At 37.6% G+C, this 144,179-nt stretch overlaps 5 protein-coding genes across 11 annotated transcripts in view; 2 read left to right on the plus strand and 3 right to left on the minus strand.

The window, feature by feature from the left end:
• Positions 1–8,605: 8,605 nt before the first annotated feature.
• On the minus strand, positions 8,606–16,269 carry LOC127643068 (negative elongation factor B-like). Its single transcript, XM_052125620.1, has 13 exons — positions 16,021–16,269; positions 15,663–15,823; positions 15,482–15,581; positions 15,165–15,395; positions 14,706–14,891; positions 11,975–12,087; positions 11,763–11,865; positions 11,563–11,658; positions 11,296–11,438; positions 11,099–11,205; positions 10,853–10,994; positions 9,287–9,395; positions 8,606–9,027 (listed from the first exon to the last, which is right to left on the minus strand). The coding sequence occupies exons 1-13, from the start codon at positions 16,120–16,122 to the stop codon at positions 8,875–8,877; spliced, it is 1,746 nt and encodes a 581-aa protein (XP_051981580.1). The 5' UTR covers positions 16,123–16,269; the 3' UTR covers positions 8,606–8,874.
• A 2,924-nt stretch (positions 16,270–19,193) lies between these two features.
• LOC127639476 (ectonucleoside triphosphate diphosphohydrolase 2-like) lies at positions 19,194–29,552 on the minus strand. The gene is made up of 9 exons (XM_052121530.1): positions 29,358–29,552; positions 26,557–26,674; positions 25,730–25,880; positions 23,734–23,893; positions 23,334–23,561; positions 22,903–23,166; positions 22,444–22,563; positions 21,708–21,842; positions 19,194–19,960 (listed from the first exon to the last, which is right to left on the minus strand). Exons 1-9 carry the CDS (start codon positions 29,475–29,477, stop codon positions 19,766–19,768), a joined length of 1,491 nt encoding a protein of 496 aa, XP_051977490.1. The 5' UTR covers positions 29,478–29,552; the 3' UTR covers positions 19,194–19,765.
• Positions 29,553–42,832: 13,280 nt separating this feature from the next.
• LOC127639422 (glutamate receptor ionotropic, NMDA 1) lies at positions 42,833–76,308 on the minus strand. Of its 4 annotated transcripts, XM_052121436.1 has the most exons (21): positions 75,545–76,308; positions 74,096–74,230; positions 73,369–73,545; positions 71,340–71,402; positions 70,522–70,619; positions 68,322–68,443; positions 67,466–67,640; positions 66,761–66,905; positions 66,069–66,155; positions 65,836–65,971; positions 64,782–64,909; positions 64,082–64,246; positions 63,166–63,284; positions 58,325–58,437; positions 58,058–58,206; positions 57,258–57,415; positions 54,347–54,508; positions 54,071–54,180; positions 53,315–53,460; positions 48,209–48,319; positions 42,833–45,178 (listed from the first exon to the last, which is right to left on the minus strand). In XM_052121436.1, exons 1-21 carry the CDS (start codon positions 75,791–75,793, stop codon positions 45,113–45,115), a joined length of 2,814 nt encoding a protein of 937 aa, XP_051977396.1. In that variant the 5' UTR covers positions 75,794–76,308; the 3' UTR covers positions 42,833–45,112. The 4 variants fall into 4 exon arrangements, with proteins under 4 accessions (XP_051977396.1, XP_051977402.1, XP_051977410.1 ...); XM_052121442.1 differs by lacking the exon at positions 71,340–71,402 and having other exon boundaries at positions 75,545–76,307; XM_052121450.1 differs by lacking the exon at positions 48,209–48,319 and having other exon boundaries at positions 75,545–76,304.
• A 15,561-nt stretch (positions 76,309–91,869) lies between these two features.
• Positions 91,870–115,722, plus strand: LOC127639403 (hamartin-like). Of its 3 annotated transcripts, none has more exons than XM_052121395.1 (22): positions 91,870–91,992; positions 93,703–93,883; positions 94,017–94,120; positions 94,242–94,394; positions 96,998–97,142; positions 97,271–97,425; positions 97,825–97,898; positions 97,973–98,133; positions 98,272–98,384; positions 99,338–99,482; positions 101,729–101,826; positions 101,934–101,982; positions 102,116–102,199; positions 102,307–102,790; positions 103,750–103,793; positions 104,272–104,444; positions 104,919–105,101; positions 105,272–105,382; positions 105,521–105,643; positions 106,229–106,416; positions 106,739–106,903; positions 113,038–115,722. In XM_052121395.1, the coding sequence occupies exons 2-22, from the start codon at positions 93,775–93,777 to the stop codon at positions 113,534–113,536; spliced, it is 3,360 nt and encodes a 1,119-aa protein (XP_051977355.1). In that variant the 5' UTR covers positions 91,870–91,992; positions 93,703–93,774; the 3' UTR covers positions 113,537–115,722. The 3 variants fall into 3 exon arrangements, with proteins under 3 accessions (XP_051977355.1, XP_051977363.1, XP_051977374.1); XM_052121403.1 differs by lacking the exon at positions 91,870–91,992 and adding an exon at positions 92,313–92,453; XM_052121414.1 differs by lacking the exons at positions 91,870–91,992; positions 93,703–93,883; positions 94,017–94,120 and adding an exon at positions 96,417–96,696 and having other exon boundaries at positions 94,301–94,394.
• Positions 115,723–117,908: 2,186 nt separating this feature from the next.
• Positions 117,909–144,179, plus strand: part of LOC127639459 (adenylate kinase 8-like) — a 28,035-nt gene continuing 1,764 nt past the window's right edge. Inside the window, exons 1-12 of one of the 2 annotated variants that reach the window (XM_052121515.1) lie at positions 117,909–117,950; positions 119,191–119,323; positions 119,413–119,497; positions 119,897–119,946; positions 120,325–120,435; positions 122,764–122,832; positions 127,526–127,607; positions 127,766–127,837; positions 129,337–129,540; positions 132,556–132,687; positions 132,882–132,971; positions 139,342–139,483. In XM_052121515.1, the coding sequence (XP_051977475.1) occupies positions 117,937–117,950; positions 119,191–119,323; positions 119,413–119,497; positions 119,897–119,946; positions 120,325–120,435; positions 122,764–122,832; positions 127,526–127,607; positions 127,766–127,837; positions 129,337–129,540; positions 132,556–132,687; positions 132,882–132,971; positions 139,342–139,483 (1,184 nt within the window). In that variant the 5' untranslated portion in view covers positions 117,909–117,936. Of the gene's footprint in view, positions 117,951–118,706; positions 118,786–119,190; positions 119,324–119,412; positions 119,498–119,896; positions 119,947–120,324; positions 120,436–122,763; positions 122,833–127,525; positions 127,608–127,765; positions 127,838–129,336; positions 129,541–132,555; positions 132,688–132,881; positions 132,972–139,341; positions 139,484–144,179 lie in introns of those variants that run through there. The other variant, XM_052121521.1, reaches the window with a different exon arrangement.

A 144,179-nucleotide genomic window follows, 5' to 3' on the forward strand; every position in this document is an offset into this window, starting at 1 on the left:
TTCATTAATTTCAGTAATTCAACTTAAAAGGTGAAACTAATATATTATATAGACTCATTACAAGCAAAGTAAGATATTTCAAGCCTTTATTTGATATAATTTTGATGATTATGGCTTACAGCTTATGAAAACCCCAAAATCAGAATCTCAGAATATTAGAATATTACATGAAATCAATAAAAAAAAAGGATTTTAAATACAGAAATGTCGGCCCTCTGAAAAGTATAATCATGCATATGTACTCAGTACTTGGTTTGGGCCCCTTTTGCATTAATTACTGCCTCAATGCGGCATGGCATGGATGCTATCAGCCTGTGGCACTGCTGAGGTGTTATGGAAGACCAAGATGCTTCAATAGCGGCCTTCAGCTCTTCTGCATTGTTTGGTCTCATGTCTCAAATCTTTCTCTTGGCAATGCCCCATAGATTCTCTATGGGGTTCAGGTCAGGCGAGTTTGCTGGCCAATCAAGCACAGTAATACCATGGTCATTGAACCAGGTTTTGGTACTTTTGGCAGTGTGGGCAGGTGCCAAGTCCTGCTGGAAAATGAAGTCAGCATCTCCATAAAGCTTGTCTGCTGAAGGATGGCATGGCTCCCCAAACCAACACAGACTGTGGAAACTTCACACTGGATTTCAAGCATCTTGGATTGTGTGCCTCTCCATTCTTCCTCCAGACTCTGGGACCTTGGTTTCCAAATGAGATGCAAAATTTGCTCTCATCAGAAAAGAGGACTTTGGACCACTGAGCAACAGACCAGTTCTTATTTCTTTAGCCCAGGTAAGACGTTTGACATTTGAAGCCCATGTCCAGGACCCGTCTGTGTGTGGTGGCTCTTGATGCAGTAACTCCAGCCTCAGTCCACTCCTTGTGAAGCTCCCTCACACATTTGAATGGCCTTTTCCTGACAATCCTCTCCAGGCTACGGTCATCCCTGCTGCTTGTGCACCTTTTTCTTCCACACTTTTCCCTTCCACTTAACTTTCTATTAATGTGCTTTGATACAGCACTTTGAGAACATCCAACTTCTTTTGCAATTACCTTTTGAGGCTTTCCCTCCTTGTGGAGGGTGTCAATGATGGTTTTCTGCACAACTGTCAGGTCAGCAGTCTTCCCCATGATTGTGAATTCAACTGAACCAGACTGAGAGACCATTTAAAGGCTCAGGAACCCTTTGCAGGTGTTTTGGATTAATTAGCTGATTAGAGTGTGACACTTTGAGCCTACAATACTGAACCTTTTCACAATATTCTAATTTTCTGAGATTCTGAATTTGGGGTTTTCATAAGCTGTAAGCCATAATCATCAAAATTATATCAAATAAAGGCTTGAAATATCTTACTTTGCTTGTAATGTGTCTATATAATATATTAGTTTCACCTTTTAAGTTGAATTACTGAAATTAATGAACTTTTGCACGATATTCTAATTTTTCGAGTTTCACCTGTATGTAAACACCTTAATGCACATACACACACCTATTAAACAAAAGATACATCTTCGAAAGAATGTCAGGCGATGGAAAGTAAGATCATAGGTTTGAGATACACACCTCTGGCCTATGTAATTTTTTCACCATAGAATTTAAAGGTAATCTGAAATTGATGGATACTTTAAATATTAACTTCCATAAGGCTGCAGTGGTTTAATCCATATTTTCAGAAGTGATATGATTGGTTTTTTTAATATTAATTCCCCCGCCCAGAATGTGAATCGCCAAAAATACAAGCACAAGAAGGTGAAAGGAAAAGTGGAGATTTATAGTTAAACAAAGACATAAATATTGATCTGTTTCTCACCCACACCTATCAAATAGCTTCTGAAGACATAGATTTCATCACTGGAGTCAAATGGATTACTTTTATATTGCCTTTATGTGCTTTTGGAGCTTTAACATTTTGATAACCATTCACTTGCATTGTGGCCCTACAGAGCAGAGATATTCTTCTATAAATCTTAATTTGTGTTCAGCAGAAGAAACTTAGATATCTGAGATGGCATGATGACAATTAAATGATGACAGATTTTTAATTTTTGGGTGAATTATTCCTTTAAAATATAATTATCATTGCATTTCAAGACCGAATATTTACCAAAAATTTTACATTTTAAATATGTCAGGAGAAATGTTTTGCTATTGTGTACATTATTAAATCGAGGTATACTGCAGAATCTTTTATTTCCCTTGTGTTCCCACAATATCAGACATGCATCTGAGCTGAACATGCAGCAGAACACTGTCAACCTCACATTTCATGTAACATGCCTTGTGCAGCTGTAACATTTGATGAATAATGACATGAGGAAGCTTTGAGGCAAGTATGATGTTGTCTGAAATGACAGATCATGGCCGGGCAACTGTACCACAAGATGCTCATAGTAGGCCTGTTTTAACAAAAAAAAAAAAAAAAAAATCATTTGAAACTTTCATATGTTTACAATGGGGTCCAAAAATCTGATATATATATTGTGTGTTTAAATATATATATATACATGTCATGTTTTAGGAACGTTTTAGGATTTAAAAGAAAATATAAACGAAAAACTTATTATGAAGTAAAATGTATGAGACATTTGAGACTACATTATTTGTAGGTCACTAGTTGAATGTTAGCAAATGTGTGACATTGGTCATGTTACATATTGGCCTCCTTTGTATGAAAAGTCAGATTTCCATTGAAGCACATAACATGCTTTTTGGAACATTCTCAATTCATCCTGGGACAACATTGACCATCTGGATTCACACAAACAGATGAAGTCTGTGCCAACTTGAGTACATGCTGTCATTGAAGCAAATTTTGTTTATTTTTTAATTCAACTATTAATTTACGTAAATTGTTATGATATTAACCAAACTAACAATAAAAAGCATTTGCACTAATGCTCTCATACTTTTGCACTTTATAAAAAATGACTCTTGTTAACACCATTTGGGATGCTGCTATGAAGACCACCAGTTGTGAGGGTCCAGCTGCGGTCTAGAGTAAAAGAGGGTGAACCAGCTAAAGGTAGTGTCCAGGAGAGAGACTAACTACCATCAGGCAGGGAAAGAAATAGAAAACACACCTCCCTATCTAAAAAAATGTGGGATGGGGGAGGGAGAGACTATTAATAGAAATAATTATATGTTTGTTTAATTACTGTCCAAATGACACTGGTTGGGGTAATTTATGATTCTCCTGAGAAGTTCATGATGCCTCTAAACTAATATAAGATACAGTAGTAGTACTCATACTGTCACAGCTTCTGTTAAATTAGATATGAATTAAATAAGCTGGTTAAAGCTGAGAGTAGTGTATTTAAAAGTGACAACAAGACAGGACATGTCTTTTGCAACTCAAGTAAAAGAGGAACAATTAGCCATCTTTGTGGGTGCTAGGCCTCTTCTCGGTTTCTAATATGAGCTTACCTTCCTTTTCTTTACCTTTTCAATTCCTCTGTACTTCAGCCAGTACAGCTGGAAAGTAAACAATTTTCAGCCGTTTTGAGAGGATTTAATCATTTTTGTGGTGATTTTATTTCCTGAAGAAACACCGTAGCCTAGGTCATATGTGTTGCCTGGGAAAATTGGACAACAAAACAGGAAAATTTGATTGCCCTACGTGATTTTGCTTATTTATTTATTGCTATTATGCACATTTAAAATTAGTGGAAAATCGTGTTATTGAATGAGAACCCTGAGAGTAGAGATCGACCGATAATCGGATTTTCCGATATTCAAGCATTTTTCTTTAATCGGACATCGCTTTTTGTAACATTGGATCCATTGCTAACTGGCGCCATCTTGTGGGAGTTTCTGAAATTGCACTCAAGATGGCCATTGCAGCAGTATGTGTGAGAGCAAACAATTCTGGGGATACTGGTGTAACTGAGTCAGGTTTGTATGCCTCTTTGCTTCTGAGTTCTGCTCACAAATTTTCTATCGGACTGAGATCAGAGCTTTGTGATGGCCACACCAAAACCTTGCACCCCCACAACATGATACTACCACCCCCATGATTCACGGTTGGGATGGTGTTCTTTGGCTTCAAGCCTCACCCTATTTCCTCCAAACATAACAATGGTCATTATGGCCAGTTGTAAAGTTACATTTTAGTTTCATTAGACCAGAGGACAAAAAGCAAGATCTTTGTCCCCATGTGCACTTGCAATCTGTAGTCTGGCTTTTTTTTAATGGCAGTTTTGGAGCAGTGGCTTCTTCCTTGCTGAGCAGCCTTTCAGGTTATGTTGATATAGGACTTGTTTTACTGTGGATATAGATACTTGTCCACCTGTTTTCTCCAGCATTTTCACAAGGTCCTTTGCTGTTGTTCTGGGATTGATTAGCACTTTTCGCACCAAACTATGTTCATCTCTAGGAGACAGAATCAAATAAAATATAATCAAATAAAATAAAATCACTTTATTGTCACACTAATATGTACACAAGTGCAACAGTAGGTGAAAGTCTTGTGTGCAGTTCCGACATATATAATAAACATATTTGCATGGTGTGGTGGTGGTGTAGTGGTCTAGAGCAAATAACTGGTAATATGGTAATCAGAAGGTCGCTGGTTCGATCCCCACAGCCACCACCATTGTGTCCTTGAGCAAGGCACTTAACTCCAGGTTGTTCCGGGGGGATTGTCCCTGTAATAAGTGCACTGTAAGTTGCTTTGGATAAAAGCGTCTGCCAAATGCATAAATAACGTTTATGCGTAAATGTAACATAATACTAATATACAATGTACAGTAAACAATACACACAATATAGAATACACATACAATAAAAATAAAAAATAAGAGTATATAAAAATATATATGCAGTAGTTATATTGTGGAGAATATATTTGACAGTCCAGTGTGTGATAATAAGATGAAGATTAATAAAGTGCAGTGCTGACGCTCCTTCCTGTGGTCCCATGGTGTTTACACTTGTGTACTATTGTTTGTACAGATGACCATTGTACTTTCAGACTTTTGGAAATTGCTCCCAAGGATGAACCAGACTTGTGGAGGTCCACAAGTTTTTTTTTCTGAGATCTTGGCTGATTTCTTTTGATTTTCCCATGATATCAAGCAAAGAGGCACTGAGTTTGAAGGTAGGCCTTAAAATGCATCCACAGGTACACCTCCGATTTAGCACAACTCCTAACATAAGCTAATTGTCTAAAGGCTTGACATCATTTTTTGGAATTTTCCAAGCTGCTTAAAGGCACAGTTAACTTAGTGTATGTAAACTTCTGACTCACTGGAATTGTGATACAGTCAATTAAATGTGAAACAATCTGTCTATAAACAATTGTTGGAAAAATGACTTGTGTCATGCACAAAGTAGATATCCTAAATGACTTGCCAAAACTATAGTTTGCTAATATTAAATCTGTGGAGTGGCTAAAAAATGTGTTTTAATGACTTCAACCTAAGTGTATGTAAACTTCTGACTTCAACTGTATGTAATAAATGTATGTTGGAATTAGCATTAACCAAGATTAATACATTGTATAAAAGTGGTGTTTATTGTTAGTTCAACTGGTGTTGTTAACTAATGTTAACAAATGGAAACTTTTGGGTTAATCATCTCTTTGAGAGTACAAGTCAGTTCTCACCAGTTGCATTAAAAATGGCTGTTTAATATTGACAAAATTGACAAAATGCAAAGAAAATATTAACAAATAAAATCCTGAGAGAACCTTCCTGTTATGCTGTGTATTTAAAACAGACATGCTTAGATAATATGTTTTCGTTTTATATTATTAATATTAGTATTATGTATATTGTTATTTGCTTATTAAAATTGACTGATTCATATGGCTGAGAATTATAGGCATAAGCTAAGATTGAGCTCTAGAAAGATGAGATGTAAGGGGTCTTCAGAATGATACATTAGTCTGTTTTAAGCTTTTCTCTTCACTCTACATATGTTTTATTACACAAAGCGTGTTTGCTATTTCTGCCTTTCTTGCTGTATTATGAGGGAGCGCCACTATGTGACGAGACAAAATTAGATCAATTAACAAGATTTACTCTAAATCTCAACTTTCACTTTCACATCTGAAAGTGAATGTTAAAGTAGATATTTAAAGAAGAGATTTAAAGATAGAGATTTTAGTAAAAAAAAGGGTTGTTTCTCACCCACACCTATCATTTTGATTCTGAAGACATGGATTTATATCTGATGGATTACTTTCATGTGATTTCTGGAGCTACAAAGGTCTGATCACCATTCACTTGCATTGTATTAACCCAAGAGCTGAGAAATTCTTCTTAAAATCTTTGTTTGTGCATTGCAGAAGAAAGTCATTCACATCTGGGATGGCATGAGTGTGTGTAAATGAGAATTTTCATTTTTGGGTTAACTATCACTTTAACATTCATGACTAAAATGAGAGTGGGGGAATATTTTTATAGAGATTGCAGTCACAAAGACCTATTTCTAGGCAATTAATTATTAGTATATTAGAATTAGTGTAACAATATTTATTTTGACAATGTGACTTTTCTATGAATTTTAAAGATTGTATTTTCTTTCCATAACATGGCCTGGAAATTAAACATTTTAAATTCCATTATTTCCAGGTTTTCCAAGACATGTATTTTCAGATTAACATTTTTATTGGTTGCTTCTCAACATGACAAATAACAAAGCAAAACAATCATATACAGAGTCAACCATTAAACCCCATTGTTTCCCTTCCCCCCTCCGGACCCCCAACAAACATCCCTGTGCCCAAAGTCCAAGTACACATGCAGATAAAAAAATATATACACAGTGCATCCGGAAAGTATTCACAGCGCTTCACTTTTTCCACATTTTGTTATGTTACAGCCTTATTCCAAAATGGATTAAATTCATTATTTTCCTCAAAATTCTACAAATAATACCCCATAATGACAACATGAAAGAAGTTTATTTGAAATCTTTGCAAATTTATAAATAAAAAACGAAAAGATCACATGTACATAAGTATTCACAGCCTTTGCTATGACACTCAAAATTTAGCTCAGATGTATCCTGTTTCCACTGATCATCCTTGAAATATTTCTACAACTTGATTGGAGTCCACCTGTGGTAAATTCAGTTGATTGGACATGATTTGGAAAGGCACACACCTGTCTATAGAAGGTCCCACAGTTAACAGAGCATGCCAGAGCACAAACCAAGCCATGAAGTCCAACAAATTTTCTGTAGACCTCCGAGACAGGATTGTATCAAGGCACAGAAAAAAATTCAGCATTGACTGTCCCAATGAGCACAGTGACCTCCATCATCCGTAAACGGAAGAAGTTTGGAACCACCAGGACTCTTCCTAGAGCTGGCTGCCCGGCCAAACTGAGTGATCGGGGGAGAAGGGCCTTCGTCAGGGAGGTGACCAAGAACCCGATAGTCACTCTGACAGAGCTCCAGCATTTCTATGTGGAGAGAGGAGAACCTTCCAGAAGAACAACCATCTCTGCAGCACTCAACCGGTCAGGCCTCTATCATAGAGTGGCAAGATGGAAGCCACTCCTCAGTAAAAGGCACATGACAGCCTGCCTGGAGTTTTCCAAAAGGCACCTGAAGGACTCTCAGACCATGAGAAACCAAATTCTCTGGTCTGATGAAACAAATATTGAACTCTTTGGCCTGAATGGCAAGGGTCATGTCTGGAGGAAACCAGGCACCGCTCATCACCTGGCCAATACCATACCTACAGTGAAGCATGGTGGTGGCAGCATCATGCTGTGGGGATGTTTTTCAGTGGCAGGAACTGGGAGACTAGTCAGGATCGAGTGAAAGATGAATGCAGAAATGTACAGAGACATCCTTGATGAAAACCTGCTCCAGAGTGCTCTGGACCTCAGACTGGGGGTGAATGTCCTTGAGTTGCCCAGCCAGAGCCCAGACTTGACCCCGACTGAACATCTCTGGAGAGATCTGAAAATGGCTGTGCACAGACACTTGATTTTGGAATAAGTCTGTAACATCTTAAAATGTGGAAAAGGTGAAGGGCTGTGAATACATTCCGGATGCACTGTATATAATAGATACCAACTTATCAATGTAATGTAATGACTCCCCTGCTCTTAATTGAGCCAGCACTAAAGAAAAAATGTCCACACCATATCTTCCCAAATTTTCCAGCTTTCTGCTGGGAAAGATGTGTTTCTTGAAGAAACACTATATCATATTTCTTACGTTTAAGAAAATAACCCATTCACATTCCACATGGAGAGACAACCCACTGCTTCTATTTTTGTATGACAGAATTACACAACAGAAGATATTCTAAAAAACAAACTCCATCCCATAAGCAGAATTAAAAAAAAAAAAACATGCAGATTCATCCACTTAATTGTATCAAAGATGTGTTCCTCCGCCGCTAGCCTAACCAGCAATAAAAGAAAAGAAAAACAGGCCGTTCCATTCTTCGGGCAGTCAAATTCACTCCAATGTATAAATAAACTATTAATGTTACCAAATCAATTAAGTTAATCCTCTTAATCAGTTAAGTGCACCAACTAAAGCATTTCAACAGCAAAAAAGTAAAAAAAAAAAAGAATATTTTTATTTACACATGGGCTTGTCTCTGACACAATCCAAAACAAAACAAGTTAGACCATGATGACATTGTACATAAGAGAGTATATTTTATTAATTCACAAATTAAACAAGACTACATTATTAAAACAAAGCATATAAATTGAAAAAGGCCCTTGGCTTACAAAATGCTTTTTTAAAATGACTTTTATAAAAGAAAAAGTTAAATCAAAAACAACAAAAAGTAAATTTGTCACAAGTTAAAATAAGCATTGTGTTCAGGTCAGTCATTATACAACTAGAGATGTGGTCTATATCCTTCTGGGCTTTAGACTGGCTGCTCTCTAGTGGCCGGGGGAGCCCAGTATGTCTCAGTGTGGAGTAGTGGGTGTGGAGGGAGTCGGTGGGACAGGGTGAAGACTTAAATCCAAAGAGGGGGTCTCCTCTGGTTGTGGAGGGCTTTTCTTAGAGGCCTCAAGTTTCTCCTTCAACAGGGTGTGCAGCTCCTTAACTGGCTCACTGCTCTGTAACCACATTAATTGAAATTTTGTAACCATAATGTCTCTGCATAGAATATCAGCACAACAGAATCAGTCAAGATAGGGACAGAGAAAGCGGTCATTCCTGAACATAACTGGATAAGCTGCCATCTATTGACTTTTCAAGTCAGAATATTACTCATACCTGTAAAATATATACTATGTGTTTAAGCAATCTTAAGTTTAGTCTTCAGGAAGGACAGATATATTACCAAGCTATTATGATTAATTTTCTTTCAAATACCTGTTTTGGTGGTTCAAGTGTTTTCATCAAGGATTCCATGTATGATGGCTGCACCTTTTGGTGAAGATGGTTGAGCAAGCGAAGACTGTGCCGGTGAACGTTCTCCTTACTGCAAACAAGAACAGCACATTTAAACATGCTGGAACCAGGGATTAAAGCAAAACATTTAAATTAAATAAAAAATATTTCTGACTGAAAACTTTTTTCAGGCCAAGTCATATTCCTTTAACCGATTCTTTATTTAAATAGACCAATAGCATTTTAAGGGAAGATGTTTTAGAACAGCTTTTCTATTGCCAGTTTGTGTAAATTCAAAGCTGTTTTCAATCTATGAAATAAAACGGATAATCTTTGCAATGCTTGACACTTTTTAGGCATACAAATAATCAAAGTATTCACAGCGCTTCACTTTTTCCACATTTTGTTATGTTACAGCCTTATTTCAAAATTGATTAAATTCATTATTTTCCTCAAAATTTTACAAACAATACCCCATAATGACAACGTGAAAGATGTTTGTTGTATGTCGTGCATTGAGCAGCTCGTGATGAGCAGTGGGCACGTGAAGTGTTTGTCTGGGCTGCACGCTTAAGCTAAATACCACTATTTAGTCACACTAAGATTTGGCATGCAGCTGAGAACGACTTCAACATGTCGATAATTCATACTGCTGTCACTATCATGCAAATGAGTGATTACTACAAATGTCACCAAGGTGGATCAAACAATAATTTGCAGTCCCCCGTTGAAGACCCTTGCAATAGAAGGTATGCGAATGACGTCACAATAGGCGAATGTCACTGCGGTTACACCCACCCAGTGCATACCTTCTATTGACGGAAATCCATCGACACGACAGAGAACTTTAATCCCTGTGGAACTGTAATGAACTGAGCTTTAGCATTAAAGGAATAGTTCACCCAAAAATGATAATTCTCTCATAATTTACTCACCCTTATGCCATCTCGTATGACTTACTTTCTTCTGCAAAACAACAAACTTTTGAAGGATATGTGATGTTTGTTTGTCCAGACAGTGCAAGTCAATGGGGTCTAAACTTTCATGCTCTAAAACGGACATAAAGGAAGCATAAAGGTAATCCATACAAAGTGTCTTCTGTCAAGCACAAGGAAGTGTAATCAAACTTCTGTCAACATTAATAGTCGAAAAAGGAGTTTTTTGGTACTCGTTTTACTGATTGTTTTGCTTCAGAAAATGTGGATTAAGCCACTTGAGTTGTATGGATTGCCTTTATGCTGCCTTTGTGCTTTGTGGAGCTTGAAAGTTTGGGACCCCATTGACTTGCATTGTGTGGGCAAACAAACATTATATCCATACTTTAAAAAATCTTTGTGTTCTGCAGAAGAAAGAATGTCATATGAGTTTGACAACATAAGTGTGAGTAAATGATGAGTTAATATTGTTGGGTGAATTATTCCTTTGACTTGGATTTTACTCTTCTAATGAATATTTTTTCACCAATTAATTTTCACAATTTATTAATGCAACTAATATACAAATGATATTCCATTACGGCTACATACTGTTGCATGTGATGATACACACCTTGAGAAAGAAGTGAGGAGGAAATTATCAAAGACAGCAGTACAGAACTCTTCTGATCCAAATTCATCAGAGAGTAGAGTCAGATGACCAGTTAGTAGATGGAGGAAGATGTCTCCAAATGCCATGTCATTATAGGTTTCCACTGTGAAAAGAGACGATCTCAGTGGTTAGACAATCAGTGTCAATAAAGCCAATTTCATCAAATGCACTATATGGTGCAGACGGTAGAATAAAAAAGTGTCTCACCCAGTGCAGGTAGAAGCCTCTGTAGAGCATTCTTATTCCTCTGCTTTGCAATATGAAGCACATAATAAAGGCCGATCTCACATGCCACCCTGTTGTCCTGCAAATATCTATACAAGAGAGAAAATAAAAATCATTTTTGGAGATAAGTGAAGGCTTGGAAAAGGTGTTGGGTTGAGAACCAGGATTAGATGTTGTACCTGGTGAATGTTTCATACAAGGTGGTGGGGTATGTGAGAGAGGTCTTCTCCTCACTGGGAAGTTTCTGCTCCACAGTGAATGTGTAGTCATCTACCACAATTGACATCACGGCAGGTAGAAAACGTGTCACCACCTCTAAATCCTAATATTGAAAAAGACCAGTTACTTTGTGAAATGTACACATGCCATATTCTTGTACAACACAAACAGCAATATTTTCATAAGAGGACTGTTTAATACAAAATGTTGAGATTTGATGATCTCACCATTCGGGGCTCTTTGAAAACCTGGCTGTCAATCATGTCCCACGCGCCCTGCCCAAGCGAAAGCATCCGCAACAGCAGGAGAAGATCTGGGCTGTCCTGCAAATAAACGGATCACACAGTGATATCACATATCATGGCTAGTACACTTAATATTATAATTACACCACTAAAGTATGCCACAACAGAGCTGGAGTTCTTACTCTAGGCAGGGCATCCTGGCTCAACAGTTCCTGAAGGTTCCTCACTGTGCTCAACACTAGTGTGTTACAGGCAAATGGGTCACAGAGGATCATAGACAAGTCACTGTGGGAAAACAATAATGGAGTATGTTTATGTTGCATGTTTACAGTTATAATGGAATTATTGTAAACTGTTGTATATTATCTATACAGTAGATATTTAAATCTCATACCCCAACACTTGCTCCTGTCCTTTCTTGACCCCATCTAGGAAGCCTTGTAACTCTCGAGCCCGTTTAGCATCCACAAATTTCTCCCTGATGCAAGCATCCAAACACCAGGAAAACTACCAAGTAAAAGAGCATAATACATTTTATTTCAAAATGTTATAGTCCACAGTGTGGACAACAATTCAGCTTCAACACATTTAGGTTTTAAAATTAAAAAAAGATACTTTAAATCTAGATCTTCACACATAAAATGCTTCAAATAGATAATGTTTCCAAATGTTGTTTGTTTACCCAGAACATCCTGTAGTGAATTTTGCACTAAATTATTTTCACCTGTTTCTAATATTTATAAATATGTTTTTATATTGTTATACGGTTCAACAATAAGGATGGCCTATCGGGCCAGTGCTGGGTTGCCACTACTTCTAATGTCTTGCAAATTAAAATATTTGGTTTTCTTTTACACATTGAACATTGTGTTGCAAAAGCAATTTAATGCTCCAAGTTCACCAAGGTGACTTGCCAAGCTGGCTAACATACATTTGATGTCAGAAGTTTACATACACTTTAGCCAAATACATTTACACTCAGTTTTTCACAATTCCTGACATTTAATCATAGAAAACATTCCCTGACTTTGGTCAGTTAGGATCACTATTTTAAGAATGTGAAATGTTAGAATAATAGTAGAGAGAATTATTTCTTTCTTTCATCACATTCCCAGTGGGTCAGAAGTTTACATACACTTTGTTAGTATTTGGTAGCATTACCTTTAAATTGTTTAACTTGGGTCAAACATTTTGGGTAGCCTTCCACAAGCTTCTCACAATAAGTTGCACTTGTACAATACGGAACACTTTTCTAAAATCCTGTGCTTACCAGCTGGCCCCGATCTTCACACAGATTTTCAACAGATCACTAGAGCAGTGTGAAGTTCCCTGCTCCACAATCATCCCCATCCCAAAGAAATCAAAGAACTTAATGACTACAGACCCATCACTCTGACGTCTGTGGTCATGAAGTCATTTGAGAGACTGGTGTTGGCCCACCAGAAAGGACACCACTGAACACTTTCTGGATCCCCTGAAGTTTGCCTATCAAGCAAACAGGTCCGTGGATGATGCAGTCAATATTGAACTGCACTACATACTTAAACATCTAGACAGACCAGGGACTTATTGCAAGGATACTATTTGTTTACTTTAGTTTGGCTTTAAACACCATCAACCCCACTCGCCTATGGACTAAATTAACCCAGGTCTCTGTTCCTGCCTCTACCTGTCAGTGGATCACCAGCTTTCTGACAGACAGGCAGCAGCTAGTGAGAATGGGGAAATTCACCTCCAGCACATGTACAATCAGCACTGGTGCCCTCCGGGGAAGTGTACTCTCCCCACTACTATTCTACCTTTGCACAAATGACTGCACCGCCAAGGACTCCTCTGTCAAGCTCCTGAAGTTTGCAAACGACACCACTGTCATCGGCCTCATCCAAGATGCAGATGAATCTGCATACAGAAGGGAAGTTGAACAGCTGGCCTTCTGGTGCAGTCAAAACAAACTAGAGCTGAATGCGCTTAAAACAGTGGACTTTAGGAGGAACACCCCTACATTACCCCAGCTCACCATTCTGAACAACACTTTTGCAGCAGTGGAGTCATTCAGGTTCCTGGGCACTACCATCTCACAGGACCTGAATTGGGATACCCACATAGACTCAATTTGAAAAAGGCTCAGCAGAGGTTGTACATCCTTCGCCAGCTGAGGAAGTTCAACCTGCCACAGGCGCTGCTAATACAGTTCTACTCAGTAGTCATTGAGTCTGTTTGGTTTGGTTCACCTACAAAGTCAGACATCAGAAGACTTCAAAGCATATTTCGGATTGCTGAGGGGATTATTGGCACTCCCCTACCCACTCTTCTAGAACTGTACACATCCAGTGTGACGAAAAGGGCTGGTAAAATCACTCTTGACTCCATTCACCAGCACACTTCCTTTTCGAACTGTTGCCCTCTGGCCAGTGCTACAGAGCACCAGAAAAGCCAGGCACAGGGAGTTTTTTCTCCTCAGGCCATCCACCCCAAGAACATTTAAAACTGTCCCCAAATACTTTCCTTTTGTCAATACACCCATGCGCACCGTTCAATCCATCCAATCCTACTTATATCTTTCATTTATATTCTTTAACATATCCTACCTCTTCTTCAATACATTACATCACCTGAACATAACTGTATATCTGTATATAAAATATTCGATAAACAATAAACATTATTGCTCTATTGTATATTTCTCTTTTTTCATCTGTTATATCTTGTTTTTATGTCACTATAAATATATATATATATATATATATATATATATATATATATATATATATATATGTTTAAATGCATGTTTGTATGTATATATGGTTGCATTTGCACTGGAAGCTTCTGTCATCATGACAAATTCCTTGTGCGTGTAAGCATACTCGGCAATAAAGCTAATTCTGAGATATATATATTTTCATTAAATATACTGTATATATTGTGGTCAGTGCGGTCCAGTGTTGGCAGGGCAAGCCCTGTGTTATTTTGAATGTTTGCATAAACTAGTCTTATTTTCAAGCCTGTTCAGAGAATAAAAGGACTGCTTCATGGGATCACTTCTAGCTTGCAAAATGTTGGAGAGCTTTCGAAGGGAGCTATTATACACATTTATCATTAGTAAAGCTGGGAAACTGATTCCACACCTTGTGGCAGGGGTCCACTGAACAGATCTCGCTGATTTCTAGATCGTGAAGGGACATGAGCAGCTCAGCACGCAGGGTGCAGTAGTGCACGTTTCGTGTGCGCAGGAACAGAGTCCGCAGAAACTGAAGAACCATATCATAGAGCTTCACATTCTTCCCAATCATCTGAGTCAACTTCAGCACTACCTGTTTAAAAGGACAGCATTTCATGGTAAATGTAAAGATACAAAAGGAGGATAGATTAGCTGTTTGTTGTTCTGTAGCAACATAAACACTACAATCAAAGTTCTTTGCCAGAAAAAACTGAAAGATTTACTCCTTGGAACTTTAGATTTCAGTGCTAGTGCACACTAAATGCACATGGACCTACAGTTAGATACTGACAGACAAGTATACAGCTTATATGTAAATTTACACTGAATTGACAAATACTGTAAGACACCATACTTCGACCCTTACCTCGCCCTGTCGTCGTGTTTTGGGTGATGGACTAAAAAAGTTGTGTAGAATGGACAGATCACTGCTGAAAAGAGCAGCCTCCTTCTCCACAATATACTGCTTCAACAGAGGAGAGACTTCATCCCCAAACAGAGCCTGATTGTCCTGCCAAATCTGCCGTTTCACCTCCACCGCACAGACTTTGTAGAGCTCTTTATCAGCCATGACCTGCTTCAGCTTCTTCTCAGGCACCTGCATAAGAATCCAAATGTAAATTAGTCAATATATTTGCAATGTGATCACCTGAATAATACTGTACAAGTAAGTTTCCCCAATACCTTTGGTAAATGTTTCAGCACTTGCATGACAACAGGCTGTATGGATGGCATCTTCACCAACGGAAAGCTTTTCTCCAGAAGTTCTTCCAGCTTAACATATCTGTGATAAATTAAAGGAAACATTAGCACGTTTAATATTCGCTAAGCAAATAAATGGTTTCAAATGCAACTTTTCTTTCACCTGTCTTCATCTTTGCTCTCTGCGATGGTGGCAACGCGCTCCATCAGCTTCTCCCGAAGCTCATCAAACACAGACTGATGAAACTCCAGTCGCGGAGTGCCATGAAGATCCAGGAAAGGCAATGCAGACTGTAGGGTAGGCAACAAAATGCCATTTTCCATCTGTAAACGACAACTCCGTTATAATGAACGCGTGATAGATTTCAGTACAATACAGCAGCTTTTATCGCGAGGCACAACTCTGGCTGTCATCTATTTGTCAACATATCGCATCATCGCAAACGATTCCTGTCTCTACAAAGCCCATTACGTCTGATGCATGACTTTTGTAGACTATTATGTTTGAAAAGTGCCAATACCTGAAACTGATCGATGGCTTTCAGAGGCTCTGTACAGTTAGTGAGTGTTTCTTTCAGATCTTCTCCATTGGATATCCCAAGCTCCGGTAACCCTGCAAACATTTCGAGACGCTGTGTCTATTTTCTCACTCGTAAAGGACTTTCAAAAGTAACTGAAATGCATTGACAGCAGAAATGTGATAAACGTTGGCTATGTTTGCATTGTTCGTTGTTATCGGCATTCGCACACTTCGTAACTGTGCAACCTCGTCAACAGACTCTTGTTTCTGGCACATTGTGAAAGGTTCCGCTTCAGAAATGTTCCTACATATTGATGAACAGTACTGAACGTGTGCCTTTTCAATTATGCAAACTGATAAATAAATAGACAATTAATTGTTATATATTCATTTGATTAAAGTTTTAATTAATTCAGTTAAATGCCATTTTAATGATAACATTTAAATAAACTGTTATCTTGAGTTCAGACAGAAAAAAACAAACAGATATCGGACTCGGTATGGGAGGAAACCAAATATGAAGTATCATACTCAAAAAAAAAATGGTATCGGGACATCCCTATTAAAAAGTTGTGTAGTGACCATTGTCAAATAGGGATAGTAGATATTATATTAATAATTAGCTTGTTCAGTGTTTGTTGGAACACAGCCTTTTGAGTCACTTGAGCAATCTCATGCCTGCTGTGGCCCCAAGAAATAAAGAGGTGAGTTCATGTCTAGACTTTGGGATATCCTGCATGGCCTGTTCCATACATTCCTCAAGGCTATTGGCCACTCCTCCTCTGCTACCCACATAACTGGAGATATCTCCTCCTGGATAGTGAGAGATAGAAAAATATAAATAGAAAGGAAAGTTGTCAAACAACACTGGAGTCTTATGTATTACTTTTATGCTGCCTTTATGTCCTTTTTGGAGCTTCAAAGTTCAGGTCACCATTCACTTGCATTGAATGAACCAACAGAGCTGAGAGATTTTTATTAAAAAAAACCTTTGTGTTCAGCAGAAGTCATCCACATCTGGGATGGCATGAGGGTGAGTAAAACAAAGGTTCAAATTAAACCCAGAATAATACACACATATGATAGTAATAACTTACACTATTTGTCTTCCCCTTAATTTTTCCCTCTGTCTCTCCTGAACTATTAACCCTGCACATGGCTCTTGCTATGTTGACTGACAATGCCAGTTCCACTGTGCTTGTCCGCTGGCCATACTACCATGTATATGTACATGGTAGTATGGGAAGATTCAGCATCCAGGATTATTCCATACTTTAAACAGACACAATGAAGACTCCAGCCTGACTCAAAGTAAGAAGTGAAAATTGAGGCTGGCTTCAATACATTTGAATGCATATCAAACTATTCACCCACTGTGTTGTGACACCCATATTTTACTAACTGTTGGCTATGCATTTATTATAACTAATTAAACACACTGTTGTCATTAAAGGAATATTCCAGGTTCAATACAAGTTAAGCTCAATCAACAGCATTTACAACATAATAGTAATAACCAAAAGATTATTTGGACTCGTCCATCCTTTAATTTAAAAAAGAAAAAGTGAGGCACTTAGGCTACAATGGAACAGAATATGGGCCCATTTGTTATTGTTAAAATAATAACTTTTTCAAAAGTATAGCCACAAGACAAACAATATGCATGTAAACATGATTTTAGTGTTAATAAATCACTTACTAATATTCTCTGAGTAAATATAGCCTATAGCCAATTTTACAACTTTGGTGTAATATCAATGTCAACAAACATAAAACGACTGTAAAAATGAAGTAATATAGGAGTTTTAACAGATGAATTAAGTGCTTTTATAAAATTATAAGCTTCACATGTCTGCCTTTAAACCCTCCAAGAATTGCCTACATTCACTTCTACTGAAAGTGCCTCATTGTAACCTCGATTTTTATTTTTTTTAAGAAACGTCTAAATACATTTTGTGGTAATCAACATTATGCCACAAGTGCTGTCCACTGAGCTTAACTTGTATTGAAATACTTAAGAATTTATTGATGTCGTTGTCGCAAAAGCAATATTCAAAAGACAGGTCAGCCGGTCATTTGAGCTGCCATTGAGATCAAAAACACTATTCACAACAGCGCCATCTTTGACTTTTGAAGGGGATGACAACGAGGCAGTGAGGGATAGACGACGTATACTTTTCAATTGGTTGTACGGTTGTTTCGATCGTTCCACTGACGAAAGATTGAAAAAAAAATATCTTGCAAAGAAATTTCAGTAGACAAAAAACTAAAGACACTTGTTTTTTAATACCCGATTCTAAAAGGAAAATCGAATGACCATAAAAGATACACGGACCGTTCTTGAAACGTATCTTTTTGATTCCTTTATACAGATTATGTGAGCACTTGATCTGTATATAGAAGTGTCTATCCCTCACAGGCTCGTTTATTACCGTCAAAATACCGTCTCTCTCTCTCTCTCTCTCTGAATGGGGCTTACATTCTGCCTAACATTTCATTTTGTGTTCCATGGAAAAATGGAAGTCATGTGGGTTTGGAGCAACAGGAGTAAATTGACAATTTTCATTTTTGGGAGAACTATCCCGTCAGTGTTTTGGAAGGGCATTCATAGTCCCTATGGGGATTTCACAAACATCCAGAGTATGCAAGAGTAAATAAAAATATTTACGAACTATAGAAGCAATTTACAGGGTGAAAGGAGTAAAACAATTTCTAAATCAACAATAGAACAACTTTTAGCTGCATGGCTAATTGAGAAAATGGTGATAAATATTTTCCATGTAATTGTAGGAATGTTTTAACAAGTTGTCTATTACTCTCTCAATAAGTGACTGGGTTTTCTTTAGAACCCTTTTCAATAGAAGCCTTCATCTTGTTGCCAGCTGCTGAATGTGATGCGTTGTATATTTGCACTGCAGACAAAAAAATCTAGTGAAATATAGAGGAACAGGTGCAACTTATGGTGCATCTACATTTATCATGACATTTACAAAGGATATAGAAATTATTTGAAAAGTGGAGGAACATATTAAAGAATGTGTATGGATTATCTCCAAAAAGCACATTTAGACAGAAAGAACATGATTTATATGCCCCTGGTTTTAACGTACAGTGCTCAGTTTATATCGATAGTATATACACAATGTCACACAGAGAAGTTAATAAACATGTTAACTTTTTTTAATGACATTCCTCAGGAGAAACACAAGCAAGCAATAAAATTACCAAATGACAATACATTTGTGTATCGCATACAGTGCATCTTCAAGATTTTACATTATAAACGTTTTCAGTGCCTTGTACTTTCTATTACAACACATATCACACAAATAAATCCAGCAAAACATGATTTAAAAAACATTGCTTCCAATTTCTAAGACATATTGTTAACACACAGCACACACACACACACACAAGCCATCTTGCCTACAGTACAGAAAGTACATTAAAAAAAAAAGTATCTTGAATCAGAGTGCCCATGTCATGAAGCTGACGAAATTAGTAAATAAAATCAAGGCAAGATGTTTTCTGTTCTGAGCATTATTGGTATACAGTCTCTTCTCAAATTCAAATTTATATAGAAATGTTGATGAAATGTAATACAAAAGTTATTGTGGATCCTTATTATTTTCTGTTTATTGTAAACATAAGAGGTTGGCCAACTATCCAAAGGACAGAAAAGCTTTTCAGTGCATAATGATGTACAAGGGACACAATATAACTTAGACAGTACCTTTTGTTTGTTATTAATCATTTTCTTTCTTGCAGTTGGCTCGCAGCAGACAAAATACTGCCGTAACAAGAAGGAAGCAAAAGACAAAGATCAGAGCACTCCAGGCCTCTGCGCGAAGTGCCTTTCTAAGGAACACCTCTTCAGCAGGCAGCAGGTTGCTTAAAGTTAGCATGTAGCCAAGGGACCAGCCCACAGATGTGTCTCCCGCCTGCCAACCAAAGTAACATGTTGATATTGTCTTGACAAGACTTGGAGGGGTTCATTTATTCACACTTATTATATAGTTAACATGAAATAGTTCCCATTGTTCTTCCGTAATGTGACATATGAAATAAAACTGTAGGATGGGACTTCATTTTATATTTTATTCAAGTAATGTTAACCTTATTAGACATACTTATTTGGCTTTCATCAGAAATCACCATTTTCAAAACCTCACCCTAAAAATCAACTTAGTCTCATAGAACAAACATTACTATTAATACATTTATGTAAACTGCGTTGCATTCTATGTTCGCTGTAGTTTCTTGGTGAAATTAACACTACACTGTAATAAAAAGAAAAAAAAGAATTGCGGAGCAAACTTAAAAAAAAAAATCTAAAATCAACATGCAGTACGATTTTTGAGTTCTAAGAGTGTCTTATTAATTGTCCAATTTAGTCAATCTGAATTTAAATCTTTACCAAATACAAAAATTCTTGTTGAGAGAAATACTTATTTCTAGTTCAGCTAACTTTCTATTTGCTATAAGAGAAGTTTAACTGAATAATTTATTCATGTTGCAATACATGGTGGGAACTCACAAATCAGCAACATTGTTCAATATGAAATTGTCTTTCAGACAACTTTGTTAAGCTAGTTGGGACAACATTTGGGGGGATACTATTGTCCTAAAATGTGTTTTTATGTGGACACAAATAATCCACATTTCATACTATCTGTGACTCAAAAAACCCTATAAGCTGGGGTGTTTTTACAGCGTAGAGGCGCTACAACAACTGTGCATTTTATTCACTTTCACACAAATCATGAGTACAGCGGCTGATTATGACATTATAAACACTTATTTTTCACTCTATTACTACACACACTGCTGTGTTATGATATCGAAACACTCGAAAACATCATCTGAAAAAACGTACATTTCAACGCTTGTATCACAGATCCACCAACATAACCTGATCTACACAAATGTTCCAATGAGATTACATTGTGTGGTAGCTCACCTCATAGAGTGTTGGATTTGGAACTCGGAAGACTGTGGTTCAAGCCCAGCAAAGCACACAAACTGACACGCGAAACAAAAGTGTCATAGAATCATTAAGAAATCATGTGGTTCCTCGCATTTTCTTTTAGGACACAATTGGTAAGGTTTAGGTGTTGGTTTAGGGTAATAACGTCTGTTTAATTTACATCTCATTTGCGTTTAGGATGCTATCAGTCAGGTTAAGGTTAAAGTTTTTGGTTAGTGTGAGGTTTTAATGAGTGAAACGTACCAATCTAACATTTATCTTTAAAACCTTGGCTGATTATGACATCATTTTACTCACTTTTGGCTCCCCCCACTGAACATTTCCAGAGGAAAATACAGCAAGAACATGTAATGAAGCATGTTATTTCGTTTTGAACATTTTCATGAGATCAGCCAGTCAAAAATGCTACTTCTCTTCTAGGTTTTATTATTAAAAACAGATCTTTTGACTGGATGGATCATGATAAGTGGTCTCACAATGACAGATAGTTAGAGGGGAGGGGTAAAAAAATACCAGGGCTTGGCCATCAAAGTCATTTCAGAGGTGTAGCAAGTTATTACAATTTGATGAAAGATTACAAAGAAAAAATACTTTTCAATCATATAAAATAACATATGGAATGAGTATAATGAAAGAAAATAGGATTCATTTTGATTTCATGTTTAGTTAATGCATATAGGGCTTTCTTGCTCAGGGCTTACCTTCTTCTGAAAGGAGATATGTGGAAAGGAGAAATCATCAAAGCCATATCCATTCCCCAGGAGCACCTGCATGAAGACTGAGACGGCACAGTAGTCCTTCAAACGGTTCTCCTGATCCAGACCCTTATTTCGCATCTAGGAGATTTAGAGTGAAACAGAAATCTGAGTGGAAGAGGTCGAGAGTTCTTTAAAAGGAATAGTTCACCAAGAAATGAAAACTAATTTAATTTACCATTCATGTAAATCCAAACCTAGGCAGATTTGTCAGGCAGAATGTTAGGGAATGACAGCCTCAGTCACCGTTCATTTTAATTTCATGTTTATTCTATACAATGAAAGTGAATGGTGACCGAGGCTTTCCCTAATATTCTGCCTAATATCTCTAATATAATTCATATAGCTTTGCAACAACAGGAGAGTGAGTGAATGACAAAAGCATTTTCATTCACACAATTTATTTGTATTCCTTTTCCTGGAGGAATATATTGAAACTTATTCAATTTAAAAATAGGCTAAAACAATTCCCCTGACAAATGTACAGATCTGTTGATTCAATTTTGATTAATTTGCCAATTAGTCAAAACATTGCAGTGTAAGAATTAAATATATTCTTCATAGAGAATTAAAAGCAAGTTCTCTTAAAAATGTCAATCTTAGGTCCTGTGGTCGATTGCTGAGATATGGGGAAAGTAATCTCAGAATAGTAGGGTTCAAAATTAGATTAGCAGGGTGGTACCTCCTGAAAGCTCATATTGCAGAGAGTATGGGCAGCATCTTCTAAGTGTGCTGGGAAAGTGATGGTGATGCCTGTAGCTTTCTGAAGGAAGGAATGAGTGTAGAAAAATGCAGAAAATGCCTGTACCAAAAAGAGGGACATGTAAATGAGATCCCAATACACAGAGGATAAAGCCAGTGAAAGAGTTTGCTTAATCATAATTATGATGCATGCAAGAATACATGAGCTTTGAGCTGTCACACTTAACTGTTTAAGTGTGACACTTAACATCACCTCAAAACCCCCTCCCACCCCCACCAGTACAAGACATTAATCAATCCTAAGGCACATGAGATTACATAAATATAATAAATATCACATTGATACCACAATATATTTGTAAAATAAATAATTAAACTGACTTGTTACTGGCTAACAGTTCCATGTACAGTAACACAATACAGACCTACCTACACCTACCATGAAATGTCCGGTAATGTTGGGTTGGAAGACTCCATCAAAAGAGCATTTGGAATAAGAACAGTCATTAAAAGAGAAGAGACGAGAAACGTTTCCCAGACATTGATTGTAGTTTCCAGTGCCTTTTATTTGCAGGAGGTCATCATAGTTATAGGGTGTTTGTCTTTTGATGCATGGAGTTTCAAACACACTGCCTAGTTTAATGGAGACATTGTAACCTGCAGGATAGCAGGGGTGAACTACAGAGCTGTCTGATCCTTGAGTCTGTAACACACACAAAGACAAAACATCAGCTATGTTAGTCAAAATATGCAGGTTTCACTTAGTTAACACATATACATATTTTAAGATGTACACTAGCACAGATCATACCAGTCAATCAGATGAGAAATTAAAGTATTCGTGTTTGATATTCAGGAAGCACACTTAACCATAATCAGATGTCCCAGTAGTCTGAGTAAGACCTGGTCTCTCCCATAACACAGAAAGCTCTGAGTGTAAATCTGATAGTCTTGTCCATACAGCCGAAGTTTCATCAGGTTGTCCTTGTTCTCCACCGTTTGTTTAGTCACAAAGGTGATCTGTGTGGAAGCTCCACCAAAGTCTAGTGCACCAACCGTGCCTCTGCCTGGGGACAGCCACTGACCCACAAAACCATACTAGTAAAATGATAGAAGAAAAGGGAGAGTGGATATAAAAGCATGCATGGTGGCAAGTAACAGATCATTAAGACATTCAGATATTAGCTCATTGTAGTTTATTATTCTATTTTTTATGTATTTTTTTTTATTTTTATAAAAATATAAATAATATCTCAAGCCCTTACTGTACCTTGATATAATTCTCCAGCAGGTAGTTGACTGTGACCCACCCATATGCCCCCTCCTCTTGTCCACTTAAGATAGTGGCCCCTTTGAAACTGAAGGGGTAGGTCTTCAGTTTGTCTTCCACTTCTTTCAAAACCTCATTGGACTCTTTGTGTTCGGAAATACTGTAGGATATGCCATACATATATATTTGATATCTGCACAATTTTTTCATGCCAATGTATCAACAACATGTGACAATTTGTATTTTGACTAACTTTCAGCCTTTGTTTATATACAGGTGAAACTCGAAAAATTTGAATATCGTGCAAAAGTTCATTAATTTCAGTAATTCAACTTAAAAGGTGAAACTAATATATTATATAGACTCATTACAAGCAAAGTAAGCTATTTCAAGCCTTTATTTGATATAATTTTGATGATTATGTCTTACAGCTTATGAAAACCCCAAATTCAGAATCTCAGAAAATTAGAATATTACATGAAATCAATAAAAAAAAAAGGATTTTAAATACAGAAATGTCGGCCCTCTGAAAATTATAATCATGCATATGTACTCAGTACTTGGTTTGGGCCCCTTTTGCATTAATTACTGCCTCAATGCGGCGTGGCATGGATCAGCCTGTGGCACTGCTGAGGTGTTATGGAAGACCAAGATGCTTCAATAGCGGCCTTCAGCTCTTCTGCATTGTTTGGTCTCATGTCTCTCATCTTTCTCTTGGCAATGCCCCATAGATTCTCTATGGGGTTCAGGTCAGGCGAGTTTGCTGGCCAATCAAGCACAGTAATACCATGGTCATTGAACCAGGTTTTGGTACTTTTGGCAGTGTGGGCAGGTGCCAAGTCCTGCTGGAAAATGAAGTCAGCATCTCCATAAAGCTTGTCTGCTGAAGGAAGCATGAAGTGCTCTAAAATGTCCCGGTAGACGGCTGCGTTGACTCTGGACTTAATAAAGCACAGTGGACCAACACCAGCCGATGACATGGCTCCCCAAACCAACACAGACTGTGGAAACTTCACACTGGACTTCAAGCATCTTGGATTGTGTGCCTCTCCATTCTTCCTCCAGACTCTGGGACCTTGGTTTCCAAATGAGATGCAAAATTTGCTCTCATCAGAAAAGAGGACTTTGGACCACTGAGCAACAGACCAGTTCTTTTTTTCTTTAGCCCAGGTAAGACGTTTGACATTTGAAGCCCATGTCCAGGACCCGTCTGTGTGTGGTGGCTCTTGATACAGTAACTCCAGCCTCAGTCCACTCCTTGTGAAGCTCCCCCACACATTTGAATGGCCTTTTCCTGACAATCCTCTCCAGGCTACGGTCATCCCTGCTGCTTGTGCACCTTTTTCTTCCACACTTTTCCCTTCCACTTAACTTTCTATTAATGTGCTTTGATACAGAACTTTGAGAACATCCAACTTCTTTTGCAATTACCTTTTGAGGCTTTCCCTCCTTGTGGAGGGTGTCAATGATGGTTTTCTGCACAATTGTCAGGTCAGCAGTCTTCCCCATGATTGTGAATTCAACTGAGCCAGACTGAGAGACCATTTAAAGGCTCAGGAACCCTTTGCAGGTGTTTAGCTGATTAGAGTGTGACACTTTGAGCCTACAATACTGAACCTTTTCACAATATTCTAATTTTATGAGATTCTGAATTTGGGGTTTTCATAAGCTGTAATCCATAATCATCAAAATTATATCAAATAAAGGCTTGAAATATCTTACTTTGCTTGTAATGTGTCTATATAATATATTAGTTTCACCTTTTAAGTTGAATTACTGAAATTAATGATCTTTTGCACGATATTCTAATTTTTCGAGTTTCACCTGTAGACGTCAAAATAATGAAGTATTATGAACTCTGTTAAAAAGTGGTGTGTCTCGTCAAATGAGACAAGTTATAATAATAATAATTTCACCAGTAGTTATTAATGCAGCCAGGAGAGGCTGGGTGTTGTTAGAGTAGGCATGGCGCAAAGCAGTGAGCTTTCTGACTTACTTCAGCAGTCTCATGCCTGCGGTGGCCCCAAGATACAAAGGGGTGAGTTTGTGTCTTGACTTTGGGATATCCTTCATTGCTTTTTCCATACATTCCTCAAGACTACGGGCCGCTCCTCCTCTGTTGCCCGCATAACTGGAGATTCCTCCTCCTGGATAGCGAGAGAGAGAGAGAAAGTGATAGAGGAAGAGCGAGTGCAAGTAATCAGACAACAGAACTGAAACACCAAAGTCCAATGAATATCTTAAGAAATATGCCCGCAGAGACTTTATGTGAATTATCAGTTCCCATTTCTTTCCTCAGATGGCACCTCAACTACCATATATGGAATCATGCATTTCTTTGGCGCCTATTCCTGGTGTTTCAGAAGAACATTGCAAGTCAGCAATATTTGAGGGGCACTAGGAGTGCAGCATCGCTCTGTGATTGTCAGATCCTTAGAGATGTGTTTAACAGAGCCAAACGTGATTATGAAATATTGTAAAAGGGCACACTTAGGGCAGAATCATAAAACAGGAAGTGGGTTGCAATGTGCAAAGAGTAGCATATTCAGCAGTCTTCATTTTTTCATACCTCTGTTTAAATTGTCTGCACTAAAAAGACTCTTTTGGAGAAGGGTGAAACAAAAAGAACAATTCCTTAAATTAGGAAGTCTTTCATTTTATTTCATGTAAAACCTCTGACTTTGATGTTTGCATTTTGTAATATCTGTTCTGTAAGTGACTTGAGAAGTGTGATACATATTGAAACCAGGACATGGGTGATTAATTTCTGAAAAAAAAAAACAGATGAAGATGAACTTTTTCCTTTTAGCCTTATCTACTCACCCTTTGCATCACACTCGCTGTGATGACTGACAATGCCAGTACCGTTCTGCTTGTCTGCGGGCCATTTGTAGATGTACATGGCAGTATGGGAGGATCCAGCATCCAGGACTATTCCATACTGAAAATAAACAGAACATAATGAAAGAACTCATGAAGAAAGACCAAAAAAAAACTGTGGCTGGCTAAAAGAAAATGTTTGCTCAATACCAAACACATCTTCACCCACAAGTAGTTTACCCAAAAATTACAATTCTGCTTTACTTTACTCACCCTCACGTTGTTCCAAACCCATAAGACCTTCTCTACTCAATGAAATACTCAAGTAGAATTTTGAAATGTATTTGTTGCTCTTTCCATTTAGTTACAATGAATGGGGACTAAAGTTGTTTTGCTTTATTAATGACACAAAAGCATAATAAGTATTATAAAAGTTATCCATACAACATTTGCTCTATTGTCCAAGTCTTTTGGAATCATATGATGGCTTTGTGTGATGAACAGGCCAAAATTTCAGTCACTATTTAGCAAACAATTTTTAAATCAGTCCTAAATCTCCTTGGTGTTTTCATGATAGTTCATGAAAGTAGCGATATAGCAACAAGTCACGAAGAAGTCCTTCTTTTGTGTTAGGTCTTTTCAAACAATCAGTTAATGTGATTCACAAAACAGGTCTGAATTATATTTTTCACAAATTAGACTGATCCATTCAACTCACTGGCTCAATGATCCAGACACGGTCGTTGTAGAGTTAAAAGCTCAAAGAAGGGCACATTTCAGTTAATAACAACTTACATTTTGGTCTTTTTATCACACAAAGTAATCACATGCTTTCAAAAGACTTGAAATATAGTGCATATATTGCAATCATGGACTTCATTCATGATACATTTAAGGTGCTTCTGCCCCCATTCTTTGTAATTGTGTAAAAAGAAGCAACCAGTACATTTTGTTCCACAGAAGAACATAAAGAGAAGAACAACATGAGCGATATGTTAATGATGATGGGATTTTCATATTTCACAGAACAAATCCATCAACTGGTAACACAAATATTTTGCTTTATTGATGAGTTTATTTTAAATAATAAAAACAATACGGTTTAAAAAAAAATTACTACACAATGGACATTGTGGTTTTTAGCCTTCTTTTGTATTTTTTTTTTAACTTAAAACCAATTCAGTCAAAAGATGACTGTCAATCATTCCTACACTAAGTGCTTTAGATATTGTGCTTCTGAAAACAGGGTGTGTCTTTAAGCATTTACAGTACCATATGAGCATTGTGTTATTGTAGTAGTTTCTTATGATCTTAGCAGTTTTCATTGATGTGCTGGACATAAACCTGGAGGCTGTATTTTTGTCAGTGTCTACTACTGTCCCTGTGTGATTTGGCTGAATTAGTTAGTGTTGAATTACAGAATCATAACATAACACTGATCTCTTAACATGTTGAATATAGATAATAATTCTGTATTTTTTTTGTTTTCCATTTCAAATGCTAATTAGTGTTGAAGTTAACAATAACATGACTCACCTTCTGTAGCTGCCTTTGCAAATATGATTATAAATTATTTCAAAGTTTAAAAAACCTCTTTGATGTGGTGTCACTAGTTTACCCTGTAGGCCTATTCAAATTCAAGTGTTGAACAAACCAAAGATAGAAAAATAACAAGGATCAATACAATGGCATTTCTCTCTTAGTATTCCACCCTTCCTTTTATCTCTCTCACACACACACACACAGTATTATGGGCAAGACACTACCTGAACTATATTCATTCATGCAAACCATGATTATCTCTATCATTTCCATGCCTTGTCTACATAGTTTGAATACAGCCCATTTGGCCTAGAATAATAGTACTCTATAGCAGCTCTTAGTCTCAAAGATTTCTGTGTTACGTTGGCAGCTCAAAACATGTTAAAGCTTGCTTTACTATGTCATCATATCTCCAACAACTCACAGTATGCTCCATTCATCATCACTGTCATTAGCATGTAATTTAAAGGGCTTCTACAAATTATAATACCTTGAAGATTATCTGAAATGTAAAAGTTTGATGTGAAGATTTACAACTGTGATGGGATGGTGTGTATTAGCTAGGCAACTTGTTACAGCACTACACCAAGGTGACTTCCAATCTCCAAAAGCACTTGACTCGCTGTAGCTTTGCTACATACACACATAATAAGAATAATGACAAATGCTGTTGGCAAAGTCAGAACAAAATAAACCTTTCCAAAATATATATATGGGATTTAGAAATGAAAGAATATATACCATCAGCATTTTGTGGTTTCTAAGAAGGAAAAATGATTAAAGTTTTGAATCAAAACAGCAGGGAAAAACAAATATGGGATCCAGGGAGCCAATTTGAACAAAAGATGTGATGTCTTAAAACTCTGATCAGAGCATGGCAGGCAGGAGAACTAGCTAAAGCTCGCACTGTATATGATACTGCTTCATTTCAAAAGTCTTTTTCAATTACCTATTTTTTTTTATCATATCTCTTGAAGAGAATTTACCTATTAGTTAGCCAACTGTTTTCAAAGTCATTCGTCAGTGAGCAAAACAAGCACTGTAAACCGTGCCAAGGCAACGCTCAATACTGCTCATTTTTCCCGTTTCCGAACAGTTTAAGCAGAGAATAACAAATCTTTTCCGCCGGAAACTACAGGGTGATTTTAAGTGCATTATTTAGATGATCTTCGAAACGTGACTTTCAAACGTTTTATACTCACGGCTTACTTTCAGATTTGTTGCCAGTACATTTCATGCATGAGAAATAAATTTGTTATTACCATGAACTTTGCATCTTCTTTTATATCTTCGGTGGGGATGACGAGCAGAAGAATGCCACCGATCGCCAGGAACAGAGCAGCACTGGCGGTAATAATTCGGCATTGCTGTTTGTTACCCATGGATACCTTGCGCACGACGCGAACCACTGGAAAAGAAATGACAGCGACGGCATTCGTAGGCAAGTCAGGTTATATAGTGACGTATGTTCTACAGGCTGTAAACCACCACAAAGTGGGCATGACACTTACTACATTGTTTCTCGTTGTGTCCGTGATGCAACAGGTTCTCAACGTCTTACTATTATCAGACTCCTGCACTTTATACACAATATCACAAACTTCACTCATTTGTAGCTAACTGCAGTCAAACGTGAGCATCATGATATTTGACTGTTTTAACCATATTAGAGAAACGTTGTCCCATCCGTCTGTGCCGTTTTAAAGGGATAGTTCACCCCAAAATGAAAATGTTCTCATTTACTCACCTTCATGCTGTTCCTTCATTGTGTTCTTTCTCCTGCTGAACACAAAGATTATCTGAAGAATATTTCAGCTCTGTAGGTCCATGTAATGCAGGTGAACGGTGACCAAAATTTTGAAGCTCCAAAAATCACAAAGGCAGCATAAAAGTAATCAGATTCCATATGACTCCAGTGGTTTAAATCCATGTCTTCTGTAGCCATGGTGTGGGTGAGAAACAGTATTTAAGTCCTTTACTATGAATTCTCCTCCCTGCCCAGTGGGGGCGATATGCACAAAGACTTTGACTAGCCAAATACAAAAGAAAGTGAAAGTGGTGATTTATTGTAAAAAAAATAATTAAAAAAAAAGACTGAACTATTGATCTGTTTCTCACCTACATGTATCACATTGCTTCTGAAGACATGGATTTAACCACTGGAGTCTTATGGATTACTTTTATGCTGCCTATGTGCTTTTTGGACCTTCAAAGTTCTGGCCACCATTGAATGGCATGAGGGGGAGTAAATTATTCATTTTTATGTGAATTTGAATTAAACATACTGGTATGTAAAAATGCACCATATAGATATCTTTGATGTATTGCACAGGAGTGCCACATTTATTTTTATTTTGGTTATGGCCAAATGTTCAGAAATGTTTGTAACCCAGGCTTAAATGCACACAGTTTGTAACAACTTGGCTACAATACATTTTCTGTACACTGTTAAAATTGACTTAATCTCTAAAAGTCATATTAGTATTAGAGGTTGTACAGAGTAAAAAAAGGCAGCAGCTCATCATGGCATTATATTTGGCTATTTTATTGTGTGGGACGGGTATCATACTGATTTTTAACAGCCAATGTGTGAAATGGTAAAGTTCAGCAGCATATGTGTGAAAAGCTAAACACACAAACATGCGGTTCAATTTGTGGTAAACAGCAGGTTGTGCAGAATCTTAAAGGAAAGAGATGTCTTTTTTTTAGATTAGGCTCCTGAGAATGGGGGGTTACCAGGTTAAACCAATTTAATTATCAAACAAATAAGTTAAAATGTGTAGCCTAGTCTATATAACATAACTTTGTGATTATATTATATTTTTACTGTGGTGCCGGGATGTCTTGGAAGCTAAGATTAGCAGATCAAGATCATTCATTTAATAATTTCTTCCAGTTACAATGCAAGTGATTGTGCTTGCATGGCAAAACTAGCCAACAGTCAGAAATAAGTGATGCTTTTAGTGTATGTGCACTCAAGAATAGATTTATTTGACGTTCAACAAAACCTGAATTACCCTATACAAGATGAACACACATTCAAACCATGTCTGGCAACAACATCAGGCTGAACTAATTCCAATTCATAACTATAAACATTTCCACAAGTCCTTATGTCCATTTTAGGCAAGCATACTCAAATGTATGGTGAGCAGAAACTTCTGAATTCCCCCCTTGATGATCAAAATAATATTACATTATATTTCCTGTATTTTTCTTGACCATTTCCACATTATATATTGTTACGACCCCTAGGGTTGTCTAAGGGTCAAAAATCAGTCTACGTGGTGCAAGGTGTAGGTCACGTGATTTCTTACCTGTCCACTTTTCCACTCTGGTTAGAGGAGCAGATAGTTATATAAATAATAATGATGATGATGAAGTCACATAACCACAAATGGGTAACGAGTGACTTTGTCAGTATACATAAAGAATGTACAAGGTCACAAAGTACCAGGGACAATACACAAAAATCAGCAGCTAACAAGTAAAGCTGTCATCAAACGAAAAAAGGCTGCAAACACATGGATTCAAACAGCTTTTAAAGGGAAGGAAAGGCCATCCATTTGTGGAGAGTGGAGATGTCATCAGGGTAATTAAGATTGGCAGCCCAGATAACCAATAACAGCAACCTAATCAGAGTGTGTAAAAAGAGAGGGAAAAAGAGAAGAACACAAAACAAGCATGCATACACATACATGCATAGGGATGTAACACCCCTACCCTTAAGAACAAACATGTTTTGTTCACATTAATCAAAAAGAAAAATCAAAAATTACATAATTATACTCTAGAAAGAGCATCCGCAATAACATTATCTGCTCCTTTCTTATGTTTAATTTCTAAGTTATAACTCTGTACAATCAGAGACCACCGCATCAAGCGCTGATTCAGATTACACATACGGGACAAGACCAAGGGGTTATGATGAGTATAAACAATAAGTGGGAGATTCCTGGAACCGACATAAACCTCAAAATGCTGTAAAGAGAGCAACAGAGCCAAAGCTTCTTTCTCAATGGTAGAATAATTCAGTTGGTGCTTGTTAAATTTGCGGGAGAAATAACTAACAGGGTGTTCTATTCCATTCCCATCCTCCTGGAGTAGAACAGCACCGGCTCCCACCGCACTGGCATCAACTTCCAATTTGAAAGGTAAAGTGCAGTCTGGAGCAGTGAGAACAGGAGTATCACACAAAAGGGCTTTCGCACCATCAAAAGCACGTTGACACTCTGGGGACCAAATATAAGGTTTAGATGGACTCAATAATGTTGTGAGGGGATGAACAACAGTAGAGAAGTTCCTACAAAAACTACGATAATACCCAGCCATCCCTAGGAATCTACGCAGTTCTCTGCGGGTAGTAGAAGCTGGAAAATCAACAATAGTGGTTACTTTAGCTTCCACAGGCCGAACTTGACCCTGACCAACTTCCTTACCAAGATATGTTACAGTAGCTTGCCCAAACTCACATTTTGCTAAATTGAGGGTTAGAGAAGCTGCTGCAAATCTTTCAAACACCATTCTCAAAAGACACACGTTTATCCCATTCTGATGAATATACAACCACGTCATCTAAATACGCACTGCAGTTGGGTACCCCTGCTAATACTAGATTTATGAGACGTTGAAATGTTGGAGCATTTCGCAGCCCAAAAGCCATGGTATTATATTGGAGGAAATTATCTGGTGTTACAAATGCTGAGATTTCAGAAGCACGGGCAGTGAGTGGAACCTGCCAGTACCCCTTTAATAAATCCAACTTATTCACAAAATGTGCTGGACCCACCTTGTCTATACAATCTTCCATGCGGGGTAAAGGATAACTATCGGGCACTGTTACAGCATTCACTTTACGGTAATCAGTGCAGAATCTGAAGGTTCCGTCAGGTTTGGGAACAAGCAAGCATGGAGAACTTACCTCTTGTTTTATAAGAGCCCTCTTTTCGACATTAACACGATAAGCATGTTGCTTAATGGGACTGGCACAGTTTACATTAATGTCATGGTGCAAAACAGAGGTTTGGGTAGGAACATCACTGAAAAGATTAAGAGAATCATTGATTAGTTGAACAATGTCAGAACTCTGGTCTACAGACAAATGAGTAAGATGAGATGGAAGATTTTTCAGTACCTCTTAATTTGATAATCTAGCACAATGTGAAGCAGCATTACGCAGCACTACACTATCCTCATCAACACACGAAATTCCAGGAGAAAACGCTACATCCAAGGTTACAGCCACAGAAGAAATAACAGGCATGGCAGGCTGTTCTGTAATTCCTACTGGAGCTTCCCTTCTAGTATGATATGCCTTTAACATATTGAGATGACAAACTCAAGTCTGGCGTTTCCTATCCGGAGTACGAATTACATAATCCGTATCACTCATTTTCTTTGTAACAACATAAGGGCCAAAGAAACGAGCAGATAGAGCAGACCCTGGAACAGGCAACAGCACAAGCACTTTATCACCAGGCAGAAAAGTTCGAGCAACCGCTTTCCGATCAAACCAGGCTTTCATTCCTGTCTGTGCAGCAGCTAGAGACTCTTTTGCAAGAGAACAGGCAGTATGTAATCGGTCTCGAAACTTACTAACATACTCAAACACATTAGTTTCGGGATTTGAATCCGCCTCTAACATCTGTAATTTTAGGAATTTTTAAGGCCCTCTAACATTATGACCAAACACAAGTTCTGCTGGACTAAACCCCAAAGATTCTTGTACCGTTTCACGCACAGCAAACAGAACCAAGGGAACTCCCTCATCCCAATCCCTACCTGTCTCCAGGCAGTACTTACGCAACATTGATTTCAGAGTCTGATGAAAGCGTTCCAGGGCGCCCTGACTTTTGGGATGGTACGTACTGGCAACTTGATTTATGGAGAGAGAGATTTAATTACCTGTACAAACAAGTTTGACCAAATTTGTACCTTGATCTGCCTGTATAGTCTTTGGCAGTCCAAATGTGGAGAAGAACTTAACCAGCACTTTAATAACAGATGCAGTGATTTTTCATAAAGGAATTGCCTCAGGAAATCTAGTAGCCACACATATCATCGCAAGCAAAAACTGATTTCCCGATCTGGCCTTAGGCAACGGACCAACACAATCCACTATTATGTGTTCAAAAGGTTCTCCCATCACCGGAATAGGAGAGAGTGGTGCAGGGGGAATCCTCTGATTTGGCTTCCCTACGAATTGGCAGGTATGACTAGTACAACAGTACTGGGCGACATCGTTTTTCAACCCTGGCCAAAAGAAATGCCTCAATATCCTATAGTAGGTCTTGGTAATCCCCAAATGACCAGATAGCTGATGATCATGGGCAAAACATAACACATGTTGACTATAAGAGGAAGGAACAACAATCTGGTAAACAACATTCCAGTCCCACTTTTGATCAATGTTGGCACACCACTTTCTCATCAGCAAGTCATTTTCAATAAAGAAAGCAGTTTTCTTATGTCTTGCAACATCTGGAGAGACCACAGAAGCAAAGGATTTTGTAAGGGACAAATCTTCTTTCTGGGCAACAATAACCTGCGCACGAGTAACTGAAAGCTTCAGGGAGTCAGTGTCTGATTTTTCTGATTGTGACTTCAGAAGCAAAACACTTTGATTGAGTGTCATTAGTAAAATCACGTGCAAATATTGAGTCTGACAAACTTACCACATCACCCCCTTTTCGTGAAGGAGCATGTGTGACTGCACATGCAGAAAAAACATCGGGGTATGTGCTAGACAGTTCTGTTGAATCACAAAACGCCTCCGGTTTGTCAAGGACTTCTAACAATGGCATCACTTTTCCACCTGCAAGGTCATTCAAAAGAATGAAATCTACTCCCTTTATGGGAAGTGCTTGCCTTACGGCAACTTTCACATATCCGGTTACTAGTTCACTTTGTAGATGTATACAATGCAACGGCACTTTTATGAACCCCATTTCAATTCCCTGCACTATTACACTAGAACCACATGAAGTTTCATTAGACAAGGGTAACACATCAGCCACAATGAATGACTGTGCCACGCCCGTGTCTCGAAGCATCTGAACCTCTTTTTGATCTTCCGGTTTTCCAGTTAACAAGACTAACACTTTCAAAAGAAAAGGATGATAAATAGCAGGAATCACCTCACTAGTACGAGTTATTACTAAACCAACGCCCTTGCTTTGCGGTTGGAGTTTGCGTTTTAAAATAGTACAATCTGCTATGACATGTTCCTGTTTGTGACAATAGAAACATTCCCGAACTTCTTTAGAACGGGGAACACTGGACTTAGGATGAGTAAATTGTGACGGAGAAGAAACAGCTAGAGACTTCTCTGCACGTGTCAAAGTGAAAACATTTTTATGCGTTAACACAAACTCGTCAGATAATACTGCTGCTTGTGACAACGAGGTTACCTTTTGCTCATTAAGATAAACCACCACACGCTCGGGCAAACACCCTTTAAATTCTTCTAGCAATACGAACTCCCTTAATGACTAGTAACCGTCAGCTTTACTTGAAGTACACCATTTATCAAATAAAATCCCTTTCTCCCTTGCGAACTCCACATAAGTCTGGTTGGCATTTTTTTTATGACTTCTAAACCGCTGTCGGTACGCCTCAGGAACCAGCTCATAAGCAGGGAGGATAGCGGATTTCACTGACTCATATTTCAAACTCTCCTCCAAAGAGAGAGTAGAACATACCTCTTGAGCTTTTCCTATTAATTTGCACTGTAGCAAAAGAGACTAAACATCCCTTGGCCAATGAAGAGCTGAAGCGATGCGCTCAAACGCACTAAAATATGAATCTACCTCTGATTCTCTAAATTGCGGCACCAATGCAATATGTTTGCTAACATCAAAGGTGACAGAAGACAAATCACCTAACGGAGGTACATTAGATACCTGACCTCGGCTATGTTGTACAACTGAGCCAGCAACAACCCTCTGACTCAAGCTGTCGCAGCTTCACCAGCTTATCAGCTTCGATCTCCAGCCTGCGTATTTCTAAACGTAGCTCTAATTCGGCCTGGAGCGTCCAAGTTTTTTCCTGTGCCTCATACTGTAAACGAGCAAGGTAGACTTTCAATCGTGCCCCCTCTCGTGACCAGTAAAAAACAGGAGAAAATGGTTCAAATCCGGCCTTGGCATCAGCCTCAGCACCTGCTCTAACCTCCCGTTTTTCCACATCATCCATAAAACTGGAATGATCAACGACAGCACCAGGTAGCTCTACATCTCCGCCAGCCTCCTCACCACTAGCTCCAGATAAAAAGAGAACATTAAGGTCTACTAATTATGCTCTTAATGTCTTAAGAGCCTGCCTCCCAATCTGAATGTGAAGTGTTCTGCTATCATCAACAGATCCTGCTTCCCACATAGATCTACCTGTTCTTCAGAGGGACTACTAATAAAGCTTTATAAATTGAACAGTGCCATTACTGTTAATAAACAATCCACACTAGAACACCGCCTCACATAGACATTCTTCTAACACAACACTAGAGCAATGAAATGGCAATTTACCACCAACACACACAAAAACACTTCCAGGACATGGGTCTTCAAAATAGATATCTATATTCATTTGAAAGATCCTGGACGAGCCCCCATAAATGTTACGACCCCTAGGGTTGTCTAAGGGTATGAGGGGGTAACATTTTAATTGTAAATGGATTTAAGGTGTGTGTTGGGTTGGCAAATGACAAAAAGCAACCAGGCAAGTAAATGGTATAAAAGGTCATTTATTCTGAGTTGTACCACCGTAACAAAAAGTCAAAGATAACTGAATAGGGTGTTTACATGTTATGCAAAGAACATACTAATAACAAAACCAGAGGGGATAAAGGACACGAGTGGAGCCAAAGAAAGAATCAAAACAAGACAATTCTAACTTATTTTTATAGCCCTCTAAACTCAAATTGTTAGTTTAAACAAAACACACGAAAGAAAATAAAACAGGTCATCAGCGTTGGAAACGCCAATGTCTAAACTATTCTAACTGCTCTCAAAAAAAAACACCAAAAGTACAGGGGTTGGCACTCACTCCTAAACTAAGGTGTCTAATACAAAAATCAGTCTACGTGGTGCAAGGTGTAGGTCACGTGATTTCTTACCTGTCCACTTTTCCACTCTGGATAGATGAGCAGAGAGTTATATAAATAATAATGATGATGATGATGATGAAGAAGTCACATAACCACAAATGGGTAACGAGTGACTTTGTCAGTATACATAAAGAATGTACAAGGTCACAAAGAACCAGGGACAATACACAAAAATCAGCAGTTAACAAGTAAAGCTGTCATCAAACAAAAAAAAGGCTGCAAACACATGGATTCAAACAACTTTTAAAGGGACGGAAAGGCCATCCATTTGTGGAGAGTGGAGATGATGTCATCAGGGTAATGAAGATTGGCAGCCCAGATAACCAATAACAGCAACCTAATCAGAGTGTGTAAAAAGAGAGGGGAAAAGAGAAGAGAACACAAAACAAGCATGCATAAACATACATGCATAGGGATGTAACATATATATACAGTATATCCTATATAAGGTCAAAGATAAACACAATAGCTCACAAGTATACACAAGTATAGACATATGTCTATCTCTTGATTTATTTATTTCCTCTCTCCCTCAGTCTGTTTGTGCCCTTCCTTGACATTGGATCAGTAGTCTTTCTAAGCAGCTGTCACATCTTTGCTTCAGGCTGGGGCATATGAAGAAAGCCTCTGCTCATCCATGTCAAATATCACATTCTCAGAACTCTGCTCCAGGTCCTGGCACACTCTGGCGACAATGTAACATTGGTATTTCCATATGAACAGCAGCGCCTTTCGACACAGGGCCAGGAGTACCAGACTGACCAGCAGGAGGCACTCTTTGTCCAGGCAGGATCCTTTCTGACAGCTCTCATCGTGAGACGTGTGTACCTCCAGAGACATCTCTTCATCAGAGACCCCGAACACAGATGTGGATGAAGAGACACATGGAAATCTTTTGTTTGAGCTGGGCTCTGTGCTGTACACATTATACAGGAAACAAACAAAGACTCATATGAGCTGTAGGCTGAGGGGAAAACAAGTGGTATAGGGCAACAAAGGTGAGATGAAAATTGCAGTCCATGTTGCACAGCTGTGGCTTTTGCTTTTATGCTGTTTATTATATATATATATATATATATATATATATATATATATATATATATATATATATGAAAACAAATATACTTAATTCATATATATTATATTATATAGAGTGAACCTTAAACCCTAAAGTGTTAAAATAGTTCAAAAATATAGATAGATCTTTATTGTTCCACAGCTATTGGCTTTTTCTAGTCTTTTTCCTGCAGTGGAGTAGGCTACAGTGCAGTACATAGAATATCAGCGTAATGAAAATGCTGACATAATTTACTCACCCTGCTGTTGTTCCAAATCCGTTCGACTTTCTTGAGTGGAACACATGCAAGGCAGTATGCTATGCTAGTCTCAGTCACCATTCACTTTCATTGCATCTTTTTTACCTACAATGTAAGTGAATGGTGATTGTGGTTAACATTCTGCCAAGCACCTCCTGTTCAATGGAACTTAGAAAGTTAAATGGTTTGGAACAACATGAGGGTGAATATGTGGACAGAATTTTTATTTTGGACTGAACTATCCCTTTAACAGCATGGACACTACCTGCTCACACAGGTGTGGTACTGGTAAATGGTCAATGCAAATGGTGCCCAACTGTATAACAGCAATATAGAACAACACAAATACAATATTAACTCTTTAACAGTTACAAAAATCTAACTTGAAAGATGACTTACCTCCTTCTTACCTCTCTGCCTAGCTATATAATTTGATGTAGAAGCTATACGACTGCTTGCTTATAAATACAAACCAACATTAGGCTGTAAGATGCCCTAGGGTATGTCCATTCACTGACCTGTGCTCCTGTTTGGATTACTTCTGCTCAAAATGTAAAAAATGATATGATACATTTATAAAAAAGCTTAGGATGTCTCCTACATTTTTTCAATCAATACTGGTAAAGTGGGACACTTGTATTACATAAAGATTTAAGATTTAAATATTCACTTGTTAAACAAATTTATGATTTTATTTTGTTGGCTCAGGTGGGTGAAGAAGCAACAGCAACTTTGGATCATCAGGTCTGTTTCAAACCCAACCACCTCCTGCTCTTCCAGTCTGCAAAGTGTCTCTAATAAACAAAGAAAAGCAAAACATATACCTGCAGAATCAATAACCCCCCAGAATAATTTGGCCACATTTCAAAAAAATGGGTAAACACAAGAAAAAAATGTCCTCTGAAAAGAAACAGTTCAGTATTTGAATGGAGTACTGTATGTTTGCTCACAACAGTTTATAGGCTCAAAGATGAAAAGCATGCTCATCCTCAGCAAAGGTGAAAGATCATATTCATATTTATTATGTATAATTCTTGCTATATAAAGATTAGTATTTGATCAAATTAAAATAAGAGAACAAATTGAAATAATTTATATTCCTTTCATTATATGTTTACACTGCACTGTGCATTGCACTGCACTACACACATGTACTGTTCACATTACACTACTTTATGCACAGAACCAGTGGCGTAGCCATGGGTGTGCCAGGGTGTGCAACTGCCACCCAAAATGTAAGCTTGCACACATAAATTAAATGGCACTTTTTTTTACTGTTTGTATCATATCAGACATGGTATTACCCCTTATTTATATTGGCTTGATAATTAATGTAACAACAGTATTTTTTTGTATTTTTTTTCTTCTTCTTTTTTTTCTTATGAACCAACCCTTCCTGTAATCCACAAATGCGAAGAATGTTCAAAAAAGGTTTTGAATCTTTTTGCACTTGTAAACAATGCATTACTGATTTATTTATTTTCCACAATTACATTTTTAAACAAATTAATGTTACTAAAACCTGGTGTATTTTGATATATTTTGTTCTGTTTTGTGGAAATTGTACCAGCATTTATATGTGTGTCTTTAGCATATTTTGGAAAACAATGATGAATCATTAAAAAAAAAAAAAAAAAATTGGACCTTTTATTAAGCCTTACACATTTATATACACTCACCTAAAGGATTATTAGGAACACCTGTTCAATTTCTCATTAATGCAATTATCTAATCAACCAATCACATGGCAGTTGCTTCAATGCATTTAGGGGTGTGGTCCTGGTCAAGACAACCTCCTGAACTCCAAACTGAATGTCAGAATGGGAAAGAAAGGTGATTTAAGCAATTTTGAGCGTGGCATGGTTGTTGGTGCCAGACGGGCCGGTCTGAGTATTTCACAATCTGCTCAGTTACTGGGATTTTCACGCACAACCATTTCTAGGGTTTACAAAGAATGGTGTGAAAAGGGAAAAACATCCAGTATGCGGCAGTCCTGTGGGCGAAAATGCCTTGTTGATGCTAGAGGTCAGAGGAGAATGGGCCGACTGATTCAAGCTGATAGAAGAGCAACTTTGCCTGAAATAACCACTCGTTACAACCGAGGTATGCAGCAAAGCATTTGTGAAGCCACAACACGCACAACCTTGAGGCGGATGGGCTACAACAGCAGAAGACCCCACCGGGTACCACTCATCTCCACTACAAATAGGAAAAAGAGGCTACAATTTGCAAGAGCTCACCAAAATTGGACAGTTGAAGACTGGAAAAATGTTGCCTGGTCTGATGAGTCTCGATTTCTGTTGAGACATTCAGATGGTAGAGTCAGAATTTGGCGTAAACAGAATGAGAACATGGATCCATCATGCCTTGTTACCACTGTGCAGGCTGGTGGTGGTGGTGTGGGGGATGTTTTCTTGGCACACTTTAGGCCCCTTAGTGCCAATTGGGCATCGTTTAAATGCCACGGCCTACCTGAGCATTGTTTCTGACCATGTCCATCCCTTTATGGCCGCCATGTACCCATCCTCTGATGGCTACTTCCAGCAGGATAATGCACCATGTCACAAAGCTCGAATCATTTCAAATTGGTTTCTTGAACATGACAATGAGTTCACTGTACTAAAATGGCCCCCACAGTCACCAGATCTCAACCCAATAGAGCATCTTTGGGATGTGGTGGAACGGGAGCTTCGTGCCCTGGATGTGCATCCCACAAATCTCCATCAACTGCAAGATGCTATCCTATCAATATGGGCCAACATTTCTAAAGAATGCTTTCAGCACCTTGTTGAATCAATGCCACGTAGAATTAAGGCAGTTCTGAAGGCGAAAGGGGGTCAAACACAGTATTAGTAGGGTGTTCCTAATAATCCTTTAGGTGAGTGTACATATAACAGTGCTACATCATTGGATTTTTTTTTTTTTTCAGCAATTTAAACTTCACAGAGCTTAGAACAATTATAGCCAAAAAGAAAATAAATTGAAGCAATGGTCGTTAATGGTAGTTTTATTATATTTCACTGAATTGTGCTTTAGTACTTGCAAAGTCTTGTTTCTGGCTACGGCTATGCCATGCTCTGAAATGTACTAAACTGCATTTTTAATCATATTATTAATATGTAAGTTAATTATAAACTCTTCAGTCCTCTTGAAATTACCTGAAATTCTGTGCCACATTGCCAATATGCCTGTGGTGAAATATTTACAAATTATTTGGAATTACTACAATTACTACACTTTCACAACATGAATCATTATATGTAACATTGACAAACATTAAGTCAACTTTTTCATATATAACCCTAACCAGATTTACCTCAAAACAAACATTGCTTTTTCCACCAGTGGTTGTTGTGCCACACATCACAATGTAACAGCATCAACTTACAAGGTCAAAAATTAACTGTTTATATCCCAAAGATTTGTTTAGTAATTAGTTAACCATTATAGAAAATACATGTGGATATAATAGGGATCAAGCTTAACTGCCCCATTTTACCCATATTCACCCTTATACCTTCATTCAACAATTACTCAGACTATGAGTCCATGTATCAGACCCTCAAACCAATGACTGCACATTCAAACAAAGATATCAATAGATATTCCCTGTACCCTAAATAGTTAGAGAAAAGTAGCCCATTAATATTGCATTTTTTGAGAAAACAGATGTTTAAACCCCAGCCAGATATTTTAAAAAGCTGCTTTGAAGGATCAAATACATTTAGTCAGTTGTTCTCCACCTTGATCAAATCTGTTTTGGATCATGACAGTGAAACAAGTGGCTATGTGTCTCACTGTGCAATATCCCCATGAGAGGAGTAGAGCCAAGATACAGATGATAAACATTATCCTGGCATATTTCATATCTTTTAGAATAAGTTATGTGGTCACACTATAACTTGCTATAATGTACTGAATGTTGCTCCTCGTGGTGAACACATTTAATTAAATACTTATGGTTTGTATGTAAGCAGTAACAACCCGATTCTAAAAAATGTGTCTACAGTGTTTGCATTGTAATGCCCACACATAGAAATGTAAAATGCATTCAGTGTGAAAGTTCACATATAGCTGCATCATTCATTATAGAAGAGAGCCAGATGACCTTTGCTCTTAGAGTGAAACCTCATATCTGATTTTCTAAATATCTGAGATTTCAGAAACACTTGCCACCCACTTCTAGTTCTTCTAGAGAGAGAGAGAGAGAGAGTGAGAGATAGAGAGAGAGAGAGAGAGAGAGAGAGATAGAGAGAGAGAGAGAGTGATGAGAATACAACAAAAAACTGAGTGATCCAATCAAAATGTTATTTTTCCATTTTATATTTATTTTATTCGCACACTGGATTACAGCAGTTATACATTTGTTTTAACATATATCTTTGTTTGAATTCAGTTCATATTTTAGTTTTTTCACAAACGATATTGGAATAAACGTTAAAAGTATATTTGGTGGTAGAAAACCTGGTGAAAGCAAATTAAATTGGTCTTACAACATTTTAAAGCCTTAGAAATAATATATATATTTGTATACAACAGTGAACAGGACAGGTTACATTGGTTTGTTTGACAAAGACGTGCTTCCTCTTAAGCCAAGACGTGCATTCACTTCCTATTTTCTTTCTTTCTTTCTTTTTTTAGAAAAAAAAATTCTAGACACTGTTGTTGGTTTTCATCACACTTCGTAAACTGGACTGCATCTGTTCTCTCGAGATTCCAGTAATACAATAGTATGATTAAATATTAGCCGTACATGATGGACACAGGAGTGCAAACGACAGAATATATTTCTATTTAGGTCGTATTTGATATTCATGAATCTACAGAGAATTTACATATGTGCTTAATGTGTAACAACTCTTACTTTAATATGAAGTGGTTCACAGTTATGTTCACAGTAAAACTGGATATTTTGCTGGACCCCACCCAACAAACAGAGCAATATTGGAAAGACCATCAGACCCTGCAAGATCTAACTACATTTTTCTACAAAAGATTTCCCATTTTCTTCTAAAACATACATTTTCCTCATGTTAATGTCTACAGCTTGTAAAATAGTTCCATAACTTACTGTTACAACTACAGTACGCTCAGTTCACAATCAAAGATTTTCACAATAGTTAGAAAAGCCCTCAATTTGTTTAAAACAAACGTCCTATACCATGTTCTAATACTTTTATTAGCCTATTATTGATCAGTATACTTATAAAAGTCCACAGAAAAGACAACTGACTCATATTTTAAATGATCACTTATGCTGGTAACCATTTAACTAACCCACAGAGCAAAAGCTGATGGGACAACAAACAATGAAAACAGTATCTAGTGTTATTTTTACACACATACAAAATATAATACTGCTCATATATTAGAATCATATAGTGAAATATATGTAATGTGAAGAAAGGTCCCTTTGTGGTAGCAAAACGAAGAATGCCACTTATCTTCACACAATGATACAAAAATTATTACAGGGAATTTCAAGCCAGACACGTCAAAGAGAAATTAATCTCAAAAAATCCTGTAATAATATCTGCATCATTACATCTACACCACTCTTAAGTGTAACTGGGTTCCTTTCATTTATTTAAAGTTTGTCATAAAACCTTTTTGAAAGTTGGATCTGCTACATTTCGCCCCTGGCTGAATAGACCCCATATTATCTGCTGATATTCAGATAATTCACATCCAAAGCAAGAATTCTTTGTTGTACAAAAGATAAAATCATAAATAAATAAATAGAGAAAAAAGATTGTAGTTCAAAAATCCACAGTATTTTTTTGTCCAAAGTGACATGGAGATTGTGTTTTGAAAATGGCAGTGAAGAGAGAGAATCTGGTATTAAGAGACACAGTTTACAGCAAAGTGCATCAATGATCAAATATGTGCCACCAATTTTGACTTCTCCAACAGTATTATTTATAGTACTGCATTTGATAACATAACCTACTTTTTCAATCGTCTAATCTAAAAATACATGTAAGTAAAAGATATGTTCTGTGTTTGTTCTAACAAACCTCTTTTCATATGGGAAAACATCAAAACACTACCAAAATTCAGTGTTGATATAAGCTATATATATATCTGAGGTGGAGGTAGAAAGATATGCACTGCATATGTATGAAACATAATTGTGTCTGATAGTAAAAACTAATGCATTGTTCTATGGTCTAGAACTTTTCTTTGATAACACTAAATAATGACCTAATATGAGTGGAGAAACAGATCTCTGTATATATAGTATATTTACATAATTCACAAAAACTTGCTTAGATAAGTGCAAAAATGAAAAAGTGAAGCACTTTGTGTGTGTGTGTTTATTTGGGCCAAGTGTGAGCTATGTGTCAGTGAGGGTTTGCTCCATTGTGGTTGATTTTAGCACAGTGTGTCCATAAGAGTTTCAAATCCAGTGTGCATATGTCCAGGTTGGGTGGGTTTGCACAAATGATGGTGTTGTTGGCTCAGGTGGGTGAAGAAGCAGCAGCAACTTTGGATCATCAGGTCTGTTTCAGACCCAACCACCTCCTGCTCTTCCAGTCTGCAAAGTCTCTCTCTCATTTTGCCTGTCAAATTCGCTTTCTCTCTTGTTTGTTCACTTTCACACGACTGTGCTCACAGAGGGGTCTGACAGGTTGAGCTGGCCGGTAATATCCGTGGGATATGGCTATAGATGAGGAAGAAACAAAAAAGGAAATAATATTGTCCTTTATTACTACAGAGTAAGAACTTCTAAATATTTACATAATCATAAATATGTTTGTCCGTGGCTGTATTTGACCAGTATTTAGTTAACATTGTTATGACGGAGGTAATCTCTCCACCCACTGCCATCGTGTGTACCTGTCATCTAGAATAATTTGGCCACATTTCAAAAACAGGCAGACACAAAGCTAAGGCGTTCCCGGACCTTGTTGTGAGATAAATAGAGTGAACGAGGTCATGGATTCATCATTTCTAAATTGCTTCACAAGGCTTTATCCTTACAGGATCATTGCTTGTGCTTAGAGTCTAAAATTGAATATGCTTCCTTAATGAGCACCATAGATCATGATGTGAATATCTCTCCACAAGAACTCTGCAATAACACAAACGAGAGCGCTCTGTCTCCTGGCCCACAGCTAATAATTTACCTGACCTAGAAGTATTGTCACCATAGTAACTGTCCTGATAAAATCCGAGGGCCGGAGCTGATATGCAGCACAAGGTGCAGTACATTCCAGTCCACCAGAGGTTTTGACCTTAATATCTCTCAAGGCCATTTGATGTCTCTTAATTTCTTTTTTCTACAAAATAATTATACTGAAGACTGATTTATTGTAGTACTCTCTACATAGGAAAATAATATCTGATTAACCCTCCTGCTACGTTCGCAAATTACCCTTTTAAGTGTTAAAAACAGAAACAAAAACCTAATCTTAAAATTGCATTTGGTCAAATTGCTTTTGGATTTTCCACAATAGTGGATAAATGAATAAATAAATGAGTATTTTATGATACTTGTTTATATTTATGAAATGTCAGGGTGTTTTGGGTGGTTACTGGGGTGTTGCTAGGGCACTACAAAATGTTTGCTTATTGGCCCAAGTAAAAAGAGACCATCGCCAAGTCTCTATGATATCTTGATCCCTAGATATGTGTGGGGACATACATTTCTGTTTTGAAAGTAAAAGCTTTTAGAATATAAATTATTATTGTGTGTTACTTTCAAACAAATACAATTATTAATTATTCCAATTGACAGTTGTTTCCACTCAAAATGAAGGTTTTACTGTATTATCTAACGTTAAAGAATAACACCACCACTGACATGTAGGTGGCACTCTTCCCAGATGAAATGCTATGTATTAAGGATAAAAAAAAGTTTATTTGAATACTCATGTTTATAAAAGGGAGGTGTGCTGTATATCTACTGTAATCAACCGGGTCTTTTTTGACACAAACAGGATTTTTATTTTTTATTTTTTTACAAAACAGAAAGGTTAAGTAAGGAGCTTATATTTAGAGGTACATAGTTTAGCGAATATAGCCAAACATGTGCCTTCAGTGGGTGACGTGATACACTCACTCATAACAAGGTTGTTATGGTGTTCCCAGTCAATTCTGAGTCATAACCACAGCGCCCCCAGTCTACAAACAAGTGAACAGCATGACAGAGTTCTATTCTACAACAACCAGAAGGATCATGCTGGTAGAGGAAGAGAGAGGCAGTGTGGCATGTGGAGTGGACACCGACATTTAAAACGCCATTCAAATCCATTTATAAAAAAACACTGATAGAAAAGAAAAGGATGATTAGGACTGAGATGGGTAAACATCAGTTCAAGTACTGTTTTATTTTATCTTTAATCTGCTTCTATTCTACCTTCATATTTTGAAAATACATAATGAAATCACATCATTGTTTTGTTTAAAAATGGCATATTTTGCCAGCCTCCTGACTTGTTATTAGCCATATTACTGAGGGAAAACCAACTGAGAGCATAGGAAATGTGAACTACATGGATGCAAATTATTTAGAATGTTTCTTAGGAATTCGGAATGTAATAAGATTAATATAAACCTCTGAAAAAAATAGCTGCAAATCAGCATACTTTTGTGAGATTGAGAGATTAGTTGTTTTACAAGTTGTAAGTCCCAGGTCAATCATTGCCATACCCCAAAAAATTTCAATTGAGCAATTAGAGTCATTGAAGTCATTGAAAGTATTGCAATTAAAAAGCCTTTGTTAAAATAGATACTAGCAGGTATGTTTATATTGAATCCTCAGAGCACGCCTTATTGAACCTATGGGACCAAGGATAAACAGTAAGCAATTAACACATTTGGGAATATGTGGAATTCAGCTCTGACAGTTCAATACATAGTAAATGTACCCAAAACCCATCTGAGGACCATTTCCTGAAAATGAAAGGGAAAATGTTTTTCAATTCATAGCGCTGCAAGAAAACACTGGATGGTTAAAAATAAACATAGGGATCTTGGTCGAGCAACCCTGCTGTGGGAACAGCCCTGGTTATTTTAGCAGCGCGTGTTGGATGTCTTTGGCCATTATGAGATACCGCATTGTGGGAGGCATACAGGGTGACTTTGGGACACCAACCACATAAAATGGGACGATAAAAAGAGGATGAGGTACATGGAAATAATTGGTACAGGACCAAGCAGTGAGAGGAGACACAAACACACATAAAGAAAGGAGAAAATAAAAGGTGTAAATAGAGCAGAAATTAAAAGTCACATTAAGGTTAGGCGTGGGAGAAAGACCAGCACAGGCACTTGAAAGGAGAATCTACCTTGTCCCCTCCAGCAAGGTCAAACCCACAAACCCTAATATAAAAACCCCTAACCCCTAATCCCCACCCTCTCCTCTGCTCCCTCTCCACACTTTCCCAGTTCCTAGCGGCTACATCCCCGATTGGGCTTTACCAACAGATGTCTGGATGGAGTATAGATGGCTGACTGACAGACATGTGGCCATGACTGTAACTCCATGTGTGAGGGTGGAGATAGTCTGAGATGAGACGTTGTTTTGAGAGGAAAGATGAGGTGACAGGAGAAAGGGAGAGAGTGAAAGAAACAGGGCAGACCAAGGAGAAGGAAAAGGAGAAGGTAAAGTAAGAGATAGAGAGAGATAGAGAGAGATATATAAGAGCGATAGAAGTACAGGCAGGGCATCATTTCTTAATCTCCTTACCGTGTCTTTGGACGACCTACGTCTCTTGATGTTGGAGGCCAGGTTGGTACTGATGGACCTAAAAGAGGCTTTCGTTTTGGGGTCGGGCTCTGCTCTACCACTTTTCCTATCCTAAAATAAATATACAGTATATGTAGAACAATTATTTGTATTCTTTGGAGGAGTGTGTTTGGTTTAAGCCTCCAACCATCACCACCCATGACTATTACTAAAATTACTGTACAGCACTACCTTGCTAATGCTAAAAGAGCTTAATTTCTGCATCCAAATCAGTCAAGCTTGTTTCTTTCTCTTTTTTTTTTTTTCTTAATTAACATGGTGTCTCCTGTCCACTCTCCATCCTGGCTTGGAGACAGACCTGTGCTTTCGTGCATCCACAGCGCTCTACAAGGAAAGAGGACACTGGCATAGACGAGGTGAGAATATGAACAGATAAGTCTTACTCTTGTACAATCCTGACACTCTAGAGAGGGGAGGAGGACTGCTGTGGACAGTGTGATCGAACGCCACTCATCCACAGTTCTACGACTCCATAATTGACAACAAAAGCATTAGCAAAGGAAAAAAAGCAAACTGAAAGTAATCGGATGGAAAAACAAGGCTCAGTTTTGAAAAGGATAAGATGTTCTAGTGTTTTAGGGGACATTAATAACTCATCAATAAACAACTGTAACTTAACAGTCCCTTGGCATTATACCCCAGTGAGAGTATAATTGGCTTATGAAAGAAGGAGGGGTGTGCAAGCTCATAAGAAGGGACGAGAGCGTTGGGAGGAGGTAATGAATTCAATCAGAAGACATGCAATACATGGAACCAAAAAGGTAATGCAAAATGAATGACATGACAGTTGACCTTGGCTGGCACCGTCACTCCTTTATTGACTAGCAGAATTGGACCTGGATTCTGGTTTCTGTTTGGCTGCTTTGTCCACATACTGTTTGATCCCCTACAGTGAGCTCTATCAGAACTTATTCTGATAAACAATTAACCAAAATGTGACCATCTGCACAGCACGTTATTATGCAACAATACAATGTATAATTATACCACAAAGAGGTTAGTGAACTGTGTCAGTTAAAAGGATAGTTCACCCAAAAAATTAAAACACTGTCATAATTTACTGTATATACTTACAACTTGTATTATTTTATTCCATGGAACACAAAAGTAGATTTTTGGCATTATGAGGGATGGGAATTGTGAGGAATATAGCAATCCTAGCAATACCAGTTCCTTAAAAGAACAGTTCACCCCAAAATTAAAATTCTAATTTTCTCATAATTTACTCACCCTCATACCATCCCAGATGTGTATGACATTCTTTCTTCTGCAGAACACAAACAACAAATATTAGAGGAATATCTCAGCTCTGTAGGTCCATACAATGCAAGTAAATTGTGTGAATACATTTTTAAGTCCTTTTTTACTATAAATCTCCACTTTCACTTTCCTAAGCGCTCTTCTCTCCTAAAAGTAAATTTTTTGTTTTGGTGTTTCGCATTAATCATGCATATTGCCACCTATCAGGCAGGGAGAATTTATATTAAAAATAACTTAAATATTGATCTGTTTCTCACCCACACCAATCATATCACTTCTGAAGACATGCATTTAAACACTGGAGTCATATGGATTACTTTTATGCTGCCTTTATTTGCTTTTTGGAAATTCAAATTTCTGTCCACCATTCACTTGCATTGTGGGGACCAACAGATATTAAATATTTGTTTTAAATATTTGTGTTTAGCAGAAGAAAGAATGTCATACACATCTGGATGGCATGAGGGTAAATGATGAAAGAATTTTCATTCTTGAGTGAACTAACAGTTCCACTAATGATGCATTTAGTACTAAAGGAAGAAATATTTGGAAATAAGAAATGCAATTGTTATTGAATTTAATGCTCTCAGTAACCTGGTACCACATGATGAGATCAATCATGCTAATGCACACAATCTTGCTAATGGTGTGTTTACACAGACTTTTAATTAAGATATTTTATTATTTTTATTCTTTCATTTTGATAAAATATCACAAATTAAACAAAACTCATAGTGTGTATCTTTAACTACACATTGTCATATCACCAAGCATCCAGTAATTAGTCTGATTAAAGTCTCACAAGCCTTTAGTACACGTAACACAGTAACAGTTCAGCTGGTAAGAGTAATTTATTCAGGAGGAAGTGTACATGTTTTGTGGTGTAGATTCAAAAGAACTGACTCATAAGAGTAATTTGTTCGAGAAACAGCCTACACTGGTCGTGCTGTATATTTCATTCTGCCGATTTAGTGTAGTGTTTGAGCACCAATGAATGGTAGTGCATGAAATGCTCTACTGAGTATTTTAGCATGTGGTGCATCTGTAGCAATGGAAGAATGCATGTTCCTAGAATTGTTAATGGAACTGAAAATCTTTTAGTCCTGGTCTTTCTTTTTTTTTTTTATGGAACTCAGCTCCCAATTGATTGTTAGTCTCAGTCGCCATTTACTTTCATTGCATCCTATTTCCGCACAATGAAAGTGAATAGTGATGGAGGTTGTCATTGTGCCTCACATGTTCTTCTGTGTTTCACATCAGAGAGAACCACAAGAAGGTAAGTAAATGATGCCACAATTTAAATTTTTAGGTGAATTATCCCTATAACATTTCTCTATAATATAACCTACACAGCCAACCATAATGCTTCTGTAAAGTGCATTTAACTGTTTTAAATTCTTACAGCATTTTTAAATTATCATTCACCAGTTGGCTCTCTCGAACAACATTGCAAAGCAAACAAGATACAATAAAAGCCCACAGTAAGATTTTTTCATATATTATGTTTGCATGTATTGCATACTGTTTTCTGTAGGTCATCAGAACAACTGGGGTGCATAGACAGGGTGACTGCACAAGCTCCTTTAACCAACAGTGCTCTCATCCATTGCATTTCAAAGCCCTTGGTTGAGGTAGTGCCTCTGGAGTGGGCAAAGAGCTCACATTACATGGGCTCCTGATCTGCTCCTGGCATGCTCTGTTTGAAATGCAAAGGCAGATCTGACTGTTCATGCATTCAGGAAGCAGTTGTGTGTATGGCGTGAGATCGTCAGGCTTTTGCATACATTGCATGTGCACCTGGAATGAGCTTGTAAGGTTTTATGCGTAACACTTCATTTTAGATTTTTGGGAAATAATTATTCACAAGTGCACTTGGTTGCCGTTATCACTTGCAAAATGTCCATATATCCACATTTTTTAAATCTAATGAGGCTTACATGGACAATGGGCTCACTTGCAATTAAATTATATAAACATTGTTTTTCTTTTCTCTGATAAACTGTGGGAGGATAAATTGAAAAAGACCTTGTCCGGGGGCAAATATAGTTATGCATTTTTCTCAAATTATGGGCCAGCAAAAACGCCAGACCTTTAACTTAATGTGGGCAGCACGTGTGGGTGTTTTAACCACGCAACATTGCCTTGTGACTCAAGTAGGATGTAAAGCCTTAAGGTTAAAACAATTAGCTCTTTATCACACAAATGATTGGGATTTATGGAAGTCACTCAGATATCCGTCAGCTTTGATACTGCACCGACACGTATTCCATTAGATAGTTAATCTATTTTGCTTGTGATGAAATATGCCTGCTTAGTAATGGGTCTACAGTAACAAGGCCATTCTTATTGACTTGCATCCCATTAGGACATTTGTTTTAACACACTTAGTTGCTTTTTAACACACTAACTTTCACAGCAGTTCAGAATCTGCTGACTTTTTCCACATTTTCTGCACTGATTATATGGAGAAAGTCTGCATGTGTAATGGATTTAAGAGGTCTGGAGTACTGGAGTTGAGAGCACTACACTTTTACCAATAGCTGCAAGCATATTCAAAATAGCCAAAATATTTAATAACAAATTTAAGGGGCAGGGCATGTGTAAAACTTTATAAGAGACGGCCATTCCAATTGTGTAGATTTTTTAAAAATTCTGATTCTAACAGATTCACAAGTGTCATTTGCAAGCTAGCCTGCTCATTCTCATGAGGGTTGCTCTTGTTACTTTCCACCAACATCCTGGCATCGTGTTGGCCTGTGACCCAGCATGTATGGATACAGTTGGAGGCCAGAAATGGACAGATGCTTATCTGTACAGGGCATAAGGACACTCTGATCCCTACTAGAGCCCCGTAGAGACATTTAGCCAGCCTGCTCAGCATGCATCTTCCTGACTCCACAGCAGCAACGCAGGCTCCTTTAGTATGTGAGTGTGTGTGTGTGTGTGTGTGTGTGTGTGTGTGTGTGTATGTGTGTGTGTGTGTGTGTGTGTGTGAAGATGCTCAGTAAAAGCAATGCCACTGACAGTAGTGAGGCAGGAGCTGCTTAATCATGCTGTGCATTTTGATTGGAGTGTTAGAGATGTGCATTTGCATGGAGAACCACTGAGTTATTTTGGACATGTGTGTGCTATTACATGGCCAAATGTCAAAATGCATGCATAGGCCTGATATTCTCTTTACTACTAGGCAATATCTTACTTATCATATTTATTTTGCCGATATCTAAATCACTGTCATACTGTATTGTACCCAGAACTTAACTGTGGATCATACTTGGTAAAGTTTATTTGCTTTTTTGTATGCGCTAACACATGCTCTAATGTAAAACTCATTGTGATTTTTTAACCCCTTTGTAATCAACATTTATCAGAAACTCATCAACAAAGTTTAGCATGCAATAATGCTTTACTTAACTGCACCATTTACTGTTCTGTACAGGGTTCCCACAAATTTTGACAAATTCCATGACATTAGAATTTCCATGACTTTTCCAGGCCTGATAATTCCAGGCTTTCCAACACCACAGGAACCCTGTCTGTTCTGACATGCCATATCGGGCTGTTATTTTTGAGTGCATTGTTGGAGTGATCTGTTTTGGGTGATGTGTAAATATGTGCCTCATCATGACCTTTGAGGTGCACTATAGACTGATGATAGACATGGGGCTAGGAAAAACCTATGAAACATCTTCGTTCTGTGGTGGACACCAGTGGGCAGCAGCAGAGGCTGGCCTTTTATTGGCTCAATAGATTCTTGCAATAGTTTGGGTCGGGAGGCGGCTGTACCTGTAGGTTCTTCCTCCAAACATTAACTGCGGCAAAGGCCAGCTGCATCTGCTTCCTACGAGCATCCTTGTGTCGCTTGTATGCAATCTCAATGAAGATGAGGAAGATCCCGGCAACAATGCCACCAGCCACCAACATAAACACGCCTGTGTAACAAAAATACACATTGTAATCTCCAGAGTCCAGACAGTCATCAGAGCAACAGACATTGAATGCCAAATATTAAGAGTTCATTTATTTAAAGGCATAGCTCACACAAAAATTGTTTATTCTGTCATTATTTACTCACCCTCCAAAACCCTTCAAAATACTTCAGTCACCATTCACTTTTATTGTATTGAAAAAAAGATGCAATAAAATAGAATAGTGACTAAGGCTAATATTCTGCCTAACATCTCTTTTTCTATTCCACTAAAGAAAGTGAGTCTTGTGGGTTTGGAACAACATGAGAGTTAGTAATGAATAAGTGAGTTATAAAATGAGATTTTCTCCCTGTAAGAGTGTGACAGGGCAGAGGGTGGGGCCGGGTCATGATGCTACACACCCGGCCCCTAATCAGGCTAATCAAGCCTCAGAGAGGGATAAAGGCCGACTGGAGACTGCAGCGGGACAGAGAGAGAGCCTTTCGGGCAGCTGTCCGACAAATTTGCGTGTTTCTCTTTTTGTTTATTTCTTCATTAAACTATTATTTGTATTGTCATGCCTGTTCTCACCTCCTCCTTTCCACTAATCCCTTTACAAAGAGGTTGACCATACCTGCCATATTCTCGAAAGTGAGTGTGGCTGGTGCATTGCTTCTGGAGTCACACTCCTGATATCGGACCCAGGTTTTATCCAAGTCCTCCATGAAGCCATTCTCATGGGAACTATTTATTCAGAGACCAGAGTAATCAGTCAAACAATCCGTTATTCCAGAAATAGAACAGTTGGTAGATTGCACTAAATCTAGGGATTAGATCAAAGGAACAGAAAACAAGATAAAAACAAATGCAAGTATAGTGTTGTAGATGATCTGTCTTTGATTGAGATTACCTGAGAATGGCCAGCGAGACGTTTTGCTTCCATGGGCTGTCTTTACGCATGCCAATACCAAATCCAGAGCGGAAGAACAGCTCGCCTGTGGTGACCAGGTCACATTTTTGCGAGGCCTCAAACTCCAACACTGCTGAATCCCAAATAAAAGCGTGGAGTTTGCTATGGGGAAAGAACAATTATATGGAACACAAAATGAGTATTGATTGTATCTAAGTCAAACTACTGGCTAAATGATTTAGAATTTTGAATAAACAGCACGATGAGTACATATTCAACAAGATGCTCTGGACCATTACAAGATTAATTATTTTTGACCAACAGTTGAAAACCCATAAGCATATTTTAAGCTGAAAAAAGTAGAACTAATTACTGTGGATTTAAAAAATCAATAAAGGAAATGTATTAAAAACAACTGCAATCTGCCAACTGCTTGCTTGTGAAGGTTCACACTCACTTGCTTGTGAAGGTTCTTCTATAAAATACAACTCCCTACCCTGCTTTGTATTCAGCAGCAACACTTTACTGAATCAAGATAAGCACAAGTTTAGCCTCACTCTGCCCTTCGCACACTCGCTGTGGAGAGAAGAAAGTGTTCACCCATCATACTGTATGGGAATGCTTTCTGCTACTCATTTCCTGGTGAGAGCTGCATCAATATCTATGCCAGGCAGGGGTGAAAATGTCATCAAAATGTTGGGGGGGACAATAAACATAACAATTCTCAAGAGCAATTCTTGAAGGGGTTTTTTGTTGTTGCCCCGTTTGCATTTGTATTATTTTATTTCTTAAACAAATATTTTAAGGATATATCATTATATTATTTACAATACACATATTTTAACGATATTTTGGGGGGGGGGGGACCCCGCGATTTCCGCCTATGATGCCAGGCCTATTTGGGTAGTGTTTTAAAGGAATATTCCGGGTTCCATACAAGTTAAACTCAATCGACAGCATTTGTGGCATATGCGTGTTAACATGATTCTGGTGTGATAAAATTACTTATCCTTTACTGTGTAAAGTTATTTCCAATTTTACAACTTCATTGCCATGACTACATCATGCTGTACACCCTAAAGCAACCTTAAAAACCTTGATTTTAACTTTACAGCTCTAATGCATGAGTTTTAACAGAAGAATTAATGTAAGTGCTATTCTAAAATGATAAACTTCATATTTCCACCTTTAAGTCCTCCAAAAGTTGCCTCCACTCACTTCCATTGTAAGTGTCTCACTATAACCTAAATTTGTGCTTTTTTTTTTTTAAGAAAATGTGTAATGAGTCACAATAATTTGCAACAGTATTCTAAAAATGCTGTTGATTAAACTTAACTTATGTTAAACCCGGAATATAAATTTTAGATTGTGATTTTAAAACAACTGCTGTCCTTTGTCTCTCTCTCTCGCTCTCTCTCTCTCTCTCTCTCTCTCCTTATATTTATTTTTTAAACATCAAATTTTCTGATCATCTAATTTGACGCTGACTTCCCTTAGTATAATATTCTATATTTCCAGTTCACTAGGTATGCCTGCCATCAAGGTTTTTTTTTTTTGGTGTTTGTTGCTGTTGTTGTTTTTGGTCTACTGTTTATCTTTTGTGTTTATTCTCTCTTCTAAGTTTTTCCCCTTTTGTACTGCATATCTCTACTCTTTATTGTAATAATAACAACTAAAAATAAGTACAATAATATAAAGTTAAAAACAAGCAATGGGCCCAATTTTAAGAGTGCTAAGCACAGTATTATGCGATATGTCATAAGTGGCATGTCAATGGGAGTGGCCATTAAGTTTTGGTGTTTTTGTGCAAGCATGTGCTAAATCCAGGCGCCAGTGTGTTTGGCAAAACTGCACATGTAAAGCACTAATGGGCTCGGTTAAGTGCAATTTAATTTTGAGGTTTTTCTACAGTTATTCCACCATCTGCGTCCCTTTTCTGTCAAGCACCAGAGATAAACAAAGACAGCACATTCATAAGATTTTGCTAGTGTAAATAGGCTGTAGCCTATACAATGAATTAGAAGAATAGAAATATGGACTTATGTTCTTTTGTGCATTAACTACATCCTTATTGAATATCTGTCATATTTCTAGAGATGCACTGCTTTTATATGCATGGAAAATGTTTTTTGTTGTTGTTTTTGCACGCAATTCACTTGTAACAGTCTATTTTGCTTTAAAGATTAAACACAAAATTCAAATTAATTCAAATTAGGCTACATTTCAAATTAAACTAAATATAATTAAAATAGTGAAGTGGTCAAAAAAATCATATATAACCACCTCCCCAATTACAAATATTTTACTCTCTCCAACTTCTTCCACCGGAGCCTTTTGCAGTGACTTAAAACAGGTACAACAACAGGTGAAAAAAATTCCAGTATAAATTAGATAATAAATACAAATGTAATAATACATTAATATAATAATAATAGAAAAATAAACCATGACCTCTAGAAAGTACAGATCTCATACATTTTTGTTTCATAAAACAGCTACAACAGTGATTGTCAGGGACATCATTTGATGTTCCACTATATTTTCAGAGACCTGCTGCATGTTTTGACTTTGTGCTGAAAATACAGCTTCTGAAACACCTTAGAGCAATGACCTATTTTTTGGGAAAATAGCCAATTGCGCTTTGCGCCTCTTCATTAACATACAATACGAGCGCCTACAACCACAAATAGTGCAAACACTCTTACCCAATCCCACTGGTGCTTTGCGCTGGCACGAAAATTGCACTTAGAATTACCACTCTCACGAAAATTAGATAAGGCGTGTGCATGGTCATTGTGCATTGCGCTGCACCTAGCGCAGTCAGGAAAATAGAGCCCAACAGCTGTTTTTGTCAATATAGTCTAGATTTACTGTCAAAACACATGTTGTAATTATACACTGGTTGACTGACTTGTCTCGCACGGCCTGGATGGCTTCAGCGGCGCTCTCGTAGTTGTGCTTTTCCATGTGGCGGTACATGGTGCTTAGCTCAACTTGACGCCGGAAGTAAATGTCCACAGAGCTCTGCTTCACTGTGGCGTAGATGAACTTGTCTGATGGGTTTCGCAGCTGAAATAAAGGTTTCAGTGGAACTAGATGAACTGTGATACATGTATGCTGTGCTGTGCACAATAATTCAAGTAACAGCTTATTCCAAAAATTAAGTAAACTGGTGTTTGTGTCTGCAATTTTATATTTTGTGTATGTACTGTATGTCTCAGCAGTTCTATAAAATATATCTGAGAAGAAAATACTGTAGGAACAGATGCAACCCAAGGTAAGTATGACATCAAAAATGTGATGTCATATTGCTGTAAACTTACAAAAGCAAGAATAATGCAATTGTAAATCTAGAAATGAATGTGTCTTTAAGGTTATCAGAAAATAATATTCAGAATAAACTTATCATAGACTTTTGATTTGTAATACATTATTACTGTATTGTATTTATTTGGTGAACTGTTCCATTTCTAATTTTATTTGTTGACAGTTTCAGCTCAGATAATGGAATTACCATAGGATGTCATGATGAAAAATTTTTTAATAATAACTTTGAAACAAATGACCCATAATTATGTGTTTAATACCAGCTAAATTACCCATGGTGTTTCTATAGTGTGTGAAATGTGAAGTATGCATGCACAGTAATTAAGAATCCTGTTTGATATTTTGTTTCATACCATGCAAAGCTGTATAATATTTTGTGCTCACCCTAGGGTCGTTGATGCCGGTAATGCGCTCCTCAGGCCGATCCAGCACTAGGAAGGCTGCCAAATTGGCAGTATAGGATGCAACTATAATCATAGCAAAACCAGCCCACACCATACCTAAAATCCTTGCTGAAAAGCTCCGTGGGGCACCTGCAGATATAAACAGATGTTGAGAGTGATGCTGTAAAATCAGTCCAATGCGGAGTCAGCAATATTTCCACCTCAAAGAAGTGATAGACTGATTAATAATCTCTTTGCTGATGACTACCTTCTCCAATACCGGAGTTCAGAAGTACACCCCAGGAGAACCACATAGCAGAGGATAAGGTGAGGGCATCTTCTTCTTCCTCTTCACTATTCACTTTAAACCTTCCAAATGGGCTGCAAAGCAAAGACCATATCAGCCAGAGACTTATGCTTAAAACTCTTGCTATGTTTCATGAGATGTCACTAAGACATCATATACTTCATTAGTTTTGTAACAAGCAAGAGGAGCAATACAGTTTTTTAACCACTGTTCCATATATTGTTGTTGGTATATTAAGAAGAGTTGTTCCTACTTGAAAATTCTAATAAAAAAAAAAAAAGGAATCAAAAGGAATATAGTGATAAGGCTGGTATAATTTCTTGCTTACATTAGAGTGCCATTACATAGTGCCTTAGTAATAATAGAGTGACTATTTGCACTTGGTGTAAATAGCACCTGCCACACAGCACGGCTATTTGCACTCAAATAGTCTGGTGGAAACCAAGAAATTGAAGACAAAATGCAACCCAAAATGTTGCTTCAATGGCATGGTGTGTATAGACAGTGGGAATGTGCTTTTTTTGTGTGGCAGGACCTGGCTTCGATTACCCCTTTTGCCCCAGTTTTTCCCATCCAGTTTCCTGTCTCCACTCTTAATATTTCCTTGAATACTACTTATAAAAATAAGTTAAAAAAAATATTTAAAGTTTGATTACCTCGCAATGATTTGGTCACGGTGACGGTCCGTGAGTTGAGAGAAAATTAACCATGGTTTTACTATAGTAATATTGTAGTAACCATGGTGTTACTACAGTATTATGGTGTTAATATAGTAACCATGTTTAATTTTGTGGTTACTATGATTTTACAACAAAATACCATGATGATACTATGGTTACTGTAGTAAAACCATGGTTCATTTTTGTAAGGATAGGCTAGAGTTAGATTTAGGGATGAGTGTAGGGTGTCTGTGGGCCCTTTAAATGAACACAATAAACAATAAAAACACATATAAAACAACAACAAAAAATTTGTTGAACAAATTATCACAAAGTTTAAAGCGAATGAAAATAGAATGAATAAATATATATTAAAAAAATTTATTTAAGTGCTACTATATCAAAACTACTTTGCAAAAAACTATTTTGTAACAAGTTTGTTTATAAGCACTTGTGCGATTTACATAGAGTTAACATTTTGGCTCTTTCCCACGGCACAGTACAACTCGACTCGACTCGCTTTTTGGGGGTTTTCCACTGTGTGGAACTCTTGGGTACTTTTCTTAGAACCACCTCCATCGAGGTTCCAAGCGAGCCAAGCCAATATTAAATGTAACGTCAAAACCCTGCAGATCACTGATTGGTCAGAGAGAATCGTCACTACCAGCATCACTGGATTTTCGACATGGGACATCAACCCGCTAGTTTTAAAAATAGCTACAGCGACAGCTGTATCATTTGTTTACGTGACTTTCGAATTGTAAAAAGAAATGACTGTACACAAAACCACGACATGGTCAATAACGAGATGCAGACTTTCCTCTCGTTAGTGATGAATGAAACAACGCCAAATGAAAAAGTCTTTCAGGAATTGTCTCAGCTGTTGGCTGCACACGTCTACCACTGGACCTACCAACAGTGTAGGGAAAAGTAAAAAACGTGGTTCAACCAAATGGACGCTATATAGACCGGTGAGCAATGGGAGGGAGAGTGCCCTGGACTCAGCCATGTTTGGAGTCCACGATGGAGGATGGTACATTAACTCTATACTCTGCTTGAAAGCTTCACTATATTTAGTTGACCAGCTACTGGAAAGCTTGCTTCTAAAACAACCAGGCCAATTTAACTGTTACACTTGTGTAAAATCACCATGCAACAACTGCTTTATGCAGCACAAATGGCTAACAGCTAGTGGTCTTTTTATTGTTTATTGTTTTGTGTCGTGTTTAAGATGATGTCACAACAGTAGAGGTGGCGCCACTATGACGATCAGCCTATAATCCCACCCACGTTAAGGTGGCACTAAACAGCAGTGGAAATGCAAGCTCAGAAAAGTAAAGCGAGTAGAGTCGAGTGGAGTCAAACCATAACATGCAGTGGAAAAGTGCCAATTGATATGTCTAACAAGGGCTAAATTGGTACTGTCTCTTTAAGAGAGCAAGTGTTTACGATTGAGTGAGCACACATTAAGGAGAGAGAAGTTGCACAGTTGTTTGTCCCTCGTCCATGCAATGTCTGATTAGAAATTATATTTCGTTTTATCTTTTTGATCACCAACTGACTGTAAATAACAGAAAAGATTTTAAAAGAGACATGAAATGAAAATGGGGTGCCTGGGTCTTGTCTATGCATACAAAATACAAGGAAAGAAGCAAAAGGAAACTTTTACTTGTATAATGTGTATGCCTTGCTTGTGCAAATATTTACAGTACACGTTCTCAAATTCAAATCTACAAGCTCTCGAGTTTTGCAACAATTTTACATTCTAACAGACGTCCAACAGTAGCGTTACTGGTCTGTAGCCATGCTTTAAATTGGAAACTGTTTTGAAAACAGTCCAAAGAAAGTTTAACCAAAGTCTGAGTTGACATTGTTAAATACAGTGTAAATGGTTGTGTCTCAATCTGCTCCCTAGTTCAGTAGTCAGGGCGCTGATAAGGGAAACGTCCATTTTAAGGGCTGATTTTAAATCACAAAATCATTCCAGTGCACTGAAACATTCATTCCCTAAAAAATCCCCAAAATCCATCTTTCAACACCATCATCCCAGCTATTCTCCAGACTAAATTACACCAACTCTCTGTTCCCACGTCTATCTGTCAGTGGATCACCAGCTTTCTAACGGACAGGCAGCAGCTAGTGGAACAGGGGAAATTCACTTGTATGATCAGCACTGGTGCCCCCCAGGGATGTGTGCTCTCCCCACTACTCTTCTCCCTGTATACAAATCACTGCACTGCCAAGGACCCCTCTGTCAAACTCCTGAAGTTTGAAGATGACTCTACTGTCATCGGCCTCATCCAAGATGACGATAACTCTGTACACAGAAGGGAGGTTGAACGGCTGGCTCACTGGTGTAGTCAAAACAACCTGGAGCTGAACATGCTCAAAACAGTGGAGGTGATTCTGGACTTAAGGAGGAACACCCCAACATTGACCACCCCTCACCATTATAAACAGTCATTCAGGTTCCTGGGCTCTAACATCTCACAGAACCTGAAGTGGGAGACCCACATTGACTCCATTGTGGAAAAAGGCCCAGCAGAGTTTGTGCTTCCTTCACCAGCTGAGGAAGTTCAACCTGCCACAGGCGCTTCAGATACAGTTCTACTCAGCAGTCATTGAGTCTGTCCTCTGCACTTCAGTAACCATCTGGTTTGGTGCAGCTACAAAACTAGATATCAGAAGACTACAAAGGACAGTTTGGACTGTTGAGAGGATTATTGTTTGCCCTGCCCTTCCTTCAAGAACTGTACACTTCTAGTGTAAGACAAAATGCTGTACAAATCACTCTGGACCCCACTCACCATACCCACTACCTTTTTGAACTGTTGCCTTCTGGCAGGCCCTACAGAGCACTGAGCACCAGAACCATCAGGCACAGGAACAGTTTTTCCCTTAGGCTATCCATCTCATGAACAGTTAAAATTAATTAATGTACAATACACATCTTAGTCTATTTATATTTATCCAACATACCATACCTCTTCTGCCATTACACTCCCTTGCTTCTGTATATAACAGATTGTATTTGTATATTGTATATTTGAAATGTATTCCACTACAGATTACAGAATACATGCTGTAAAATGTCATTTGTATCGTATTCTGTTAGATTAATCAAGGTCAGTAACATATTCTGAATACTTTGGATTACTTCTTCAGCACTGGTAGATTTTTTTCACTTGTTTTGACTATAAAAACTCAGTAAGACAAAATACACATGTTAAAAATACACTCTCTGAAATACCTAAATATCTTATGCAGTGTTGTTTCTAAAACAAGATAAATTCAACTGATCTTGTTTTAAGGATTTTTAGATATTTTTACAGGAAAACAACACAAAAATTATTATCAAGAATTCAAATTTTGCCCTGATATCAAAGAAAATATCAATAGAAAAAAATAAATAATGATCCAACGTGAATTTTCTTGACAAACAAATATGATCGTGGCTGATAGTCTGCTCTTATGAATGTACCACATCATAAGAAAGTGTTTCACCGCTGTTCAAATGCACTTTGGATTGTATCATTTGTGTATAAATGTTTTCCATTTGAAAGAACTAAATATTAAATGAAACAAATGACAATATAATGCAAGGTAATCTCTTCAGTAATCAAAATACTTTTTGAATGTAACTGTATTCTAATTACCAATTATTTAAATTGTAACTGTTGTGGAATACAGTTACTTATATTTTGTATTTTAAATACATAATCTCAGTTACATGTATTCCGTTACTCACCAACCCTGTATATACAGTATATTATATATATATATATATATATATATATATATATATATATATATATATATATATATATATATATATATGTTTGAATATCTTCAACAAAAATGAACAATATTGTAATATAAACAGTGATGTTGTTGATTAAAAACAGTTGCACTTCAATATGCGAGCTCGTTAATGTATCGCAGGTGATCGAGTCATAAGTGTCCCAATGTTCAGTGGATGAACACCCATGCCAGTGCCCAAATTCATGTTCATGATATAGTATACAAAATGTGGTTGCATATGTGAGTGATTTACTCGCTAAGTAGAGGGCTGTAATATAAACCATATCTTTCGCCATTTGCACAAATAGCCATTGTCAATGTCTTGAAAATGTCTTCCTTTACCTGAAACGGTCTAATAGGTAGAGCATCACCGCCACAACATGGACCGATAGACCCACCAGTAACCACAAAGTGCTCTGAAAGGGCTGCATGAACGAGTCCAGCGTACTGCGTGGTATTTCCTGCAAAACAACAGCTTTATTCAACACACACCACCCACATCGCCACATGTATCGCCATATGGAACATGAAACAAAGTCTACATCTAGGCTGATCAGTAGTGTATTTATAGATTTTGATGTAACCCAGAGTCAATTAATTTATCACAGCTTTAACTGAGTATAGAGATAACCCCACTTCAGGGAATTCAATTAAGTTAAGAAACTGTTATCCTATTCTGGCACAGAGAATCATGTTCTCAGAGGATTTCTTTTGTGCAAATAAATTACATTTCAGTAACTTTGTTACAAACTTTAAATGAAACTGACCCCCAAATCTGTTATTTTCTCTTTCATTTATTTTATGATTCATGTAACATGTTGTGGTAGTGGGGGCATGGTTGAGCATCGATTTGTGAATGGAGAGCAAGATCAGGAGATGGGAACGGTAAGGATCATCACTTGTCATTAATTGTCTCTAACAGCTGTTTGTCATTGCAGTGAGAGTTGGAGACAGATTTAAGAGTGAGCCCGATGCCAGTGAGGCAGAGAGAGAGAGAGAGCTACCACACACACACTTAACTGTGTTAAGCTGTGTGTGCTGAAAAGAATGATTATTGAGTGAAGTGCTGAAAAGTCAATTTTGTGTTATTAAATAAATACCATTTGATTTGGATTCGCTGTCTCCTGCTTCCTCCTTGCAACCCCATTAAAAACTTTGTTATGTCTATTGCTTGGCTTGGTCACACTAATTAATGTTGTTTTCAAGTTTGTACTGTACATTCAAATTATCCTCTGTAGGTAATCTGTAGGAATTTTACCTTTTTGACAAGTATTGTGAGCCCCTGGTACTTGAATGGTTTAGAGAACTCTATATACTGGGCTCGCTCATTGTTGATTGTAAGTGGAGCCACAATCATGTCTGCCAAACCACTCAGGAGTTCTCCCATCATGCCATTCCACTCCTTCTTGTTGCTGTTGTTTACCTGTTATTAGGATGATAACATTAAGTAATTTGTAAAACTTTATATTGTGCAATGCTGATGATTCTTAATGGTCAATGATAACTAAAGAAAAAAATAGAAGTCTTGTGACTTCCAGTCAATGTTTATTATTTTTGAAGCCTGATATATGTACTCCTTAAAAATTTACTTTAAGCACATTATGCATTCAAAATGTACAGTCTTTCTCTTCTGGAAAAACAGACTCATGTTGCACTATACAAAGCTTTTTTTAGCTAATTAAAGTTGTAGTTCATCATGGCTGTAATATAATTAAATCATATTGGCTATTTTCAAAAAGGGAATGTATGCCTCACACTAAATTCTTGTTTCAATAGGAATACATCAACACAGTACAGAAAACAGGTCATGCAATTTCATGGGGTCTTTAAAAATCTCAAATACTCAGAGAGGCAGGCATACTTTCACTCAGATTAGTTGCATGCCCTTGGAAAAGGCATGCAAAGCTTCAGGCAAGGTGTTCCAGGTGAAGAATCAATGAAGTAATCATATTACTCACACGCTCCTGAGTCCCAAATTTACCATCAGCCACTAGATGCACTTCATAGGTAAAGTTCATTGTCATTGCAAGTTTGATCAAGAGGTCAATGCAGAACCCATAACAGCACTGAGGCACTATGGGGCGACCTATAGAGTTACATAACAGAATAGAATAGAATAGAAAATACTTAATGTTGGTACATATACACTTGTGGTACAAAATACAACAGACATACAAGCATCATGAGGACAACATGGATTTACACACAGCAGCATCAGCAACAACCTCCATCACAGAACATATATAACCCTTGATGTTTTGAAACATCAAAAACAACAAAATGTATCAATACCAACAAAGCTCTTAAAAGAGGTGTTCCCTGTAATCTCAGAACCTCTTAATATTATTAACTCCTTGCTATCCTTAAGACATGCACCAAGAAACTTTAAAATGGCAGTTTTCAAACCAATTATTAAGAAACCATTACCTATAACTCTGCAATAAATTGGATGGCATCTACACTAATATTATTCAATTTGTTGCCCTCTCTCAACCTTGGGATTCATATCCCGAGATAACTAGAGCTGGTCGGATCCAGCTCCGTTCCTGCTTGGTGTCGGACTCCACTGCTACGTTTCGCTGAGTGATGATGACTAACTGCAGCTGGTGCCAGACAGATATCGCTTCAGTCTACTACTATGTATTTAAGAGGATGACCTGATGCCAACTCCAACCGTAAGACACATTATACTTCATGTGCCACTGTCCTTGGACTTCACCTCACCTCACCTCACCAAAATGATCTGCAAGTTGCACTGCGATGCACCTTACAGATCTCTGCCTGAATCATCTGGGTCTAATGATGGACTACATTCTTAAAACGGAATACATAGACTATCAATTAATTGCCAACAAAAGCCTTCATCAGCCAACTAACAAAGGACAATGCATCAATGTGAACTCCTGCAGTTAATCCAGGTTGGACTTGAAAGACATTAGTTATTTATCTTACAGTTAACCCTGTGCACAACCACCCTGTGCACAACTCCTAAGTGTTGCTTGTGATGGTTACCTGGAATGGTCTCATTGGGGCCAGTGCAGATCACTTTTTTAATCAGGACTCCATTCACAGTGTACTCTTCCTTGCAAGTTCCATCAAGTAGAGTCGGTTTCACATAGACAAAGGGCTCTTGATGAATGGTGACAATCTACCACAGTAAATGGGGCCAATGCTTTAATCAGAGCAAACTAATAACTAAATGATGTAAGTAAAGCCCTAAAATGATTTAATTTTTTAAGTGGTACCTTTAATCTTGTCGACATCTGATAGCCTTTCGGCTTTTCGGTTTCTCCTCCTGGCCAAATAATCTTCCTCTGAGTGTTCATTACAACCTGTAATGCATTGGAGATAAACAAAAGCTAAAAGATGCTAAAACATCTTCAAATTCATTAATGGACACTTTTATAAAATTACATTGTTATTGTATAAATGTCTGAAAGGACCCTTTTCACAGCATGTGATGACATTGAGTTTCCACCTTATTTAGCAACATAAATCAAGCATTTTTTTAATATTTGAATTTTTTTTATAATTTATTGTAAAATTTAACAGTATTCTATTATATTTGTTACATTACCCTGGATACTGTATTAATAAAAAAAATAATTAAAGTTTCAAATACAGTTCCCTCAGTAATACAGTTACTGAGGGAGTGACAGTAAATTTAGCATCTAAATTTAGTATTCTGACTGCCTTTTCCACCTCTTTTATTACGTTGTGGAAATATAATAGTGGATTTTTTTATTTAGCTGTTGAAGCAAATAGAAATGCAAAAATAAAATTTGCTCTGGTCTCCCGTCCACCTCTAAAGAAGTTATAGTTGACTTCCGCATTTCATACCCGCAAATGTCACAAGGGTTCACTGTTAAAACAACACAGCAAAAGTTTGCCCTGAGCAGAAGTACACCTCATTAAAAAGACTGAGCCAATTTCATACTTGCGAGCCGTTGTAGATGCCCACTTGAACCAGTCTGGTTTTTTGGTAGTTCAGAATGCTGTAGTGGGCAAACCTCCTGTCTCCGTCATCATTAAACTCCACGCGGCCTGTCAGGCCATCTGGATACTTGGATGACATCAGCACTCTATCACATCAGAGGGGGCATTTTAGAAATGGCACAAAATCCCCATTTAAACACAAAGGAAGACATTGATGATGACTGGAAGAATGACAGTTTACCAGATTCAGAAGATGAGAGATGCAGGTATGTCTAGGAAAGAAATGATGACTGTCTAGGGGACGGATAAGAGGTGTTCTGTGGGGGGTGCAGATAACGTGCAGGCACAGACATAGGAGAACAGATATGACACCTGTGAGGGTCTTTAAAGGGATACAAATTGGTGCCACCAGATTTCACAAAGCCAATGTAATCAACAACTTAACAGGCTTGATATGTCCTTGCACTGAATCATTACTCAATTGGATTTGATTGCATGCCTTTTTTGAAGAGTCAAGGCATGTTTTTAAAAGTCTAGACTGTAGCCATATTTTTTCTTGCTACTAAGGCAGTTTGCAATTTCAATATTTGCGGTGTGAAAGCTCCCACTCTTTTCAGTGCCAGTGGTAATGTATGATAATGCATGATAGCAAATGGATGGTTTGTTGGAAAGCGAATGCTAGCCAGCACTCATCCCCTGGCCTCACCGTTTGAAGAGTGGGCCAGTCTTCCAGATGTTTGTATTTCCAACACAGCCTCGTGGAGGCTCTGTGATATTCTCCTTCTCAAAGAGCTCCTGGATGGACTGGGCCACCACAGCCACTGCATCGTAGATGTGTGCAGACTCGTTCTTGCCATTGATAAGCTGAAGGCCGAGCAAGCCTACCCAGTTGACAACATTACATGGTGTTGGCCAATGCCTCACAACACTACTTTCACTTCAAGATCACCTCAAGACATACTCGTAATAAGAAATCCAAGAATTACCAAATAAAGAAACAAGCATGCATTGCATATGAAGACCGAATTGTCTAAAGACAGACAGAAGGACTGTGAAAGTCACGAGGGGTTAGGACAGGGTCAGCATTGAGCAGAATGACATGAAGTTTAACATGGATGTGTATAAAGAAGCCAGGAACAAAGAAATGCGATTGTCGCTTACCATCGAATCCACACCTCAATGTGGAGGCAGCAAAGCACCACTTACAAAAAACTAATGAGAGCCAAACCTTAAAAATGTATGCACACTGAAAGCAATATGGATTACCACAACTCTCTATTGCATCATTTGTTGTCTACTGAAAGAAAGGACAAACACTCAAAAATGAAACAAATAAACATTAGACATAAAGCACAGTACAATGAGTAAAGAATCACTGTGTTTCAAAACCTTTAAACATAGAGATGTTTAAACGTTTAAACACGCAAATACAGCACAGACACAGATTCATCGGTGGGGATTGCAAATTGTAATCGTATAAAAAGCTTAAGGCATACATGTTCAGTTTGTTAAACAGCCTGGGAAAGAGAGAGGATGAAAATGGAGAGGATAAAAGTACGTACCATCCGGGGCTTCACTTAGTGCTTTACCAGACATCTCCCTTTCTCCAACCAACCACACGTAACCAGAGCCTGTCATATTGAGCTGGCGTGCCGCCTTATAAATGGATGCGGCCTCGTCTTCGCTGTGATTGGATAAAGATAGCTGTTAGTAACGGCATCTCACAGAGTAAACACCTCCGATTTGAATGTTATGAGTGAGTCATGAAGGGCAGAGAAAGTGTAACTTCCAACTGGTGACTTGTCAACATATTTGATGCTGACTCATTCAACTAGAAAACTGTTTATAAACCGATTGTACTGCTGGTGAACATTGAAAAAATTATAATTTAGCTCTGTTTAAAATTCTGTTCTATAATGTATGCTATTATGTTAAATACTTTATAGATATACTCTAGACAATTGTGTATACATTTGTAATATACACAAACAGTGTCAGAAATTGGGGGGTTGCTAAACTAAAACAAATACCTCTGAAATTCATTATTTAGAGGCAAAACATGCTAACATAATGTGCTACTATTTCTAAATGCTTCTATTTTGATTTAATATATTTTATTTTATTTATTTATGCAAGTATTTTTCAATGTACCATAATTATTCAGATGTGAATGTACTGTTTGTTAATGAACAGACAGAAAAGGATGACACTCAGTATGTTGTTATATGGTTAGAAAATAATCTGCTCTCATTAAGACAGGGGTGTCCAAAGTCCGGCCCGTGGGCCATCTGCGGCCCTCTGACTGCTCTGATGTGGCCTGTGAGAGACTTTATAAATAGAACAGAATTAGGCCCACTATGGAGAAATTATATGAAATTAATATTCTGGGCACTGGATGTCGCCATCACATGCATCCGCTATTCACAGCGCATTGTCTCTGTTTGGAATACTCCTTCTTTCCAAGGACGAAGATGCATTTATTAAAGGATTGGCATCAGGTTAGATACTTTACTCATGTACTTGTTCTTTTTTAAATGTCCCGATACCTCACATCATACAACTGAGTAGATCTGCTGTTGTGCGAGCGGACAGCAGAGTTTATTCTGGAGTTTACTGAGCGCACACAGCAAAGAGACGCGTGAACCAAGAATACTCTTTCAGAACGTCCTCTGTTGCACTGGGAAGCAGGGCTGTAGCATGGTAATCTGGGCCCCCTAACATCTTATTGCTCTGGGCCCCTTTCCTATTAAAAATGCAGTTTAGAATTTGTTGTGGGGCCCCCTGGAATCATTACTACATTTCACCCCACTAGCTATGGCCCTGCTGGGAAGTATACTGTAATCAATTGTTTTTTTCTGATATTTCGTTGAAACTAGTAAAATGATTTATAGGCTTACCAGTGCAATTTGAGTGAGTACACACTGTAGAAGAGAGCACTTATAACACTTGCACATCTGTGCCTGATACGCACACTCAGTTTGCACCTGCAAGTCTACAAAATAAAATGAAGCGTGATCATTTTCATCAAATTAAAATCATATTTGTAATGCAAGTAACAACAGAACAGAAGTTATAATTGTATAGATATAAAGAGTAATTCCTTGAAAAATAAAGAGTAATTATTTTCATCAATTCATAAATTGATAAAATGTAATCTGATTCTGATTATTATGATGGGTCACACACAACCCTCAGCAGCAGATCTATATGTTCTTTGCAGTGCCACCGAATGGATGTCAAAAATATAAAAATGTGAATAAATTATTAATATTTTGTATAAGACGCATCACTGTTCCATTATAAGTGTTCTTTGCCAAATGCATAAATGTAAATGTAAATAAGAGTTCTTTGTGAGTGAAATACCCTATCCTTTATTTACATGTAGGTCCTACAGAAGCATACCATAGAGCACAAATTTTGATTAAAACTTGCATAATATTAAGCATACAATATAAAGATTATGCCCAGTCGCAATCTAGTAGCTTTTAGTCATTTTTTTAAATTACAGTGATGTGGCCCACAGCACCTTGTTTTTTCTGCATTTGGCCCTTGACCGAAAAAGTTTGGACACCCTATCCAATTCAGGGGTCAAATATTTCCCTTTAATGGAATATTGTAGTTAATTTCTGAAACGGTGCACTAAAATCTTTTCCATCCCTTGCTTTGACTGAGCTACATCAGTTTAATGGCTGGCCACATATATTATTCAGTGACATCAGTGATTAGCATTCAGATGGGTTAAGGAGAGAGAGATTAACTCACCTCGCAGACAGGATGATCACTCGTGCCTCCAGCTCTTTGGCCTCCTGGAGCAAAGCCGTCAGATTTGTGTCTTGGCTGAACAGGAGCACTTTCTCTGCCTGGGATTAGGACATAACATTAGTCAAGTAGTTGACTCATCCCCACCATTAACCATGCTCTTTCAGCGCTTGTGTTTTCTTTTTTTCTTTCTCTCTTTTTCTTTTTTGGGGGGTGGGGAGGAGGTTTGAAAAAATGATGTAAAAAGTTAAGAGATAATCTGTTTAAATGAAAAAAACTTAAGTACGCTTGGAGCAGTAAAAAGGTTCTGCATTTTCACATGCAAACTGAAAGGAATCAAGATTCCAAGGAAGAACGTGCATGTTAGAGCAACAGGGAGAAGAAGATTGATGCAACCGCAAAGCAAAAAATAGGTGAAGGAAAAGGAAGGTGGTGGTGGTGGCTTTTGTCCCAACCAAAAAAAAAACAAAAAAACAAATGCTGCAGAAAGGTGGGAGTTACATCTGGATAGTGCCTGTTCCATACGACCAGATCTCCACGCACTGTGTCAAAAGAATAGACTTGCAATCTTGCTGGCTTCAACGCATGCATTCCTTTACATAAAAATAAAATAGTGAGAGGTGGGGGAGCGATTTTTTTTATACGCTTTAAACAGAAAAAAATAACCCATTCTCATTTGAAATCATAAAAAGAATCCAAACATAAATAGGCGTGCTGGCAGGATAAGGATCTCTGGAATCGGTTTGTTGATTGTTTGACTGATTTCTAGTGGCTACTTTCAGATAACTTTTGGGCGGCGTGCATTGACCATGCAAATATACCTTGGGTCCTCGCTTGTTGTCAAAGGACAGTTGGTCGAGGTTTTCATAGTTCCTGTTTTTACTCTGATGAATAATGTGCACAGAGAAAATATGCAGACACAGAATATTATAAACAGTTATAAATGGTGCGCAGTAAAGTATTCCAACAAATCTCCACTTTTCTGCTTCAGATTGGGAAACTCTAATCCTGGGGCTTGCAAAACATCAGCAAAGACAACACAGAGCAGACGACCTTATCTATCCCTGCAAATGGTTTGAACCTGGGTGATATTTTGATGATTTTTCCCTCTTTAACTATTTGTGTCATCCTTTTGCCAGCATTTAATTTAAAATAATTTTATAATTGAGCTTTATTTTGCCCCGAGGGTGTTCCTTGCTTTACCACAATTAATAATAAATGTAAATTTCTCCATAATGCATTTAATTAAGATGTATACACAAAAAAACGCATTGCTGTTTATTAATTGTGCAGCAGATCCCCGGGCAACTTAATCCAGTACATGACATCCCATCCATCAGTTTAAATTTAGTCAATCTACCATGAAAGAACATTGACTACAGTCCATGAAGCACAGCTTGTTGCTGCCACAAGAAATGCCAGTCCAGACATATGGCCTGAAATAAAGAGAATATTTAAAGTACTAATTTAGATAATGCATATTCTTCACTGAATCTGCCCTGCTTTAGAACATTTTCTTTTTCATTTGCCTTTGTCTGTCAGCTCATTTGTAAAGGGAAAACACAAAAAGTAAAAATCCTCCATAGGTGCTTTGAAAAAAGATTCAGCTAGACTGGACGGATGGACATTTATTGTTTATAGTGTTCTTCATGAACTCAGTGACACTTTCTTTTGGCATGTATTTAATGTAGAACAATATATGACAGTTGACCATATTCCCAGAAAATCTTTGGTGATTATGCGGTAATTCATTTTAAGCCTATTTATGTTACATAAATGTAAAGCAGCCAGCAAACTTGGACTTTCAAAGCAAAATGGGCAAAAACAGTAATTATTTAAAGCTTGTTTCCCTCAAACCACAGCTGCCGTCTAAGACTGAGTCATTAAAGCAGTAAAATCATTGATGTTAATGAAGAATTAAAAAGCCTGATTGCACCCTAAACTCACAGCAGAAAGAGAAGTGTTGATGTTTTTCTCATTTATCATAATGCCCTTTGAACAAAGCAATCTAAGACCTGTTGTCAATTTGCAGCCAAAGTTTTGCAGTATTTATAGACATAAACGATAGCCTTTCATCAGACCTTCAACTGATGAGTTCTCAGAACCATAAAACCAGCTGCCTTGGGGCTGCCATTACTGGAAGTGACATTGCAACGACATTGCAGTCATTCTAAATATGCAGGGAATTCCAACTGGATTCAGACCTTTACCAAATTACTCATTACAAATCAATGAAATTAGATTTTATGTGCTGAGGCTAGTATAACTAGTTCAATGCTTGCACAATTTGTAACTACCCTTATCTTTGAATATTTGGTGAAATACTTTCATATAAGCCCTGGCATATTGTGAAATATTGAGTAGTGTGACAGAGCTACAAACAGATCAACAATGAATTCTAACCACCACAGAGAACACTCAATATATCAGCCAGTCTGTTGCTGTGAAAAAAAAATAAAAAAATCTCACAGATCTTCAGCATTAAACCTCAAACCAGCAAAATCCCCTGCCATTGATTTTTTTGCACAGCCCCAGGTTAAGGCCCTTATTTTGCTCCTGTTGTGGATAGACAAATAGGAGAATCTGACTATGGCAAAAAGCAATGTGAGATGAGTAGAAAATTATAAAGTTTAGCAGATAAACCACTTAAGACGCTGCTGATGCCTCTGGCATAAATAATGTTAGCCAATGGAAAGAAATGTGTTTACACAACAACAACAAAAAAAGAAAGAAAACATTTAACATATACAGAGGATCTCTGAGGTATTGATTAAAGGAACACACACTGACTTATACAAACACACTTATTTGCACACTGCGGCATGTGAGTTGGCAGCTAACGCATCTCACCTTCGTCTCCCTCTCCTCCAACAGAGTTTCCAGCCTTTTCTGTGCTGCTCTGCCCTCATGGTCATCGCTCACAATCAGGATGATGTGATTCCACTGGAACTCTCGCATCATGTCAAACCACACCTGGGCTTGGTGGGAATAGGGCGGCACTGTGCGCAGGAAGGAGAGGTGGATACTCTAGAAGGACGTGTGGGGGGGAAACTGGTGACTCTCGAGAGGCTTCACAAAGGCCCGAAGCAATTTCAGTTCATTAGAATTTAATCATTTTTTCAGTAATTAATGTAGAGACAGATCCCAACATCACTCCTTAATGTGCCAAGATGCCATAAGGCATTGACTGTATGCGAATGTTACAGTCTATCTGTGGGTATCTAGACAAGTCCATCAATCATAACGCTATGCATTTATGACAGTTTTTCATTAAAAGTTTGAGAAAAGACCACATTAGAACTGAAAATTAGTCAACATATCACATTATTCTGACCAAATAAAGAAACCAAAAACTATCATGGAGGAGGACCACCATTACCAGTCAGCCACAAGTAAATTATAACATAAATGCAATCAGGTCCTCATAGCCTCCAGAAAAGGTTTGCATACTTAAACACCAAGCAAAGCACATTTAAAAAGGTGAAAGTTCAGACAAATGAGAAGGACAGATAACATCTGTGCCGATAGAAGCAAAATGCGAGTCCCATGTTAGCTGCTAGTGCCCAGTCACACTCACCTTATCTGAGTAGATAGACATGCGGGTGGTGAGGCCCACCACAGGGATACGGTAAAATCCAGCTGTGTAGGATACAGGTGTGGGGGTCAGATGGTCATTGGACTGGGGTGGGTGGCTCACTAAGATCGCATAGACCTGTGGACATCAGGATCTTAATGAGGAGAGAAACCTGAGAAAGCTTTGATTTCATTATGTCTAGATGTCCTTAAGGTCAGGGTGTAGTATATGTTGAATAATTTAAAGCAATCAGGGCTGTTTTAATCTGTAGGCTATTTGATATTGAAAGCATTTCTAAAATATTCTTCAACATTTCTGGAAGAGCAACAGCCAAAGTTAAATGTCAAAAGTGTAGCTACAGCATCAGCAATGTGCAGTTTGGTTTTTATTAACTGCAGCCATACTACACATGTGTCTGTGCTCAAGGCTCTGTTTGGCAGGGAAAGCCAATGACTTTGATGGCAATCCGTGTTGCAGCATTAAAGACTAATCTCTGCCTCCATCAATACTGTGTAATTTTCTGCAAGAGCTTTCCTCACCAGAATAAAGCAGCTGTTATCAATGGGGCAGGCGCCATGTTGGCCTCGTTTTTCATTTAAATCGTCGAGGTAGGCCAGATGTAATGCCATGCCGACTTGTGCAGGGGTCAGTAATGATGCCATAAACGTTTTACTTCTACTGTGATTTGTATGTACGTGACGCATCATGACTCACACAATGTCACATATATATTGTCAATTATTTCAGGTTAATTTCAGTTCATATAAACTCTGATCGCTGCCTTACAGCCTTTCTTCCACAGCAATTGTAGGCGGATGCTTGCTCATCGGTGAGGTCAAAATGGATCCCCGAGCCTGTTGAATGTTTTCATTTGGACAAAGTGCTTTATTGCCGAGATACGCAACAACCTTTAGACTTTGCGAACGAAACGTGTAAAGTTACGGGGATTAAACACATAAACATCTGTTTGTTGACTATCCGTTCATAAATGTAGGCTACGTTTATGTTTATGTTTTTTTTTTTTTTAAGTGTACAATTTTTTTTCCGCGTTCATCAGAAACATTTATATATTTGGCTGGCTATCAAAAATAACAATTAAAAGGAAAAAAAAATATTATTTAAAAAAAAATGTAAGCTTGGCTTCAGTCTCTGGTAAAGCCTACGGGGCTAAATAATTAATTTTATAGCAGGGAGTCAGAAACGGTAGCCTAATGTTTTAAACATTAATAGTATAGATATTTGTTCTTATTAATTTATATTAAAGATAGATAGATAGATAGATAGATAGATAGATAGATAGATAGATAGATAGATAGATAGATAGATAGATAGATAGATAGATAGATAGATAGATGGATGGATGGATAGAGGGATAGATGTTTAGATAGATAAAAGTGCGCCTTTCTGAGGATCCTCGTGAACCGAACAGAATGTATGGGTTGCGAGTTTTACCTGGTTGGAGATGAGGTCCTCACACACGGAGAGTGCCATCTGGATAGCGTTTGGTTTATGGGTGACTGAAATAGCGTTCATCTTGAACTTATCTTTTCCGTATATATTGTTGGCTTGGGTGACAGCGTCTTTGAACACTTGTTCATATCTCTTCTGGCTCAGGACTGCCCCGATATTTACAGTTTTCGGTTCGCACCCACCTCTCGCACAGGAGCATGAGATGAGAAAGGCGAACAGAACCAGACGCATTTTGCCCTGGATCGCACAGAAGTCCAACCGAGTGACTTGCGGAGGATACGTGTCGATGTCCGTTGATTAGTCAGATCCCCTCTCAATGCGTCCTCTCCTACTGGAATTTGATCCACTCAGTCTACTCCGCTGAGGAATGTGCTTGATTTATTGACTTTTTGTGCACACGCCAGAAAATCCGATCATTATCGAGAAATCCATGTCAAAACGCCTTTGTGGAAATTATGTTCGCTCCTGTTGATAGTCGTCTCCTATTCTTTCTCTTTTCCTCCCAGGAGAACGTGCAAAAATTAGTTTTGGAGTATTGCTGAGGTCATCTGCATTAAAAATGTCACTTCTCTCGCACTTGTGTCTGAATTGTAGTCAAGGTTTTGCACGTACCGCCGCGCGTCCTGGTGACCTGATGCTCTGTGAGAGACGCTGTCCTTGGTGCTGAAAACTGTGCTCGCGCACTGATGCGCGCGCTCACACGCAGATTACGCCTGGTGATATCACGGAGCTGTCACTGTCGAATAGACTTCAAAACATTTGCGATAATGCGAGGAAAATCGCAGGTCAACACAGTATCTTCTGATTTAACCAACTGAACGGATTTCTTACATGACGTTGATGTTTGGAAGTCACGCGACATCAGTTAGGCTATGTATTAGAAAATATTAGAGTCAGTTTTGTATGAAGTGGAACTATAATGGTACAATAATTGTATAAAATAGATGATTTCTTCATGAAATGCATTTGTTTCGTTTTCGTATTATCAATTGATATAAATTGTCTCAACCAACCAGTAGCTAATTTAGTAGACTGCAAAGATACAAATTGGTTTATTGTGGAATTAAATCATATATGCTTTCACAATACACTTAGATTAGTATCTATTATGTATATTCCTTTGGTATGACACATTACAAGTTAATGTAGCCTTGCTTGCGTCTTTGGAAAACAATCCATTTCTGACACGCTGATACATTCGTAATATCCTTATGTAGCCTATGTATTATTACCATTTACATGTGGCACTGTCGATGGATTTGTTTTGCTTTCATTTAAAACAGGCAGGTTTTTTTTTCTCAGAAAAATAATCAACGGGAGAATGTCTCCATCTTTCACCCGTAGATAGCCCCAGAACAGGCGCGTTCAGTTGCAATGGATAAATTCAACGAGACCCCCGTTACCAAGGAAACAAGCATCTCCGGCTTGACGTGCAAGTCGTTTTTCAGACAACTTTCAATTATAAAAACTTTATTTCATTCTTAGGAGATTTATGTAAAATATGAAGATTTGTTCCAAAAGATAAACTGCATTTTTACATTTGAACATTGCTGTAAGAAAAATGAAATACCATAAATAAAAATACATATATATTTATGTTCAAATGCCACAGGAAAGAAATGTTTCATTATGATGTTGCATTTAAATGACATCATTACTGATGCCTGAGAGGACACTCACTGCTACAGATAAAAATTTGCAACTTAAGTCAGGCATGGATGGAATTTTGATTTGAAATGTCTTATTAGGTTATACTTCATTAAGTAATGCTTAGGGCAACCTTTAAAATTTTCAAGCGCCTTTATGCTCTCTCAAACCCATCCACTCCCAGAGATATGGCCCCACAGACAATGACTACATAACTTCGCACAATTAACACCTTTATGTTTGCCTGTTTGTTCTGTATAAGAAGTCAATTATATTCACTGATTCACATACCATTATAATTGTTAAACTGACATCTAATAAAATAATTTACAATATGAATAGATTATATACACCAATAAATAAATAAACATGAAGCCTTCTTTGTCATATGCACATATAGCTTACTTATACTGTGTTTTGTATATTAGTCACACACCCACAAACACATGCAGAGGGGGATTAATACATGACATCAGTTGGGTGCAGGCACAAACAATAACAGGGAAGGAAATGCACTGTACATATCAAATAATCATCAGTCTCTTTGCAGGACAAGCCTACTGCATTTTACCCTGTTGTCCTGATATTTTCCCCCACACAGGAAAGATATGTGATCCATGCACTCATTAAAACTATTGGAATCATTTGACAGCAATACACAGTGCATTGTGGTGTGGATCTCCATGAGACATGGGAATGGTGATAAGGGGAGATGGTAGCTAAAAAGCCACTGAGATGCTTCAGGCTCTCAATAAATGATACCAGTTGAGCTAGTCTAAACTGGATCTCAGCTCTTATAGTGTCACTTTGGATCATGCAGTTGTGATGCACTCTATAATTTGTGCTGCACTTATTAAGTGTGGTTTCAGTGAGGTACAACCCTGATATACTTGCTGTTTATACTCCAACACAAACATGTATACTCTATAAAGTATATACAGTATATAATATATATATATATATATATATATATATATATATATATATATATATATATATATATATATATATATATATATATATATACTGTATATATACATATACACACACACTCACACAATAGTATGGTCAGGACATTACTGATGTAAAAAAACATCACTATCACTATTTGAAAGTATTTTTTTTTATCAAATCTAGACAGGCCCCATTTTCAGCAGGGTCACTGTAACACCTTATTCTTGAGTAATCATGCTAAATTGCTCATTTGGTACTAGAAAATCACTTGCCATAATATCAAACACAGCTGAAAGATATTTGGTTCGTTAAATGAAGCTTAACATTGTCTTTGTGTTTGTTTTTGAGTTTCCACAGTCTGCAATAGACTGGCTTTCCTTAAGGTCAATATTAGGTCACTCTAGAAACTTGTCAGTCAATCATTGTTTTGAGGAATGAAGGCTATACAATGCTTGAAATTGCCCCCCAAAAAACTGACTATTTCATACAGAGGTCTACACTTCAGTCTTCAGCGACAAAGGACAACTGGCTCTAACAAGGGTAGAAAGAGATGTGGAAGGTCAAATGTAGAAATAAACAAGAGGATAAGTACATTCCATAAGAGCAAAATCTGTACATTATTAAAAACTTTTGGCCAGCAGTGTATATACTGAACTTGGTACTTTTATTCACCAAAGTGGCATTCAACTGATCACAATGTATATTAAACTACTTAAACTACTTCAAAGTTTTTTCATCAAAAAAATCCTCCATGTGCAGCAATGACAGCTTTGTAGATCCTTGCCATTCTAGCTGTCAGTTTGTCCAGATACTCAAGTGACATTTCACCCCACACTTCCTGTAGCACTTGCCATAGATGTGGCTGTCTTGTTGGGCACTTTTCACGCACCTTACAGTCTAGCTGATCCCACAAAAGCTCAATTTTTTTTTGTGAAAAAGTGGCTTTTTCTTTGCAATTCGTCCCATTAGACCTGCACCCCTGAGTCTTCTCTTTACTGTTGTACATGAAACTGGTGTTGAGCAGGTAGAATTCAATGAGGCTGTCAGCTGTGGTCATGTGAGGCATCATTTTCTCAAACTAGAGACTCTGATGTACTTATCCTCTTGTTTAGTTCTACATTTGGCCTTCCACATCTCTTTCTGCCCTTGTTAGAGCCAGTTGTCCTTTGTCATTGAAGACATTAGTGTACACCTTTGTATGAAATCTTCAGTTTTTTTGGCAATTTCAAGCTTTGTATAGCCTTCATTCCTCAAAACAATGAATGACTGATGAGTTTCTAGAGAAAGCTGTTTCTCTTTTTTCTTTTTTTCTTTATTTGTTTTTTTTTTTTAACTTAATATTGACCTTAATTGGTTAATATTGACCCTATTATGCCCCTTTTTACAAGATGTAATATAAGTCTCAGTGTCCCCAGAATGTGTTTGTGGAGTTACAGCTCAAAATACCCCATGAATCGTTTAATTATACCTATGTCTCTTTTAGGGTGGAACAACACACGGTTTTCATGTATGTCTCTTTAAATGCAAATGAGCTTCTGCTCCCCACCCCCTTTCAGTAAGAGGGCTGTGTTTTTACAGCTTGTGAACAGCGTAAAAAAAAAACTGCACTCTGCCTCACATTACTTCAGGCGGATTTTTCACAAGCGACAAAATTGTAAATAAAGGTATTTGATATTTAGTAAAAAAATCTACATAGTATTGATAGCTAATGTTGATTTAGGAAGTTTCACAGAAACTGCCAAAACTTTATATAAAAATAAGAGGCTTGCCGGTGACGGTCACTACAACATCAGAACCATATGACTGACAGCGTAAATACCAGAGTTCAGCCATGTATGTACCAACCAGAGTCGGACAATGATGAAGGAGAGACTCCGGCAGAAGTCACAAGTGTGAGAATGAACCAGGATGTTTCTGAATGGTTAATTGACACTACATAGCTGTGGTGAGTAAGTCTGGCAACATACATCCCTCGGGATACTGATATGTTGTGCAGATGCAGCTGGCCTTTGCAAGTAAACATTCCACTTTTAGTACAACTCTCTTGTTTTCACAGACAACATACATAGTTTTCAAAAAGACAATCACCTTACTGTATTGTGCATAATAAAGTTTATGAATTATACAGACAGTAAGCTAAAAAAATAACGACATAGCTCTGCTCTCTGTGAATACAATCAGAGACAATGGTTACTGACAGTAAGCGTTTTTGGGTTAAAAATTTAAAATAACGACATAGCTCTGGCCTATAGAGACAATAGTAACTTTATCTGGAACATGAACAGTTGGTACTGATCCATACTTGAGAATCAAAATGCTTTATATTGACACTCATTCACAAAGCAGTCTGGTGAAAAATTATTTGCACAAACATACACACATTTTTGAATGTTTTGGGGCATATTTCCTTCAAAAACATAACTTGTCCACTGCGTCTTCAGTGGCTCTGATGCCGGGAGTACATGAAGACTCTTATGTTCACTTTTACAGCCAACAACAGAACACTTATGATGCTCACAAAGCTGAGACATTATTTTTCCCCCCAAAAAATGGCAGACTGTGTTTAGATCACTCAGGGGATCTATGATAATAGGGTCACCAGTCCTAGGCGGGGCTTGCTCTAATGTGACGTCACTTTAGGACAGAAATTAAAACCATTCATCTTGACACACTCTTTTTGATTAACAGAAATATAAGAAAGAGGAATGGGTGGACTTTTAACATTGTAGGGTGGTTGTGTACACACACTGCAGACTCACATTTATTTACAAACACCATGTAAATGTGAATTTTGCATAACAGGTCCCCTTTAAGTCTATTGCATACAGTGGCACTATCTATCAACACAAAGACAATGTTAAGCTTAATTTAATGAACCAAATAACTTTAGCTGTGTAATGTAACTATACTTTGTGATCAGTTAAATTACACTTTGGTGAATTAAAGTACCAATTTCCTTCCGAAACAGCTAAATCTGTACATTATTCCAAACTTTTGGCCGCCAGTGTATATACTGCACAAACTTGTATATTCTTGTATATTCATCTTATACACACATACTTGAATATGACCAATATCATACAAGAAAGTATATATACAAAGCACTGCCACTGTGCACCTACTTTGTTTTCAAGCAAAGGCCTATTTTAACTTTTGATTTTTAGAGTGCAATCTCTCTCTTTGGGTTGAAGTGAGACTCAATTTAATGTAGCAATTATGTTCCACCACATTTTATTGGTTGTATGCTTTATCAACTTTTTTCGGATTCTATTTTTGTGGTCCTTTGCATACATAATTAAAACCTTTTTTCCACACTCAAAAACGTATCCTAAATGTCTATTTAATTATTCTTAACTATTCTTAATGAAGAGGCTTTTGCTCATTATTATCCAGTTCAACAAAAACATTCACAGGCTTGTAATGGTGCTATTGGTGCAGAGGGAAATGGGATTCAGCTGAATGTTTTTATCACTTCTGACAGGCACCAGTTTCTACGACTCTAAAAGAGGGTTTAAGGAATTAAAGTGAAAAGTGTAAGCACCATAGAGGACGGGAAGCACATTTTATGTGCGTGCAACATTTAAAGCCTTCCAGGTCTTCTTCCACAGAATTTGGGAGAGCTTTCAGGGTAGAGCCATTTCCAACACAACAGATAATGGCTTGTTTCTGCCTGTGTTTAAATTCTGAATAACGCAACAGCATTGTCATGTAGTTCTCATTTTGTACAGAAGAATGCTCTAAGAAATAATGCAAGATCCTATTTCCATTACATTTATGCGCAAGGCAGATTCTGATATTCAAAGCAACCTACAGTGCATTCAAGATATACATTTTATCACTTTGTGTGTTCCCAGGGTCATAGCACCAAATTTTGGGCCCTGGGTACAAACCATCTTGCTGGGCCCCCGTACCAAATATGTATGTATAGAAAACTGACTTCTAAGGGGCCCCCCCCCTGCCTCGGGCCCTGGGTACTCGGTACCCTTTACCCCCCCCAGTCCGATGCCCCTGTGTGTTCCGTGCTAATTGAACCCATGAATTTGACATTGGCTGCAACATGCTCTACCAGTTGAGCAACAGGAACCCTGCTAGGGGAAAGATTACAGGATTACAGAGGCAAGGTGGTGGCAGCAAGATGTATTGTGAATATGGAATAAATACAAATGCTCCTGATCAAGTTCCAAATGATTCATTGGTGTAATCATGCAGTATTTCTTCCTCACGATGCTGTTTTATCTGTGCTACTGAAACACTGTGGTGTTTTGAACAGATGGAGGGGCAATCGGAGTGGAAAGCTTGGTGGCAGGGAAATGGCTCCACCTGTTGGCCTCACAGTAGACTCTCTATACAAATCTGTCTTGTCTCGAGGACGTAAAGCAGCCATCCGACAGAATTTGTAATGTAATTTTACCCTAAGTCTCAGGAGTTCAAATTAAAATGCTGTTTGAGTTTCCCAGTTCTATGAAAGAATTATACCTTTGAAAAACAATTATGCTGTTTTGTCCACAACTAGTTTTGACCATTTATTTTTAATGGAACAGCTGAAACAATATGGAACAACAGGGTCATACACTGTACATGTGCAGTACACAACACAGGATTGGCAAAATTTGGAATAGCATACTATCATCTTACTATATTTCAGCTGTACTATTGGCGAAAATATGGCTACAATTTCATGTCAAGGGCATTCATGGTATGCACACTCCCATGTAAGCTACTGCTGGTCGCGAAAGGAAATCATCAGACGAAGTGGCAAGGTGTGTGGTGAGGGACATACAAGACAGTAAAGCTTCAGCATGGAAAGCCTCTGTCATGCAAACAATGGATCGAGGCGAGCATGTCGAAGAGATTGGATCAAACCAACGTGAGCAAAAGAGATGCCATTGACCAATGACGTGAATTGTGAGGTGGAACTTTCTGTTTGTTCGACCAATTGAAAACTGGGGAGTATTCTATTATATAAAAAATAATATTTTTGCAATTCCATTTGGTGGCGCTAGTGATGCATAAATTAAACACCAGCTTCAATTTAGTGGAGGTGAGTGATGGCTTCATACAGTGGCGTAACTACCAGCAGTGCAGGGTTTGCACTGGGGCCCAGGGAGAGATGGAGGCCCGAAAGCAGACTTGCCATTGGGGGAATCGGGGCTGACCACTATACTGGGACGCTGTATGCCGAAGGGGACAGCAAAACACAAACCTTAACCTATCTTAAAATGTGCAACATTCAAATTAACTGGTTTTATTCAAATAATAAAGAAAATATGATTAAATAAAACAAAAATAGCAACTTAAAGGAATAGTTCACCCAAAAGTAAAAATTCTCTCATCATTTACTCACCCTCATGCCATTCCAGATGTGTATGACTTTCTTTCATCTGCTGAACTCAAATGAGGATTTTTAGAAGAATTTCTCAGCTCTTTTGGTCCATACAATGCTGAATGGGTGCCAACATTTTGAAGCTCATCACTCTGTTATACTCCAGTGGTTAAATCAATGATAGGTGTGGTTGAGAAACAGATCAATATTTAAGTCATATTCTTCTTCTTGTGTTTTTGGTGGTTCACAGCCTTCATGCATATCACACCCTACTCAGCAGGGAGAAACATTTCTAGCAAAAAAATGCCATAAATATTTATCTGTTTCTCACCTACACCTATCATATCACTTCTGAAGATATTCATTAAAACACTGGAGTGTTTTGTAGTGTAAAAATGTTGGCACCCATTCAATTTCATTGAATAGACCTACAGAGCTGAAATATTCTTTTAAAAATCATAATTTGTGTTCTGAGAAGAAAGAAAGTCATACACATCTGGGATGGTAGGGGAGTAAATGATGAGATAATTTTTATTTTTGGGTGAACTATCCCTTTTGCAACTGTAACAACTGCAAGAAACAACTTTTGATTCATGAAGATGTTTGTACACCATGGATTTCAGTGTCCACCTAATTTCTTATTGGTCTTTTGGTCTTTGGTCAGGATTGCAAAAATCACAACATTAATTAATACCTCTCAACTGACTAATTACACAGTACATTATTAACTCAGGAACTCTGTGAAACATACAGGCTGGCTTGTTTGTGCTTTTATTTAATGGCAGCAGTAAGATGAGTATGCTGGTTAAATTTGAGATTTGGCTTTTCTGTGTGAATTTCATTGTTTGATATATTTTTTGGAAATAAAAGTTCTGCAGCAAAACATCTATATTTAAGATTGTTATTATTATTGTTAGCATTAGCAACAAATCACATCTGTTTAACCCATCACCTGTTTTTATGAGAGCCACGGGATTGCCAGGCAGATCCAGGAAATATAAACTTTTACAGTGTTTATTTGTATTTATGTTCTGTCAGATATAAAAAGTAATGGACTGATGAAAAAAAAAATCCCCATCTTCAATTTGTTAAATGATAGTGTATGTTATGCTCACTACAAAGTCATATACAGCTCGTAAGACCTCTTCTTCATCATAAACTTCTGCTAATGAACTTGCTCTTATCTCATGAGTCATGACTGTATTTATTTGAAACATCTAGACATTGTCTATGAAATGGTCAATCTGTTATCAACATTTATCAGTGCAATGTTAACAGCAAAGAATATAAATTTGTGTGCACAGTGAAAATAATGTTTTGGGATCACCCAGCTGAAGCGAACTGTTCTGAAAGCAATTCATTGTAATACGATCAGCTTATTGCCTTAAAGCATGACAAGCAAATTTGTAGCGCTTTAGTGGATTGGCAAGTAGGGGTCTTTCATTAAGACAAATCTAATCACCTAACACTTCGCAAGCTTCTCTGAAAGACACAAATGTTATTAAGACACTGCACTGTGAATATAATTAACTATGGTAATCATAGATTGTTAGTTACTGGTAACATACAGGAAGTCCTTGAATAGGTTTGCTTTGGTGTTACCACTCTCTACACCCTACAGAATGTTTCTGTTATGTTTATGTTCGTCCAGTTGCAAAAAGTGTGAAAAACAACAATCTGGTTTATTTTTCTTTCTGTGATAATTTAGTATGATAACCAAACCGATGGTGTCTAAAACAGCTGCATAACCCAGTTTAATGTCAGCTCAGAAAAATGTGTCCTCAAACTTAGTTTTTAGTTTTAAGGAAGAAAATAAATTAATACAAATAAATAAATTAATAAATAAAAACAGCAACAAAACTGTTAAAACATTCTTTTTGTTATTCTCCTTATTATTATTATTATCTATAAATGATACAATTTATCATGTAACAATATAACTTAACAATTAAATAATAATTTAAATTATATATATATATATATATATATATATATATATATATATATATATATATATATATATATATACTGTATATATCACACTCTCTTTCTATATATATATATATATATATATATATATATATATATATATATATATATATATACACTCTCTTTATCACTCACACACACACACACATATAAATTATATATACTGTATATAAATAAATGAGAAATGTTTCTGGTGCTGGCAGACCTAACTAAAGCAGACTAATTGTGAGATGGATAAATTAGGTGTTTGCCTAGCTAAATAGTTGAGTCTTTAGTCTTGACTTAAACTGATTGAGTATGTCTATGCACTGAACATTGTTAGGGAGACTATTCCATAGTTTAGGAGCCAAATAGAAAAATGATCTACCTCCTTTTGTAGATTTTGATATTCTAAAATCTATTAAAAAGTCAGAATTTTGTGATTGTAATGAACGTGATGAAATATAGCGTGTCAGAAGGTCACTTAAGAACTGGAGCTAGACCATTCAAAGCTTAGTATGTAGTTAACAAAATTTTAAAACTAATACAAAATGTAAATGGTAGCCAATGTAACGATGATAAAATGGGGCTAATATGATCATATTTCTAGGTTCCAGTTAGCACTCTGGCAGCTAAATTTTGAACCAATTTATGTTTATTTACTGAACTTGCTGGACATCCTCCCAGTAATGCATTACAATAATCTAGATTTGAGGTCATGAATGCATCAATTAGTTTTTTGGCATCAGCAACAGAGTGCATGTGTTGTAACTTAACGATATTTCTGAGGTGGAAGAATGCTGTTCTACAAACATTGGAAATATGATTTTCAAAGCACAGATTGGTAGAAAATATAACACCCAATTTCTTCGCTGTAAAAGACAATGTAACAGTACATCCATTGAGAGTTAAATTATATTTTAGAAATATTATATTAGATATATATATATATATATATATATTATTTTATTTTTAGAGGTTTTTGGTCCAGTAATATACCTCTGTTTTGCCAGAATTGAGTAGAAGGACATTTCTGGCCATCCAATCTTTGATTTCGTTGACACACTGTGCTAATTTGGAGAATTGTGAATTTTCTTTGAGTTTAGAAGGAATATAAAGTTGGGTATCATCGGCATAACAGTGGAAACTTATTCCATGATTCCTGATAATATCTCCCAGGGGAAGTGTGTTAAAGGATGTAACATTCAAGAAATATTTGAATGAGAAATTAAAACAAAAAGACACAAACATAAACACACACACACGGCAGCTGTGTGGCTCTCTCTCTCCCGAACTTCCATATCCGGCTGCATTTATCACTCTCCACGGCTGATTAGACTGATTGGGGGTCGGGCATAGCCTGGTCCATGACCACTCCTCCACCCTCTAACGGACGACAGCCACTCCTCCCTGGGCAGACAGGAGAGAGTCCTCCACAACAGTGTATCCCTCCTCCTTCCCGGGTTTCAAAACCAATATAACAGGGTTACAATGGCAAAAAGGAGGCAAGTACTGGACAAACCATTAAAGTAATATTTTAATGAGAAATTAAAACAAAAAGACACAGAAACAAAAACATATGGCAGCTGCATGTGGCTCTCTCTCTCCCGAACTGCTGCATCCGGCTGCATTTATCCCACTCCTCGGCTGATTAGCCCGATTCCTCTTCACAAAGGAGAGGCCCTAAATCTGATCCCTGTGGAACTCCATACTTTTATTTGATTTGGCAATTCCTCGTTTACACATACAAAGTGGTAGCAGTCTGATAAATAGGACCTAAACTATGCTAATGCAAGTCCACTACTGCAAACATATTTCTCCAGCCTATTCAAGAGAATGTCATGTTATATCTTTTCAAAGGCATCACTAAGATCTAAAAGCACTAGAAGAGAAATGGAGCTGCGATCAGTTGATAAAAGTCATTTGTAACTCTGATAATTGCAGTCTTTGTACTGTGATGTGGCCTAAATCCTGACTGAAATTGTTCATATTTACCATTTCTCTGTAGAAATTAACATAGTTTTGAGGACACTACATTTTATAGTATTTTTGACATAAATGTTAGATTTTGAAATCGATCTGTAATAAGCCAATTTGCCAGGGTAAAGTTGTGGCTTCTTAGTATGCGGTTTGATCTGCCATTTTAAAGTTTCTTGGGAACGCTCCTAAGGATAGAATAATATTTAGAAGAGGTTCTGAGATTACAGGGAATACCTCTTTTAAGATCTTAGTTGGTATTGGATCTAACATACATGTTTGTTAGCTCTTCATGGCCTACAACAGAAAATAATTAAAGTTGCTTGTGAGGAAAATTATGAAACATTGTTTCCTGAGGTGTTGTGACATTTGATTGCATAGTTAAAATTTATTTCTGATTATTTCAATTTTATCTGTAAAAAAATTCCAGAAGGCATTACTATTGTGCTGGATTATCTGTTACAGTCAATGTTTTATTCCTAACCAATTTAGCCACAATACTGAATAAACACCAAGGATTGTTGAGTTTGCTAAAATATGCTGACCTGGCAGCTTTTAGTGCCTGTCTGTAGCTACAGATACTATCCTTCCATGCACCACAAAATACCTCTAATTTTGTATTCTTCCACTTGTGCTCCATTTTCTGAGCTGCTCTCTTGAGAGCATGAGTGTGATCATTGTATCATGGTGCGGGGCCTTTACCTTGAATTTTTTGAGTCGTTATTATATTTCTGTTATTACATCAAGTTCATCTAGACTTTTTGGCTTACTGAGTATGTGAGACAATTCTGGAGGATTAATAGTGATGCTATCTTTAGTGGTCGAAAGAATAGTTCTACTTGAACAATAGCATGGTGTAGATTGAGTGACATTAGCTGATCACAGCAAACAAGAGATGAGGTTATTATCTGAGATGTCATTGCACTGCAGTAGTATTTCTATAGTATCAACATCACCGCCATATGACAGTATTAAAATGGTGATGAGTTGGTCCTTTCACATTTTGTCTGACTCGAAGAGAGTTGAGAATATTGATAACTTCTAATCCCAATGTTACATTTTCATTATTTATGTAAATGTTGAAGTCACCAACAATTAATGCTCTATCTACATAAACTACTATATCTGATAGAAAATTTGCAAATTCACCAAGAAAATCTGAGTACGACCCAGGTGATCTATATACTGAAGCAAGGGCAAAATATGACAGTTTTTTTTTATTTATATCTGACGCTGTCACATTAAGCATTGTTAGTTCAAAAGACTTAAACTTATATCTGGTCCTCGACACTTCAGATGAGGTTCATGTTTAGAACAATAACCTGAGGGAGTAGATTCATTTAAACTAATATGTTCATCCGGTTTAAGCAAGGTTTCAGTCAAACAGTGCGCATCAGTAAAGAAATTAGCGATATAACAGAAAAAAAAGAGAAATATACAATAGCGCAGTAATGTTGTTCGAATATTTTATATTCAGATATACAGTTACAGTATGTGCAGGTGATATAATGTATTGAAGAAGAGGTAGGATATGTTAAAGAATATAAATGAAATATGGATATAAGTAGGAATGGATATTGAATATTGCACATGGTTGTATTGACAAAATTAAAGTATTTGGGGGCAGTTTTATCTGTTCATGAGTTGGATGGCCTGAGGGAAAAAACTGCACCTGTTCCTGGCTGTTATGGTGCTCAGTGCTCTGAAGCGCCGGCCAGAGGGCAACAGTTTGAAGAGGAAGTGTTCTGGGTGAATGGGGTCAAGCGTGATTTTACCAGCCCTTTTCATCAATCTGGATGTGTACAGTTGTAGCAGGGTGAATAGGGGAGCGCCAATAATCCTCTTAGCAGTCCGAACTATCCTTTGAAGTCCTCTGATGTCTGACTTGGTAGCTGAACCAAATCAGACAGTTATAGAAGTGCAGAGGACAGACTCAATTGCTGTGGCTGAAATCACCATTTCCTATATAGTGTCTATCAGGCAAGGAGTGAATGAAATGAGTGCGTGAATTATAATAAATAATTAAAATGAATTAAAAATACCAACAAGAATATATAACAATAAATACACAAAAAAAACATTTTTTACCATCTTGACACTCTTAAACTCGGAAGTATTTGAGAGTGCCGAGAAGAGCTGACATGTGCGCAAAGCGCCATCATGCAACTGTAATACAGTACTAAAGTGATAAATAACAACATCCATTTAATAATAAATGAATACCTATGTGATAACTGAATATTTGAATAATTTCCACTGTGCAGTCTTCTGAGTTAACAATAGTATCACATCAGTGAATTAGTGAAGAATGAAATCACTTTGCATTTTAAAGGCAAAAGAAAAATTTATCTATGTTTTTGGATCGCTATATTTTAATCGATTTTGATATCGATACCGATACCTTGACTTCGATACCGGTTCCTAAGCTAAACTTTTTCTGATACCAATTTTATGAAATCCATTTTAACAAGATTACAAACATTACACATTAGGCCTACCTCAAAAAGAAAACTTTGGTTTATTTTTTCAGTTTGTTGACTCATCTCCTGAGCCTTCTGGTCTCCTCATGGCAGGGTCGGCAGGGGCAGAGTCTATAATATTAATGTGAAGAGGAAAAATAAAAAAACAAGAAAGCTAAACTGTTAATTCGGTCAACCCTAAGGATAAGTATGGTTTAACAAGATAACTAGTTTAATGTATGTTAAACTTGATCAGTTACAGTCAACCTTAAAGCATATATAGCACTGATTTAGCTAGCTATCAATAGCCATACATCCAAATAATATCTAACTTTACGTAGGTCCCAGTTTATAGGACTATGTCACCATGCACAGAAACGTTAATTTAACATGTACACAAGCATGCACCACTACAAGTTAGCCGATTTTGTTTGTTGGTTTGTTAGCTAAATGTTAACCTTACCAGTCGGTGTCCCAGTCATAGCGCTGCTGCATTCATCAGTAGTTTGAGGAGGACTCGTGGTGGGCATGTTGAAGGAAGCTCTGTGGCAGGAGGACGCTGAGAGGATGACTGCACCGGCTCGGTCTTCTTGCAGTCGAAGATGGACTTCTGGAAACTTAAGAGCAACTTTCTGCTCTTAAGTTTATTCCATGCACTGTCAAGTGCTTCATCGGATTTGTCATGTTTCCGGTCTTGGCAGCAATTATCTTGCCAGAATTAGGATGATTCCCATTGATTATTAACATACAAAAAGATCTCTAAATTTTTGGATGCATTTAAAATAAAGTCCAACAGAATCACTACATATTAAAGAGCTACAGACCCAAAAACTGAACCTAGAAAAAAGTTCCCTCAGTTGGCTGGTTCTGAGACTCACTAACCCAGTTAACACTGACAAACCAGCCTCAGATCAGCACTGCTTTACAACCAAACATCAGAATAAATCAGATCATCAAACAATCTTAAATCACCTATCTAGATCATTGGGATCAAGAAACTAAAACACAAAGCAAATTACAATTCTATCGGACTCTCAAGTTATAGTATGAATTGGAAGAGTATCTCCTGACTGTCAGAGATGCAAAGCAGAGACAGATCCTGAGCAAGTACAGGCTCTGTGAGCACAGTCTCACCACCGAGAGAGGCTGACACAGAAAAACATGGTTACCTAGAGAAGAAGACTGGTGTGGTGGTGGTGGTAGTGATCTAATGCACATAACTGGTAAACTGGTAATCAGAAGTTTGCTGGTTTGATCCCCACAGCCGCCACCACCATTGTGTCCTTGAGCAAGGCACTTAACACCAGGTTGCTCTGCGGGGATTCTCCCTGTAATAAGTGCACTGTAAGTCGTTTGGATAAAAGCGTCTGCCAAATGTAAATGTAAGAAAGGGTGTGTGCTCACTGTAGGACAGGTGAGGTTGAGGCAGAGGTGCACTTTCTCCTTCACTGCCCAAAATTTTAAGATACAAGGGACATCTATATGGATACATTTACAAACAGCATAGACAACATAACCACGACAGAACAAGAAAAACATTATATAATTCTTGGAGAGGGACACACAGCAGCACTGGCTGCAAGCTACGTTTTAACGTGTCACAGCCTGAGAGACAGCTGGTAAATATGTTTTATGTGTTTTATCCCAGTGTGTCCACCTAATGTTCCCCACAGCGACCTGATCTTGTGCAGTTCTGATCTTGTATTATTTATTTGTATAATTGTTAAATTGTTCAACTAAATTTAATTATAGATTAAGATGTAGTTCTGTTTTTATACAGCCTCTGCTTTAGCAATGTTGTATTGTTTACAGTCATGCCAATAAAGCCACATTGAATTTAATTACATTTATGATATTATGAACTGGAAACTACTACTTGTGAGTAATTTGTACGTTTAACCCCTTAATTTAATTAATGTATTTCTGGACGAGTCCACCTATCTCCAGCAAATAACCACGTTATTTCTTTAAAGCCCCGCGCATGCGCTGTGAGCTCTTGACTTGTCAAGCTGAAGATACTACATGCTTAAATAGCTCTCAATATACACTACACGTTTCTGTCACTCATGCCGTGATCTTGAGACATCGAGGCAGAAGAGTCGGTCAGTATCCTCTCTTTAATTAACATCAGCTCATTAGCCCTCATCTCTGGATTACACGAAACTTGTTACCCTTAGTGCCGTTAAACATAAAAAATGGGCATGATGTTTAATTTTTAACGGCGCTTTCGAAGTCTGTTCCCCCTATGATTCCCCTTAGGTTGGTGTCCAAGTATGTTACCCCTATGTTTAATGTTTAACGGTAATACGGGGAACACTGATCGGGGAAACATGGGGAGTTGTGTCGGAAGTCTGTTCCCCCTTTGTCGAAGTCTGTTCACCTTGTGTTTAATGTTTAACGGCGCTTAGGGGAACAATAACCGGGGAAACATAGGGGGAACAGACTTAGACATTGCGGATATTGAGTTTTTCCATCTGCGCAAACAACTCCGCTAAGCTCGGTAGCGTGAAAGGTCGTAAGCTGTTCAAGATGGCGACTGTTAGAAGTTCACTCTCTTTATACGGTAATAAAATAAACTTCTAAAGAGGCACCAGATACATGTTTTAGCGAGGCACATTTGTCCAAGAGTAAATTGGGTCTTAGTAAAAATAGATATCAAAAGATGTCATGATCGTTAGTCAGTGTTAGAGCCGTCGCTGAACAGCTCTGTTTGCAGTGATTAATGCGCTGCTGTCATGTAATACAGGGCGTTTTAAAAGACTACTTCAGAGTTTTGTTTACTGTATACGTTTAACAGTTACTGTGAGATTGAGGATGCATAGTTGATTTAGGTGTCGAAGTGTGGCGTGTGCCTTCAGTTCAGTCTTAAACACTCACAGCTCAGCTTTTTTCGAAAAAGACTTTGAATTTAGTATGACGGACTACAGTTGTTTTCATAAATGGCTGTGTTTCAACAGCTAGTGAACTGCCTACATAGACTGCATGTTTGGGTATCACAGATGCCTATCATTTTTGCTAATCACACCCTTACAAAATACTGTGACCGTTCCATTGTGCAATAATGGTGTCAGATAGCAATAATATGAAACTGGATTATTACCATATTGATGTATCATAATTTACATGGTACTCTATTGTGCTGTAAAAAATACAATTGTACATGTCCTATAAAAGCATGATATTGTCAGGGTACATGCAGAAAAACTTGGCATTGCCAATGTACATGCACTCAAACGTGGCATTGCCATTGTACATGCACTCAAACATGGCATTGCTGTGGTACATGCACTCAAACATGGCACTGCCGTGGTTTATGTCAAAATGCATGGCACTGCTGTGGTTTATGTCAAAATGCATGGCACTGCTGTGGTTTATGTCAAAATGCATGGCACTGCCATGGCACATGCACAAAAACATGGCATTGCGCGGCACATGCACAAAAACATGGCATTGCCGTGGTACATATTAAAATGGATGGTATTGCAAAAGCAGATGTCCATCAAACCATGGTATATCCATGACTTGTGTCGACAAAACATGGTAGCCTATTGATATTGTTCAATGTCCAAAAAAATCATAGGAGTTTCAAGGTACTCTTTGGTACTTTTGTCAGATATGCTTCTGCAGCATTTTGGCCATAGTTCTGAGCGTTCAGACATTGACTCGAAACATGCCTATGATGCCAATAATGTTGTATAGTTGGGCAGCTCACTAGGTTTTAAGAAACCGCAAATGTGTTTTTAGTAGAAAGTTTGCCTTTAGTAACATTATTGTCTTAACATTTTAAACTTGATGTGGTGTTTTGTCAATAGTTCCTGCATAGGCACCCATGTCGGTTTATGCTGTGACAAAGGCACCAGTCCGTTCCACTGTCCTGCACAGCTATGGCCAAAGACCAGCCAAATGTGTTCGACCTCCTTCCTCTTCTGGGGTCCACTGACTTGCAGGAGCTGGAGCAGGTCAAAAACCTGCTGCAGGAGACCCTCCGCACAGGTCAGTCGGCTCTTGTAATTACAGCATTTCTCATACCCAATCAGCTTATAAGACTGGAACTTAATGTTGTAAAAAGAATGGATACATTTAAGTCACATTGTAAATAGTTTGTCTTTTGATCTGTAACTGTTAGATAAAGGGACAATGTTGCTGAATAGCCTTGTGGACTATTACCTGGAGACAAACTCATCTCAAGCTATGGACATCCTGTCTTCTGTCAGGGAGCCCCATGATAAGGTCAGGGCAAGTGGTTACCAAGCAAGGTGTACAATGATTTCTGTATACACTGTTTTACAGAACATCTGACTTATCAGTGAATTGATAAATAACAACCTCATCTGGATTTATTTCTTTGTAGCATCTTTTAGATAAGATGAATGAATGCATGGGCAAGCAGAGCTGCCGACTTTCTACCATCACTCTCCTTGGCCATGTTGTTCGCAAGCAGCCACCATGGATCCATAAGATTGCACGCTTCCCTCTGCTTGCCTTGCTGCTCAAATGCCTCAAGGTAACAAACTAAAAGCCAGTCAAGAATAGGGATGTAACGATATCAAAATCTCACGGTACGATACAATTTCGATATTGACCTCACGGTACGATATTTATTGCGATATTGTGGAAAAGCTCACGGTATTGTTAAATAGCTCACGATAGTGTTTGTGATGATAATAGCGAAAAAATACTGACATTTATTCTGCTATTGCCAGTCAACAGGCAATTTATTGTTGTATTTATGGATCATGACAACACAAAACGCTGATCACATAGTGCTTTTAAAGTGCAAGTTGTAGTCAGGAATATCAATATTCTGTATAGTAATATTTGGTTGCATAACTGATTCTTCTGTGCAATGTTCAAGTTAAGAAGCAACTAGAACAATTGTAAACAATAGGGAATTCCCTTTAAGTGTAAACAAAGATCAAGTTAAGTCAGGTTTATGCACAAGGCAAATAAAAGCAGCCTTTTAAAACTGGTATTTAGGAACATAACTTAAACTTAAATAAAATAGTCAGTCAAAAAGCCTTTTAAAAAAACACTGACCTATCATTTCGCTTATGTTCACGTTTTTCATCAGAAAGATCAAAATAGTCCATTGTCTGTCCACCACCTTCTCTCCTTTTGCGTTTTTTGACACAGCGAAACCAAAATGTTTCCAGACATCTGATTTAAAAGCTGCAGGGGCTGGCACAATCTCAACTTCGGGGTTGTTGTTTTCATCCTTACAAGTATCGCTGTGAGCTTGTGTGGACAGCGTGCAGCGTGCAATCCTATTGGCTTAACAACAGTTGTTGTGACGACGCAGCGCAAAGGATCATGATCTATGTAGTTAACAATGATTTGTTCTGTGGGACTTTGTTTAATCCTCTTGCTTTTTGACGGACACCTGTCCTTTTAATATTGTCACCCAACCACGACGATATCGAGACGCGTTTACCAGCGCGATATCGTCAATATCGTTACATCCCTAGTCAAGAATGACAGGGATTTTGAACCTGGATAATGTTCTACATAAGGAGGGCTGTTCTGTCAGTAGTTTGCTGAACATGAATGACAACCAAAGAAATGATTACTGCGGTGGAAAATGTCTTGAAGGAATAGTTAACCTAAAAATTGTCAACATTTGCTTAATCTTGTGTTGCTCCAAACCAGGGCTGGTACTAAGATGTGTGCATTTATATTTTTAGGGTGGGCAAGTGTTTGTCTCTGTATTGGACTGGAAAGGGGGTGTCTGAAGTTTCTGGGGGGCACAAGGAAAATGTAGGGGGGCAATGCTTAGATCTAGACTTATTTTTCCAAGTTGTCTGAAGCCATACAATAGCTATATGTCAGAGAAAAGACTAAAATCAAATTAATTTTCTGAAAATCTTCCCCTCCACCTTAGCTTTCAAATCTCATTGAATTCAGATATTTCAGGTTAAGATACGTGCGACAATATACATTTTAGTTATTTCTGCACTCAGAGCTATAGTATATCTTCAGAAGTCTTGGAAAATAGTGCATAAGTCACATGGACTACATTCATGGTGCTGTTTTTAAAGGATTAGTTCACCCAAAATAAGAATTCTCATCATTTACTCACCATCATCCCATCCCAGATGTGTATGACTTTCTTCTGCAGAACAGAAACAAATATTTTTAGAATATTTCAGCTTTGTAGGTCCATACCATGCAAATGTATGGTGGCCAGAACTGTGAATCACCATAAATTACATAAAGGCAGCATAAAAGTAATTCATAGGACTCCAGAGCTTAAATCCATGTCTTCTGAAGTGATATGATAAATGTAGTTAAGAGGTATTCAGTCCTTTTCTTCTATAAATCTCTGCTTTCACTTTCGTCTTTTGATTCAAATTCTTCAGGCATATCGCCACCTACTGGATGGGGCTGGCCAAAGGCGAATATTTATAATAAATAAAAGGTCTTAAATATTGATCTTTTTCTCACCCACACCTATCTTATTGCTTCTGAACACATGGATTTAACCACTGGAGTTTTAAGGATTACTTTTTTTTTTCTGTGATTCTTGTAGATTCTAAGTTCTGGTCAACATTTACTTGTATTTATGGACCTACAGAGCTGAGATTTTCTTCAAAAAATCTTTGTTTGTGTTCATCAGAAGAAAGTAAGTAATACTTTGGTGTGAGGGTGAGTAAAATAATTTCTTTTTTGGGTGAACTATCCTATAAATAGACTTGGAGCTCGACAGCCCCAATTCCCTTTATAGAAGAAAGCACTTCAGACATTCTTCAGTATATTTTCCTTTGTGTTTCACTGAAGACAAAGTCATATGGGGTTTGAACAACATGAGGGTAAGTAAATGATGACAATTTTTAAAATCTATATAATACAATCTATTTTTGAGCATAGTATTTTATATATACATCTAATGTATATATTAGATGCGCGTGTGTGTGTGTGTATATATAATGGATATATTAGATGTGTGTGTGTGTGTGTGTGTGTGTGTGTGTGTGTGTATATATATATATATATATATATATATATATATATATATATATATATTTTTTTTTTTTTTTTATTGCAAAGGGGTTTACCTTAACCTGCATATATTTGAATCATTTACAATTTTTCTACCGTTTCTAATTTCAGACTGACTCTGATATAGTAGTTCTCGTTACTGGTGTTCTTGTGTTGATCACCCTCCTACCCATGATTCCTCAAACCAACAAACATCTTCTGTGTGAATTCTTTGACATCTTTGGACGGCTTGCTTCTTGGAACCAAAGGCACCCAGGTAGTCCGTTATTTAAATGTCTTTGTTTAGTGAATTGAGGTGTTTGTTAAACTTAAGTTACTTTTAAGTTCCTAGCCTAGCTGGAAATGGAAGATATAAACACCTTTTTGGCTGTACGTGTCCTGTAGGTCATGCTCAAGGAGTGTATGCGATCCATTTGCATGCCAGCGTGTACTCGCTCTTTCACCGGCTCTATGGCATGTACCCCTGCAACTTTGTTTCTTACCTGCGTGTCCACTACAGCATGAAGGAAAATGTTGACACCTTTGAGGAAGTTGTTAAGGTGAGACTGTATTTCTCATTTTTAACAATTAAAAAAAAGTGAAATTTTCATTATTTACTCACCCTCATGTTGTCCCAAACCTGTATGACACAAAATATATCAGGCAGAATGTTAGCCTTAGTCATCATTCACTTTCTTTCTATGGGGAAAAATATTTAAATGAAAGCAGTGAAAGTGAATGTGTAAAAAGACAGACAGGTTTGGAACAACATGAGGGTGAGTAAATGATAACAGAATTTTCCTTTTAGGGTTAATTTGCTCCTTAAGTCCAATTAATTTCATATATAGAACTTAGAACTAATTATATATATCACTTCATGATAATCGTGTTTTATTGAGTGGCAAAAATGTTTGACTTTTCTAACACTTGCTCTGGAATTTCTTTCTGTTTTGTATTAGCCAATGTTAGAACATGTACGGATTCATCCTGAACTCATCACTGGAACCAAAGACTACGAGGTTGATCCTATTAGGTATGTCAAATTAAGCATTATGTGTTACGTTGAATCAGAGATTGTGATTATTTTCATACATTTGTTTTTTGTAGATGGAAGCGATTTGAGCCCCATGACATTGTGATTGAATGTGCCAAAGTTTCTCTGGATCCCAAGGAGGCATCATGTGAAGAGGGCTACTCTTTTCTGTATGATCACATGCCACGGCACCCTGTAGACCATAGCCGGTCATCCTCAGAGCTCAGTATCCATGGTAAAATGACCTTTAATGGATTGTGGATGTAACATACTTCTCTGGATCCTTTGTCAATAGTTTTCTGTTATCAATAAAATGTTGCTGCCATTCTTTGTTGTTCTTTCCAGCGAATCTTACCTGCTTGTCTTCTAACAGAACTCACCTCTGTCACATCAATGGCTACTGTTCGCCAGTCTCTCACTCTGTCACTACCTTATCTCACTGGAAGCCAGGACTCAGGGTCCAACACACAGACACCCACCCATCAAGTAAGGCATCCTTCACAAATGTATCATGCCAATTAGATCAATGTTCCCAAGGTTGTGTAAATGTATAGGCCCCAAGGTTGTGTAAATGTATAGGCCCCAAGGTTGTGTAAATGAATGGGCCCCAAGGTTGTGTAAATGAATGGGCCCCAAGGTTGTGTAAATGAATAGGCCCCATTTTGTTATGTGGGATGTATGTAAATATCTGTAATGAAGGGCAGTTCTAAATAAAGAAAAATATAATAACTGGATTTACACAACTGATCCTGTTCAAATATTAACATCACCTTGTTTTTTGATATGGTGTGTTGCTTTCTTAAGCATCAATTAATATTTGCACTTTTTGCAATGTGTCCCTCAATTGTCAAGTGTCAAAAGCTGGTTCTCAACATCATGTAGCCACTGTTATGTGGAATATGCAAGTATGTAAAATGCGCAGAAGATGCTAGGAAACCAAAGAATGCCGTTTCTAGAGGACTTTTCTGAAGCATATTGGGTTGCTTAACTGCTCTGGACAAAACAGGGACTGAACTATCACAAAACATACAAATAGTCATTGATCAATCGAGGAAGCAACACACCGCATTAAGAACCAAGGGGGGTGCAAACTTTTGATCAATATCTTTTGTGTAACTTCAGTTATTATTTTGTCTTGTGTAAAATAGCTTAATCGGGGAAGTACTAAATGAAAAACAAAATAAAATTTTTATAATCCCTGTTATTTGTAAAATGATGAACATCTGTTAGATACTGTAAAGGGGATAAAAACTTGTGCACTCGATTGTAGTTATCCTAATTGTTTGTAACGTCTGCTACTCTGGACAGTAAAACAGTCTATGCAGAAGCACCCCTATAAATTGCTCAAAACAAGCCTATAAATTTGCCTATAAATGGAGATTTAACTACGTGTGTTCTGTTACTGAATGAATGTCTGTTTGATGTGATGCATCTTAAAGAGTGATGAGATGAACACCTCAGGGATAAAGGAGATGTGGAGTCCTTCCTCAGTTTGTGGGATGAGCACCCCTCCCAGCTCTAGAGGAATGTCCCCCACCACTGTTTCTGAAGTCTCACATGGTGCCTCCCACCTCAACACTCCAGGTCAGCCAAATGTTTTCCGATCTGAACCAGTGTTTCTCAACCAATTCTGTACCTCCACAGCCAAATCAGTAAGGCTGTAGTACCTCTTTATCAGCACCAAACCCTCAGCATTATCATTAATATTATTTATTAATATTTAATTATTACAATGATTCACTTTTAAACCAAAATCAGTGCTGTGGTTAGAAAACGGTCTCATCATGGTTCTTCTCACTTTTAAAGGAATAGTTCACCCAAAAATGAAAATTCTCATCATTTACTCACCCTCATGACATCCCTGCTATCCTGCTCTGTAGGTCCATACAATGCAAGTGACTGGTGACCAAAATTCTTGGCTCCAAAAAGCACTTAAATTCATCATAAAAGTAATCCACATTTCACTAAGTCTTGAAATCAGCAGTCTCCTTGGTGCTCGATTACACTTGCTCTATTTCTGATATGATGATAATGATGAAACAAAATCTCAAAGTTTTTGCTTCATGTCAAATAAGGGATAAATGGAGCATTAAAATAACATGGCCTGGGTAGCTCATCGAGTAAAGACGCTGACTACCACCCTGGAGTTACGAGTTTAAATCCAGGTCTACTAGGCAACCAAATTGGTCCAATTGCTAGGGAGGGTAGAGTCACATGGGGTATCCTCCTCATGGTCGCTGTAATGTGGTTCTCACTCTTGGTGGGGTGCATGGTGAGTTGGGCGTTGATGCCGTGGAGAATAGCATGAAGCCTTCACATGCGCTATGTCTCTTTGGTAACGCGCTTAACAAGCCACGCGAATTGCCGGTCTCAGACGCAGAGGTTTGGATTGAGGTGAGTCACTACACCACCACAAGGACTTGGAGTGCATTGGTCATGCCAAATTGGGAAGAATAAAAATTATAATAATAAAATAATGTGCGAAAGTGAAGAAATTAGGACAGAAATATTTTACTATTGCATAGTATAATAAATATTAGATAAATATAATAAAATGTATATAAAAATGTAGGGGTGCACCAATCGATCAGCCACCAATTTAAATTGGACTATTTTAGTTTTAAATCCATTATCGGGCGGATTGTGCATAGATTCAGGGCCTATATTTTTTTTTAAGGACAAAGAGACTGCAAACAGGCATAAAACTAATTAAACATGCAAATACAAATCTGAGTATACGTGATGTAATGTAATTTGTGACAATCAGACAGCGTGTGGAGCGATGGAGACTGAGTCATGAGTGCTATTAGCTTCTCCCCCTTCAACACGAGCGCTCTCGGTGTCAATCAAAACAAGCGCGTGCTCTCCAGGTGCTCTCAATGTCTCAGAAGTCACTCATCTAAGCACTGATCCCAATTTAAATCAGACTGATGTTGGTCGCAATGCCACTACTAACAGATATAACTGTTTAACCTTAAATATCGGCACAGTGTCTTCACACATTTGCTTAATAATTAGTGATTTGTATTGCAACAGAACGCCAAAGGTGGTAAACATATCATAAATATGAATGATTCCTCACAGGAGCAGTTTTGGAGCTAGTAAAGACAACTTTCTTATTTTTGGACAAAACTCTGCGGTTTTTACTGGTTGCTATTATGTCACATTGACCTTTTGATATTGACAACAGTTCATATCTGTTTTCAATACAAATAAATGTTAGCAATTCACAATTAATGCAATTTTACTGTTTGGGGCATTAACATAACTGCAGAATATAACTTGCAAAAGTGTGGCTAAGGGTACTTTCCAAAAAATTGGTTATCGGCCTCTAATTTCCTGATTAGTACAAAAAAAAAAAAAAAAAAAAAAATATATATATATAAAAAAAAAATGGGAGTTCAAAAACCAAAAGTGTAAATTTTAAAGTTGACCAAAAAGAGAAATATTTTGAGATTTTAAACATTATTTTTCATGTCGTTTATAAGTTTTTAAAGCCTTAAAATGAAATCATATATCCATAATTTATCATTTGATTTATATATTTCAAGTTAAATAAAAATGACTTCTTAGCACACCTGCAGAAAAATCACACCTTAAAAAAATTACAATTTATATGACAATTGTGAAAGCCCTTAAAGAGACAGTTAATCGTCATAATCGCAAATATTTGTTTAACAATTCATTGTCAGCCAAATTTCATAATTGTGACAGCCCTATTCTAAAGTATCTGCTGCAAACTGGTTCTGTTTGTGTGATGCTCTTGTATATGCCTTGAATAATGTGTTTTTTTTTTTTTTTTTTTTTGTTTGTTTTTGCAACAACAAAAGGACTAGCTCCCTTAAACCCCACAGGTTCATCTCCTTTCCAATCACTCTCAGAGGAACTAGGGCAGCCTGCCCAAAACACCAGCTTTACTCAGGCTAAGGTACATAAAATATAAAGCATTTGTGCTGTCACTTATTAAACCTGTACAGAAAATGTGTTCATGAAAATGCTTCTCTTTGAATGGCCAAAATTGCTCCGGTGAATCAGACGGGCAGTGAGCAGACTAAAGTCATGCCCAGAAGTGTTATCAACAATGGTGAGAATATCCTCTGAGACCTTGTCTCATTCTATTAATCATAATTAATCTGTAATCATTCTATTGAGATTTTGACTTCTGCTTCTCAAGAAACGAACACACTGATAAGTGTTTTGCTTTTGCTACTCTTTAGGAGGTGCTGTTGATGCAAAGCGTTCGGTGTCATTGGTGCATCTCTCTGACCTTGACAGGAGGACAGACGGGGAGAAAGAGGATGGTGAGATTGGAGAGATCGTTTAGAACAATGCATCTCTCAGTTTTTAGCCACGTTTTTGTTTTCAGTGACCTCTGATCTCACCATTGTCTCCAACGTATTCTTTCCAGATGCCATCACGCAGGAGATTTTGAGCTTGACCCATGGGAGTCTGGACTTCGGAACAAAGCCAGGCCTGGATTCCTCTTTTTCCAGCTCCTCAGACACAGTTCTCTCGTCTCACCTCAGCAATAAACGGAACTTGGTCTCCACACCAGACAGTAGTGAAAGCTCTGCCAAAGGAAGAGAGCAGCAACCTCCATGGTGCCTCTGGCCTGCTTTCACCCCCATAGAGAACGGAAAGGGCAGCCTGAGTTCCCTGTCTAATCTGGCGAAAGAATCCATGCCTTACGAGCCTCTGTTTGACCTCGCATTGCCTAAGGTGGCTTTTCTTTTTTTGGAGAGGAGGACCACAGAGGCCTTGTGGAGGGCTGCAGGAGAGAGGGAGCACCAAGAGGAGATGGAGGGGGAGGATCTTTCTGCTACTTCCCCTCTGGAGGTGTTAGACCGTGTTATTCAGCAGGGCCACGAAACCCATGAGAAAGTGCTGAAGAGGTAGGTTTTGTTTTTTGATTTAAGAACATTCTTTGATTTAGTCAAATGAGAAATTATGGCCCAGAACACTTAATACAAAATCATTTAGAACGTGTGATGTCATTTAGAACAATATCTGTCCAAAACTAAGGTTTTTGAGTTTGTTTCTGTGGTTCGTATCAGCTCACCAGGGTAAACTTTCAGGAAAACTTTGTACCTGCTGCTATACACCTTCATACTGCCATTGGTCCACGTATTCGTTAGGTGTGTGACCTGGAGCTCCACCTACTTTGAAGCCGACAACTAATTCCTGTGTAGTTCAGTCAAAATGATCACAACAGTGTGCAGAGTTATTAGCGAGCTGTTGCAAATTTACCTACATCTGTACAATCGTTCGTGTAAAGACATTTTCATAAAACACTTAATATTTTTTTTTATCAGTCTATAAAAGGAATCCAGTCTCCTTAATACTCTTAAGTGCCCATTCACTGTTGTTTGATATGCTGCTTCACCCATGTGCCGTCTCCAGCCAAAAGCCATTCATACTTCTGCCCAAAGTAAGATCTGCCTAGCATCATTCTTTCCATTAGTACTATTTTATACATCCATCTTTGCAGTAGAATGAGTGTCCGCATTACCTTTTGCATTCATGGCACTAAACATTACAAATTACACATTATCTACTGCATATTTATGACTTTAAATCACCATCTCCTGTGAATTCTACTTATACTATTTTAATGTCATATTAGTTTATATTTTGCATGTAGTCTTGAGGGTCCTCATATTTATATGCACCTCTTAACATCTCTGACAGTAGCATGGCAGGTGTCTGAATGTTTGCAAATGGTATATATTTTCTCAGCTGTTTGGAACTTCTTTTTGGCTCTGAGGGAAGAATGAAGAGGTATTTGCCATGAGTGTGCCGTGGCCTTTAGTGAGGAAATGTGACCGAAGGGTTTGTGTTTGCTCTGTTACAGAACTCTGTCTTCTCAAAGCCAATCAGCAGACCCACACACTGGAGGTAAACACCATAGCAATAAAGGAAAATGTATTTAGTCATTTTATTCATTAATTGGCTCTCCATGCTCAAGAAGATTTTGTCCTGCAGCCTGTCGTCTCCAACTAATCCTGTGTTGGTTTCCATTTTCCTGTCTATTTCCTCTAAATAAAAGTTGGTAATTTTCCAAGGCTCTCTTACTGTCTTCTATGTAGTTAATTGTCAAATCCTCAGTTTGTCAAATGAATACAGCTCTTATTGCATTAGTATTCCTCATCCTGTAATCGGTCATAATCTGAGAATTCAGATTATATTCAAATTCCTGCAGATTCAAAGGTCATTAATTTATTTGACCATTTTGTATGTAGTTCAACAAGTCATCTTTTTCTCAAAAGGATACAACTTTGTGTTGGTCTTCATCCTGTAATAAGTCTGTGCCTCTAAACTACAAACGAATTCAATGCCGTGTTGCATTTGAATTGACTGCAGTGTATTTTTGCAGGTTCTGTGTCTCCAGCATCAGATGAGCTGGGGATGTTGCGTAGTCAGCTGCTGTTGCTGCATAACCAGCTTCTGTATGAAAGACATAAGAGAGAACAGCATGCACTACGGAACCGCCGTCTGTTTGGCCGCATTGTCAACGCTACTGCATTGGAAGAGCAGAACAACTCCATGGTAATGAATGAAAAGGGTATAGCCGATTTACCATAGCCAGGCTGGCACAGAATCTGTTTACCCAGAATTCCTCTGGTAGCTCCAGATATTTTAAAGATTTTCAAGGCCTGTCATTCACAAAGTTCTACACATCCCTCATTCTTTGCCTTTTCGTTAATTAAATATTGTGGTTAGTGCGACATTGCTTTCAGCTACCAATATAAATGCAGTTCTCTCAGCTCCATTAACACATGAATATATTTAAACACATTGATCAAGAAACAAGAACATTTCTCACAAGAAAATGTGAAAAATTTAGCAGATTCCTCGTACTGTTGATCTAGCCCTAACTGTCAACATTTCGGTCTTAAAATCCCTCAAGTCATGCCAGGTTCCACAAGTTTTGTAAGCACATACACTCGCTCCTAAGTTTTCAGGTTGTTGCTTACTACTTTACAAAGCAGTGTGGCCCAGAATGGTGTTTGTTTGTGACAGAAAACCCAACTGAAGCTTCAGGATATTGAGATGCAGACTATGCAGGTAAGTCTGCAGCAGGAGCAGCGGCTCTTCAAGTGTCTACAAGAAGACCGAGTGGCTCTAGAGAACCAACTGCAGACTCAAATCCAACAACTGCAGCAGGAGCGGAATGACTATTACTCCAAGATGCAGGAGCTGCAGGTGATCATAGGCCTAATAGGAATGGGGAATGTAAACCATGTTGCATAAAACTCATTCAGACACAATACAACAAACATAGTCCAAACTAAGATGCTGTTTGGTTGCCAGAATGTTGAGGAGAATGTGCTATCCATGTTAAATGCTAATGTTTTGTGTGGCGTCCTTTACAGAGTGATTTGAATGAGAATCTGAATAAGGTAGGAGAAATGGAGGCAGAGCTACAGAGAGCCAATAACAAAGTGTGTAATACAGGACACCTGCTCAGCCAGATGTCTATCAAGGTAATACATGTTTGTGACAGAAATCCTCTTTGTTCAACTCCCTATCACTATCTATATTTCAAGCTTCTGCACATTCTAGAAATGACCCATATTTATGAATAGTTACATTTGTATTTGTGTGCTTGACTTCTACCTCAGCTCAACAATAGTGAAAGTATGGAGCAGCAGATGGCTTTTCTGAACAAACAGCTACTGCTTTTAGGTGAAACCAACAAGTTGTGTGTGGAGGAAATCGAACGTTTAGGACCTGAGGCAAGCAAGGTAGTCATGACGCTCTTCAACAAAAAAAATATTTACGACTTTGATAATTGCTTAATCATTATTGCGTAATGGCTTAAAATCCAGCAGACATCTAATTGATGTATGATGTGTTAAAAACATGTTATCACAATAGGTGAGTTCACATACAGCATTTTCCAGTACAGACCGATGGTAAAATACAGCACATCAGTTTCACCAATTCCTTGGCTTAAGAAGTTGAAATGTTGCAAGAAATATTACATATTGATGATATGTGTTCACAAAGCTGCAACATTACTGGTTCGAGCATGTTCAGGGTTATGACTGACATGAAATTTGAATTTGAGCCAATCACAAACTTCTAATGGAGGTAGACTTGGTCATTGTTTGGTCATGAGCAACAACATCAATGTAGACATTTGCCATAAAAATAACATTGCAGAGAGACCATTGCATCAGAAGAATGGTTTAATGTAAACCATTCTGCTATTGATCTCGAGGCACCTACTTGATACTGAATGCAGAGAGCTTTATACCTCTTAACCTGAAGAATGTTACTTGGTCCTCTCCGATCTACTCATTCTTAGTCTCCTTTGTGACTGTTAGGAGCTTAAAATGCTGCAAGCGTCTTCACTGCGGGAGGTGGAGCGTTTTAGGCAGAGCTCTCTCCAGCAGAGCCAGAGACTCGAGGCAGCACAACTACGCATCACAGACCTGGAGATGCAACTCTCCAAGAAAGAGCAAGTCATCCTAGAGCAGAAGAAACTGCTGGAGAATGTCAAAAGCCAAGCCATGTAAGAGATAATCTCTCACACCTTCCCAAACATTCTTCTTAAACATCTCATTTTGAGTTTCACAGAAGAAAGTCATACAATAGTTGTCCCTTTTAATGTTATGAAACACTTAAATATATTAATGTTTGACTGTGCATCAACTTGATGTGTCAAGCATGATATCATGTTTGCAAAATATTTATTAATGGCAGTTGTTGTAAAGGGCCATAAAGTACCATATGACTTTGTATAGGTCTGTGGAATATTGATCATTGGGTTTCCATCATATGCATAAGACTTTGTAGTTTATTCATGGTCTGCACTGGTTTGTGGTTTCCTACAGGAAGCAGCTGCAGGCTTCTGAGAACAGGTATTTGGCCCAGAAGCACATCACTCGGGCATTACAATCAGAGCTGCTTGAACTCTATAGCAAGGTAGAGCTCAAAAATCTGAACACCAATTCACCAGCAGAGCTCCCTTCTGAGGCTGGCAGTCCCACCAACCAGAGGTATGTTCCAAACCAAAATGTCCTGACCAGGTGTATTTCTCCTCCACGGATTGAGATACTGTGCATTCATTAAGTATTCATACACCTTCAATTTTTTTTTATATTTTCAGCCTTATGATAAAAATGCTTTAAATTATGTTTTTTTTTTTTTCACATCAATCTACACTTCATACACCATAATGACGAGGCAAAAACCTGATTTTTTTTTTTTACATTTTTTTTTTATAACTTTTCAAATGTATAAATAGCTGGTATAAATAAAAAACTGAAATATCACATTGAAAATTAGGGATGGGCGATTATACCAGTAGACATGACAAACCGGGTGAAATATTGCAGCTGGTATACATTTTGGATTATCGTCTCTATTGCAGTTTGTAAAATCGTCACCGCATGTCAAGAAATGTGCACTTAATTCTATTCCTTTAATACATACATTCTGTCGGAAAAATGGAGAAGGAAGGTGGGGTGGCTTCATATAAGACTGGGAGAATTGAAGAAACAGGATTTTTCAGGTACTGCCAGTATTTCAGCGACCGCCCGTTTGAAATTTCGGTCGGCCGAAGCAAATTCAATGATATTCTCATGTTCCAAATATGCTGCTCATCTCACACACGCTGCAGTGTTTCACGTGATTTGATTTTTGAAGCATGAACGTGTGGGTGGGTCCAGCAGGATTCAAGATTGTGCTGCACAGACAGGAGAATGCAGAACGTGTGATCACTGGTGCTACTCAATCCGGTTTCTCTCTATTGTGGCACAAACTTCAAAACTTGCGTGACCCATTTAAATTCTACTGAGATTTGAGTTTTTTTACCTTAAAGCGCTATGGAGGAAGTCAAACGCCTCAAACCGCAAGAGCATGACATTCTAACAAACATTGAGGAAAACGGCTAAACGATGTGTAATGCGCCAACAATTATGTGTCATCTATCATACAGATTTTTTTAAATTACACATCATCCTTATTCAAATTAATTTCGTATGATGTTAGATATTAGAAAACAAACTTGAGTCAACTTTTTTTTTTTTTTTTTTTTTTTTTAAATCAATGATGGGAAGGTATTTTTTTTTACTCATTATTTCCTTTGTTGCATTGCTTTCAGAAGATGTCAAATTTTATTTTTATAATAATAATACTAGTCAACAACATGAGAATGGAATGTGAAATTTAACATTGTAGTAAGGTTGATTACCTCAAATTTATTTTATTTTTTTACTCTTGACTATGTGTGTCAAGTTCCAAGTTAAGAGATAATTATTTAAGAGTAATTAGTTTTCATTTATAAAGTATTTAATTAAATGACAGGATTTTTCAAAAATAGGCAGTACAGTATGGTCATTTAATATATAAACCAAGTTTATTGTATTTTAAAATGTAACACTTATTATTGTGATATAAAATTAGTGTTATCGTGGTGTAAGATTTTGGTCACGTCGCCCATTTGAAATTGAGCTCCCATTTCTCTGGATCATCTTTTAGTTATTTCTACACTTTGATTGGAGTCCACCTGTGACAAATTCAATTGATTGGACATGGTTTGGAAAGGCAAACACCTGTCTTTATAAAGTCTCACAGCTGAAAATGTATATCGGAGCAAAAACCAAGCCATAAGGTCAAAAGAACTGCCTGCAGAGCACTGAGATTGTGTTGAGGCACAGATCTGGTGAAAGCCACAAAGATATTTTGGCTGTATTGAAGGTTTCCAAGAGTACAGTGGCCTCCATAATTCTTAAATGGAAGAAGATTGGAACAACCAGGACTCTTCCTAGAGCTGGCATTCTGGCCAAACTGAGCAATCTGGGGAGAAGGGCCTTGGTAAGAGATGTGTCCAAGGACTCAATGGCCAATGTGGAGATGGGAAAACTAGCAGAAGGACAACCATCACCGCAACACTCCACCGATAAGAAAGAAGCCTCTCCTCAGTGCAAGACACACGAAAGCCTGCTTGGAATTTGCAAAAAAGCACCTAAAAGACTCTCAGACTATGAGAAACAAGATTCTCTGGTCTGATGAAACAAAGATTGAACTGTTTGGCCTCAGTTCCAAGCGCAATACCATCCCAACGGTGAAGCATGGTGATGGTAGCATGATGCTGTGGGGGTATTTTTCAGTGGCAGGGACTGGGAGACTGATCGGGGTTGAAGGAAAGCTGAACACAGCAAAATACAGAGAGATCCTTCATGAAAACCTGGTCCAGAGTGCTCAGGACCTCAGACTGGGCTGAAAGTTCAACTTCCAACAGGAAAATGACCTCAAGCACACAGCCAAGACGATGCAAGCGTGACTGCGGGACAACTCTGAGAATGTCCTTGAGTGGTTCAACCAGAGCCTGGACTTGAACGCAATCGAACATCTCTGGAGAGAACTGACAAAAAGCTTGTAAAAAAAGAACTGTAAAGCTTGTCTGCAACAGAAAAATGGGTCTATCCGGAGCTCCTGAGAAGAAAGCGTCTTTGTTCATATAATAAAGAATTGGAGAAAATATATACATGGTTAAAACCAGTTAAAGGTGACCCTAAAAAAAGGAGAGTGCAGGGTTAAATTCAAGATGCACAAAATCCGGTAGGAACGGATTTAATCTTTCTAGTCTTTAATGGAATTGATGTGCTTATTTGGAAATGTGCTTTTTAACGATTAGATTATTATTTTCACTTCATCATATTTACACTGAGTAGGTCTGAGCTGTTGAAATTAGTTTGTATCGTAGACCTTATGCCAAACTGAGTGACGTTCACAGTTTTAACATCACTGCAAAAATACATCTAATATAAAATCAATATTTATTCACCTTGTACAATAATAGTAAGTTATCTCTCCCTCGTGTCCCTCAAAATCAAGTCTGCTGACCTGCAACAGGGCAATGGCCAGGTGGTCACCCTATTGTATGGTCTTTACCTCACAAATATTTAATTACCGGTTAAGGAGGTGTCCTTTTAAACTGTTACACTGTTTTTACCCAGTCAATCTTTAAGAAACATGCTCACTGAAACAGATCCACTTTGCTCCTTCTGTAATGCTGTAGAGAAATCTGCCTCTCACCTTTTTTGGGAATGTGCCCACGCAGTAGTATTTTGGAGATTTTTTTTAATTAATTAATTTATTTTTTTTATATATTATTTAAATAATCTTTGTACCTCCAACAACTCCAAAGCATTGAAAACCATTGCACTATGTAATGAATATAATGTCTTGGCATTATTGTCAAATATATCTGTAGTATTGTGTACTATGTATTACCCTGGCTTGTTTCTAATAAAAAAAAAAGAAATCTGACGCAGGTGTTCATTGACAGGTCCTTAAACAAGCCCTCATAATAAATCTCCAACTGATTGACAAATTCACTTGTGAAATGGATTGCTGTGAATTGTATGCCAATGATTGACTTATGATCAATAATATGGTAGTAAACAATACATTATAAATAATAGGCTTTAGAATATATATATATATATATATATATATATATTAGTGTAAGGGATAATCCACGGCTAGCCATGCATTAAAGGATTTAAATGCACGACGTAGAGGCCTCCGCTTGCGTCGGGTGGTTCTTCGCCTCTACGTCGTGCATTCAAATCCTTTAATGCATGGCTAGCCGTGGATTATCCCGCTTATACCACGGTTATTTGCCAAGTTAAAAATAAGTTAAAGCTTTAACTTATTTTTAATTTTGTAAAAATAATGTAATTTTTTTTTAACAGACGTGTAAAAATGACTGTTATTTTCTTAAGTTACGGCTCGTTAGTTCTAGCACTCCGTCCACTTTAAATAAAGTAGAGCCATCGGATTGCTTTTATTTGAATGAATTATCACATTTATTTAAATTCATTATTAAAAGAGAGAGACAAAGAACTGAAAGAGTCCCCTCGTTGCTTAAGCATATAGCTAACTTAATGATTATTTAATGGATTTATTAAAATTATTTATGAATGACAGGCAACACTGACAGTGACAAGGCAATCTTTATTTGAAATAATCATGTCATTTTTTAAATGAATTATGTAGAGTGTGAAATAAAACCGGTGTCTCTAACCACGATTAGGCTATATAAAGACACATTAAATTTATTGAAATGCATTAAATTAAATGAAAACAAAAAAATCAAACAGTTGGAAATTTCAATAGGGGATTGTTTTACTCAGCATTATACTAATTGATGTTAAACTCCACATTTCCATTTATCGTTAAGTTAGACATGGAAAAGGGTAGGGTTATTTCAGTTTTAGGCTTGGAGGTGAAATTATGTTTCGCTTTGCTTGTTGAGGTTCTAGATGTCAGTATGTCACTCCATTCCCTCCTCTCTGACAAACATGGGGCCCAATATGACCGCAAACTCGCCTCGCATCGGTGGCCTGTCACTGACATGATCTGGCGACTTTCTAGTCCTGCATCAGAGAGTCGTCCAACGGCAGTGCTACGCAAACTATGGTTTGTGTACATTTGTGAGATACCTTCCACCTGAACAACAACAATTTAAAGTATACAATTTAGATTTGGAAAATAATATAAACACAGTTTAAATTTATGGGCAAAAACGAAATATCTATTACCAACCTCTTCACATACTTTTTAGCATATTGCCGAGCCCCATCGGCTCCCTGGTGAACCACATTTCGGTGCTCTCGAGTTTGCACAGAGGGATGCGTCTCGGATGCAAATAGAACGCTCCGGTATTTTCTGGACACTTTGACAGATATTTTTTAAAGCTGTCCACGGGACAAAGTGGGTCGCCGGGGCTCGCAAACATAAATCCTCGTAAATTTTCTCTATCCGATGCGGTGGGATCCTTGTGGTTTTTTGTCTCTGGGTTATGCGCCAGGGTCAGGTACTCTTTCCCATTCTCGTCTTGCCGGAGAACGAAAGACTCTTTTGATAGGTTACGGTTTCCTTCTCTTCCCTTCCGTGCAAAACACAGCTGTATGTCAAACCAAACTTTTTTACAAGTCCTGTGGGTGTGAAAGGGGAGAATGCAAGTGCATTTCTAATGTTCTCCAAGTCAGACTCAGTAATACGCGGATGATGAACGCTGGTGTCTTTTCCATTTTTCCTGTAGCGCTTTAAAACTGATTTAAAGATGGCATTGCTTGACTTGAAGTCTTCATCACTTACGATGTTGTATTTTGTAATGTGACGGTTTATACCTGCTCTGAGACACATCAAACTTGCAACACTGTATTCGCGTCCAGCGGTAGACTGAACAGAGGCATAAAACTCCCGCAATGTCTCATTTAAAAGAGCAGCAGAGCAGGTCTCGAAATCAAAATGTTTCTGTCTTTGGCGCAAAAAGTCACTGAAAGTGTTAACTGCCCATTTAGTTGTCTTTTTCGTATTGACCTCATCTTTGTCGTCTTCGATCTTATCTAGCTCTGTCGGTGTTAATTCTTTGTGCCGCCTTTTGTCATTCAACGTCTTCTCCAAGTCTTCTATTTCGTCTTGTGCCTGGGCCCATTTCTCAAAATTGCCATATTCACCATACAAATTAAACGATATGCAAAAATCATCCATTTAGCCTACCTAAATAAACGTTTTCATATGTTTCTCTCACTCTGTTTGCAAGTGTAACTGTGTTATTATGGTTACCAATGATTATAGTAGCGGATTAATTTCGAACTGTAATCAAACTGACTGGTACTACCTGTGCATTAAACGGTTTTACTGCGCACCTTCCAGCCAATCAGAATCGAGTATATAAACAGCCCGTGGTGTATATGTGTGTATGTATATATATATATATATATATATATATATATATATATATATGCATGCACTGTACTAATGTAAATTATGTGTCCTGTAATATATTATTGATTTTTCATATAGGGTTCCAAAGTAATTTCCAAATGAATAAAATATTTAAAGTCATGGAAACATCTATAACATCTGTTTGCAAGCCTTTAGTTATGTCTGATTCAATGAATCTGTTGAACCAGTTCACAAATCGGTCAAAGATTCATTAGAGAATTTTTGCGCAAATGTAATTCTTGTTGTAAACATTTTACCTTAAATTCTATCAATTCTTAAACGTCATGGAAATTCATTGGTCCAAAAGTATGTGTTGTATTTTATGACACAAGGAATGTGATGGCTTGCTTAATTTGTAGCTGAACTTGTATTTTAATTTGTGTTTCAGGCCAAAGGTCAACAGCACTGGCCCATCTGTTCCATCTTTGTCAGCTGATCCAATGAAAAGAGAGGAAGGCACATACACGTGTGTCAGTGGGGAAGTTTCTACAGGGACTCCCCAAACACCCACTGCTGCATTCATTAATGGCAGTCAGGAAGAAGATCTTTACGCTCTCACCTGTTCATTGTCTTCCCTCCCCTGCAACTCCCCGCTGGCTGTTGGCTCTTACCCCAGTACCAGAAGCTTCTTGGGCAAGCGAGCGAGAGAGCTGTTCCGCAATAAAAGCGAGAGCCACTATGAGGTGGAGCCAACGGCGCTCCCCAGGCTCTTCCCAGATCATAAGGTTGGGCCTGGGACAGATCCCTCAGAAAACAAGCAGCTTGAAGGGGCCACTGACCAGGCTGACCTGCAGACCATGGACAGACCCCAGGCATATAATATTCAGCAGAGGAGGCAGCAGGATCTGCGTATTATGGACTACAATGAGACCCACCATGAGCATTGATTGTATATATCTGATTGTGTACAATTGGAAGAGGATATTTTGGACCCAGTATTAGACTGCACTACTCTTTTTGTTAGAGTGGTTTGCAAAGTTTTAGTTCATTTTAAAAGCCAAAAATAAATTGTCATTTGATAGGGCTGAAATAATCCAGCCGCAACAATTGCAAGAGAAATCGAACATCACAAAATGGTTCCCACATTTCCGGTCTAATGCCATCAAGTTAAGTATGAATTCATTGCAATTCAGTTTATTTTTATAATCACCGTTCAGCAAGCAGCTGTATTGTGTGGTGGTTGGATTATACTTAGTCCTCACTGTACTTTACAGAAAATGTATTGCCTTAATCACTGTATTTGCTCTTGTAATTGTCCCATTCGTGTGTTTTTATTTTTAATCACTCTGTATTCATCAAAGCAAAACTGACCCTTTGAATCACACTGCAAGATGTGTCTCAGAAATTGCACAATACTGAGTGTGATCATTGCATCAGTTCCCTCCTGGGGCACTGTTAAATAGTTCATGCCTCCAGAGAAATTAATCAATCTGATAAAAATTTGAAACAAAGCAATATGGGATAGATAAAGTAGAATTAGAAATCACATTTCATTGATAAGGTTAGCTTTGTATGCTTTGCCTATAGAGAAAATGAGAAAGCTAGTGTTGTGTTGTAGCTCTAGTGATTTATTTTTATGCATTAATGTTCTTTGCTGGGATTGGAGAGCCCAGTCACCAGTGCAATAATTCTTGGCATAAAACTTTCTGCCTGCTTGTGGGAGAAAAATGTAAATATTTTTGCTGCTTTGCAGGACCTTTAGAGCCTTACAGAACACAGGCTATGCTGCTATAGGTTTCATGTAGTGCATTTGTCCTCGTAAATCGTGAAATTGGAAAATCATTGTAGCTTAAAGGAATAGTTCACCCAAAAATGTTTATTCTCTCATTTACTCCCCTTCATGCCACCCTAGATGTGTATGTCTTTCTTCTGAAGAACACAAATTAAGGTTTTATGACAAATTTCTCAGCTCGTTTTGCCCATAAAATGCAAGTGAATGGGTGCCAAAATTCTGATGCTCAAAAAAAAAAAGCACACTTTGTTCATTTTTGGTGATTCACATTCTTAATGCATACTGCCCCCTACTGGGCAGGGAGAATTTTCTAGCAAATAATTACTGATCTGTTTCTTACCCCACACCTCATATCACTTCTAAAGATATGGATTACTTTTATGATGCCTCTTATGTCCTTTTAGAGTGCTAACATTTTGGCACCCATTCACTGGCATTGTATGGACCTACAGAGCAGAGATGCTCTTCTAAAAATCTTAATTTGTGTTCTGCTGAAGAATAAAAATCATACACATCTAGAATGGCATGAGGGTGAGTAAATGATGGGAGAATTTTCTTTTTTGAACAGACTACCCCTTTTAAGATGTATTTGATGGGCAAATGTGTATAGCATACAAAATACGACCAATGCAATACTTTGACACTAAACTTGGAAAAGAAGCTGCTTGTTATAAGCCTGTTCTCCAAAAGGCTTTTTTTTTTTTTTTTTTTCATCCACTATTTTCTTTTATTTCTGTCTTGCACAGGTCAGACCCCATCTGCAAATGAAAATGCTTTATAATGGGCTACAAATGACTGAAGTAAAAGCATATATTTTTTTTATTATTATTCAGGGTTTAAGATTGCTGAAACCTAGCTGAGAAATAGACTTGTCTCTTTCGAAGAACATGCCCTTGGTGGTTGTTTTCAGTGTGAGATGAAGTATGTGAAGTGCTGTTGCAAAAGAATTCTGGCTTCAGCCTCCGTTTACAATGAAAATAGAAATAAATGGAAATCACTGCTGATTAACTTTCTATTCAGACTATCCTTATCACAGTTCACCATGAGTGTAATCTTACAGCTTGTGCTCCATTTCTGTTTCACTCAAACATATCTTTCCAACAAAACCCCTCAAAATATTTTGTTGTCTCACAAAATGCCTTATTAAAAAATAAAACGCCTGTCCCTTACCTGAAGCCATTTGTCAATAGTTTGAGCTATGGTACAATCAGACAATGACTGGTGTTACAGGTAACAAGGGGCTTTCTGTTCAGAAGTACTATTTTAAATTCAAGAAACAGATCTGTGTTCTCCTACTTGTTAAGCTATGATCAACAGAAATAAAATATATGTTTTGCAAAACTTTGTCAGTCTTCTCAATTATAAAATTTTAATTTTATTAATTATTTGTATGAAAACCAACTCCTGAATTTTATATTGGGTATGAACGTGAAGTGTTTAATCGCCTTGTCTGGCCTGGTGGCTTCCATGTTGGTTTTCCCGCATGCCATCCACCTATGCCTTTCTTAGATCTAGAGTTGTAAGTAGTTGGCGCCCTTATCAAGGTCAGCAGGCATCCCCGCGTTCTTTGCCTCTGTTTGATGTGGAGATATTTCTGTAGCTGTAGGAGTGACCGGTTGAGCTCCTTTAAAATAAGCTGTGAGGAGGTCTAGAGCCATTGGACTTGCGCTCACAATTCCACCACAGAAATTCCTTGCTTCGTAACAGCTCAGGCTGTTTATCTCACTATGTGGGTATCTGTGAGGAAAAATGGTGTAGCACCGAGATGTTCAGCTGCATGTTATTTAATATATCAACCAGTTAAGGCAAGATTACGCTCTAGAAGTTTTACATTAAAGCTCCGGTAATTTAGACATCAATCTAAATGTATCTACTTAAATTATGGATTAAAAACATGTAATTTAACATCACTCACTTAACTGTGCTCTTAGTTCACTGATGTTATTGCTGGGGCAGAGAAGCCCCTTGCATGTTTCAAGGGTGTTAGTGAAATAGTTCTGGCTGGATAGTGAGGACTCCAAACATTTTAAAACAGCCAAGATCAAATTATTTGCAAAAAGAGCGAGAAGATGCGTCTATCTGTGAAATTGTTGCAGAGATGTTTCATGTACCTTTGCACCTGCAGTAGAAATGTACATGAACATTTACTGATGAGATCACACACTCATCATTAACTCACCCTCATGCCATCCCAGATGTGTATGATGATCTTCTGCAGAACACAAATGAAGAATATTTCAGCTCTGTTGGTCCACACAATGCAAGTGAATGGTGGCCAGAACACTGAAGGTCCAAAAAGCACATAAAGGCATAATAAAAGTAATCCATGTCTTCTGAAGCAATATTATCATTGTGGTTGAGAAACCGATAAATATTTAAGTAAATTATTACTATAAATCTCCATCTTTGACCAGCTCCGGCCACTAGGTTGTGATATGCACAAAGAATGCAAATGGACAGGGAAAAAATGTATTTGAAATTAAGAGTGAAAGTCGAGATTTATAGTAGAAAATGACTTAAAAATGTATCTGTTTCTCACCCACACCTATCATATCGCTTCAGAAAACATGGATTTAACCAATGGAGACTTATGGGTTATTTTTTTAGCTGCCTTATGCTTTTTGGACCTTCAGAGTTTAGTCCACTGTTTACTTGCATTGTATGGATCAACAGAACTGAGATATTCTTCTAGAAGTATTTGTTAAAATATATATATATATATATATATATATATATATATATATATATATATATTATACAGTATCTCACAAAAGTGAGTACACCCCTCACATTTTTGTAAATATTTGATTATATCTTCTCATGTGACAACACTGAAGAAATGGCACTGCTACAATATAAAGTAGAGAGTGTACAGCTTGTATAACAGTGTAAATTTGCTGTCCTCTCAAAATAACTCAACACACAGCTAGGTTGCCACTGGAGTCCTCTTCCACTCCTCCATGACGACATCACGGAGCAGGTGGATGTTAGAGACCTTCTGCTCATCCACCTTCCATTTGAGGATGCCCCACAGATGCTCAATAGGGTTTAGGTCTGGAGACATGCTTGGCCAGTCCAACACCTTCACCCTCAGCTTCTTTAGCAAGGCAGTGGTCGTCTTGGAGTTGTGTTTGGGGTCGTTATCATGCTGGAATCCTGCTCTGCGTTCCAGACTCCAAAGGGAGGGGATCATGCTCTGCTTCAGTATGTCAGTGTACATGTTGGCATTCATGGTTCCCTAAATGAACTGTAGCTCCCCAGTTCCGGCAGCACTCATGCAGCCCCAGACCATGACACTACCACAATGCTTGACTGTAGGCAAGACACACTTGTCTTTGTACTCCTCACCTGGTTTCCGCCACACACGCTTGACACCATCTGAACCAAATAAGTTTATCTTGGTCTCATCAGAAAACAGGACATGGTTCCAGTAATCCATGTCCTTAGTCTACTTGTCTTCAGCAAACTGTATGCAGGCTTTCTTGTGCATCATCTTTAGAAGAGGCTTCCTTCTGGGACGACAGCCATGCAGACCAATTTGATGCAGTGCCATATATGCAGGCACGAGGGTGAGTAAATGATGAGAGAATTTTCATTATTGGGTGAACTATCCCTTTTAGGTTATATAGAGTTCATGTTACAGTGTAATTGTTAGGAAGTACTGGGTAACATTAATGAAAAACACTTAAGTATGTCTTTGGAACTAATTGTAAAACACTGTAGTGTTAAATGACACTACATGGTAACATTTTACCATAGATAACTTGGGAAATGTTATTAAATTAATAAACTAATGTTTGGGATCGTTACTGTTTAGACGGGCTCAGTTTTGTCCCTGGCATGCTTCTTGACCGCTCAAGAGCTGTGATGAATATGAATTTCTGCTGTTTGAAACGCTTAAACTTTTCATCATTGGAATGCAGTTGCTCTCTTACGTCAGTCTTCTCAATTGGAGCTCTCGTCCTGTTTATAATGGAGGAAATAGTCATGTTATAGTGCCGTTTAAAAAAAAACAGTACTAACAGTATGAACACACTAGCAGGAGACTACCCGTTGAATAAACCAGTTTAGGTGGGATTAAACTATGAAGTTTTGAAGTTTGCGCTAACGAGACATGCAAAACAAATGATAGACAAACAAGGTATAATAATGTTAGTAGTGTTGTTGTCTACCTGTACTAGTCCTTGATAGAGGTGGATCAGATACTTGTATTACTAGTGCTACAATGACCTAGTGTATTTGTTTCGGTGAATTAAAAAAGAGTTGCTTAGCAACAAGCGGCTACCCAGCATGCACTAGACGAGTGTGCGTCTAACGATGGTGATTGGCTGAGTAGGTAACCACCGGCAACGAGTAACAGCTATGCCGCGCGCAGCCAACTAGCAAAATCAACAACATTTCAAGGTAGCATTAAATAGATTTCTTAATTTTGACTCCCAGTTACAGATGAAAACAGCATCTGCTCTTTGTAAATAAATGTGCAGTTAGAAAGTAAAGTTAAATGTTGAGTAACTCCGCTCCGTTATCGAAATATGTTATCAAAACAAATATGGTAAAAAACTAGTTTTCGTGATAAGTTTTATTTGAAAGGTAATTTCGAAAACAAGTCGCCCAACTGAAGTTTCATTTTCAATATTGTGTTTCTTCCTTTTGCTATTTGCAAAAAAAAAAAGGAAAGAGATGTCATTTATTAATTCCTTCAAAAATCAATCCCATTCATCTCCTTCCATAAACACAAGCGCGTCGTTTTTTCTTTTCTTTAAAGACTCTTGGAGATACTTTCATGTGTTTTATTTATTTAAAATTCAGATTTCCAAGAATTTGGCGACCTCTCATTGTCTTGTGGTGTACTGCAGAGATGGATGCAACTGCAAGGCCCCTCAGAATTCCTCCTCAGATGGCCATTTACGCAGAAAAACATGACATATTTGACTTGGTCCAGGTACTGGAATGTCACTAGACAATGTTTAGTAAGTCTTTGTCACCTCTTAAGGCAATTTTGTCCAAATAAAAGACTCTACTATTTTACAGACACTATTGAGAAATTTGATGGTGGACAAACCAGAGGACCCCATTCAATACCTGATTAACATCCTGAAAAGGGACAGAGTCGATGGTAAGATTTCTGCAATTACGCTGTTAAAATACATGTTTTGCAACGCTTACTTGACTAAAGTAAGGTTTTTTTCTTACCACGAGATGGCAGTCTTTTACATAAGATCATGTAAGAGGAGTCTATACAATGTAAAGTTGGACCAGCTGCAAATATCAAAGTTATCTTGTAAAAATGCAGAACTAATTTTAATACTCTTACCTTTTATACACTGTCAGCCTTGATATCAACTAGAAATACATTAGTAGGTTTCAATAACTGAAAGGTTGTCTTGTTCAATTATAAATTGTTAACAACAAATTAATGTTAACAAATATATCAGTTCCAGCACCAGTAATCATATTGCTATAAAAGACTGTCATTAATATGAATTGCTGCTCTTTGAAACGCTTATATTTTCAGTGCCAAAAATTATATTGCTGGGTCCTCCGGCATCTGGGAAAAGAACCATAGTAAGTGTATTGTTTTAATTCCAAGTACGTTATTGAGTAGCTCATTTAATGTCTGCTCTTTGAAATTTGTTTTAAGATTAAGCCATTCTAGTGGTTTAATTATATTGTTTACTGTATGTCTTCTGAAGTGATATTAAGTTACACAGTATGCCGTGCAATGCATTACAGTGTATTGTGCTCCCTGTAAATTATTCTACATATATTTGTTTATTCTGCATCTTTTTTTTTTTCTTTAATTTCTGCAAAATTTCCTCTGACTTGAAACATATTTCAACTACCTGTTACCTGTTGTGTGGCACAGCATGCACTACTCTGAAACCTCACTGTTTCTACACTTGACATGCCGTTTCATATTATCTTCTTTTTGTGTTGACCCAGGCTAAAAAGTTGTGTGAGTACACTCAGGCTATTCACATAACTCTTAGCAATATTTTAAAGGGTGACACTGACCTGACAAGAGCTGTACATCAATACCAAGAGAAAAATCAGGTGAGGTCTCTTTCTCTTTTTCCTCAATTTTTGCCTCTTTCTTCTTGATAACAGATATACGTCTTCTCCCATCAGTATTCTGGAAATAGTATTCATGAGTACCTAAATCATGATATTCATGGCTGCAGTAAAAAAATATTTTCCATTCTTACAATATGGAATAACCTTTCTGTGGGCCCCCTCCTCCAGTCCAGGCCCAACTCAAGCCCTGGCCTGGGGAAAAAGTTCAGTTGTACTCCTTATTGATGGCCTTGATGATATGATTTTTAGATATATAAGTGGAAAAGTTGATAACATTTTCTATATTCTGTGGATGCCAGTAATTTTTGTCTCTGTGGTATTGTTAAGACATACTGTAGAACTGATTTTGTCTGAAGTCTGATCATGCAAATGTAATTCAGGCTAGTTAACTGATAAATCAGGAGAGTTGGATAGAATTAGGAGAAGAAAAGAGAGAGATGTGCTTAGAAAAAGTGAGTCCCAATGGTTTAATTATTCTAATTATTCTCTCACTTAAACTCGCCATGGCCTTGAGTTTAAAATAGAACAATCCAAAAGATTCCAATTATTATCATTTTCATGAAATTCACAAAGGAGAGTGTGATGAAAGGAGCAAAGGATGTCTTAAATAATTAGAAATCCAACTACATATTTGAACGTATCGCTTTAATAATAATTGGATTGTTTTCATGGACATTTGTTTACTAGTGAGAAGGTACCCCACAGATATGTTTTGTTATTGAGCTGAACTGCTAAACTAATGACAGTGAACACAAATGACATGTGTCAGATTTTCTATAGTTCATCCATGCCTTTCCTTTTTGATAGGATATCCTATCTTGTCTATATGATATGAACATAAACCTTAAAGGAATATTCTGGGCTCATTACAAGTTATACAATACAATTGGCATAATGTTGATTAACACAAAAATAATTTGAAATTGTCCCTCTTTTTCTTTAAAAAAAAAAAAAAAGGCAAGAATTTAGGTTACAGTGAGGCACTTAAATTGGACGTGAATGGGGTCAATTTTTTAAGGGTTTAAAGGCAGAAATGTGAAGCTTATAATTTTATAAAAGCACTTACATTAATTCTCTTGTTAACTTTGAGCTCTGAAGTTGTTTAAATGGTTGTTTCATGGTCGATTTAGATGTTTAGGTTTTTAGGAGTACAGTGTTATGTTGGCATTGCAACAAAGTTGTCAAATTTTATATAAGTTTACACAGAAAAGTTTAGTAAGTGATTTTATCACACTTAAATCATGTTAGCACACGTTTTACATCTTGTTGCTATACTTTTGAAACAGTGAAGTTTTTTAACATTTACGGATTGGCCCCATTCACTTCCATATTTAACAGATTTATATTTATATTAACTCAGCAAAAAAGAAACGTCTCTTTTTCAGGACACTGAAAGATAATTTTGTAAAAAAATCCATATAACTTTACAAATCTTTATTGTAAAGTGTTTAAACAATGTTTTCCATACTTGTTCAATGAACCATAAATAATTAATGAACATGCACCTGTGGAACAGTCGTTAAGACACTAACAGCTTACAGATGGTAGGCAATTAATGTGACATTTATAAAAACTTAGGACACTAAAGAGATCTTTCTACTGACTCAGAAAAACACCAAAACAAATATGCTCAGGGTCCCTGCTCATCTGCCTGAACGTGCCTTTGGCATGAGGACTGCAGATGTGGCCAAGGCAATAAATTGCAATGTCCGTACTGTGAGACACATAAGACAGCCCTACAGGGAGACAGGAAGAACAGCTGATCATCCTTGCAGTGACAGACCACGTGTAACAACACCTGCACAGGATCGGTACATCCGAATATCAAACCTGCAGGACAGGTACGGGATGGCAACAACAAATGCCCGAGTTACACCAGGGACGCACAATCCCTCCACCAGTGCTCAGACTGTCCACAATAGGCTGAGAGAGGCTGGACTGAGGGCTTGTAGGCCTGTTGTAAGGCAGGTCCATACCAGACATCACCGGCAACGTCGTCACCTATGGGCACAAACCCACCTTCGCTGGACCACAAATATCCTGGAACTTGCAAGTGCCTCGTTGGAAGAGTGGGGTAACCTCTCACAGCAAGATCTGGCAAATCTGGTGCAGTCCTTGAGGAGGAGATGCACTGCAGTACTTAGTCAGTATCTGGTGTGGTCACCAGCTGCATTGTTACTTTTGACCCACCTTTTGTTCAGGGACACAGGTCTTGAAAAGCAGTTTAATCAAAGATTTGATTAAAAGATTTACTCCGTACTATTAAACTCTCAGGTTATTGATTTGTTGTTATTTATTGTCTGATAGGAGATCCCCAAAGAGCTTTGGATCAAGTTGATTCAACAACGGCTGTCAAAAATCGATTGTGTTAGACGGGTAAGGACTTATTTACTTTTATCTCTTTTGTAATTCACTCAGACCATATGATATTCCTCAACCTGTCTTAAATTCTAAAATGGTGTACAAAAAAACGATTGAATGAGAGACCTAATGTATTTCCGGCTTAAAATCGACATACATCTGCATGTATTTAAAAAAAAAAGATGATGCCCAAATAATGAATTGTATTTTTTTCTTTATTTACACTCAACTCTATAATAAATAATTAGGCGTGTGTGAGTCTCTGCTGCTCTTAAGGAATGCTGGGTTAGGTCTCAGGGAATGTAAGACTTCTGACTGCTGTTGAGAGTTCTCTGAGAAAAACTTTCATCAGCAGGCCCCTCACTGGCTGCCAGTTACATCTCAGAACTAATGCCACTTAAAAGCCTCACCACTGAGGTGTCCATTCAAATACCTTCTCAGATCTCTCACATATTTTCATTCCTGCTTTCATATTTCCATCAAATCACACAATCTATCACAATCTCCCTGATCATCTTTTTCTCTGAAGTGTAAGTCTCTCCTGTACAACCGCACTGAGGAATATGTAAATCAGTCAATTCCAAACTGCATATAATTTTATTCCTTGCTAAACTCCACAAATGGCTATACTTAATCAAGAATCCCATTGCTAAACTTTTTTCGCAAGACATCCTTTAACTTTCCCCTTTTAATCTCAGTACTTGGTGATTAGCGACTCCTTTTAATCTAGTAATGGATGTTTATCCCTTCAGGCAAACTGTCTGATAGTATTTATCAGGTTATTTGATTATTTTCTTGCCTGACAGATCTGCATATGAGCAGAGGATTGAGGTAGAATTTTTCCTCTGTAGATTTAGACACCTGACAAAGCGTCTCTGGGAGCCTTCATCTCATGGTCTTCTGCTTCTCACATGCTTAAATGGGCCAGAGTGCAGAATGATTGACACGTCACATCACCACTGGAGCCTAGAAAGCGAAGCTTAATTGCTTTGCCACTGATGCCTGCGTGTGTGCGCTTGTCTACCTGTTTTTCCAAATTAAGCCACATTGAATGTTAATCATGCCTAATCTAGGTCATCTAGTTCATCTCTGCCTGTCACCGCTTCTCAGGCTGTCTTAATTCATTCTTGCTCACTCTCTCATTCACTCTCTCTTTCTCTCATGAGGCTGCTGTTTGTAAAACTTCAGACTTGTACTCCTGTGTAAAATGAAGATAGGGAGCATAAGAAATGAATAGTGATTTAAAGTAAAATATCAATTTAATGAGTGCCTTTCAGGCCTGGAAAAAAAAGATGGACCCTAAAGTAAATGGAAAAAAGAAGGGAAAGAAAGAAAGATCATGGGGCACATGTCTCTGTCATCCAGATCCCTAATGATGCTTCCAAATAAAGATATGCTGTTTGAATTTGCATGGTGTCTGTTAATCTATTTTCAGGGAGACAGGAAAAATCGAAAGAAAAGTTTGCAAATGAAATGATATTGAAACTCTTTTAGAGCATACAATGCAAGTAATGGTTTACAGAGTTAGTTATCTGAAATGTTATTTTAGAATGACTTGTGATTTAGGAGCAGTTGAAGTTCTATATATGAATTTATATTCTATTCTACTGTAAAGAATTAGACCAGAGGTTTAGACAATTCTATGCAAATCTGAGTGTGTGCTTTCAGTGTACTCTGTACAAATATTAACATCCTTATTATATTATATTACAGAAAATTAGAGCAAAAAAAATGCATTAAAGCACAGAGCCAGTGCTTAGATAAGTGGACAACTAATTAAGATCTAATTGAAAATGTCAAGTGGAGTATTTTGCAGCCGCTTCTTCTGCCATATTGTTGGTCTATTGAGAGTGGGAGCAGTGTGTTTAGATCTGGTAGTGGCATGTCAGGACGTCGCTTCTGCTTCCCTGCCTTGCCTGCTGTCAGGCTGGCTGGTGAAATCTGATCCATGCATGTCCCCCTGTGATAACTGGCCTCACTGCAGATGTTTCTGTCCTGGGGTCTCTGTCTGAGCCCACTGCTACAGCACCATGGCCCCTTTTGATGTGAGGATAAAACGGAATGGAGCAAGTCGCAGTGGGGCTCTGTGTTCGGCGGGGGGGGGGGGTATTGAGAAATTGGTCTAAGGCTTTGAAACCTTTTTGACTGAAGTTGGTTTGGACCTTACCTAAGTCTCCCTGCCAGTCTAATACTTCTGGTTCTCTATAGGTGCATGTGCACTCTGATGTGTTGTGTATAATCTCCTCTTCACCTGATTTCTCTCTTCTTATGAATATTATTTTCATCACCACACATTCTTAGAAACGATGCATGGCAAAACATGTAAAGGGATAGTTAACCCAAAGTTCTGTCATCATTTACTCAAAATCATGTTGTATCATGTTGTTCCATTAAATGGGATATGATTGCAGAGGTTAAATATTTCAGAAAAGTTTGTGTAAATCTGAGTGCACATATTTGTAACCTGCTTACATTATACTCTGAAACATGGACCAATAGCCTTCTAATTTTCCAAATGTTAATTTCTATTCAATTCTACTCCACAAAAAAAAAAAAACTAGAAATAAAAGCACAGAGCCAATAGACAACTAATTAAGGACAATTAAAAGAGATCTCATTCTGAAAGTGAAATGTAGGTTAAATATATCAGACAAAACAAAGTTGTTGTTAACAGTCTCAGTCACCATTCACTTTCATTGTACGAAAAAAAAAAGATACAGTTAAAGTAAATGATGGCTGAGGCTGTCAGTCTCTAATATTCTGCCTAACAATTCCCTTTTTGTTCAATGAAAGAAAGTCAGATTGGTTTGGAACAGCATGATGTTAAGAAAATGATGACAGAATTATCATTTTTGGTTGAACAACCCTTCAACCCACTACACCGTTTACTGCAGAATCACCAAAGCGATACAATTGCAAAGATAAAACACTATCAATCAGGTACAACAAAACTGACCTTTGTAACCTTTGAAGTGGTTGTAAGATTGCTGAAGGGCTAGCTTGTATTTTCCCTATATTCATGCCTGAATGTATTCCTGATTCTGGAGTCTAGAGGCCTTTTAGACAGTCTGCTAATCAAGCCCAGGTCATGGGCTTCCCTGCCACAGAGGCAATCAAATGCTTAATGGGAAAGTAAGTGGGAGGAAACTTGTGCGCAGCGATCAGGTGAAGCAAAGGATAGGTTTGCAGTTAAAGATCAAAGCCTGAAAAAACAAAGGCTGATATCAAACAGACACTAGAAACTCAGCAGCAAAAACCCACAGTTCCTCTGATAATACTTACATCTATAAATGTTTGTTGCATATATTTATTTATTTTAAGATTATTCGCTACAGTAATAAGTTGGCCCCTAACAAGCACTTTTGGGAGATGGTTTCTTTGACTGTTCTTTATTTTACCGCACCATCGCACAGCAAGCCTAGGGATTTAGGAGACTATTAGAGAGGAGGATTTTTTTTTTGTGGATTTGTAGCTTATGAATGATATGCATGTGATTTCCTTTCTTCTTGTGTTATTTTTATGGCTAAGTGAGAAGTGTGGAGAGGTGCTGGAGAATTAGGCACATTTTCAAGGTTTTTATGGATTTAACCCACCATATGCCTCCTGCATAAGACTCCATTTGGGCCAGTTTTACACCTTATTCATACAACAGTTTATACATTCATTATTTCGACTTGTACAGGGGAGCAATGTATATAAATTATTCATATGAAATTATTCATTCAAAGCCTATTACTGTTTTTAAAGTATTTTTCCAGGCAGGAGTTTTTTTTTGCTTGTATGAAAACATTTTTCACAATTTAAAGACAATAGTTGACCATGGGGAAAAGTAACTGAAAGTGCACTCATAGAAATGTAAACAGGAAAATTGTGTATTTGTGTGCGTGAGTGTGTATTTGTCACTTTGTGGGGACCAAATGTCCCCATAAGTATAGTAAAACCTGAAATCTTTGACCTTGTGGGGACATTTTGTCGGTCCCCATGAGGAAACCTGCTTATAAATCATACTAAATGATGTTTTTTGAAAATTAAAAAATGCAGAAAGTTTTCTGTGTGGGTTAGGTTTAGGGGTTATGTGTGTGTATGTGAGATTTGTAGTGTCCCCATAATTCAAATCGCTTAAAAATAATACTAATCTATATTGTTTTGAAAATGTAAAAATGCAGAATGTTTCTTGTGAGGTTTAGGGGTTTAAAATCATTATGTCTGTGGAGAGTCCTCATAAGTATAGCCGCGGTGTGTGTGTGTGTGTGTGTGTGTGTGTGTGTGTGTGTGTGTGTGTGTGTGTGTGTTTTCAATGAAATATTTGAGCTTTCATCAATGTTAAAGGGTTAGTTCATGCCCATAATTTCACCATGTTGTTCCAACCCGGTATGACTTTCTGACTTCCATGGAACACAAAAGGAGATGGTAGCTTCAGCCACCATTCACTTTCATTGTATAAAAAAAAAAAGCAATGAAACTGAAAGGTGACTGAGGCTAACATTCTGCCAAGGATTCCATGATCAACGAAAGAAAGAAAGCTTGGTTTGGAACAACTAAAACTGTTTGGCTTGATGGTGGAAAAGCTCTTAATGTCATAAGCAGAGTTGTACTCTTATGTCACTATATACTAGGCTTAGCATAGCTAAGGTAAGGTACATTGTTTCTTTCTTCTCAAGAGAAGTTTGGGAGTGTAAGTGTACATAACATGCATTTGTTTCTACAGGGCTGGGTTTTGGAAGCCATTCCCAAGACACAAGCAGAGGCACTATGTCTACAAGAAGCAGGCATTACCCCAGATCATGTTGGTTAGTGGCATGTTGTCCAAACACTTTGCTTTTCATAGTTGAACAACAAGAGAGTTGAAATCAGGACTCGATAATGAGACTGGCCAAATGTCTTACTCGCTATCAGTCCCCAGAGAATGTGTCAGACTCTAGCACCTCTTTTAACTCTTTCCTTACAGTGATGCTGGAAGCTCCGGATGTCGTCTTGATTGAAAGAAGCTTGGGCAAGAAGATAGACCCTGTCACAGAAGGTAAAGTCTGTATGATCATTACACTTTCCTTAGTTCAAAGAGTGACACTGTGAGACAGGCAGGCAACACGCCCTTTTGTTAGAGTGTATTTCATTATCTGAGGACATTGACAGCACTCAACCTGTTTGCTGAATCCCAATCGGGCCCCTTGTCCTCAGGGTTTTGGAAAGCCCAGCTGTAATGAAGAAAAGCCAGTGCTCCCCACAGATTTACTGTATGATGGTGTGGATGCACCATTTCCAAATAATTGCCATTTTCCCTTTTGTTTATTTATGATCTCTGTTTATTTTTAGGTACATTCACTGTCAAAATGAAATGCTATAAAGGATGTTTTTTATAATATACTTGACATACAGTCTGTTACAATAGTGCAGTGGTTCTCAACTGGTTTTGCTTCAGGACCCAGATTTTATATTGGACATCAAGTGGTGAATAATACCAAAATTATTTAGCATACAAAAGTAAACAAACGTGTCTTTAAAATCAAATATTGAAAAGTAAATAATAGAAAATAATAATAATAATCTCTGCAGAAATAATGATTTATTGTTAGTTAGCCATGGTTAATTTGAGTAGTATTTGGCTGGTCCTGTTATTCTAACATGGCAGCCTCCATGAAGGAGTCTGGAGTCTTTATCTCATGTTAGTACTTGTGATTTTATACATATATTTAAAAACACTATATATATATCTTAAGGAGTAAAACTTTTCATGAAGAAAAATATTTACTGAGTGCACCTTTAAAGGAATAGTTCACCCAAAAATGAAAATTCTCTTTATCATTTACTAACCATCATGCCATCCCCAATGTGTATGATTTTCTTTTTTCTGCATAAAACAAACAAAGATTTTTAGAAGAATATTTCAGCTCCATAGGCCCTCACATTGCAAGTGAATGGTGACCAGTACTTAGAAGGTCCAAAAAGGACATAAAGGCAGCATAAATGTAATCAAAATTACTCATGTGGGTAAATACATGTCTTCAGAAAAAATATGATAGATATGGGTGAGAAACAGATCAATATGTAAGTCCTTTTTTACTATAAATCTCCATTTTTAATTAGCCCCAAGCAGTAGGTGGCTGAATGTGAAAGTCAATTCCACACCAGAATTTAGAAGTGGAAGTGTAGATTTACGGTAAAAAAAAAGGACTTAAATATTGATCTGTTTCTCACCTACACCAATCATATCTCTTCTTAAGACATGGATTTAATCAGTGGAATTGTATGGATTACTTTTATGCTGCCTTTGTTCTTTTTGGGCCTTCTCAGTTCTGGACACAATTCACTTGCATTGTTTGCTCCTGACCTACAGAGCTGAAATATTCTTCTAAAATACTTTGTTTGTCATACACAAATCATACACATCTGGGATGGCTTGAGGGTGAGTAAATGATAAGAGAATTTTCATTTTTGAGTGAACTATACCTTTAATAGATAATGTCATACTGGACATACAGTGCATATATTGGAGTTTCATGTTTTCTTTCTATGTTTCAGATGTGTATCATGTGACCTTTATGTGGCCTGAAAGTGCAGAGGTTGCTAAGCGTTTAGAAAGTCCCAAGACACTTATGCCAGTGGAAATGATAGCTAAAAAGCTGCAGGAATACCATACAGAAGCCCATTCTCTGAAGCGTATCTACCACTGCTGCCTGAAGACCATCAATGCTGACCAGCCCCACATAGATGTTTTCTCACAAGGTAAACTTCATCACCCTTGTACGCTCTGATTCCAGTGCTTACCACCTGCTTTTTCCACTTAATTAGTGTTTACAGATATTCTTGTCAAGCCACAGAAATTTATCTTACATGGGATTTTCCATACATTTGTAAATACTACCAACTGTGCCAAATTGTAATAATTTGTTTATATTATCTTATTTTATTTGCATATTTTTTTAAACATGAATCCTTAATTTTTAAAGTTCAGTCAAGTAGAACTTGAAGTTACCGTTATTTCCACAATAACTCCTATAGTCCACTTCAGCAAGTATGTACTACATTTGTTTACTTACCCTTTTTAAGGCAACTGGTTTGCATGATTTTTAAAGGAATAGTTCACCTAAAAATGAAAAATCTCTCATCATTTATTCACCCTCATGTCATCCCAGATGTGTATGACTTTCTTTCTTCTGCAGAACACAAAGAGCTGAGATATTCTTCTAAATATCTTCCTGTTGGAACATACAACGCAATGAATGGTGACCAAATCTTTGAAGCTTCAAAATGCACATAAAGGTGGCGCAAAGGCCACCAGTGGTTTAATCGATGTCTTCTGAAGAGATCCAATTGATTTTGGATGAGAACAGGCCAAAATATAACTCCTTTTTCACTATAAATCATCACATCAGTAGTTTCCTTAGCGATCATGATTTCAAGCTCAATTACACTTCTTAGACCCATCTAGCGCTCTCCACATGCATCAAGAACTAAGAAGTGCAATCAAGCTTAAAACCATGATTGTCCCTAGAGATTGCAATGACATGATGTACAGTCAAAAAGGAGTTTTGGGCTGTTCTCACCCAAAACCAATTAGATCAATTCAGAAGACATAAATTATACCAGTGGAGTCTTGTGAATTACTTTAATGTTGTCTTAATGTGTTTTTGGAGCTTCAAAGTTTTTGGTTCTCATTCACTTGCATTGTATGGACCTACAGAGCTGAGCTATTCTTCTAAAAATATTCATTGTGTTTTGCAGAAGAAAGAAAGTCATTCATCTGGGTAAATCATGAGATAATTTTAACTATTCCTTTAAGGTTAGCTACTAGATTTCACAATATTGGGTGCTATGCTGTGAATCGAAAACCTTGGCCATATCTATTAAAAAATGTCTTGTGATGGTAAAGGTTAGGTTCAGATAGGTCACAAAATTTCATTTAGACCTTTCCAAACATTCATTCTAATATCATTTACTCATCTCTTTGCACCATTGACAATTGTGTTGAACTAAGATCTACTGCCCCTATTGTTTGGAGGTCAGTAGAGCAGCAGCTGCATTCAGAGGCCGTGATTGACCTGCTTGTCAGGCACTCTGCCAGTTGAGGAGGTTGCCTCAGGCGGCTCTGCAGGCACAGACTATCCCGTGAGAACCTGGGCAGGGATGAGCGATCTTCACCAATTACATTAAGGGCCTCTGAATACAACCTGTCGAAATATTAGACCACTCAACTTGACAAAATAATTCTGTCACTTTCCTTCCTTTAGTTGCGAGATAAGGATAGAGCTGGGTGGTGAATATTTAAACTCTCTTTTGCAGACATAATTTTGACTAGCTTTAGGCAGGTTTATGTATTTTGTAAAATTCATATCACAGTTTTTTATTTTAATACAGATGCATATTTATCATAGGAATGAATGTCCATGGAACCTATATCCAGTCATTCAAGATTACTGCTAGCATTTTTAGAGATGTCATAAAATCCAACCTCTGTCTTTCACTACTTTATCACTAGTTATATCAAAGTATTTTGCCAGCTGCTTTTTTCTCTTCAAATTCAGATTATTTACATTGTTATTTCCTCTTCCATTGCAGCAAATGTTCTCTTTCTCAAAGAAATTGGGCTTATCTGTTGGGAAATAAAGGCACATTGATTCTCATGGCACATTAGTATTAACATTAAAATGCTGTGCTGAGAACCTATTAAGTAAACAACTCTGTAGCCTAATGGCTTTGTGCTGTGGGCTTCATTTATACATTGTAAATTGTAGATTTAGCACAGCATGCCACTATGCCTTAAATCTTTATTTACCCACACCTGTTTTTCTTGATAAATCTAAATGGAGGATATTAAATAAATATTTGTGAAAATCTCTGCTATAAAACATTCATAAACCTGGAGCATACAGCAATAAGGCTGTCATGTTAAATCGTGATTAGCGTTAATTCAGCATGCGGTTTGATTATAACATTGCTAGTTTCCCCTGACTTAGCCTTTTAGCACATTAACATGTTTTGCATATTAAGCATTTATCATGTTGTTGTATAACAATTAGCAGCGTAAAGGGTTGGATGAGAGGGACTCATTAGGTATGATTTGGCTGTTGTTAATCATCCTCTATTAAAAAGGAAGCCCAGCACAGGTTCCAGACAAACAGCATTGTTGTGAGTGAGACCCAACTGCAAACAGATGGCTTTGTTGAGGATGTCACACTACAAGCAAATGCCCCTGTGGACATGAAAGGAAGACTCTAATGATTAATTAATCAAGTGGCTTTATATTCAGTTTAGTGATAATCTCTGCTTATGATCTGATCGAATGGGCTTTAAGAGGAGGCTGTCACTAGCCTCGCAAATACGCTCTATTATCTTACTCATTAAACATTCAATAGAGTATATCTGTGTCTGCATTGTGTTCTGTCACTGAACAATTACCATAGGCTTAGACAAAATTATATTTCACCTGGAAACATATGTTTCTCAAAATATTTCTGACACACATTTTACACTGAGTGGAAGTGAGTGTGCGTGTAATTGGATTTTTAAAGTAATTAGTTACTGTATTCTAATAACTTTTAGGATCCATGTGATGCATTACATTTTACATTCTTGTAATAAAATCACAGTTACTGACTTTCAATGAAAGTAATTACATTTAAGTACATTACTTGGGTTACAAATAAAAATTAAAAAAAATATTATTTATGTGTACATATGGATGTTTCCATTTATTTCATATGTAACGTATCATATGGTTTTGTTGTATCTATACTACAGCGCTAAACTACGTTCTTTCTCGACATCGCTCTGCGTCGCCCTACACTCCCAGAATTCTTCTGTTTGGACTCCCAGGTTCAGGGAAGAGTCTTCAGGCCAAACTAATTGCTCAGAAATATGGTGTTGTCAATAGTAAGTTCCTCCACAATTGTAAACCTACTGTTAATTCTTGTTTGTCACTATTTCTGATTATGCAAAAAGACAATGTCCATCAGCTGTCAATATTTGCAAGGTTATACAATTTCACAGTTAAATTATACATTGTTTATATAAAACTGAAAAAGTGACTTTCCTCTGTTCTGTCACAAATCTCTCTGTCGTTGTAGTTTGTTGTGGTGAGCTTCTGAAGGCTGTGTCAGCTGATGAGAGCCATATGGGGGAGCTCATTAAACCCTACCTGGAGACAGAACAGCAAGGTATGCCTCCTCAACTCCACTATACCTACTGCCAAATGGGTCAATCACACAGAACAAGTGAATCCTCAGCCTTTAAGCTGACTGTGGAGTTCTGTTTCCTGTTTTTGACCAAATAATTGGACCCCCTATAGCCAGCATGGTCTAGTCAGTAAACATGTTACTAAACACGATGTGTTATATTCAGATCAAATTGTTTTCAGGTATTTATAGTCTGAATAATAATATCATTAATTTAAATCTGAAGTGTGTAACTTTTTAAATTAAAATAGTTTCTCCTATCCCAGCTTAATGTAGAGACAACTATCAGGAAACCATTTGTATGTTGAACTGTTGCTCTGTGTCACTGTCAAAACATGTCTTTGTGTGTTTGAGCATCCCGAACAGCCCGATACAGCAGCATTGACTCAATCAATGGCGTGATATTGTGAGAGGGCCAGCTGTTTATTGACCATTGGTAGACAGGGAAGTGTTCTGGAAACTTGTTTGAATACAATCATTGTTTTTGCAATTTGGTTTGTTGACGCTTGTTTAGAAATTACACACTTTAGCTGTAGTTCTGTAATTTAGCTGATAAATATTTTGATGGCCTAACGTCAAAATATTTATCAATCTGTAAAGGGGTTTGTTATGAGCCTACCTCTTCATGCTGTAAGAGGTAGGCTCATGCTGTTAAGTGTACTGCACGTGTTAAGTGTATTATTTACATTGCAATACCCATAAATGAAAACATAACCTAATTTAACACATTTATTTACAGTTCATTCCTTGAGCATCAATAACTGTCTCTCTTTTGTAAAAATAAGTACAGTATGTTTTGTAAACATGAATATGTGCTCACTTTTTTTTTGAAGTGTTGTAATTGTATGTGGCAGATTTTGCTGCTCTCAGTGCCCTCTTGGATGGAGTGTATTTTGAAACCAAACCGGTGTGGTTTATTTTGCAGGATAGGAGAGCGCAAAGAGCGCTATTATTCATGCTCATGCGATTTTCTGTAACTCTCTGTCTGTCCTTTCGTGATGAAGGATGAGATCGCCTGTGTGCCCTTACTTGCCTCTTCTGCACGATGGTGCCGCTGTGTTTTAATGTGCTGGCTAATGTCATTTTTCCCACCGTGGCCTACATTAAAATCAATGCGACATACCTTATAAAAAGCATGGAGGTTGTCTATATGACTGGGTAAGATGCACGTAAATTGTTGCGTCCAACATTGTTGAAATTTACAATTGTACTTCAGTTTCTTTGCGGGGACACCGCCTTCACCTGCCATCATGTCTATTGGCTCGCTTTCGGGTTAAACTTTCCGCGACTGCGCAACTGGGTTATACTAGGTTGCCAGGTTGAGGTGACAAATGGGTTGAAATTGTAAATGGTGTGTGGATTGTGTGAATATAATGCATTTAATACAATCTGGCAACTGATCAACATTAGACATATTGGTCCGATTAATAATAATAATCGGCGATTATTCATAAAGGAGTTTGGGCCATGCAAATTACGGGAGTTTCCCGGGAGAAATAACAAACCGGGAGGGGTCCGGGAGATAGGGCTAAAAAACGGGAAAACCTGGGAAAAACGGGAGTGTTGACAGGTATGGGTCCCACAGGGCTCCATTCTGGGGCCACTTTTATTCACTATTTATATAAACTGTCTGGGGGAAAATGTCTAACATGCATTTTTCCATTTTTATGCAGATGATACGGTTATTTATTGTTGTGCAGCTACCATTAGGAAGGTGTATGAATGCTTGCAAACTGCTTTCGATATAGTGCAAGCACAGCTTTATCAATTAAAGCTTGTGCTTAATGCAGAGAAGACCAAAGTAATGGTTTTTTCAAACTCAAGGAAAAATTAGTTAGACCTGAATATTGTTACTGATCAGGGTAAAACAATTGAGGTAGTTTCATCTTATAAATATTTAGGATTTTTAATTGATGATCACCTTTCTTTTAAGCTTCATATACAGAATATAGTAAAAAAGTTGAAATAAAAGCTAGGTTTTTTCTTTTGGAACAAATCTTGTTTTATTTTGTCTGCCCGAAAAAAGTCAGTCGATGCCACATTTCTCTCTATTATTGATTATGATGATCTGTTGTATATGAATGACCCATCTAAGTGTCTTCAGAGGTTGGATGCTGTGTTTCATGGAGCTTTAAGATTTATTTCAAATTGCAGACCCCTCACTCATCACTGTACACTTTTCTCCACAGTAAATTTGCCTTCTATATCAATTCGCCGGCTTACTCACCTTTATATCTTTATATATAAGGGCATTATAGGCAGGCTTCCATGTTACATATCTGAATTTCTTTCTTTTACAAAGAGTACTTATGTTTTACGGTCCCAGAAAACTATTTCATTGAATGTACCTCAAGCCCAGACAGAGTTGTTCAAAAAGGCTTTCATGTTTGTTGCACCTTCTATTTGGAATGACCTACAGAAAACACTTAAACTACAGTGTGTAATTTCCTTAAATGATTTTAAAGGTTATGTTAAAACTATAGAACATGAGTCCATCCACACGTGCAAATGTTTTAATTAATGGCACTTTTATTTAATTGAAATGCACTTGAGTTGTCTTTGCCTCTTTTGTGTTTGTTTTGTGATTGTGTGATCTAATTTGTTCTGCTATCTTGGCCAGGTCTCTTTTGAAAAAGAGATTTTATATCTCAATGAGACAAACCTGGTTAAATAAAGGTTAAATAAAAATAAATTCTGCAAACATGTCTGGGTTCTGTATCTGACCAAGTGAGTCAATAAAAAAGTACTCGATGCCCTCTTCCCCTATAGCTTTCATCTTTACTGCAAAACAACCTGTACTTTGATGGTCTGAATACAACAAAAATGCTCTTTTTATCTTGACGCTCTATGACCTTTCATTCATTCTCATCATTGTTATTCTCTTACTGTCTCACACCCTCTGTGTCTGCCCAACACCTCTCTGTTCTGAATCCATCAGAGACCATAAGCAAATGCATATAGTCCCGCCCCTCAGAGAATGCATTCAGCCACTAGGACTGCCAATCACTGCCTTTATCACAGCTCTGGCCTGAGCCACTTGCCTTGAGCAAGTTTTCATTAATTTAATAAAGATCCTCAAGGGATGCAAAGCATAGAATGTAAGCGTGCATGTGTCTTTTTGTTAATAGGGATAGTAGACAGAAGATTGGGAGAAGAATTGCATCACCAGCATGATGTCATAACTCATTCATGTTCAAAAAGAAGGTTAACCCAAAAAGGAATATTATGTCACTGTAAACCCTAAAGTTGTAATTACTGGAAATGTCAAGTTGTTTTAATTAAGTATAACTTAAAGAACTTAAATGTCACATTTTGGGCTCATAACTCAAATAAGTTCATAACTTTAAATGTCAAATTTTGGGTTCATAATGCAAATAATTATTTATCTTAAAAAATATATAGACTTAAGAATTTAAGTGTCATTAACTAAAACTTTTGAGTACAGAATTGAGGCTATGGGAAATGCCCACAATTGCTTGCTGCTTGAATTATTTATGTTTCCTTGGTCAGAGGGAACATATGGGACCATTTATTTTTTGGTTATTAATACATTCAGAGATGTTTTATTGCAAATAGTTGTTTCATGTGATTTTACCACTAGGGTGATCTGTGTCCCCTCTGGTCAGTTTGGACCCATTTAACAGCTGTAGTGCAGGTATATATGCATTTCTGTGGAGAATAAAGTTTATTTAATGACTGATCTAGAATCAGTTATCAACATTATTTGAGCTGTGCTATTGTTTGATCTAAAATTGAATCAATTTAATACAAATTATTAACAACAGTTGAAACCAAAATATTTAAATAGTTAAAGTCTACTTGCATCTAGTTAACACAGCTTAAATAGTTAAGTTCACTCTGCTTGAACACCAAGTTAATTGAACTTAAATGCTCAAGTTTTCGGAGACCCCATTACTCATTGGAATTGAGTGCAATGAACTTATTAGGGTTTTCAGTGCATGGAACACAAAAACCGTTGTTAAACAGTTTGTTAGTCTTAGTCACCATTCACTTTCATTGCATTTTTTTCCCACGTACATTATAAGTGAACCTTGACTGTGGCAGTTTTTCTGCTTAACATCTTTTGTGTTACACAGAAGAAAGGAAGTCAAAGTTTGGAACAACATAATAGACTTAATTTGAAAAACACTTTTTTTTTTTACTGCACTTAAAGCTTAGGGAACACTTGATGACTTTTATTAAAAATGGCAATGCATATTACATTATATTATGCTTACCAAATCTTTAGTTAATGCACATTAAGGTATGTTCAAATGTCATGATATTTTGATCCATATCTTTTTTTCTATATTCATATTGGAAAGTACACAAATTTTGATTTCTAAAGCATCATATAATGGTTGTAAAATTAAAGTTATAAAGTGTTACTAAAACTTAATGAGATGCTGTAAAGATGAAAGCTATTATGGCTCATACAGAAGACTTAATTATTTGAGTGGACTCAATTGAACTTGGGTTTACTTTACAGATCTGTCAAATATGTTTCGTATCTTTTTAGCTCTAGCTGTGTCTGTCACATGCAACATATGTTCATAAATTCATGCTGCATGTTTGTTGAAATAGCAATGTGTGCATATGAAATGCTATGTAAATGTTTTGTTAGCTCATATTCCATTGCCTTGTTTAACAGGGCTGTGGTATCCTGGGAGATTAATTTTTGTGCTATCTAAAAACCTCTCCCTCTCTCTCTTCCCCCCTCATCCCCTCCTTACCTCTCTCCCTCTTTCTTAGTGACAGCAAGGTTTTGAGGCAGAGCGCTTGCCTAAATAATTTACGAGTTGATTAATGCCCTCACAGGGGTATAATTAGGCGATGGAGAGATTGTGGCTAGTGCAACTGGTACAGTGCTTTGGGGAATTGGGAAGTCGGATTATTAAGCAAACCAAAAGCTTCTCTTATGAGAAGTGAAGGAGGAGAGGAAGGAAAGAAGAGGAACCCTCTCCAGGCTGCCTGATGTTTGAAGCAGGGCTGCAGAGATATGCAGGAGGCTGTGTGCGTTTGATGTGGAAATTGGACAGTTTGAAACCGTCAACTTTAATTTTTCACCAGCTGCGGGGACCCCCCTGGGTGCCAGCATGCTTTCCTTAAAGAATTATTTTCTATTTTTTCCTTTTTCCCTCATTATTTGTTTGTCCTCCGCTGCTCTCGTTATCTTCCACTTTCCCTCAGCATTACTAGTGCCACCTTCATCTCTTGCACTTTCTATCAGTTTTAAGAGGTACCATCATCCCCTTAAACAATTCACTCATGTTGCCTGCCATGCAACGGCAGACTGCTTTTGTACTCTGAAAGGGGCCTGTGAAATATCTTCAAAAGACAAAATGTACATACATGAATTTAAATGACACTATTCCTGCTAATTATTTATCACCTCACATCTGATTTGATACAGATGCAAACAAAAGGCATGTCCTTGATAATACTGGTTGATGGTGAGATCACTGATTTTCTTAGCATGGAGATTTTCTTTTTTTTTTCTGTTCTTAACACATCTCTTTTAATTCAATCCTCTTGATGGTGAGCTCCATTGCCCTTACCTGATCACAATGATCTTCAAATCAAATCACTTTATTGTCACATTACCATGTACACAAGTGCAACAATAGGTGAAAGTTTGGTGTGCAGTTCCAAGCAACATACCTGATCACAATGATCTTGATTGGGTACATGCCCTGCACCTCTGTTTAAATGAAACATTACCTTTGCTTTCTGTCTCTTCATATGTTTTCTTATCAGATCAAATTGGACTGTTAATTTTTTTATTCAGCTGAATTACTTGAATGTCTGTTGAAACCCTTAGGAGCACATTCTATATCTAAATGTGCCATATTTAAAAAAGTTATCCTATTGTTTTTCTTTTTATAAATTGCTTTTTTTTTTTATTCAGCTGAATTACTGAATAAAAACTTGTGTACATTACCATGTACACAAGTGCATCTGGAATGAAGTAAACAAATGAAAGAGACCTTTCTCGGGTCCGTTAGATCTGTAACACTGTGATCTGACGTCCTGCAGGGAGGAACATATTCAGTATTTCAAACAAAATGCTAAGCAGGTGTGTTTGTGTGTGCGTCTCACAGGATAATCCCTACTGAACGCCATGTTTATGATATATAGGATCAGTGTCATTCAAAGGACAATGCAAGTTGAGTCTCGGGAGTCTGAACCTCTTGCATCAACATTTTTGAGATTCTCAAAGTTTGACTTTTTCTTCTTCTACTCTTCTCATTGTTGTACTTCTATCATATAAATAGGAAAAAGCACAACACATATATAAATAGAGGATAACTGAATAGTCTCACTGTATTTATGTAGGTTTTAATCTTTACAGTGCCCGGCAGTATAGTGCTGCAGATTCTGACGGAGAGAATGAGCAGGATGGACTGCACCACTATGGGCTGGGTGCTCCATGGCTTTCCTCAAGATGTGGAGCAGGCGGAGAAACTCCAGGAGTCCTGCTTTATACCAAACAGGTAATCACCAGTAACTCTATAAACAGAGAGTGCTGTTTAAAATAAATACTGCCAGTTAAATACAAGATAAGCGCTATCAACAGCATGCTAATTACCAAAGAAAATATTTTAGACTCATATCTCAGTTAGTAAACTCAAACAGAAAATTGCGTTGAATGTTATGCACTTACAATGAAAGTTTATAGGGCAAGCGTTGCCACAGCATGCTGCAGATGACTACTAATGTCTTAAATCTGCATGTTAACTGCCACACCATGACTTTGCAAAAGGAACTTGTCATATTGGTTTATAGATTCATTTAATTTGTCAATTTCTGTATCTTCCCAATCCCAACCAATGGATATCCATTGTATTCTCATTGTATTCATCGACTTGACAAACACTGTAGGAGTGTCACAGTGATAGATTTAGAGATGTAAACAACATAAATGTGTAGAAGGAAAACAAATCTGCAATATATGAACTGCATCATGTGAATCAGTCAGGTTAATATGTGTGATTTATGTCTCCTCAGTTATCCTTAATAGTGTAACCGTAAAGCTCAGATTGCCCTCTCAGATTACCCTTAACTCAGCTGCCCTAAAGGATCCGATAGCACAGATTATACAACCTGTCTTCTGTGTGTGTCCGCTCATCAGAGTGCTCACATTAAGCTTAGGTAATCAGTGAAAATAACCTTGTCCTAATTCTGTCTTCTTTGATAGATAGATCTGTGATGTGTTCCTAGATTTAAATTAGGATAACAAGAACATTACCATTCTCATCAGCTTGAAATCTCTTGGACCTGTTTTAGATTATTGTGCCCTGTCTTGCTGTTTTTCTCTTTATGGTTTCTCTCTTTGATCTGATTGAACCATTTTATGTGCCCTCTTAAAAAATGAGTTCATCCAAAAATGTAAATGTTGTCGTAATTTACTAACCCTCATGTCGTTCCAACCCCATATGACTTTCTTTCTTCTATGGAACACAATAGGAGAGATTTTGAAGAATGTTGATGTAACTCTTTTTTCCATACAATGAAAGTGAATGGTGACTGAGACTGTCAGTCCATAACATTCTTCCTGATGTTTCCATTTGTGTTCCAAAGAAGAAAGTCATATGGGTTTGGAATAACATGAGGGTGAATAAATGATTACAGAATGTTAAAATCCTTTTAAGATTTGATTACAGATGTCAGCAATCAGCTAGGGTGTCTGTTTCCCTCTCTGCTTCTGCATAGCAAGGCCTTATTTCCTCCATTTACAGCCCTTGTTGTTTGGGCTAATGGCAGGAGACCTCATTTACATAGCATTAGCGTAATTGATTCGAAAGACTGCGGTTAGTCTGGCCCTGAAACAATGGGTAGATAATGTTTCCGATGGGCCGATGATGGCCCGATTGCGGCGCTGTACCTGACAGCTTTATTAATTAACAGCTCTCTGGTTACCAGGGCTTTAGTGAGGATGAATAAGTCAGGTTCTTCTGTAACAGTGCCAGGGCATAGGCATTTAATAGGTGTCACTGGCAGAAGGGAGAGGGGACAGAGTGCAGCACTGTTGGCATACTGGCTAGATTGGAGGGATCTCTTTACCCATTTCCTGAAAGGGCTCCATTAACAGAGCTCATTTGAGTCAGTGCCTGTGTAAAGTGCCAAGACAATGTTCTTCTTGTGGCACCAGAGTTTTTAGCTTGTATTTGCAATCCTAGGATCAGATACAACCATGCTGGTGGAATGGCTTTAGTACATGGCGACTCATGATTGTCAATTTTCCAATGCCAAGGTGACTCAATTGTTTATAGATATCTGGCAAAGTTTGCTATGGTGAGGTTAAGAAAATTATATAAAAACAAATAAATTATATTTTGCCTACATGATTGTATGATGATGGTTTAACTAGTACATTTTTAAAAACAATCAGGGAAGATTATGTTAGCTAGCTCATTAAAATGCAAATAATATATCATTAGATTACTAGTATAATATTTTGTCAATAAATTTCCCTTTTAGCAATTCTGGGAACTTTTATCTTTCTTTGTGCTTGTGTCATGCACAACCTCTTAGCAAATAATGGTAACTCTCTCACTGTTTTCTCTTTGCTTTCCTTTTTACAAATGGGTCACGTCTTTCCTGTGCTTTAGCAAAGTAAAAACCTGGGGGGAAAAAATGAAATATGTGTTCATCCTCCATAGTACACTCACTCCAATGTTAATCTCTCACACTATCACCAACAGACGCATTTGTTACGTACATTCAAGCACAACAGGTCTGTTGCCTGGATCAGCAAGGAATGGTTTCTCAATGAGAACTTATCAGCCCGATAGGGTGGCTTTTGGTGTCATCTATATGCTAGTTTACTCCCAAAAGTTTAAAAAATATATATATTTGAACAGATTATAATTTACAGTCTTTCTCTTCTGGGAATATGGACCAAAAATATTGATGACTCATCCTACACTATACCGATTTTTGCCCAAACATATCTCCCTAGAATGAGAATGTCCCTCCCCTAATACTACCTGCAACCATCTAGCAATATGTCCATGCAAAGACATGGGTGTGATGTAACTAAAGCCTATTGATTATAAAAAATAAAATAAAAAAGTGCATGCATACTACACTTCACTCACATTCAAACATATCAGAACCCTGGAGACCAGAAGTGCAAACTCATGTGAAGAAAAGTTTGAGGAACATGTGATCAACAGAACATTGAAACATAACACACTGACCTCAATACAAGAAATACATATTTCAAAGCTATAAATATTATTATATAACACAAATTATTTGTTATATGCAATATATTAAACCAGCAGCTGTCATGTGTGATCATATTCTCTCTGTTGCACTGTCCAAAATAATTTTGCATGCTTAAAGTGTAGTGTGACCACCCCTTGAGCCCTTCGATATACCCCACCCAAACTTCCTGTTTCAATAGGAAATATGTCAACACAGGACAGAAAACTGCAATCATCAATTAAATTAATTAGATGTTTAAGAGCTTTATACAAAAAAAATAGGATAAAATTTGTCTTTTTTAAATTATGCTTTTGTAGACAGCTTTTGTTTTGGACTTTGGCTTTGTGTGGTTGAAATGCAGTATATGTGCAATAAAGACCAATAGCTGCAAGCGATCCACAGTAATGACTGTCAGTTCCAGTCAGTGCTCCATCTATTGTCATGTAAAGGAAGTTACCTGAGCCATGAAAGAAGATGAGAGAGGGAGAAATGGAAAAAGGACGCTCACTGATGAACCTCGCTCATCAGATAATTGAGGATGCCTTTGCTCTGGTTTCTCTCATGGTCTTCTTTCAAAAAGCTGATCAGTCACAGTTTGCCCTGAACTCAATGAGTAGGCAATCAAATATCTGAAATGCCTGTCCCATTTTCATGTATAAACCATAGATCATTATTATGAATAAGAGAACATCACAAAATGCCCCTAAAGACCCATGTCCAAACCCCTCATATATGATCATTGTCTGACTATATTCCAGGTCATTGTTACTTCTACTGTTTCACTGGTCTCACTCCCACCTCCTCCTACCAGTCTTTAACTACTCTCCAGTTTGGCTAGTCATCAGCCTCTTACAGCCTTGACACACTCACAAACAATCAGAGTCTTTGGAAGCTCTGAAATATGCATGCCTACCCGTGACAGGTAGATAAAGAGCAATTAGCCATGTTATCTAAGAGTTTGGCCCAATTGCCTGCTCTCGTATCTCTCTTTATCTCTCTCTCTCTCTCTCTCTCTCTCTCTCTCTCTGTCGGCCCCTGCTTTCCACCTGCAGCGTGCTCTTGCTTTATATTAGTTAGATGTATTTCATGTGTCCGCTCCCCATCAAATCAAGCAACACTTCTTCTGATTGGCTTATTAATTATACAGCAGGGGCAGCATTACAGTTTAATCAGTGGTAAACATTGCTGTGGCTACCTGTAAAGAATCTTTCCCTCATTAATTTCTTAATTTGGAGAGATAGAAAGGGAGGCACAAGGGAACGGCAATGCAGTGAGAGATCAGATGGACCGCGGTCTTAGATCACCTCAGCTGAGCGATTAAACTAAAGAACAAAAGGGTCAAAGGTGACCATCTACTTATACCATATACTAGTGGAAGAAAATACACACACACACACACATGCAGTGACAGCAGGGTATAGCAATTCTCGTCTCCTGTGCAGTTCAGAATCATTTGTTAGCAGCTGAGGACTGTCAAGCTCTTGTTATCTGCCTTGTTTTAGTCAGTCATTTGTTAGACGATCCCAAGCTGTCATGTATGAAACATCTAATGTAAATCAATGCATCATGGGGTGGGGGCTGCAAGCCCCACCCTCCCATACTCCAGCCGCAGACACAACGCACCATCCTTGTACTCCTCCATATTTATAAATATTTCATGAGGAAGCATAAATATTAATTCTAATAGCTTTGCGGAGTAGTTGGTATTTCTTTTTTAAGACAAATATTCATAAAAAATTGAGTGAGGCCTTTTTCTGAAATAATTAAGCCTACACACACACACATTTTATCATGCTTCTTAAACGCATCAAATATCTTGCCTTTTTAGTCCAGGGTATTAGTCAGTAAGGCACCATGTCTCCTTTGTCCATTTCAGAGGGCCCAGTGGTTCACAGTGGTACTGAGAGCCAAAAAAACAAAGACATTTAAATATTTTATCAAAAGCACCGGCTCAGATCTCTCTCTCTCTCTCTCTCT

Source organism: Xyrauchen texanus, chromosome 4 (genome assembly GCF_025860055.1).
Source record: "Xyrauchen texanus isolate HMW12.3.18 chromosome 4, RBS_HiC_50CHRs, whole genome shotgun sequence".
NCBI lineage: Eukaryota > Metazoa > Chordata > Actinopteri > Cypriniformes > Catostomidae > Xyrauchen > Xyrauchen texanus.

What these genes read in the sequence shown, in the direction of transcription:
- LOC127643068 (XM_052125620.1), bottom strand. Translation starts at nt 16,122, where the DNA reads ATGTTTGCAGGGTTACCGGAGCTTGGGATATCCAATGGAGAAGATCTG. An exon ending in AAGCCATCGATCAGTTTCAG is followed by an intron (nt 15,824 to 16,020) that starts GTATTGGCACTT and finishes TGTCGTTTACAG; the next exon opens with ATGGAAAATGGCATTTTGTT. An exon ending in GCCAGGATGCCCTGCCTAGA is followed by an intron (nt 11,659 to 11,762) that starts GTAAGAACTCCA and finishes GTTTATTTGCAG; the next exon opens with GACAGCCCAGATCTTCTCCT.
- LOC127639403 (XM_052121395.1), top strand. Translation starts at nt 93,775, where the DNA reads ATGGCCAAAGACCAGCCAAATGTGTTCGACCTCCTTCCTCTTCTGGGG. An exon ending in TTGGAACCAAAGGCACCCAG is followed by an intron (nt 97,143 to 97,270) that starts GTAGTCCGTTAT and finishes CGTGTCCTGTAG; the next exon opens with GTCATGCTCAAGGAGTGTAT. An exon ending in AATGTCAAAAGCCAAGCCAT is followed by an intron (nt 106,417 to 106,738) that starts GTAAGAGATAAT and finishes GGTTTCCTACAG; the next exon opens with GAAGCAGCTGCAGGCTTCTG.
- LOC127639422 (XM_052121436.1), bottom strand. Translation starts at nt 75,793, where the DNA reads ATGCGTCTGGTTCTGTTCGCCTTTCTCATCTCATGCTCCTGTGCGAGA. An exon ending in ACTGGCCCACTCTTCAAACG is followed by an intron (nt 66,906 to 67,465) that starts GTGAGGCCAGGG and finishes CTGATGTGATAG; the next exon opens with AGTGCTGATGTCATCCAAGT. An exon ending in AGATGTCGACAAGATTAAAG is followed by an intron (nt 65,972 to 66,068) that starts GTACCACTTAAA and finishes TTACTGTGGTAG; the next exon opens with ATTGTCACCATTCATCAAGA.
- LOC127639476 (XM_052121530.1), bottom strand. Translation starts at nt 29,477, where the DNA reads ATGGGTAACAAACAGCAATGCCGAATTATTACCGCCAGTGCTGCTCTG. An exon ending in CAGCGAGTGTGATGCAAAGG is followed by an intron (nt 25,881 to 26,556) that starts GTGAGTAGATAA and finishes CTCGCTATCCAG; the next exon opens with GAGGAGGAATCTCCAGTTAT. An exon ending in TACTGGGACATCTGATTATG is followed by an intron (nt 23,167 to 23,333) that starts GTTAAGTGTGCT and finishes TGTGTGTTACAG; the next exon opens with ACTCAAGGATCAGACAGCTC.